Below are 116709 nucleotides of genomic sequence, written 5' to 3' on the forward strand. Positions count from 1 at the left end.
GCAATTACATTTTTCCATAAATCCTAGAGGGACAGCACCTCCTTCAGTGCTGTCGACATTCAAGGGAGCGTGTTATGGCCGGAAGGTTTTATTCAAACGTTAATTCCTGGCTAGCTTCTGGGAGAATACCAACGATGGTCGAAGTTTGATTTGAAAGAACATTTTCAAGATGACTGGTTTATGATCTGATTCTATTTCTATGTTTTGTACAACACTGTATGAATTTCAGCAAAAGACTGAAGTCCCGCAGACTGCCGGTTTGCGACAAAAAATGCTTCTGACAAGAAATAACCCCCAAAACAACCCATGCGCATTTGTGTCCTTCACCTTCACTCAACCCACCCACGCCAGCGAGAATCCAGTTCTGGCGAGACATGACACTGATCCAGCCCATGGAATGACGAGAGATCTATTGCAATGCACCAGTCATCTATCAGCAACAGCTAGCTACAAATTTGGTTTCTGAAACTAATCCAGGATTTGTGCATGTCCATTTATTTCTTAAAAGGGTCTTTTGATCTATGACGGGTACTTTCCGAAGCTGATGGAAGATAGTTCACAGTGATCCCGGGGTATCACTTATCACTAGCGGGTCTTTCACACTAGAACGCTGTCTCAGACGAGCCCTTAATCCTGTTCGTACTGCGATACCTACGTATTGTCCTAGGGGAGCTAATCAGCGTTTCTCCAGATACTGACCAGGGATTTCACCAGTCCGGGTGTTTGTTAAGGCCGCTACATGCCCACAGCTCCACCCTTTACCCAATGCTACGTCATTATACCGGTAACTCGGGTAAGATCAAATAACATACGGTCCCATGTAAACATGCGTCGGTTCGGTATAAAAAATGCCCCCTGTGTTTTATGACTATGGCTAATGCTGTCGAAGGAAGTAGAATATCCTTCTATTGAGATATTGTCTTTGTTGTACATCTACTTTATTATATGATACATTTACAGTATATGACACGATATAACATCAAACAGAGTCGAGTCTGTTATTGTTCACAAACAGGAAATAGTTCTTCAAATCCGGGATCGGCCCTGTGCTATTTTGGCCGCTTATTCATACTAAATTAATGGACATTGAATAGGCTGTTTGGATTGGAGTAACTTGTGACTACAATTTGTATTATTTTGATTTCCACTGCCTCCTCATATATATACAAATATGGATGTACACTGGAAATGCTAATCATCAGCTGCTCCAAAGTGCAGTGGACATGATGAAGGGCTCTTTTGAAATATGAAAAAGTTTACTTATGGCGACTTTCCAGCAATATCACCATTTGGGACACCAGAAGTTGGGCTTCACACATCGTATTCATGTGGGGAATCGAACCCGGGTATTCGGCGTGACGAACCAACGCTTTAACTACAAGGCTGCCCTTCTATTGAAGAGGCAGGGTTTCTTTTGTTTTTTTATTTGTCTGTTTGTTTTTGGTGTGTGTGTGTGTGTGTGTGTGTGTGTGCGTGTGTGTGTGTGCGTGTGTGTGCGCGCGCGCGCGCGTGTGTGTGTGTGTGTGTGTGTGTGTGTGTGTGTGTGTGTGTGTGTGTGTGTGTGTGTGTTTATTTATGAGTTTGTAAGATTTTCTGCTTCACTGATTACTTATGCAAAATCGTTTGGCAACGGGCCGGCATGCTGACATCACATAATGACATGTTTTGTTACGTGGCGTCACTCTTTCCATTGTAGTGAGCATGTTGGCCCTATTGGTTCCTGGAAGTGTGCAGCAACCAGACAGTGCATCGCATTTCGCTGCGTTATCCATTACAAAAATCACTGTCGCTGTATTGCCTTTGAATGACATTAAAAATGATACACGCTAATGGCGACATTTAATGAATGTCAGCTTTTGTGATATGATGAACATCACGTATGTTTTTGCTCCATCATCAGGTAATCACAGGGAAGACTATACTGCAACACACCATGCTCATCATGGTGCAGATGTCTGCAGTCACCGCGTTTCCTCTATGTTTTGGCTATACGTTTACAGACACGACACACCTTGTCTTTTCGGCGAGAGGATGTGGGTTTACAACCATTTTATGACCGTTTTAAAACATTTTTCGCAATAGCACGACGGGCGATCGACACAAAGAATACACTTCACTCTTTGTACTCATATGGGGAATAAAATCGGGACAAAAATGTTTCAGTCCCGCTACTGTATTTTATACGCACTTTAAGACTAGAGGTGGATGATGACAAGGCACCTGCTCTCAGTTTCTACCAGACATTCACTGCAAATTGGACTGATCCAGCAAATCATGCGACAATACGTTGTCATATACTAGTAAGTATAGTTACCAACCCCAACCCGACACTCACTGAGACGACGTGTCTATGAGTTCATTACTGGTCATAAACACAGACTTTCAGTGCCATCAAGTTTTGGCAGAGGGGTAACCTAATGTTTTAAAACGTTAGCTCGTCACACCCACGGCCCGGGGTCGATTCCCCACGTATACATTCTACTGAGATGTGAAGGAGGAAGTGGCGTGTTAACACCGGATAGTGGGTCATAGTCTGTTGTCATTGTTTTATTGGTTTATTTCCTCAAGGTTCCCCCGTCACCTGCGAATATACAGCGTTGTTGTCACGTGGGTCTCATGTCTCATAAATAACAAAACAAGGCCCTGTATCATTCAGGCAGTACAGTTCCTCGCTTAGATTTAGGCGAACCCTGCTGCTTATCTGATAGTGAAGCAGTGTGTGTAGAGTAGATGACACCAAGGGTGAGCTACATGTTGTACGACAAATATTGCGATGTGCGATGTAGTCTGTACTCACACAGGTCTATGTACTCGGTGGAGTGAGTCAGTTTAGTTTTATGCCACCTTTAGCACTATTCCAGCAATATCACGTCGGGGACACCAGAAATTAGCTTCACACATTGTACCCATGTCTGGAATCAAACCCGGGTCTAACGCTTTAACCACTAGACTACAACACCGACCCAGTACTGGCGCAAGGCCGTCGAAAGACTAACTCTTAGTCTGAAAATATATGTCTTGATGGAAACAAATAGCTCCATTTTGATTGAAGAGCAACCCCACCAAAATGAGAGATTCAGGGCCTGATTCTAGACTTGCCTTATTCACGTTTTTCGCACATTCGGCAGTGGTGGTCCAAATATGGTCCTGGGGCTAGCTGACGGATATACTGTCTGTGTTCACGAAGTGTTGAGAAGCATTCCAGTGTGTAAAGTAATGACGATTGCCATATACTGAACCGCAAAAGAAACGTCATCCTACCAAAAATTTTGCCACATATGTTTCATCTTAATTTTAATTATTTTTTCACTTTATATATGTTAGTTACACCTGGTTCGTACCCAAGCTTTAAGAAAATTTGGTTTCAGATTTTCTATTTGACACAAAAAACAAGTCGTCAAAACTCAGATACTACAGTAACAATAGGACATGGTTTTATGCGTATTTCATGAAACAGTCACATTCTTTTGGGCAGGTTGAGAGGTACTTATTACATCGAATACGGTAAATGATAAAGACACTATTATATCTTTAACTTCAACCAAAGAAATATCAGTTAATACTGCGTTGACCATTTGATGAATACATAAAACATTCACATCCTTTTAAATGTGGTCACATAACATCTCCAAAAATAGCCCCGATGCAAACTTTCTAGATCCACTTTGCTATGTACACAGGTATTAAACTGTTTACACTAACCGATACACATTATGAGAGTATCGTATTGGAATGTAGTTGAACTACCTAGCTGAGGGTAATCTACTGTGTAGCTTACGTTCCAGGCAAAGAAAGACAAGGCTCTGAGAGTTGTGGGTAGAACACTTTCAAATGTATAAATCCCAGCATTGTGAGTTTTTGTCTACATGGTTAGAGCCACCGCTGTTTGGTTTGACTGTAGGAACTGGTCTACAATATTAAAACTTGTTTTGAAAGTAAGGATATGTTGTTTAATGGAAGCCAGTTATGTTTCAGATGTCAATGCTTGTGTGATGTGCATGAATAAAATCTGAATAGCCCGAGATTGCGGTACAGTTTACAAACGGAATGTCTTGGTTGACCATGGCCTTGAATGACTTCTTATCGATTGACTTGGTCAAACATTTTCAGCCAAGACTTGTAGCGGAACTACAATAACATACTATCACATACCAGTTATACGGGCAAAGAGAGTGAGTGAGCTCAGCTTTACCCCGATTTTAGCAATATTACAGCTATATCACGGCAGGGGGCTTCGGAAATGTGCTTCACACATTGTGACCATGTGGGTCTTCCGTGTGAGGTGCGGAAACTTTACCCGTTAGGCCTTTTGCAGCCTTGACCATGACCTTGGCAACATGGCACAGTTTTACCATGACCTGTCCGTCAGTGTGGGCATACTGGCTGAAGTCAACTGATCTTCGTGACCCCTGAAGATCCAGGTCAATACTGATCTTCAGTAACCCATGCTTTCGTAAGGGGCGACTAACGGGATCGTGAGGTAATACTTGCTGACTTGGTAGACAAATGTCATCGTAACCCACATGCGTAGATAGGTGCTCATGCTGCTGATCACTGGATTGCCTGGACCACACTCGATTATTTACAGACCGCCATCATATAGCTGGAATATTGCCGAGTGCGACGTAAATCTAAACTCACTTAGTCACTAATCTTTTTGTCCCCTGAATACTAAGATATATGTAACAAGAATAAACTTGAATGTTTTCGATATCTCACAGCCATGGACAAAAATTATGTAAAAAGACATACCATAGTAGACCACAGACTTAACTACATTCAAGAGGAATGCTAACGAACTGGATTTGTACCAGTCATTTGTCTTTAGGAAAGTAATTTGGAAATTTAGGAAAGTAAAATGGAAGTGTGTTACTTCAAACCAGAAAAATACAGAAAATGTCCGTATCAGACTTCCATGCGAAAATCTGCATTTAACAAGTGTGCTGCAACCCAGGCAAGTAACAGGATCGGAATGTCAGGTTCACAGTCGTGGTTGAAGGAAGCCATTTCATCTCAGTTGTGCAAGTTGACAACTCTTGCCACATAAAGATATTTACACATCACCATCCTATTGCTGGAATATTTGAGTGTGCGTTTTTCTAGTTTTGTTGTTTCATGCTACACCATTCACGCTAGGTGGGCTTCACCTTAAAACCCAATGTAGTCTGTCTTTGGGGTAACTGCTTTTCTATTTTGAACTTTTGTGTATATGATATATAAAAAACATTACAACCAAAGAACTAAACTTTTTTTTATTTGCAGCATACATAATGACAAAGAAAGTTATCAGTTGTACTAACATAACATTAATAACATGCATTATTGTCAAACCAACAAAAATACGACCCTTACACCTTGGATATGGATTACCACACCAATCAAAAAATACAAAATCAATAATGTCAAAATTTCCATCACAGAATAAATACATTTTATGAATGGTAATCACACAATAGTTTTTCTCACTGCATTACCCATTGTAAGTTATTAGTTTGGAAAAACATCTGAAATATCATCAAAACCATTTGTTACAAGTAAAATGCTTACTTTTCCTGGGTTAGGCACTAAGGGTCACTCACAGTGTCAAAACATCAAAAAGAACCACGTGATTAGAAGTTGCACAAGGAGAAAATAAGACCCCTTGTTGTCAAAAGAAACCATGAAAATAATTCAACAAATATGACAAGAAATTTAAGAGTGAAAATGGTGTCACATTTGATGTGTCATTTTGCACACAAGTTATCATTTTGATGATTGAAAATCTTAATTGGTAGAAAAGGAGCACGTTTCTGTTATCTTTGTGCATATCTTAATAACCCCAAACCACTGACTTGATTACAATTATACTCCCACCAGCACATCAATATGTGACAATTCATACTCAAAAATGACATCAGGTATAATGTCTTTCAGATGCTACTTTCAAAAAAGCAAAGAAAAGATTATTTTACGTGCAAAAGCCACAATGATGAAGATAAACTACACAGAAGCTCTAGAGGTATAAAGCTACAAGAGTATTTAGGCTACAGATACACTATTTCAAAGGCGCTTTTCATAATTACTACATGCATTTGCCTCTGTCATGTTGGTGTCATTTGCACATGTAACAGGCAGATTACCATGGCAAAAGAAACTGGTTATTTCTGTGGAAAGCAAACAGGGATAGGAAACGATACAGTTACATTGTCTGTTCCTGTTTACATACCATATTTCAGTGTGTCAAGTACGGGACCATGATTTGAGCATATGATTAAGGTGTAAATACTTTCATTACTTTGCACCTTAAAAGCTGTAGTGCCAATGTGTCATTTGAACCGAAACTGTTCTTTATTTAGTGTATTAAAGAATCTCAACTGAAACAAGGCACAGAATAATGAACTTGAAATCCTTAAGTCCACTTGCAGTGCTCACGTGTCACTGTTAATATAAACTGTTAATATAAGCAATGAAGACAACAGCAAAGCGCATCTATGCTAACTACAATGATGGTCCCTGCATCGTCGCATAAGTGTACTCATGGAAACAAATAAGGGAACACATGAAAGCATAAGTGTTCATTTATTAACTCCCAGAATTTCACCCACAGTGCAATACATACCATGTGAAGAAACCTAGAAAAGAATAAAGGAATACTTGCACTTTCGTGTGTTCCCTTATTTGTTGTCATGAGTATATTTACAAATCAGTTGATATTATTCACTAACCTATGTATATCTTTACAAAATAGTGCACTTGTGACATTCCTAATATTAATTGTCTTAAAAGTACTTAAGAGCAACAATTTACTAAGATAGTGCAACTCTGACATTCATGATATTTTTTACTTTGGAACTGTTTATGCAATGACACAGGGACCTGTGTGGTTGGCCTCTAGTGAGTGACCTGCTACCAGCATGTCTACAAGAAGTTCAGTACCATAAAAACAACAAAAGGGTGGTGAAAGCATCCACTTCAATGTTACAATGTTACAATATTCATCATGTTTATTATACAAGACACTTCACAGCTTGAAGCCAATAATATAAGAACATAAGAAACTTGAGACTTGATACTTGTCAATGAAAGTAGTCGGTATTGTCTTGTCGTGTATTCTCTGACGTGAAAGAGGGATAAACCCGCTTATTACTGACACGTTCATATATTAGAAAAATTCAAAACATGGATGGTAAGTATGCAATTACATGTTATGTTTCTCCAAACATAAGAAACTTGACACTTGTTAACAAATGTAGTTGACATTGTCTTGTCCTGTAAAGGGGTAAGTCCGGTTATGACTGACACCGTAATATATCACCTTGCACCATGATTGTATCCAACATTAAGCTAAACAAAATAAAAGCACAAAATCTTTTGAAATAATTGGCAGTGATAGCATTTTTGCAATTATCTCCTGGCCTGTCAAGATGAATTTAGCAGAAATTCAATATTTATTGACAAGAATCGTCAGGAATATAATTTTGGCAGTTTCCAGCAATTTAAATTGATACCAAATACACAAGCTTTCACAAGAATTTGGAATGAGTTCACACAGAGAAACGCTATCTCACTCAACGTAGTCTTGTATACAATCGACTATCCACCTTTATAGGCTATTACACATTACTTCAGTCGTGGTCCTCAGTTTGTTGTGAATCTTGCATGACTTGTTCACATCCCTCAGAACATATGATTATGAGTATTATTGCATGTATTATAAAATATGAAGGAAAAGCAAGCTTATGGATAGTCAACTTCTTTATTGAAAAGAATGTGATGCTTCAGTGTACATACTGACACCCTTATCAAGCGACAACTCTGATAGTATCTGCACAGAATTATCACATTCATTGCAATAAGGAAGATGACTACCGATAGACTTTGCTTTCCTTCATCTTTACAAATTCTAAAATGCCTTCCCAAAAACAAAAATACAGTCAACAACTTAAAATAATTGATGCTGTTTGGAGTTTTACTGACACTGTTTGACAGTATGTTCGTTGTATGAGTTACACTGTACAGTATAGGATCTTTTCTTTGAATGACATTTTAAAATTTGGAAAGCACAATAGACAAACTTAGTGGACTGCAAATTCTTCATTTTGTGAGTGTGACATTTTGATACAGATGCTTGTGCTGCTGTTGAATTGTTCCTGGTTGACAGTGGTCAAGAATCTGCATCGAAACGTTGCAATCATGAAACATAGACACTGCAATCCATTAAGTTTGTCTATACAGTAAGATCTTGTGTTTAAAATTGAAATAAAGATTATTCTCAGCTTTGTTCTTAGTATGTACTGTTACCCTCTGAGACATACAAACAATTCATGCTGAGATGGTGATCTCTTGTAGAATCCGGGGTACATACTTGTGAACAATTCTGTCAGCAATGTCTCTAACAAGAGTAAGAAAATGCTAAAATATGTATAATATCACTGACATGTCATACCATACGTAACTATGACAACACAGCACACAAAATATTCTCCATAAGTATTGGAGGAGCGGAGGTCAATACGATGGGTTTTGATAAGTCCAGAACACATATTACATTATGGGTGTTCAAGAGGTATCAATGTTTAATACCTTCATTAAATAACCTGCATACTGATGATGGTTAATTGCTACTGCAACTATCAACAGAAAGAACCAAATAGTAAAATATTGATAAAAAGACACTAACTAGTAGGACTGGCACAAAAGGTCAATCACAGGAAATGTCTCTGTTAGGATGAATTATGACTACGATATGAAAATTGTCTAATCGAAACATTGTACATAAACTATAGTGATTTAATCAATTTTACTTCACATTTTTAAATTACAATACACAAACATAACAAACATAAGTAATGACATGCTTAAGTATTTATTCATGGGTCACTCTCAGATTTCGTTCAGATTAGTGTTTTGTTAGTGATGAAATATATGTTGATTTCTTTCGGATGTTCTTTTCAGTTTTGCTGAAAGTCACTTCTTAGCCATAAATAGATAACTACTTCACGATCATCAGTCTCCAAATATATCTTAGCCAGCTCTATCAAGTACATATTTAAGATCAAACTCATTTTAAACATTTATGCAATTACTGTACACAAACTATTAATATATCGACTGAAGTAAGGCTTTCAATAAAAATGCTTAAAGCTATCAAACATATGCTTGATGACAAAAAAATAATAATCAAAGTTGGTGCTGATTATGATTTTTTCGTCATCAAATACCCATGAACTAGTCAGTGAAACTGCCATCTTGTACTGCCAACACACTTCATGAACATGTATACGATAATGTCAGGCATACAGTTTTGATATTTCTATTTCTAAATCAAACTGTATAATAAACATGATAAACAGTTAATAGAAAACTGTAATACAGTTACCTTCCGACATGTTCCAATACGAAAATATGAACTGGTGTTTTATGAATATACGTAGCACTACGTACAGCGAAAAATGAAGAGACGACATGATCTTGGTCCTTTCTGTGATACTTTCAAGTAGATTAACATATGGGCATGTATGAGTATTTCTCCAAGAAAAGAGTAACATCCATCCTTCTCCATGTAGTGAAATGGGTTCAGAGCCTGAAGCATGCTGACTCAGTCCTACACACTCAGCAGACTTTGAGACTACAGATCAACAATGTTTTAGGATAGGAGACACAATCATCAGCATACTTGAGCAGAATCATACAGAATAACACCAATCTCTGTCCATGAGTAGGTAGGGATTTTAGTTTCTCGCAAACACAGATTCATATCATTTTGTACATTTCATCACAAGTCTTTCTGCATTTCAGTGTCCAAATCCAATTCTGTTTTACAGCTGTAGTCTCCAAACCTGCCTTCATGGTGTTCAGATTTACGAGCATTTAACACTCAGCACTTAATGATTGTCTATTGAAATGGGGAAACATTTTGTCAGTGTTATCATAGTCACCCTGTGATATGCTAATGATAAAAAACCCCAAACTACTATATTATCAAGATCATACCTTGGCAGAACTACGTAATACCTCAGTAATACCCCAAGGAGCATTCTGCTCTTTATTACAATATCATAGTTATACTACAACAGAAATCCCTGAGAAAAAATTCAATCTGAAGAAACGTGAAAGAATTAAATCTTATGAAAAGCTGGTGATACACATGGGGCTTTGTGTATTCCTTCAAGCCTTTCTTACAAACAGCTTTCGAATTAACTGTTATTCAAACCTTTGGGCCAATAAGAAAGCTGAGGACAAGAAAGGCTGTTCCAAGAACTTGGGAATATCATGACAGAATGCTTTCATTTTAAATCGCACACTACATCTGACTCTCGAACTGATGCTGAGATACTCCTGGCCCTTGAACTGGGTGTAGCAATCGTGCCAAGATTCTGCTACATCAGCTCTTGGACGCAGTGAGTCCCATCATCTTCATGCTGTGCACATACAGTTTACCGCAAACAGCTTGTGGCCATCTGTGTTATGGCTGATCCATCTTGGTGTTCCTGTAAGCTTACATATAGATGTTCTTATGCACTATCTCGTGCTATCTTCTCGTCCACTTGTTTTTCTGGTGAGGTGTGATGTTGTTCACCCTATTCGTGGCTCTGCTCTGCTCTGTCCTGTTCTGTCATGTGTATCCCCAATCCTGCCAGCAGGAGGCCGGGTGGACTGCCCTGTGTCGCCTCCACCTAGTTATGTACATGGAGCACCTAGAAGTCCTCTACGTAGAATTTTTACTGCAACCTGTAATTGACCGGAAGCACAATTTGATCAAACAACACTGAACACTGCATTATCCCATGTCTAATCTTCAGAACAGTGCAAAAATCTACAGCAAAACATTGCCCTTTGCAATAATAAAGCAGTTGGTATCCATAAAGTCGTATGTTTCATTATTAAAATGTTGATAAAACAATTAACACAAATATTTATGCATTTGTTTAACGCCAGAGTTCGCGGTTGGTTTTGTGTGAATGTGTGCAGAAACATGTAGTGCAAATATTTTGTGCATGAAATTTTCTTTACAATCCTGAATCATTCAAACTTGATTGTTTTTCTATATGTTGCTGTTTTAAAGTACTTCATAAAAAGAAGTAGATCAGAATCTATGCATCCAAAACAAGCATGCAACCCTTGCGGTAAAAGGTTTCTGCATTAACACGAACTCTGATGGGCAGAAAATCTTTCACTTTCATTCCTGTTTCTCTCTTCATGGACATTTGAAGCTTTACTATCCCAGCTGTCCACCTTGTGTCGCATATTTTCATTTAATCATGACAATTATCATCCGAACTGCCAAAAGTATAGTTCTCAGGACTGGTCTTGTCAGTTCTCTGTCCATCTGACAATACTACATGAGAATAGTTGCCACTGAGTAGTATGGTTAACACAAGCACCAAAAAGTGTTCGAAATGTGTGAATGGATGAAGTAAGCTTGATGGGACATTTTCTTACAGAAGTGTTCACGATTACAGTCCGTTGTCAGTGACCAGGTCCCCACTTTCATCTGGAACATCTTGACCTCTGGGCAGAGGTGGTGGATGGATCACATCGCGGGACATCAGCACCTGCACAATAAATATACTACCCATCAAAAGTTTAGACTCAACAGTGTCATTGTAGCCAATTTATTCAGTCAACTGTTCTTAAATAGATTTTGAAAAATATTAGATACTGTCAAAAGGTATTGTTTACACATGAACTGATGTATAGTAAAACACAATTTCAAAATGTTGAAAAGATTACTGTCATGAGTTCAATAAATAATGAAACAGAGTGCAAATTAGCAAATTCTTAACAAAATTTTACACAAAAACAAAGATGTTCACGATATTCGCACATGCATTTCGGCGATTCAAGGCATGGTTCCTGTGCAGTTCATCTGCGTAAGGTTTGCAATTGGTTCCTCAAATAAGTGGAGTAATTCATCTTCAATGTAACCAAATATATTTACATAACATAGTGAATGCTTCAAGTGAGTCTACACTTTTGATTGGTCGCATATAGTCTGTTTGCAGTGAAAACATACCAATGAATATCACTTTAAACAAACAAGTAAAACGAATAAAGTGAAAATAAGATTGTGAATCGTGATAATTTTACCTTGCCAACTGATCATTTAAATCTCAGATTTTATTTAACTTAGGATAAAAGTTGTTAAACAAACGATCATAGTTTAAATGGCTATTATCAGTTTGTATTACAAGAGGGTCTGCGCAGTAGCTGGAACAGTGAAACAATGCACATACGAGACGTGATAAGCGTTAATTTCTACCAAACCTATTCGTCCTCGGTGTTTCATTTAATGTGCATATCTCCTTGAGCAATGGAACAGCTCAAGAACATGAATGTTGCTTTTGAATGATGTCTGCAAATAACTTGCTGTCTCCTCCTATTAGAGACAAGCAAGTTGCAATACTGACTCAAATATCTTCCCTAAACCCTTTGGTTCAAGTGTTTAGTTTCAGATAAAATTACAACAGGATGGGAAAACATATTAAAACTTTCAGGACCGAAAAAGCAAAACACAAGGAAAATAATGTCACCAGATGGGTGAACCCATATAATATCGGAGTGACGTACCGGTTCCGTGGAGCCATGTCCAGATGAGGAGTATCCAGTCTGCTGTGGACCTGCTGAGTACAGAATATGTGAAAATCATGTAGCAAACCAGACAGTTAGATGGGTTAGTGTGTGATAGAGCAGAGGAATGATGAATCAGGGCTCAGTTTCACAAAGCTCTTGTAAGATGTAGATCTCGTTACAGTACAGGAAGATGGAAGTTTCAAGAAAAGTTACCTAAAAAATCTTACGCTTATGAGAGCTTTGTGAACAGAATTGGAGGTACAAATACCCCGTGACAAGTTATGAGATCATAGGGTTATAATGGCTTTGTGAAACAGAGTCTTGCACAAAAAGAGAAACAGTTAACATTTTCCATAATGTCAATGTGGAGCCTGAGGACAATCTTCCACAATTTCTTCAAGACAAGCACCAAACAATTTCAGGCATCCCATGAATATCTCTCATGTATATAATGATCACTATCGTGATCTACCAAGGTGTCAAGGTGTCACTAGTCACTAGATCTCACTGGGAGGTGTGATAACTGAGCACTCACGTCTGATCTTGCCACACATCTCACACACGGTCCTGCTCGGAATGTTGGAGAAGGTGCAGAATTGGCATGTCCACTGATTCGGCATGACCGGTGTGGTCTGGGCACCTCCCACCTGGCGCCCTGAGCCATAATGCTGGAATGGTGCATCTGTGACCATAGAGAGCGGTAGAGGATAACATTTGAGGTCACAGCAAGCAATAGAGGATAACATATAAGGTCAACACATATATATATAAACTTGGGAACTTTCTTATGTGATTCTTTAAATTCCAAAAAATCACCAAATTGTTTTCAAGATTACACAAAGCCAGGTAAGGTTAACCCGGTAATGCATTGTGCATTTGCCAATGGAAACTGCTCAAATCCATATGACAGATCTAATAAAAGACTTTCTTTTAGAGACAGATCTTTGGGAGGTGTCTTGCAAAGTTTTCAGTGCGACATCAATATGTATGGCATAATATGCTCACTGCTCATATTCATGAAAGGTTGGTTAAACCCTTGGGGGGACTGTGGCATGAAGCCCGGCATGCCCATCTGCCCCTGGGGTGAGAAGCCGCCCTGCATGGGTGCATTTGGATACATGGGCATGTTCTGAAACTGGGGCTGATTCTGGTAGCGTGGGTAGGTAGGGTTCATCATGTTTGCTTGGAACTGAGGGATGCTGCTCTCTCGCAGTCGCCGATTCTGCAGACAAACAAAGTATATTCAATGCATAAAAGGAATTTAATCAACTTTGATTGTATATCCTGTAAACTAGTACATAGCATCATTGATGTGTCTGGATTCAAAATGTACTTTGAACAAATAACAGTTATCACATTTTTGTATGACAATTACTGTTTGAAAACGATACAGAAAACTTGCAAACACCCAACGCCGGTTGATTGTATCTTTGTATTTGTAAAACCTCATGTTCATCCTTATCTTTGAATCATATTGCTTGAAATATCTAACCTATTAACTACTTGTTGTAAAAAAGCAACAAATTAGTGTATGAAGCAATATCTGTTTCTGTAGCAAGATCAAGAAATAGGGATTCAATGGATAATTTGGGTTCAGTTGTTTTAATAGGTTAGATCTACGCTGAGTTTGGTACGGAACATCATATTTAGCTACAAGTATAATGACTTGCATATGAAGTGCATCTATGCTGGTTGTGGTTCTGTTGATTTGGGCGCTGACCTACCTCGCCTTGGAGCTCACGGACCTGCGTCTGAAGACTCTCGTTACGTTGCAGGGTCTGCTGCATCGTCGACTCGTGACTCTTCAGCTGAAATAATACCCCTCGAAATTTACCAGTGCAGAAGACGACCATAACCTTGAACGATATGATAAAGACATTGTAGATGTAAATTCAGCCATATATTTACTCACTCACATGACACATCCTCTCGTGGCCACTGCCTGTAGTCAACTGCTTGTCCCCTTCAATAAGTCTAGTCCACGCTGTCCAGTCAAAGCCAATCAGTATCTAAGCCCATCTATTGTGTTTGTATTACAGTCCAGGTGCTATCATGTGAGCTGCACTCTAGTAGCCCTTGCATCAAACTTAACTTGTATAAAATTCCCTCTTTTCTTTCTTTTAGTCATTTTTTTTTCAAAACTGAAAAGATCAAATTCCACTTAATCTACATGGATGTTGATGTCTTTATATAAAAGTCAGGGACATGAAGGTAGGAGTCTGAGTCCCATATAAGTACAATAAATCTCTTTTCGTAATTTTGGAATCTGATTAAAACTTTGTACAGGTTTAAAATCCAGATTTCCTGTCACAACAGAGCTTCAAAACTGCCCGTCACAGAGGACTTGAAGCAGCCTTGCTGGTGATGCCCCTCTCTTGGTCAAACAGTCTGAGAGCTGATGTTTTGTGTCCACCCACTGTACTCTTTTGATTAAGCCACTGTCCCTCATCTCTTTGATTGAACTTATCTCCATCCTTAGTCTTTTCTCTGTTGGCATGTTGGTAGACTTCAGATTGTCGTAGAGAGACTGGCAGTCAGTTATAGCCACCAGTGGGAGCTTTAGTGGGGTTTCTTTGCCACTCTTTATCTCTGTGTATAGTGAGGATATGAATATACCCACATCAACACCATCTGCCATAGCTAATGTCTCTGCTGCAATGGTCCTTCGGACCACCCATCTGACCTTTTTTGAGTTCCAACAGATCGGCATCACCTCTCCTTCGAGATTGGAAATAAAAATGATGTAGGCCCCTTGACTACCTCCATCTGAGAGATTGCCAAAACTTGCATCACTGAAAACTAGAAGCTCCATCTCTGAACCTGATAGCTCTTGATATGTTAAGCTCACTTTTTCTAACTTGATTTGTTTGATGACTTTGTTTATTTCCATCAGATGTTCAACTTTTGCATGCTTGTAGCAGGATGACAATCTTGAAGCTTGAAATAACACATCAGGTCGACTCTGTCTAGCAATCCACAATATTTGACCTACTTTTGATCTGTACAAGGCCCTCTCCTCTTCATTCAAAACCTCTTCCTTCTTCATGGCTCTTGATTTCTCCACATCAATGAATGACAAGTTGTCTGCATAGGTCTGTTGTCTGAGTCTTCTTTTGTTCTCTTCACATACCACTTCAATTCCCACATACTGGAAAATCTGACTCTGCTCTTTTCCAACATTGAATTGTTCATGGACTGCTGGAATAATGTTAGCTTGAAATTCTTTATTTCCACTCCAAATAAAATCATCAACATGACATGCCAGCAAGCCAGTCAGTGTACCATCATCTTTATGCCAGTGGAAAAATGCAGGATCTAATTTAAAGACTTGTCCATTAAGACTTGTGAACACTTGCTTCACTCTGTCATACCATTTACGAGAGGCATCTCCTACTCCATATACTCATTTCTTCAGCTTCCACACCTTGTCAGATCTCAATTCTTTTGGTGGTTTAACATAGACGTCTCTGTCTATTATTTGGCCCTGCAAAAATGCTGTCTTGATGTCCATTGACCTAGGTATCCATTGATTTTTGGCCATAACTGCCAACACAACCTTCAGGGACTCACTTGAGCAGGTAGGAGAATCTCTCTCAATGTCACAAATATAGTTTTCTTCAAATCCCCTCACAACAAGTCTGGCTTTCGGCAAGATTCCATTTTCTGCTTCCTTCATAGTACAGACCCAGCATGTTGACAGCATCTTCTGATTTTCTTTTTCCACTTCTTCATAAACATCATTATCTTTCCAGTACTGTAACTCTGCTTGTTTGACACTGAATCAGTACATGAAATATCATCTGTAATGAGAACTTCATCCTGTGAACTATCATCTGTCTGTGCTGCTGATTCTGTTTGACACTCATCAGACTCCTTCAAAATTTGTATACTTTTTTTTTGGCTCAGGTCAATAGATTGTCTTACACCTTGCATGTCTTCCCCCTGAAGCTCTATATTATACCAAGACTTGTTCTTTCCGGTAGCTTTACCTGCTCTGTTTAACACTTTGGCCTTCATTATTTCACCACTATCCATATGCTCATATGAGATGCTTTGACCACTTTTGACCTTGTTCCAATCTGTTCTGTTCAAATCACCATCTCTCACATCTGAGCCACTGTTGTCAGTGTCATCAAGGGCATATTCCTGCCAACTTGGAGTTTTTTGACTTCCTTCACTATCGTCTTTGTTTGCTTCATGCCGATGACAGTAGCTGGTCCTCGCCATTTTATGCTGTCAGGTCTCCTGTAGTAGACTTTCTCTCCATTAACAAAAGGACCAGACTCTGGTCTGATCTGTTTCCTCAAAGCTCTTCGGATTCGTTCAGAGGATTCAGCTTTGGTGAACTCCTGCCTCATAGCATGCAGAGTGTTGATATGTTGTCCAATAGTCTTGCTCTCAGTTGTTCCGTCTAAGGCAGGTAGGTCATTTGTCAAATTCGTAGGCAAGTTTGGGTTTCTGCCGTAAACTAACTGGTGTGCACTAAAGCCATAGACATTGGTCATTGTATTCTTGGCTGAGAGTGCCCAGCTGAGTGCTGTCTCCCAATCACAATTCTGCTCTTGACGAACTTTCTTCAACATTATCGTTAAAGTTTGATTATGTCTCTCCAAAAGTCCATTACTCCTGGGGCTGTATGCTGCTGTGGTCTTTAACTCAATGTTGAAGTTCTCATACAAATCCCTCACTTCACCTTAAACTCACCACCATTATCACTGAACAGTCTTTTCAGTGCACCATGCACACTTATCCAGCATGACAAAACCTTTGCTACAAACTCTCTTGATTCCTTGATTCTCATTATGGCTCCTGAGCTAGATCTGGTGAACTGGTCAATAATATGTAAATACAATAATCTGTCTTCAAGTTGATGGAGATCTACCACAACTGTTTCACTGAAATCTGAAACAAGAGGAAGGCCAACTGCTGGCTTAGGAGGTTGTCTCTTACACTGCTGACAAATTTCACATTCATTGCACACCTCATCTATCACACTGATAGTCTCTTTGTCAATCACACCAGCATTCTGAATCAGTTTTCTGAGGTGTTCTTTAGATGCATGTCCAAACTGTTTGTGCAGCTCCTTCATGATAATTTTCTTCTCTTCCTTGCTTGCTGTTTCTTCTATCACCAGGATTTCTTGGTCTATGTTGTGACTTTCAATATGTGCTCTGTCTCCCGATATTTCCACACAGTAATGGCCACTTGAGGTCAGACTGAGAGTAACTGGTTTGTTAAACATTTCAGCTTTGTCTGTACCTAAATCCAACTTTGTCCCAGCTTTCTTCAGGGATTGCTTGCTCAACAACAATGGAATGTCAGCATTCTGTCTCTATCTTACACTCTGTTTCACCAATTGTTGCAGGAATTAAAGCTGTCATAGATGATGTCACTTTGACTCCATCTGCAAATCGGAATGCTGTTTCACTCTCTTTACTAACCACTTCAGCTTCTCTCTTCTGACTTAAATTTACTATGAAATTGTCAAACCACTGTCGACTGCATACTGTTCTTGTACAGGCCGTATCTAGAACTGCACATCCATAGGCTTCCGGCATAAGGATTTGATTTTGTATCTTTTTTTCATTGGTGAACAAGGAAAGGTTGCATGTTTCTTCCTCTGTCAGCTTGATCTTCTCTTCATCTTTGTGTGGACAGTCCTTTACCCAGTGGAAAGTTGACCTGCAAATCACACACTTTGTTCTGCAACCAAATCTGTCTAATGGGTTGTTCCTTTCTGGCTACTACACTGTGACCATGTTCTATTTTCAGTGAAGTATTTATAGCTAACTTTGCTCCTTGGATCATTGCGAGTCATCAATGCTGTTTCTTGTTTAATATCAATAGAATTTTCAGAATTAATGCAAGTTGTGATGCTTTCACCGAATATTCTTTTTAGTGCTCCTTTTACTGTCTGATATTTTCTGTCACAAGCAGCAGTTAGGACCAACTGCCTTTCTCTAACTGAAAGATTTGCACAATCCAGAAGTTTGAAAGCAAGAATGGAGTCAGGAAATTCCAGCTGGTATCTTTTGCACATGCCATTTCTTCTCTCAGATTCAATGATATATTCATTCATACTTGTCCCACATGCTCGACAATAGCTATCAAACTGTGAGTATGTAGAATAGGCCAAGTCTGTCTCGTCTTGTTGGTACAAGGAGTCAAGTGCTTTCAGTAAGGTTTTCAATCCTCCTTTTCTGTTTAAATCTGTCACATCAATCTCCAAAGCTTTAGCCTTAGCTTGACTAGAAAGTGTGAGAGTAGCTGCCAATGCTTGCTTTTCTTCAACTACATCTGTCATCAAACTCCAAACATTCAACTCATTTTTCCAAACTTCATAAACACTATCTTTTTTCAGTGTTGGTGGTGATTTAAAATTCACAGCCATTTTCCTCTTTAAAGTGAATTTTACGCTCTGTTACCATGTAAATTCAGCCATATATTTACTCACTCACATGACACATCCTCTCGTGGCCACTGCCTGTAGTCAACTGCTTGTCCCTTTTAATAAGTCTAGTCCGCTCTGTCCAGTCAAAGCCAATCAGTATCTAAGCCCATCTATTGTGTTTGTATTACAGTCCAGGTGCTATCATGTGAGCTACACTCTAGTAGCCTTAGCATCAAGCTTAACTTGTATCAGTAGACAGCAGTGGCAATGAAACAGAAAATGTGTATTAAGGGTTCGTCAGGAGATGAGGTCTGAAGGGAACTGCACTGATTCGAGGTGCTTAAGTGGTGATTAACGTGATGAATGGGATGTGTTTTGGTGAGGTGTTTTTGAAGATGGAAACTTTGTTCTAGGTATGTTTTAACAACAGGATTGAAAGAAGACAGAAGAAAAGCACAGTGGAAGAGACAGTCAGCTACAGATATATATAATGACCAGACATACAAAGCATTAATCATGTTTGGGGGAACCAAGCATGAGAGTCACAACAGATTTATATATCCACAAACAGTCCAAAATCAAAATGAAAGAAACATGTCTGAGAATGGTTCAGAGAATTATGTGTAGAATAAAAACAATAACAGAAACAATGAGTGAGACTTGATGATGATTCTTGATGTACACAGATGTATAATCAGTTAAGAGCCCAGAAATGAATCAGCAGTAATTTACAATCCTGCAATATCCCATAGTTAATATAAGTATGAGTCTCACCTTTTGTTCCAGCAATTTGTTCCGACGCAGGATGTCTTCTTTGTCTCCTTTGATCTTATCAAGCGTAGTCTGAAGGTCATCCCTGACAGATTGGGCAGCTGCACGGTCTTGCCTCTCACGGTCAAAGTCTTCCTCAAACACGGTCAGCTGTTACATACCAGTCACACATCAACATACTGGTCACAGAGATTACAACTATAGCGACACAGATATTTAGTGGAGTTAGTAAATTTGGCAAGAATAAGGCTCTTTCAAATTTTGTTGAAACAAAGTTCAGACTATCCTTTCAAAACATACAGTCAGCATTTCTTTTGTGAAGTTATGAAACTCAACTTTCTTTCAAACATACATGAGTGCATAATAATTTAGGTTTCAAATAAGTAAACTGAACAAGTGTTCTTTCGACTTGTTTTTCTAATCTTAAAAAAAATAGGGTATGTGCAATTTGTTTCAAAAAAAAAAAATAAAAATGAAAAAAAAAGAGGAATTATTACCCTTTTCAGAACAAATGCTCATCCTCGCCCTTCAGTAACTCAAATAGTTGCTGCCTGATCTACACTATGTGAACACTGACTCATACCTGCTGTCTCAGAACCTCAATCTCAGTTGTCAGATCTTCTCTGTTGCGTTCCATTCCAAACTGGCCACTTCTCATGTTGCCTTGGTAACGAGATTTGAGAACGCTGAGTTCTGCTTCCAGGCTGTGCTTATCCCGGATCGCTACCTCTAAGCGGGCCTGGAGCTCACCCACCTGGTCCTGCAGACTGCGCTTTTGGGTCGAGCATTGGTGAAATTTTGTCAAGGCTTCCTCTTTCGCAGTCTACAAATAAATATCAGAACGTGAAACTCTGGTTGTTTTTATCATGTAATCCTAACCTGTTACATTAAGAGAACTGAAGTGATTTACATCATTACAATGTAATCCCACTTTGGAGGCTTTAAGAATCATCCTTGGAGAAATCAGCAGTAACCATGGTAACTATTTCTTACCTCCATACCCACAGGTTTCACAGGTACTGGAGTAAAAGGCATGTCGTATTGCTGACTCAAATGTCTTGAGAGCAAGTTACCAAATGTGATCGATATGGATGCTTATTGTTAATATCAACTGCAGATAAATAGACGAATAAAAAAACATGCAAACTACCCATTAATGATAAACAGAATAACCCATACTTATTGTATGTGACTATTGGGATCAAATTTACTGATGATGCATATTATTGTATCTCAGTTGCTGTGATTGATGCCCACAGCATTCACAATATTGCTTGGTTCAAGTATGTTTCTTCAGGCTCACTGAATTGGTTGACACATGCCATCGGTTCCCAAATGCGCAGATCAATGCTCATGTTGTTGATCACTGCATTGTCTGGTCCAGACTCAATTATTCACAGATTGCCGCCATGTAGCTGGAATATTGCTGAGTGTGGCGTAAAACTCAACTCACTCACTCCGATTTTCAGTTATAACCATTCATAGGGCAGTGGGATAGCATGATGGTTTAAGCATTCCCTCTTAATGCTTAAGGCTGAGTTCGATTCCCAACATGGGTAGAATGTGTGAAGCCCATTTCTGGTGTCTCCCTCCGTGATACTGCTGCAATATGGTGTAAAACCAAACTCACTTACTCCAGTCATTCAAAGTTGTTAACAGTTCATGAAGATTCCTTATTTGTCCACCTGAGTATATATACAAGCTAACAATAAACATCCACCGATCAACTCCATTTGTGGTCATCTCTCTGTCTACTCACAAAACAGCCATGACTTGGAGTAAGACTCCGCTAGATTCCTTATTCAACAGCACAGTGGGCCTTTCTGACAGTTACACATCTGAACAAGTATTCAGAACTTCTTAGAACTTCTGTTCTCATGTCTATCCTAAACACTACATAATAGAAATGTTGCTCTATCCAAAGTGGAGTTTCACGCATGCTTGTGTGTGTTCATCACTTTCACTGAAATTTCCAAATGAATGACCTTTTTAATCAATTGTCAAAATAATGACAACAAATTAGAAAACTATTAAAATTAGGAAACGTAATTCCATGAAAGAATATTCCTCACTACAAAGAGGATTATCCTGGTCGGGATATAATAGGCTTTCTTCATTCTTGATTATTAACTGGATTAGCTGTTAAGTGGATTGATTATGTATGCCATTGTTTCAATATTCTGATGAATTTCAGACTATACTTCTTGATATTAAGGATCTAGCGACAAGTCAGGAATATACTGTGATCATATTCCTATTAGGTATTAGCTCAATCAAGCAGTTGTCCACTTTGTACCAGCCAAGATGGCCATGGCAAACTTGATCTGTGGAAGGAAGTAGTATTGTCCATTAAGGTGCACGACCAACACTTGTACAACACACAGTGTATATAGTGCCAACTATAACCTCCCATATGCTTAACTTACAAAAAAGGTTAGTCTGCGATTACAGAATGCTGTTGGTGAAAAGGAGAACCAAAAGATCTTCCATCTCCTGCTAAATTTAAGGAAATGCAAAACCTGCAACACTGACTCTTATCCCACTAATACCATGGCAACAAAACCAAGCAAAACCTGCCCTCAGTCAAAACTAACTAAGGCTATGCGGGCAGGCCAATTAATTTTCCTTATTGGTTACAAGCCTTACTTCGACAGATAATCAACACTGTCTTCTCATCATTTGTTTCCACATCCTCTTGAAACATGAAAAAAATCGGTTAACTGAAAAATAAACTGGTCTTGTCTAACATGCCTAAAATGAAACCAAATTCAAACTATTTGAATAAACAACACACAAATCTCACCTCCTCCTCATATGCTTTGGTCTTGGCATCCTGGACCATCCTCTCACAGTCAAGTTGGATCTGCTTCTCTCGTTTCTGCAGTTCTCTCATTTCCTGTTTGTAAGAGTCGACCTGTGACCTCATGTCCTTCACCTTCAGCTCCCACTGCTGGTTTAGTTCTTGCCATCTGATATTCCAGCTCTGATTGGCTTGTTTAAGCTACAAAGAAATCATATTAGATAAATTCATCTGTTAGCTTCTTTAATCTACAGACAACAAAGCAGCTTCTGCAACATGTTAAAAGGCTGATGAAGAGGCTCTTTGTTAATGGTGATCACCCTGGCTTTATCTGCTGTATGTTACTGTGCTCCGAAAACTTGGGTCGCTGCTTATGTTTCAATTTACGTACATGTCTAAATCAATATTATGTTTGTAGAAAAACTGAAGTCAGACAGTCATTTTACACCAGTCAGCAAACTAACTAAGCCATATAATATGACATCAATGAATTAAAACCTTAAATGACCTGACTTGTGACCCCACCAAGCATGTAGTGATTTACAGCTAGCTCTGTCGGAACATGGAGCCATGGGTTAGTCCAGTGGTTAAAGCGTTGGCTGATTACAGTGATGGCCCTGGTTCGATTCCCCACATGGGTACAATGTGTGAAATGCCTTACTCTTGTCCCCTGCCGTGATATTGCTGGAACATTGCCTCAAGCAGCATAAAACTGAACACAGGCACTGTCGGAACACCACCCCTACCTACCTCCCTGTTCTCTTTCTTGAGGCATCGGACATTGGACATGACAGTGTCAAGGTCATCTGGCAGGGATGTGTCTGGGCCCTGTTGGATGAGCTCCTCCTCCACTCTGGCTTTCCCCTAACAACACAGTAGATGACTTTCAATGATCAAAATCATTTAACTGATCAAACTTAAATTTACATAACAACAAGGTACTTCTAATTTACAAAAATAACAAAATACATCAAGTTTCAATATAGCTGCATCGACTCCAAAGAAAGCAATCACTTTATCTGATGAAGTTTAAATATGTTTTCTGTTTTTCAATATTTTACAATGATCAGGGATCAAGGAAAGTGAACCAGGTGCATCTCTGCATGAATAAGAAGAGACCTCAAGCCCTAATAGAGCAATACAAATACCACATAACACATAATTAGTGTTGTGGTATCATGTGTAAAGTTCTGAACTGAGGGTGTTCAAAGATCCGTTTTGTGAGGATAAGTAAGGTCAGGCATGATTGTGAATGATTTTACTAAAACTTCCCAATGAAGGTAAAAATATTGAGCTGCATTTTTCAAATTCAGCAGAATACACAGATTGCACCATACAACTAAAAGACAGTGAACACATCATGTTGCGGCGTTTCATCACAATCTATCTTGATAAACCTGTAGTCATGCAAGGGAGGAAACTGCTGTTTTACCTGTGGTCTCTCTACTGCCACCCAGCCTGCAAAGCGAGTCTGTGATGTGAGGGGTTCGGAGGAGACAGGCAGCTGATCTCGATCATGTTCCAGCTTCTTGATTCGAGTGATCAGCCGCTTATTTTCCTCTCTAGTTAAACAAAATGTAGTAAGCATGTCTTTATTATTATCAAGTTCTATCCATGATTTGCCATGGCTAATAGGGTTTATCCAGTGATATTGGGCCAACAGGTAAACATAAAGGACAAGGATAAACGTCATGTCAGCAGGTGTGGAGAAATGTTCTGAAAATAACTATGAACATACGCTCTGGTCATATACACAGTTCATTTGGGTTGATAAATGATAAAATAACTCGAAATAGTGGTTAGTGCACAAGACACGAAGTCGACACATGGTCCTGAAACCTCTGTACTCAACACAATCTGAAATCTGACATTTAGATATGATCGATCATGGAGAATGTTGTTTAATGTTTAAGAAACCATCATGTAATGTACTATTTTCACATTTTACATCGAGGGTGACAAACACATTCATAATATGTGTTTCATCTCCTGGTTTAGGAAGGATGTAAATTCACCACAATCTGACATCAAGCCATAATCTGACATCAAGTAAATCATGTTCAGCAAACCTGATTACTTCACAAAAGATAACACACTGACATCGAGAGAACTGTTACCATGGTAACAAACCTACTGTTGGGAATAAAAAGCCACAATCACATTCAAGCAAGATGATGATACTCCAAAACGTTTGTGTGTACAGAAACATCAGATATACCTGAGCTCAAAGTTCTGATTCTTGAGTTCCTTCAACGCCATTGCCGTTGACGTCTTCAGCCTCTGGTTCTCTTGTGCAAAGGTGTAGGCCAGGTTCTGGAAAAACGGTCACTCTTAAGCAGGGGTTAAAAAATCCCATCGCCCAACGCCCGGGACAAGTCACTTTTCATTTCAGGCAATCAAATAATGGTATTTTACTTGTCCGTGGACTACTAGATAATTTCCACTTATGGTTTCAAACTACAAATGGATTTCATTTCATATTTGCTCATAATGAAGCTATTAAAGTTCACTTTAACAATAAAGTAGACATTAGAGAGTGGAATTATCACTCTTCGATAAATCGTCAAGTAAACATTAACATCACTGATTGTGCCTAAAAATCAGGGCAAGTAGAAAATTAGTCATGACAAGTTACTTTCTTGAAGTCACTTGCCCTGCGGCAAGTTGCTGTTCAAAATATTTTTGAACCCCTGCTCGTAAGTCTGTATCAGGGTTTTTGAAAGAGGAAGTGAATGTTTAAGACAGTTTGAATAATGTCATATACCGACACAGGAAGACAGAGAGCATGCAGTAACAGTGATTGAGTGAGTTTAGTTTTACGCCGCATTCAGCAATATTCGAGCTATGAGGCGGTCTGTAAATAATCAAGTCTGGACCAGACAATCAAGTGATCAACAGCACTGAAATAGATCTGTGCAGTTGGGAACCAATGACATGTGTCAACCGAGTCAGCTAGTCTGACTACCCGATCCAGTTAGTCACCTCTTCTGACAAAGCCAAGTCACCTTTTGTGGCAAGCATGGGTTGCTTTAGGCCAATTCTACCCTGGGCCTCCACAGGTGCATGAAGTAACAGTTACCAAATATCATCTTCATACAAGTTACAGCTATATCAGTTAAAGGTTATCATACGCACTGCTAGATAACAAAGCAGGACAATCATCCACAATTCAGTGGTGACAGGAAATGAAGGAATAGCCATAATCAGCAATCTAAAATCTTGGCTGACAGCAAATAACCTGGACAAGATGACAGCCTTTCATCCACGATAATTATTCAGTGCACACTAGACAGCTCTTGTGGCAATTAATGGGTTGTACCATCTTCTTCTGACCCAGATTCCATACAAATGTTCAAACATATGTATGACATCATTCATAACGACATTCTGTACACAGTACCAAAAATACTCTTCCACCTGTTTAATGGCTCAATAAAAATGTCCTCACCTTGAATCTTTTGGCGTCTTCTTCAGTTTTCGCAATGTCCTCTGACATCTTGCGGAACTTTGCTGCCAGTTCTGGTTCCTCTGTACTTTGCATCAGTAGCATGTTCTTCATCTGCACGCTGAGTTCCGAGTCCTGCACAGCAGCACAGATTGTCAAACAGGTTCAGGGAGGTTTCAGTTTAGAACTTGGTACTGATATTCTTATCATTACAAAATAACTATTGTCAATTAGTGTTGGGAATTGGTTAAAATCCCACAATTAATGATTGGTTCATTACAACTGATCAATTATCGAAAATAACTGGACAGTATAATTTATCAAAGTTGTATGGCTATAACAAGACATGAGAGAAAACTCTCAACATAACAATATTAAGGAAGAAAATAAAACATGCAAGTAGATGCGAAAAACAACCAAACATGGCATTTGTTTCTATTTCACTTCCACAGTACTGACACACTGTAAGTGTTCACTTCTAGAAAAGTGTCTGATATTTTTGTAATTTTTAAAAAAAAATCTGTGTGATTACAAATAAGACTAAATTAAGACTCCACATAGAAAATTACACTCAAAAGAATCAATAACTCTTTAGTTCTTTGAGGCTTGGTGGGGTAGCCCAGTCATTTAAGCATGTGATCGTCACGCCAAAGACCTGAATTCGAATTCCCACATGGATACAATGTGTGAAACCCCTGAGTGTTGTCCCCTGCCATGATATTGCTGGAACATCGCTAGAAATAGCATAAATCTAAAACTCACTCACTCTCTGAACATTTTCACAGAAACGCCTTACTACAATGATTTCTGAATTTTACTACATTCCGTTTCTATTTCATGACAAATGATCCTTCCTGAAAACATGCTAGATCACATGATGATGTTTGATACAAAAAGATAAATATAAGTAACACAAGTAGTACCACCATCTCAAACACTCACTATTGGTTTAGGTTCGTATTCACTGTATGTCTTTGGTCTGACATCCTGGACTCGTCGGGAAGATCCTGACGACAGTGATGGGAAGTTGTACTTCTCATCAGGTCCGGATGAGATAACCGACAAGCTGCTCATGCTCCCTGGTTTATACGCCATCTGGTGGCCAACCTTCTCATATTCCGGTTCTTCATAACGATCAGAATCCAGTTCCAAGTTCTGGATCATGTTTCCTCCCTTGGAGATGACTTTGCCTGTTTCGGTGCGAGACAGGTCGTTCTGGGTATCCACAAGGGACTCCTGCATTGGAGTTACTACCCTTATTGACCCATGCATCTCGTTTGTCTCGACATTTTCCACACTGCTGGCTACTGATCTCTCGGTGACTGTGGGCAAACCAGGATCAAGGGATGACTCCATCTGAGCTTCAGCTTTGCCTTCTGTCTCAGTTATCTGGGTCATGCTTGTGTCGGTATTCTGTGTCGGTTCTGGTTCATGGGTGGTCGTCGTCTGTGAAGTTGACAAAGAAATTACTAGTTCTGCAGAATGTTTTCAAAGCCAAAATTTAAATTCATCACAACTACTCTCGAATCTACTGAAAAAAAACAAAACAATAGTACTTGAGTCCTAAGTAATCCAACTCACCAATTCTATCATTTGGGAACAAAATATTTTTATAATAGATAGAGACAGCCATATACAAAGTCATGCTTTGCAATGAAAGAAACTCCAGATTTTCTATACTTGTGAAGTTCCAGGTTATATTTTGATCTTCAGTGATCCATGGTGGTTGAAAGAGTTGACTGGTCAGGGTGGTCAGGCTTGCTGACTTGGTTGACATGTCATCAGTTCCCATTTGCATAGGTCGATATGCATGCTGTTATCACTGGATTGTCTTGTCCAGACTAAGTTATGTACAGACCGCTGTCATATAGCTGGAATACTGCTCAGTGCGAAGTAAAACTAAAATCACCGACTCACTCACTCACTCTAGACATACTGCAGCCAACAACCCCAAATTAACCCAATGAGTTAAGCGTGTTAAAGATTAAAAATATACACATTAAATTATGCATTATATCAAAATGGAAAGCTACTGATCCATGCCTATTGTCTATTTTGGCTGAAGATAAGCTTTAGTCTGGCATTACAATATCAAGCAGAAAATTACAGAGACGATTTCTAGTCCCTGAACAGTGATACTCCATGCTGACCATTTAAATGTGTAATATGCAGTTTGGTGTAGGACAAAAGAACTGACATGAGATTTAAACTTCGAGATGACTGTACCAGGCTGGGCAACATTAAGTCCACATTCTAATGTATCTTGACATGACAGGGACAGGATCAAAGTACCGACCTTCAGCTGTCCAGGCTTGTGATCCAGAATGAGAGGTACATCAGAAACTTGGTTTGGGAATCACAATAAAAAATTTACAATCATCATTTCTATTTGATGCTTTTGAAAATATTGTTTAAAACGTTAAACAGTTATATCCTAAATGGTTCAAAACTTCAGAAAGGAAGATTTGGTGAAGCAGCTGTCAAGCATCCACTGTGCCAGAATTTACCTACAATGTAACATATGAGCCCATGACCTGGAGACATCATTCTTGCATAAAACAAAACGATGAATATTCATGCAGAGACCTCTGAAGATGCATGCAGTACATAGGCATGCTGACTGAGAATACTCACTTCAAGGTCTGAGTCAAGTCCATTAATTGATGTACAAGTATCAAGTTTCAGTTTCAAAAGTCTTTGTGCCTCTACAAGTTTCTTGTTCTCCTCCTTAGCTTCCTGAAGTAAATCGCCTGAAACACAAATAGATCCACAAACTGTAGGAGCAGGTTGGGAGAACATTCGCCATGCACAGCTACAGTCTGATCACACCAGAATCAGATATACCATGTATAGCTTGCAATATTTTCAGTGCAACAAGAAGACTTTTTGATCCTCTTGAGAGGGCTTACTAGTCTTAAATCAGTATGTTCAAGTTGTGGCCATATCTGTCTTAGACTAGTCAGCAGAGTCATAAAACAATATTTGTAGCTACCAATTCTTACATGTACATAATCTTACAAAACTGAGACTCAATGCATGAAATGGATCACAGGCCATATAGGATAAACAAGATACTCTATTTCAGTTATGTAACATCATTGACTAGAGAAGGTATGTGCTACAGTTTGTCTCGAACAGTCTACTCTTGCATGCAATTATGTTTGTCATAAGACATGACTACTGGATCAGACTGTCACTCATTGACTGGTAGAGGTATGGCATACTGGCCCTTATTACATGGATTTTAATCCCCAAAGTCCCAACAGAATAAGAAATAATGTACCAAGTGTCTTGTATCCTCTTATTCTTCCATGGAGTACTTTGTTTTCATTCTCAAGTCTTTTAATTCTGTCTTCATATTCTTGTAGTTGCTGGTTGGCAGGTGTGACATCACTGGAGGCACCTCTTGAGCTGGTTTGTCCCTCGCTGCTTTCTATCTCAAACATTTTTACTTTTGTGAGATTTTCAGGTCACTGTCAAAGTAAAAATGCTTCAGATACGGTGCCTTCAATGATGCCTGAAAAGAGAAACACAACATATTTTCAGTATTGACAAGGTTACCAGACGAAAATTTTCACACGTACATTAAATACTAAAGCAAAACTATGAGTCTGTGAAATACATTATTATTGTTGGACATGCTGCAATCCATATTATGTAATGTCAAATAATGAAGTCCATATGTAAACATGATAGATGAAAATCAATAGCTATCATTACCAACTTGTGTAGTATAACATGTCATACAATTTAATGTATGGCTGTCTGCACCATATAAATAGTGTATACGTAACGTCAGCAAGATTTTGAAACGCAAATGAATGTATTTCTGGAAACCGTCGTAGTTTATTCACAGAACCTATACCAGCAAGCTGACGTTGTCAACACAGATAAGAAATGTCTATCCACGTGGGTGACAGTATTCATGTATGCCAGGTAATCAACCTCCATCTGTTACCATACGTTTCACTATTATTAAACATTCGTTTTCAACTTTATCTTACAATAGTCGTGTACACATTACTTGAGCACATCGCTGAAACGCACCCCTCAGTAGGTCAGACGGTTAACGGGTTTCAAAGTTCAAATGCAAAGTTGAACGAACACACAATATCAGATACTGAGAGAAACATTAACACCTTATCGCACAGAGAAAGTATCATAAAACGTTATGACCTATATTGAGAAAGATCTTAGACAAACCATGTTAACTCAGGAACCGTATTTTCATGTCATCCCGTTCAACCAGGAAATAAAGTCTGATTGGATGCGAGACATATTGTGTAAAAATCTTGACGTATGTGTGGAATAATTTAAAGTGAGAGTTACAACAGGTGCGCCAAAGATGTAGTGATTCATCAGTTTTGTAAAACAAATATAACGATTAATATATAGATAATCAGTTTGTGAGACTTATTTCAAAAATTGCCAAGTCTGCATTTTTTTTTACGAACCGGCGTTCGTTGTAGCGACCGGTTCTAAAGTTTCGTAAATGCAGTCGGGAATTCCCCAGTAAACTGCTACGTTTCGGCAAACGTTTTTGTTCAGAGGCCAGACACGTCTTGTACAGTTAGATGCAGTGATTTTGGCGACGCACCCTGAAATATTCCATCTATATGGCGTCGGTTTTCAAATAATCGAGTCAGTAACAGACACTGTAGTGATATCAACATGAACATGACCAATTATTCTAACCCGGGTCACCGGAAGTGATTTATTCAGTGAAATTTTAGCTGCATTTACTTCAGTACTCAGTGGAAAGAAATAACGAAGAAGATTATTAAATGACCATTGAAACTCTCGTGAAAATGAATCCCCTTCCACCCCCTTTCTCTAAAAGGTCTATACGTCTCTGCAAAGTTGATACCCTAAAATAAAACTCTTTTGTTGTTTCTACTTTAACTCCACATCTAGAATCACTGCCTCATATTAACCTTCATACACGTGATCTGAATAACGAAAGGAAATTTAAACATAAGTCCTTTAAACATGCAGATGATTTTCTAGAAATTATTATATTTCACGTGAATTACATTTCTTACAATATGACAAACCTTTATACGTGATGGTTCCACAAGTCCATCAAAGTGTATTTTATGTACTGACAATTAATAACACTAACTTGATGGCGCATATACAGGGACATACATACATATATGTTCCTCGTCTTCAACCCTCACTTTGAAGTAGAAATATAATACAAATTGTGTCACTACAGATATCTGAATTCAGTGGGAAAGTGCATGTCCAGTTATAGAATGAATGAGGGCGTCACTCAATATTTCTGTCGGTGTACGTTCAAAAACTTGTTGTTTTTTAAAGTATGACAAGTCTTGAACAACACTCAGCTGTGTCTGTTTTTAACCGGTTGAATATTCCCAGTTATATTTAGGTTTTACTTTCAAATACCCGTGGTACAATCTGGGGACGATCCAGAGCGAGTACAGTCCTCGCACAACGTTTACTTTTCAGCTTCGTCCACACTAAATAAACTCGGCATCTAGGGGCTAAGCATCCCAATCGTAGCGTCATAGCTGCTTGTCATAAATTACATTTCGTTTGGGGGAAACTATATATTTCTGTCGGCGTGTTCACGCGATACCGCGACTAACTACACGTAATTGTATGCACGTATTGTAGGAAACTTAAAAAGTACAAATGTATGTTGAATTTACGGAGTCTCATATTCTACGTATTTTACAGAATGTTACTTTTCAGTATTTATTAAATACGTGAAAAAATGAGATATGAGTCTCACCAATTTGAAATTTCAATGTCAACATTAATATCTCACCACACACACTCGCATTTAAGTGAAGATATTAAATCGTATGCGTTATCCTAAGAATTGAAAGCAAGACTTAAGCTTGTATTGGATGTACACCTATATATCGGTGACATAGGGTCGAAATATTTTAAGTGGCAGTCATTTGAATTCACTTAGATGGTATGTCTCTTTCCAGTAACTATATGATGTAAATTGAATCATTATCTTGTCAACTATTTTGCATGTAAATATACTATATCGAATTAGTTTAGAATTACAAACCTCTATCCCAAAAAAGGGATCGTGAGCGGTTTTGTCGTGTACTGGAAAACACTATGAGCTATGAAGATCGTCTTCAAGTCTCTAGCATCTTGATGATACACCGGTTCAGACCTGACATATACTGACCATTACATAACAACAAAATAACTCTGGTGACTGACAAGTCAGCCATCCTGACCACCCTATCCCGTTAGTCACCTCGTCTGACAAGTTACCTTCAAGGTTGCTGTGAAGACATATATGGCTTAAATACATCTTTCAGAACCCATAGAGGGTTTCGGTCATAATTAAGTTTGTGATATTCAAACACCATCAAAATTTTATGTAGTATTATGCGGGAGAATCCCTCACAACTCTTTCAATGACTTTAGCTATACGCCCTGCCGTGGTTTCCTTAATCCATATACTAAGTATTACATCCATAGGTTGGCTGTTGTTTTACTAACAATCAGCAATATTCCAGCTATATGGCGGTGGTCTGTGAAAAATCAAGTCTGAGTCAAACAGCCCAATGATCAACATCATGAGCATCGATCTGTACGATTGGGATACGATGACATGTATCAGAGAGCCTGACCACCTGACCCCTTTAGTCGCCTAATACACAAGCATGGATTCCTGAAGATCACTTCTAGCTCGGATCGTCACTGGTTATCCCATCCATATATCCTTGGGAGGAACAATGCATGTACTGAGGCAATATGTTTGCGTTAAGACGGGCGAGAAATAGCTGCAAGTACATGTCACTACATGCATGTCAATAAGGAACGACAGACATTTTTAACATGTGGAGTACGTCCCCGACGAACTAAGGGAGATAATAAATGGGTTAATTTTATACGCCGCTTTGATCAGTATTCTAGTTGTATCCTGAAGCGAAAACGTTGTGTGGCAGGAATGCCTGATTCTGACGTTTACCGCTATGGTGAAATCCACCAACAAGGATGCAGAGTGTCAAACCTAGATCAACTGATCGGGTTGATCGAGATGCGAACACTATCATATATGAGTCGCATGCATGTCCAAGGGAGGTAACTCAACACTGAAAATATTGACGTAAACGACGACTTGGCCACTCGTGGTACCAGACCTCCGAGAACTAATTTCACTTGGGTTCTAGTCCATATCCTACATAAAATATAACCATGGGAACTTACTCTAGCCTCAATTAACTATAAGTCGTCATCAAGTGTAGGCTGACCTGAATTTAACAGACCATATAGAATAGATAACATTATTTCAAGGACTAACACATGATATCTGATTTCCATGGATTTATCTTCAAAACGTGAAGACTATAACAAACGACTGTACATATTACATGAAGACACAAATCTCAAGGTTCAGATGTCGTATATCTGTATATAGAGTTTTATGCTGAACATTTCGAATATGAATTACACCATTATGTTTAAAACTGAACGCTATGCCAGTATGAAAAGAAAACACCTATCGCCACAACATGTTGAACTTTCCTGTATTTTGCAAAAAGTCTTTTAACATAAAAAATAAATAAATAAATAAACACCTGATACATTCTTCATTAATAAAATTGTCACATATTTTATACAACTGAGAGTTCTCACAACTGGGAGGACTCTTATTCTTCTACTCGTACGCTAAAGTTTCGAGTTTTTTTATATCGTAACCATTAATTATATTGTGACAGCAAATTATGTCTAAATCTTTCAAGACAATAAGACAATATAACATTTTAATCATGAAAGTGTAACATATTACATTTGCTTCTCACGTCATCATAACTGGTCCAGATGATGAGAGGGGTAGCCGGGCCAAACTCATTATCCATCCATCCATCCCGGGTATCCGGGACTACCTGTCCCAAGTAGTCTAGTCTCTGTTATGTTAAACATGCAGAGTAAATGTGTCTATTTTCTCTATTTTGCATAATTACGATAATCACGTACACGCACGCACGCACGCACGCACACAAACACACATGAATAGCACGTAGCATATTGAACCAAATCGAGCGATGTATAGACATACCAAGAAGTTATGGGTTCTTTCATGATACAATCGGCCACATCAACCCTGATGATTTCAAATCAGAGAAATTGTGGTCTGTGAGTATGCACGAACTTGGCTAAAGGTTCGTATGAGTCAAATTATTTAAAGCTTTCTTATTTTCATTTTGTTGGCATGTGTTTTCATATTTAAAAATAGACTTTTGTGACTGTTAATGTCTAGAACTAGCGTAAAATCAGGCATGAGAGGGGCATACTAATTAGATTGACCAGTAGCAAGAACAAAGAAGCAGAAATGACAAGAGCTGGGTATATAAGTATGCAGGCAATAATGAAGACACAATTCTGGCCTACGCTTGAGGCGTACGCCTAAACTGTTGTGGACTCTCAGAACTTATCCACTGAAAAAGAGTGTGCAAGTTTGGTTTAGGCCGCGTTCAACAATATCCTGCAAATCACTGATGGGGACACCAGAAATGGACTTCACACACTATACCCACCGAAGGGAATCGAACCCGGGTGCGTCACTGGCGTGACGAGCGGACGCTTTAAACCATGCACTAGGCTACCAACCGCGCGCCCCTCACTGAGAACAACAATATCTAAGTGTGATACTGGTTGTATGGTAGTAACGACTGCAAATGGGGCCGAACCAATCCCCAACTTTTATGATATCTATCCTTTCCAGTGACGAATAAGGCTGAAACAACATGGTTTACATCTACGTGAACAAAACCGCCACAAAACAGGTCATTTTGTTGGCGCACGTATGACTAATCACAGAATTCACATGTACATGAACGACATGTTCTTTTACAAACACACCTACCTTCATGTATTTCGACCACATGGAGTAAGCGCGTAAGAATAAATGACACTGATAAGGAAACAAGAAAGATTAGAAGACTATGAAAAGCAGGGATATCCCTAAAAGGGGAATGGGAAAATCCCAAATCTATATTTAGATACAAATGCACAATGGCGATATCGAAAATGCAAGCATGTGCATGAATGCCACAGTAACGATTACAACGTTACAATGCCTACCTATAGTATTTTGCTACTATTTCCCATTGTTCATATGTTGCATTGAAAATAAACCGAAACTGTGTATGGAAAACTACAACACGGTGCTGAACTGAATGGACAGACCGAAGAATTAACGTCGCCAACCATCATGTTTTATTGTGAAATATATATTTTAGCTGTCCAGTCACAATCAAATGGCACAGTTTTGTATGTTTACTTTTCACATGGGGGTGAGGAGAAAGAGGCATATGAACAATACATTGAAATACATACAGAGTCAGTTTTTTCAAGTTACTCTTACGTTGTTTTCCGTTTTTCTCATGGTAAAATATATATGTATCTGTAGCAGATATATTTTATTGCAGTGAGATCTTAGACAGTCTGTCGGTAACATTTAGCTCACATGGAATGCAACCTCACACATATTTCCCACGCTCTGTATTTCCAGGATTTCCTGCATTTTCTGGAACTACGTTGCTGCAGTTGTTGCTAAGCGACACGTTTGAAACGGAGACATTGCTCGTGGTATACCTGATACAAGCAACACCACTGACAAAGAATGCATCGTGAACAGATTGTTCATGCAAACGTGAACAATGGGATTTGACACCTGAAGGGCATGCCCGCAATAATACGATCCCGGTGAAAGGTGAAGGTCGTGAATTACACGCGCGGCACAAATGTTGATGCAGGTCTGTGCAGTATGGTGAATTTCCATCAGGGGAATCCCCTGAATGACAAAAATGTGAATGTATTTACCATACATATCAATTATATTTTAAGAGTTGTGTATACAGAGCTACACATCTTCTTTTGGGGCATTTATAAGTTAGGGCACTGATGAAGGATAGCATTTTATGGATGGATGACTTCTTTCTTAACGTTTCAGTGTACGTGATAACACCGTTAACTGGCAATTGATACTTGTATCGATAAGTATTAAGCTAATGCACAGCATATTGAAGGGCGAATAAAAAATATCAATAATTTTCATCATGATAACTGATACATTAAACACACTAGCCAGGAAAAAAATCCCAATCAATTTTTAAAAACGTTTCTCCTGGAAAAAAATATCGAATACGAAAATAGTATGTTTTTAGAAGAGGAGCACAAACCTAGCCAATAAACATCATTGCAAAAAGGAGGTTTGTTTTACATAGCGAAATCCATCTTACCTGAGAGTATTCCATGACTGTCGGGATATACATCTGGTATACAGTACAGGGGTATTTAACACGGTGGTATGTGTTCCGTGTTCTTTATTGTGACAATATTACAGGTGAACATTTGATACGCATGAATGAATAAAACAAACATATCTCTATTATACAGGAACACGACGCGCCTATGTACACTGTACTTCACATGGAGTGTCCAGTGTTAAGATCATACATCCGGTTTCGCTCCATGGGTTGAAGTACAAAGTGCAAGGTAGTATTTGGAGCATCCGGATGTAGGGGCAAAGTCTGTCCGATTGGTTGGGGAAAAAGTGGCGTCACCGTGCTATGGGTTATTTCTGTTTCTTCCGGTTTGGTTCAATACAGACGCATGGGATAACATAAACAATTGTATGTTTGCCGCATGTTATCGCCTCACGAGAACGCTGAAATACAATGTAATGATTTAGACAGCTTCCTGATACCGTGCAGTCAGCAATGTTGGGGCCGTACACGTGCCAGTCTCTTTTTGTCAGTCGGGCACGTTGTTTAGAGGATTATGAGGCATAGTGGACACGGCCTGGTGGGTGTTGGTGGGGAGGGGAGGGGTTGACGGAAGAGATGACCAAGCCAAGTAAGACACAAGTGGGCAATCATTTTAATGTTTATGTTCAGCATACATAAAGCGAGAAGCCATTAGTGAAAAATTATCTATCTATGTATCTATCTATGTATCTATGTATCTATCTATCTATCTATCTATCTATCTATCTATCTATCTATCTATCTGTGTGTGTGTACATATACATATACATACACACACACACATATATATATATATACACACACATACATACATATATATATATGTGTGTCTGTGTACATATATATATATGTATATATAATATATATGTAGGTTATACATATATAATTATCTATAATCTATCTATCTATCTATCTATCTCTCTCTCTCTATATATAAAATTATGATATTATAATGTATTATTCTATATATTGTATTAATATATATATATTAATATATATATTAATATATATATATATATATATATATATATATATATATATATATATATATATATATATATATATATATATATATATATATGTATGTATGTATGTATGTTTAAATGTGTATGTGTGTGTATATATGTGTGTGTGTGTGTGTGTGTGTGTGTGTGTGTGTGTGTGTATTCGTATATATATTTGTATGAAATTTATGTATGTATTTCATGGCTATAATTATTATATTATAATGTATTATTATATATATTATATTATTAAGATATACGTTATTATTATGTATGTTTAAATGTGTGTGTATACATATATATATGTGTGTGTGTGTATGTATATATCTGTATTATTTTATATATGTATTTTATATGTATATAGAATTATTATACATTATTTCATATACATTTATATATACATTTATATAAATTATTTATGTTATAAAGTATTTTTTTATATATATTTATATCTAGACATGCGAAGAAGGTCGAAATGAAGTCATAATCTTTATACGCCCTATATTTTATGACGGTGCTATGCACATGATACGGCTTAGAAAGCATTACGTGACATAGTCAACCGACATACGAGTCACCGGTCCGGATCAGGCACACCGTCACCAATGACCTGTCTGGAACCCACGTCGGTGTACAACCTCATATTGCACGGTACAACTACAACAGTACAACCACACCCATTCTTAGTTCCTCCTCATGTGAATGTACAGCTGAATATACCATATTCTGTCTTTTGTGTATATATGTTTACACTGTTTCAAGATGGGCTGTCCTCTGCCTGCTTGTGTGGTAGTGACTGAAGGAGGATGGCTTACGCCTCTTTACTCAATATACCTGCAATATCCCGGGGGTGCGCGAGAGTACTGACTCCACCCACTGGAGGGACTCGAACCTAGGTCTTCGACTAAACTAGCGAACGCTTGACTCTCAGGCTGATTATATTCAAATAGTATTGTCCCATGATTAAAGTTCATTCACGTGACGAAGGACTTAGACATCGCATGAAGAATACAAACAAGTTGTTATCAGTTAAAAGTGTCATGTATATATTCGTGTCACAAGATTAGCTCTGATATTTGCGACATGTCAGCTGATGCGCTGATGACGGGATCTAAAATTGGCAAGTGACACGTCAAATACTTTACAACACTTCTCATATGATCACTTCTCTCTGATCAAGATTAACTCTATTTTGAAAACTTTTAATTCGATGCTGTTTTAAGTTTTGGAATTTTTTTTGGTACAGCACCAGTAGTACAGCATTTATTTCACAATGGAACATTATTTCAACTGAAACCAAAGCCTCAAATTTATGAATACCGCCTCAAGTTTGTCGCAGTGTCTGTTTCTGACCACGGATTACATTCTTTATCATTTATGTAGGTACGAGCGGATGTAAAAAAGTGGTGAGTCTAATTATATTCTCGATGCCCAAGTTACAATTTTATTGTGAATGGATTATTAGCAAAGCCACATATATGGGTAACGTGGCTCACGAGATTTGAGTCATCACAACACATACAGGGGTGTGATATTTGTAAAATAATTGAAAATGACAACGATATGTCTTTTGGTACCTGTTGGCTAATGGTATGTCCTCAAATAATATCATAAAAACTATGTTCAGAATGGTATTGAATGTATTCCCGCCATAATCAACAGCCAAAGATTTGGATTGCTTGATTTAGATCCCACCACTTTCATCTTTCACACTGTGTCAAGATAGTCAAGATGGCACAATATTGCGAGCTGATACCTGTGTGGCCATTCAGAATTTAGTTTAAACTTTTGGCTTAATGTTTGAATAGTGAAAACATTAAAATCAGTTATGGCCTGTTGGCGTCACCTGGAAAACATGAAGTGGGGAGCCACTTTGACAAACAACTGTAGCTTCAAATTTTGTATGCACTTTAATATATAAGTTTGATTTAAGCCGACCTCTACCTACTTTAAACACACAAAATGTATTTTTCATAGTCTGTTTCATGTATCCAAGTTTGTTTCACATATTGAAGTTCGGGATGCATTTATTGCAGATTTTTGCAAGATAAACACTTGAGGCTGGTACATAGCAAACCAATTTCCTTGAGGTTGACAGATATTATGTAGAAAATGAAAACATAAAAAACAGCTGAATCTATATCCTTGTGGAGGAGAGGCTCACTACTTTGCGACACCCCACCGTGTGTACATTTACGTATAAGATACTTATACCTACATAGATGGTGCTTACATCCATACGCTGATGATACGATAAGAACTATAAGATGTCTACAAAATACAAACTAAATGAATTTAAATATGACCTACTTAAATTAACTTCAACAATTGTAAATGAAGAATTGATGTATTGAATGTTCTGAGAGTATCTCACTAAAGAAGCACCAAAGTTAAAAGTAAAAGAATCGATCGTTACATATAACATATCCGGGACCACTGTCAGTTAATTAAGGACAAAGTTTTACATGAAAACGCAGGTTATGATATCATATAGTGAATATATGAATCACATACGGAAGGATGACAATACCGCAGGTTTCAAGTGAAACGCTTCGAGGCGTACCTTAACTCAGTGCCTAATGATAAGGCAGTCCTAATCACTATTTTGTTGTACACATATCATACTTGTATATTTGACTCTTTATCCTTATTCTATTCACCAATTGCTTGATTACAATGTTAGAACCTACACCGTAATGTAACAAAAGTTCATCATCCATGTATTTTCACCCTTCCTCACTGCTCCAATTTCTAAATGCTTCTCAAAGAAGTTTACAAAGTCGCTAATTTGATGGTAGATTATACCCTTTTCTGGTAGATTACAATATCATGTACGGAAATATAAGTAACTATTGCCATCTACGTGGCTGTATGTGTCATCTGCGTAGAAGATAATGCCATTTTACTGTGGTTCCAACTGGCTTCCATACATCGCTGACGAAGACGTTGATTTCAAACGCCATCATGTGCTACACAAGTGATCTGACTGTATTAGGGGTTTGGATGGGCATGCTTAACTAAGTCGTCAATGGACTTAAGATTTAACTGAAAATAACCACTCACCCCAATGAACGGACATTGGTCACATATGACCGGAGACTGAAAGTACACCTCAGCTGTATCACCACTTCTTAAAAACGTGATGCCATTCTCTAAGAGGATATTAATACATATGTTTAATAGATATTGCCAAAGCAATCGTACATGCAGAGAAGAGACTTTGTACCGTAATTTGAGGCTTGAGATTGGAGCTAGTGTTAAATCTCTCAAATATTGATGGTTCCTTACAACCGATCAATCATCGGAAATACTGTAAATCATTAAATTTTTGCGAGCATGATATTTTTGAGAAAATTGCGAATGACTTGAGCTCGCAAAAATATCATGACGCAGTTTGATGGTAGAATGCAATGAATGCAATCTTCACTTTATTATTCACCAGTAAATATATTTAACAATAGATCTAGACAATACATATACTAAGCAATTCCAACAACGCATTGTTGGCAAGCGTCAATTAATCGGACCACCTCTAATTGGAATTATCAATTGCATCACCATTAAATAACCATACATACAGAATTGGACTCTTATTTTGAATCTCCAAAATGCCATGGCGGAAGTCCGAAACCGGTCACAACACATGTTTTCAATGAGCTAAACGCGAATGCGAAATGCCTGAAGGATTCACGGGGAGACAAAAGTGGTTCACTTCCCACAGGGTCTAGGGAACAGATGCCTGACAACCGGTGAATACAACAAACACTTTGATATCACCGTTCAGTAAACCCACTTTTGTGTGAGTGAATCTAACAGCCCATCATGTCCGTCGTTAAGTATGGCTGAAATTCAGTTGTACTCCTTCCTTGTTTTGGAGTTGACCAGTTTCAGACCCGTCAAGTGCCGGTTAAAACTGGTCTTCAACAACCCATGCTTGTCGTAAGAGGATGGTGGGGCTGTCTGACTTGGTTGACACATGTAATCGTATCCCAGTTGCATCTAACGACACTTATGATACCAACAACTGCATCGTCGAAGCAAACCCTCAATGGTTAAGATCGCTGTTTGGAACGGGGCAATATTACGAAGGAAGGGAAAACCAGAAACCAGATTCTGTTCATATGTGGAATCGAACCACGCGTTAAGCATTATTGGCTACCCAATCAGAAACAAGTAACAAAACAATACCCATACAGTGTTTCAATTTTGAGCCGAAATAACCCTATATGGAAATATTTAAGCACATTAGAATCTTAATGGTTGAAACAATAAATAACGTCCTATGAAAGGTCTTGTAACATCATAGTTTGTCCAACAACTTCATAATAAGAACGGCACTTTGACATTAATCAGCGATATTGAAGGACAAGAACACCTGAACCAATGCTATAAACATGGTTTGGTTGTTTAACGCAGCACTCAGCAATATCCCTTCTATATGGCGGTGGTCTGGAAATATTCGAATCCTGACCAAACAATCCAGTGATTAACATCGAGCGATCTACGCATCTGGGATACGATGACATTAGTAAACCAGCTCAGCGAGCCTGACCACCAAATCCCGTTAGTCGCCTCTTACGACTAGTATGTCCATTAGTGTAGTAAAAACCAGTTCTAACCTGGATCTTCACGGGTCCTATGAACCAGGATGTTTTGCGAATGCAAATCGATGGACGGGAGATAATTCTAAATATGTTTTTGTTAACTGCAAAATCTAGCGAGGGCTGCAGAAAGATTAGTACCCGTGTTTTAAATAATTCAGTCAAATAATTGAGGTGTTCGTCGAGATAAATGCGTTGTTCACAGGTCCCTCGGGGTCCATGGGTTGATACACCCTCGATGTTTGTGATCTCATGTTCTCCTCATGAACAACTTGAAGAGTACAATTTAGCTAAAATACACAGCGTTCACTAATATGAGCAGTGTTGATGCTAGTGAACGCTCTGTATCTTAGCTAAGTACAATACGGTTGTCTGTGATTCATTGATTGTAACTGTTTCCTGATAGTATGGGAAACATTCTTCACACGGAACTTTTCCGGATTTTGCATTATGAGATGCAGATGTAAGTTCCTGATTTACCTATTACACGTAATATCCTGTATATAACTATACCGCCACGTATATTCTATATATATTCATATCCCTATGTATATCCGTTTAACGATCTGCCATTACAAATTGTAGGATAAAGTTACACGTCAGAATTTGATCCTGTGTTTAATTTTCCGTTCTGTGGTCACTTTTGGACAAAATTACAAAATTCAGCATGTTATTTTCATGGACATGTAATTTCTTATATCCCTACAAAAACTGAAGACAGATTATAAGTGTAGTATAACTTAAAGTATATGTATTGAATATATGGTTCACACGACTACTATTTGGGTGTAGTTTTCGTTTTGGAGCTTAGCTGAACGTGTAATGTTTCATTTCAGAGCATACATATTTATATATAGTCTGTGTAATTATTCATAGTACAGTATAAAATACCGTAATGCAATCTCTCTGACGTAAGTCCATATTGATTTAGTATCTTAGCGTTTCTAGAATCAACCCCATTACGTTGATACTTTGACTCAGTTACATGTTTCTAGACTAGATCATACAACACACCCGCATTCATATTTCAGTAACGTCATGGCGTGTAGAGGTGACCAGGAGAAAAGTAAGGCTGGTTGTAGATGTCTACCCTCTCAGTAAACCAAGGATTTTAAAGTACAAATCAAGATTCACACCTTATAAGCCCAGCTGACACCTCCTCAAGTCAGTCTCATTAATATCACGTGGATATGTCTCTTGAGACCACCCCAGCTCCGACGAATGAGCGAGTGATTATGGTTTTACATCGCTTATATCAAAGTTCCAATAATATCACAGCACCAGAAATTGGCTTTACACAATTTACCCATATGGGGAATCGAACATGCGTCTTTGGTGTGACGAGCGAATGCTTTAACCACTTGGCTACCCCACCGCACCCCAAGCACCTCTATAATCAACCGCCCACTGTGAAACTGGTTCATTCCATCCATGCGCAAAATACCTTAAGAGTGGTCGTTGGAAGGTAACGGTGACGTCAAGGATATCCAAAACATGTTCAGTGGGTGACAAGTTGGTAGGTTGGTTTGTTGTGTAATGCCGCACTCAGCAATATGACAGCTATATTGCAGGAGTCTGTACATGATCAAGTCTGGACCAGTCCAGTGATCAATACCATGAGCATCGAAATGCCATCTATCTTGTTTTGACTTCCAACATGCGATTAGCGTGTAGCCGTTCCTGACGCGGCAGGCGTGTCGACAGCATTTAATTAAGTTTAAACCAATGTTAGGTTTTGATTTAATTTAATTTTATTAATTGGATTTTTACGTTTCAGTGTGAATTTAATCCACACCATGTTTACGTGAAAATCATGACACACTTTGATAGCACGTAATCCACCACACGTGGTGAATGGAATAATTTCATTCCAAGTCTACATAACGTCATGCACCGTACTTCCCAAATAATTGTTCCCAGGTTTTTAAAAAATTACACATGGATGAACCACGTTTGGAGAGATGTTTTGGGTTAAACTCTAACAAGCAAGTGACATACAAAGACTGACGGGCATATAATCTATAGGTCGTGCTTTTATGACTGTCAAAACACCACTGTCCCTGCAACCCTCTTCTGGATACGCCTATGATTAAAAACACGGAATTGCCAGGAATTTAAATGTGATTTTAAGTTTTAGGTTTTAAACTGCACAGTTAGCCTCTTGATTTTAGAGGCGGTGGGGTAGCGTTGTGGTTAAAGTATTCGTTCGTCACGCCGAAGACGCGGGCCCATTTCCGGTTACAGTGTGTGAACCACATTTCTGGTGTCCCTAGCTTCATTAATATCGTTAAGAGCAGAGTAAAACCATATTGACTCCCTCACTATTGATTTAAGTTTAACGGTATTCACTGAACAAACCGCCAAACAAACATTTCTCGGTTGATAATGATGACACTTACCACGCCTGTGTTATTTGGATTCTTCCACAGTCGCAAGAGTTGTTTCTTTTAAGGTTCGATCAGGCATGTCCTGGAAAACATTACACAATACTCAATATGTATCCAGCGATCGACCATAGGAGTTTCGAATATCTGCGATTACGATTTTACGACGCTTTCAGCATATTCCTGCAGTTCTGTGGTAGAGGACATCAGCAATTGTATTCTCACAGTGTCTGTTGGGAACATGATCGTAATCGTCTGTGTCGTAATAAAACTAACGCTAAACCAATTACAATAACTTGATATGAAGCTATCACCTTTCACATAGCTCAAGAAGTTCACAAAATATTACATTTGTTTACGGTAGGAGTAACTACAAATGCAGACTCGCAGGATAACTGGACTCTTAATTTGCATAGCTTATTTATGACCCCACAAATCTACCTTTGTTTGGGATGCCACCTATTTCTGCTTCTTTTCGTTTAAGTTCAAAAGTTTAAAGTTAAAAAAAATTACAAGAAAGACAATACAACATGGTACCTGGGATGGTTCTGACACACGATAAAATATACGCTGTCAAAAAAACAACAACAACAAAAAAAACCCCGCAACCCGTCCTCAGGTATAAGACACTTTGCAGAATAAAGTTACTGCTTGCAAATTGCACTGATAGGTGAGTATACTATATACGTAGTTCTTGAACGTAAGCGTTCGAACACAGCAATTAGCATTGTCTCATTTCTGCACCATCCATGAAGTTTTCATTGTGACTACGCCAAAAGCCAAATGCATTTGCAAATTATGGAAATGACAGTTATCTCATTCCTTCATTCGTCGCCAAAAATCAAATGTCATGGATGAGTGGCTCAGATCGAAATATCGCCTTTGGTTCTCTTGAAGCCGGAAAAAATGTTGCACGACACATCAGTGTACACAAAACAACTTTGGAACCGTTTGAACCAGTTCAATTCGACTCCAGATCGCTCACGAAGTGGTACGCGGTCCAGAATCACTACGTCAGCTCAAGATCGGTTTATCCGGCGCTATCACGAGCGTAAGCCATAGTGAATGACACAGCAACGCTAGAGCCATTTTTGAGGAGAGTGTCAACACAAACGTCTGCGAGGGGCCGGTCTACGAAGGAGAAGATCACTTGTTGGACCCGTTATACGCCTCCTACATCGACGCCGACATCAACGAGTACCAGTACCAAACTGTTTTTGTATTTATATGGTTTAAAAGTCATGCAAATACAATTATGTGACCAATAAACTATATGGGCCATGAGAAACTGGAGGTGTGTCTGGTGTAGTGACAAAGCACGCTTACTGTTGCAACGTCGTGACGGAAGACAGCGAAGAAATGAACGTTGGGCACCAATTTGGGTTATACTGGTGGACAAATTTGTTTGAGTGAGCGTCATGGTTTGGGGAGCCATGTCATACAACAAAAGATCAGACTTGGTGATCATTCCTGGCACTCTGACTCCTAAACGCTTCATCAACCAAATCTTATAGCCTCATGTCCTACCAGTCATCGATCAACAGAGGGATATTTTTCAACACGCCAAACCTCACTCTGCAGGTGCAACGGTTTCTTACAGAATTCTAACGTGAATGGCCCTTCAGATCCCCACACCTCAACCCCATACAGCCTCTGTGGGATTTTCTTGACAGAGGTATACGGCAACGTAAACCGCCACCGCAAGGCGCTCGAGCAAGTAGCCCTTGCCCTACAGGAGGAGTGGAAGGCAATCCCTCAAGAAAGAATCCGACGTTTGATCCGTTCTGTACCAAGGAGGTGTCATGCAGTGATTGCAGCTCCCCCTTGTGTCCCCTTGTGTCAAACCAGTATCGCTGAATGAACTTTTAAGATGATTATCTTTAACTGGAATAGCTAGACTATCCTTGTGCCAATGTCACTATTCTGTCTACTAAATTAAATGTGTTGTATCATCTTAAATGTCACGAATACAATCTTCCAACCACATGGGCTGTGTTTCTTTTTTTTGACAGTGTATATACATTACTCGGAAACATGGAGGTTGGTCTCTACCTTGTAAGCGTTTACGCGCTCGCTTTGGTCGCCATGCATCTCAGAAAATCTGAAAAAGAAAGAAAGAAGCATCAACGCTTGTCTGCCATACTGACAGATTACTTCAGTTCTGAAAATTAAGAAAGTCCCTGGGCGTTTTTTTTTTATTAACATGATGTATCACCATCTTCAAAAACCTTATTTTTGGAAGCAGATTCAAAAACAATGTGCCAGTTTGCCATGTTTTCCAGAATTGACTTAGACATTAATTACATGATATTTAAGTGTTCGTATGTAGATGGGAGCAATATAAGCGTCTTTGGCCTTCATGCTATTGATTGTTTGCACGATGCCTATTGTTGATTTCTTTAAAGAATCTCTAAACTGTTTTTCTTTCTTCTTTTTTACTTTGAAAAGTGTTCATTTCAGGGATAAGATGTTGGTCTAGGTCAGTTTGTAAAACCGAAGGCATCCAGAATACCAGTCATATAGTATGCCCCAAACAATTAGTAAGTGAACTAAGAGAGTCTCCTTGATACCCCACAAAACCCTTGATGGTCTTGAGAATGGCCGTCCACTTCCTGGGTTATTGCGGATGATAATTAATCATATAACTCTGCCATGGTGCTCCACATCGGAACCATGCAACATGGAACCAAACACAGTCATCACCAAAGGCAATGACAATGATAATATCCATTCCGTTTTCGCCATTCTTGTGGTTTGGACTCAGATGTCTGTCCATGGTATGACCCATTACATACATGCATGTATATAGAACGCGCCATGTATACTGACAATGAAATAATTATTTACAACGGGCTCGTATACATCCTCATATGTATCAAAGCAAATGAGACCCGTGAAGGTCCGAGGTAGAATTGGATCTCAGAAAACCATGCTTGCCACAAAGGGCAACTATGCTTGTCGTAAGAGGCGACTAACGGGATCAGGTGGTCAGGCTCGCTGACCTGGTTGACACATGTCATCGGTTCCCATTTGCGCAGATCGATGCTCATGCTGCTGATCACTGGATTGTCTGGTAAAAACTCGATTATTTACAGACCGCCGCCATATAACTGGAGCATTGCTGAATGCGGTGTAAAACTAAATTTGCTCACTCACTCACTCACTCAAAGCTGTTTGAAAACAGCATGAAATCATTTATGCCCTTGATTTTCAGTCCCATATGACGGGAGAAACATGGCAAGTATGTGGACTTTCCTTACGCAATGTCAACATCACTTGGCTATCACCCCGTGTATCCCATGTGGGCAGACTGCCCCGACTGTTCATGGTGCCTTAAGTATGTTACGACCAAATGTCTTGTCTGACACTGGGGTAATACCCAGGCCTGATGCTAGTAACAGGAGTTCTGACACTATGCAAAATGGAAACGTTGGTGAGGAGTTTTCACTTCCTCCCAAACGTTCTTGGTTGGTTTAACCATACAGTGTTGCATGGGGAGGTTGGTTCACTGTCTGGGTTGCGTGTGGCTGATGCTCAACCTGACTGTCACAGGATTACTTATACCTTCTTTACTACTCTCATTCACATTAATCCATAAGTAATTAATTTTAGCGGATGCAGCGTTGTTATAATATATACTTCTTTATTTCGACCGGTAATGAAGATTTACAACAAAAAATGAATAATGAGTATGGGTTCGAAAAGAAATTGGACGGCTGGTTAGAGGATTAATCGCATGATACAGGTAAGGTAATCGGGTGGATAGACGTTGTACTCCTTTTGTAAATCTAACTCGGGTCTCCGACCCAACGAGAGAACGACCTAATCCATAGCCCACCTCACAGCCCAGCGGGACAGAGACGGATACGAATCCATAGTACTTTGGAGAACATCGCTGTCTGTACTCCATGTGTCTAGTGAGAAGAAGCTGTTTCGGCAGAGCTCTGGGTTTGGAGGTGAAGGATCTGACTCAGTAATAGAAGTTTCCTCGTGTCGATGTATGCTTCTATTGGATGTCAGCCTATCAAGGTCTGGCACATATCAGCACGTGTTCTGCTTGGAAGTCCATGTAGCTATCATGCAGTGGTGTTGTGCCCTCTCCAACATCTTTATCTGTGAGTTCCAGAGTTACATCCATATAATATAATGCTTCTGGAGGACAACTTAGTTTGAAAAGTTTGGCACTTGTCGTAGGGTTAAGAGCTGATTTATGAGGACCATACTTTATAAGTGATGTAAGACTTGCTTTGAGAGACCTGCAGGGTGAGACAGTTCTCTCTATGCTATTAAGGTTTTTTTCGAGGAGAATACCTACATGCTTGACACTCTGCGATACAGGAAGTGGTTCTTTGCATTGTGTGAGTCGTCCTGTTTGTACTTCATCACCTGGCTTGTTGGCGAAGGACATCACAGTGCTCGTTGAGGGAGAAAAGTTGAAATGCCATTGGTTCCTGTAATCTTCACAGATATGGAGAAGGTCTTGAAAGCAGGAATGTCTTGGACTGATGACAGCTACTTCGTCTGCTTGTGTTGGACATCCAGCATTTATGTCGAGAACTACAGCTGCTTTGTTGAAAGAAGTTAGTTTGTTCTGTAGTTCGTTTTATAAAGAAGATATAGTTTGGCTGATAGGACATCTCCTTGGGGAACACCGCGTTGCAAATTGAATAACGGGAGCTCTCAGAGCCAAGCTTTTCACAACTCTTCATATCAGTGTTAATAGATTGCAGTAGTGACCACCTTCTGTCAGTAAAACCAGTGTTGAATAGTTTCAGTTTTAGTCCATTATGCCACGCAAGAGTGAAATGTTTTTGATGAATCTAGGAAAGCAACATGTACAGAGTCATTACATTCTTGATAGTGATGTCTAGTCTTCTATAGGTTGAAGGGGGCATGAATTGAAAGTCCCTTTTTCATTTGCCATCTGTGGTTTGTTTGGGAAGTTTGAATCTGTTTGTAATTTAGGGAGTCCCTTTTCAAAACCTTTCTCAAAGACTTTGGCTATAACAGGAGTAAGAAACATGCCTCTGTAGGAGTTTGGGTCAGACTTAAGTCTGTTTCATCCTGTGTGGATCAGTACAATAGCACTGCATTTCCAGCTTGATGGGATGTGTCCTGTAACCATTACCAGGTTGGACAGCCTAGAGAAGTGTACATGTAAGCATGTGCCGCCATATGTGAGGTGTTCATAAACAAGGTAGTCATCTCCGCTTGTTTTATTGTTGAGGGACAAGCATATCCTTGACACTTCCTCGCGACATGTTAATCGCACATCACAGGCCTTGCTGGAATTATCACTCCTTACTGTATTTACTTGAGAGAAGACATATTCTGCAAAGTTCTTGTCATAACTAGGATTGTTATCACGGGACTGTGAGGAAATATCTCATTTCATGTTTTTGACCCTAAACTCATTTCTTGTAGGGTCTCCGTAATGTTCCTCTATAACGCCTTCAACATTCCCGTAAAAATGCCTTACATTTCCTGATAGGACCACATTAACCTTTCCTGGTGGACCTCCTTTAACTCTTCTGTAGGTCCGCCTTAAATCGTCATGTAAGAACTCTTTAATCGTTCCCCTTGGACCTCCGTACATATTCCTGTAGGAATTCCTTTAACTTTCTGATATGACCTCCTCAAACATTCCTGTAGGAATCCCTTCAACTTACTCGTAGGACCTCCTTAAACATTCCTGTAGTTTCCCTTTAGCTTCCTCGTAGGATCTTCTTTAACTTTCCCGTCTGTTTCCCCTTACGTTGCGTAGGGCATTTTGATGCACACTTTCTCAACAAGACTATGACATAAGTAGAAACATTATTAACATTAACTGAGAAGTTTGTCATCAAATAGTTATATTCTCTGACAGCTACTTGTATAGGTTCTGATAATCCTGTGACAATGATGATGCCTAATAGCACGCCATTGGGGAAGACACATGTGCGGGAAGTTAAACTCCACTTTGCATGCATTTCTGCTTCGATAAAGAAGATTGACCGGGCAAACAGGATGTCTACGAGATATCTCAGATAACAGAAAGTTTATGAAGACTGGGAAAATACACCATTGCTTATCCTGTACAACAGGACCCAAATAGAACAGGAATGTGTGGTTCAATGTGACCGGAACAGTGCCAAATGACGTTTGGACAAAGTAAATATATATGTTACACTGTACGAAGATCAACTGGACCAGAAGTTCTTTATTATTTGTCCACGATTTTGGTGCATTTCCCACAGAGAATAAAACGCTGCATATTACATAGGTATATGTCATTTAACACACTATATTGGATGTACGCGTCTCGAAAGGGCGAATGAATACAGTGCACAGATAATGGCGATGAACTGAATATCTGACGACGAAATATGATCAATAGAAATAAAAGTGTATGAAGACGCGTCAACCATATGATCATAAAACTTTGTTGTGACATAAAGTATAACTAATTCAGAATACAGGGAGAATAACGGCCAAATGTTCAGGAATCGTGTCTGTTTTCAAGGATACGACACACAGCAATCCCAGCACTGGGAGTGTTGTGTCAAACTGAACAAATACAAATGGTATTGATGGAACATTGCTAAAAGCGGAGCAGAACTGAACCCACTCATTTCAGGTGACCTATGGAACCATGTTCGAAGCGCGATAACAGCGACGTTATACTCAACTCACTTTCAGGCGCACGTGATGGCCATAGTTCAGAGCGCAGAGGTTCGAATTACGGTTTCGACATTAATTTTTAAAAATAATAATCTGAAGTTTTACAGTCCCACATTGTTATGATTAATATATACCAACACATATATAACAAAATTGAACAAATCCAGTGACGAAATGACATATTATGATTAAAATATATCTCAAATTTGAACAAAATCAGTGACGAAATGAACATTGAAATTACAAAATTCTATCGCTACGCTAATTACATACATTAAATGCAATTTCGTTAATATCTGAAATATGTGTTAATCATAACATATAAATAAGAACATATGACAAGAACAAGCTATATTATAACCTAGTTTTATGAGAACGTGGCGGTGGTAGTATATTTTTATGACATCGGGACATGGTTTCCACAGTGGCAGAAATATTACATTTGAAGAATATAATTTCTATTATCATTATTATTGTTATTCAAAGGCGGTGGGAAACGCGTGAGGAATGCACGAACAGACGTAGAGGCGTTTGCGGGAAATAAAGCACAGCAAGACGGACATATGTGATGTGACACATTGTAAATGATGTGATTATGTAACATATTAAGCTGATGTGATCAAACTGCAAGGTTTACATGACACAACACGTGTAAGAAATACTAAGAAATACGTAAAACTAGGACATATTAGTCATATACTTATCTCAGGTAACACGACTACACCCAGTCTTGTATGACAGTTTTATATGATGGGATGGTACAGAACATTGAAGTGAGTTTAGTTTTGTACCGTTTTTAGTAATATTTCAGCAATACCACCCCGGAGGACACCAAAAATGGCCTTCACACATTGTACCCATGTAGGGAATCGAACCAACTCCAACTAACTCCACGCCCGAAGCCCATTGAATGGGCTATTTTTAATGATTACTGTTTACATACAAGGATTTGCTTTGAGTCAACCTCTGTGACACTCCTACCGTACGTAACTAGTTTAGATTCTATTTTGGGAGTCTCTTTATATATCCAGTGCCTACATGTTGGCTTTACGTTGTGTTTTTTTTTCTATAACAACTCTAAAAAATCAGTGTGACTTAGAATCATGCACTTGTAAGACAATATCCCAGTGAAAATAAACCAACAGCCCCATACATGGATAGCCGTAAAGTGTTTTACTTTCGTTTCGTTTTCAGGCAAAAAGTAGGATTCTCTGAAGCACATAAAAAGACATATTAACGAAAGTGAAATTCTTATATTCAAATCTCCTCCGTGTTTTAAATCAGCAGCATAGCCACAGCTGATATCGTGATACACCTTCGTTCATTATACCACGTGATGTGACATGCAGGAAGTTACATGGGATTGTTTTGGGACCTAGGTGCTTCCCCTAGAAGTTTGTGATTGGTTGCTGACTCGATAGGGAACATTCTTTAATTATTACAGTATACTTATGCAATATTACTTGCAAGTATCTAATCGCCATTTTGTGTTTGTCGAGTGTAGTATAGCATAGAAAACTCATTAACATAATTAATTATACCGTAGACTGAGGCCTTGGCAGTCCGTAGTCTATCTTGAAGACGACACTTTATTAAACATGCACAGTGGTTTCCGAGACCATTTTATGAACGTTAGCATGCCAATATTTTATGAAATCTTTCTTAAGTTCTATAAATATCTATATAAATGCTCGTCTTCCCACCACCTTTGGTTTAGCGCGTTGTAAGATTATGTGCCAGTACATTACGATCAGATACATACAATTTCAAAAAAATAAGATTAATTATCATGCCTGAATCAATTAATAACTTTACCTAGGTGGTACAATCAGTAAAGATATAACATTACCTCGCCACAGTTTCATCCCGATATTGCTCCGTTGACTGGTCTTGAATAACTGAATGACAGGCGCAGTTCGGGCTTTCCGCAGGGGATTCCCCTACTGCCATGACGACGTACCTTGATTGTGTAGATAGCATGGGATTGACTGCGTGTAATGCTTGCAACCTGTGAACAATGACCCTGTTGATAGGTGGGGCGCATTGTGCAGAGTGTTTAGTTACTTGCCCCAGCACCCTGGGAGCTTGACCTCACGTGGTCACTGTATACCAACAGCTGAAGTGAAAGATCTTTATCGTTTAAAGCTTACATGCAATCTCCCTACCCCGCCCCCCACCAAAACACACCCCCTCCCCCGCACCACACACTCACCAATTAAAAAATATATAAAACAAAATAAAATAAATAACTAATAAATATAACATATTTTGAGAAAATGAAAAAAAAAACATAATTGAATCACAGTTAACATTCATTCACAACACATAACCCTTTCTGATTTTGACAAAATCAAACAAAATTATAAGGGTACATCGAAATAATGCAGCTGGTATACCAAACCCAGTCAGAGCGGGTGGGTGTGCACTCAAGCGTAAAAGTGACTTTCATTGGCTGGTTCATTTGCCAATACACTCAGTTGTATATGTATAGAGATGTCAGATTTTTGTAAATACATGCTTTTTTTCTGTATTTGCGTTCGATCCAGTCAACAAATACTGATGGTAGCTTGGCTGGAAACTGTCTATACAAGTCTCAATTCTGCCTGTCTGTGTAACTGCATACTGTGACAGGGACAAACATATATACATATATGGTGTATAGCCTGATAGGTGTTTGTTCAAATTGCACGTGTTCAGTGATTGAAGTTGTGTCTTGCATATTGTCATAAGATGATAGCGGTGCTAACCTAATCATTGTGCATGTGCTATGTGCGCAGTACAGCTCAGCACAGCTGTTGAAACCCTTTTCATCCCAGCGCTGGGATGAAATTAGTGAATTGTTTCAACTCCGATTTCGTGCTGTTTTTTCAGCACATTATTTTTCCACATTCTAAGCTGAATTTGAATTTTTGATAATTTGTTACTGTAAGTCCATACCAAAAGGTGTCAATATCTGTAAAGTTGTGTTTTTGTATGTGACCTTTAACATGACACCACAAGACACGGAACCACCAACCTGCGCTCGATGTTCAGTGGTTCCATCGACTGGACAATATTGAAAAGTCACCAGATAAGCATAGCACATGACAGAGCCTGCCTTCCTGGTCCTCAATCCACAAAGTGATTTTATCACTATGGTGATCATAAACCTATATCAGGGAGACTCTAACAGATTGTAGACTACCCCTGCCTACACTAAAGAATGGCAGTGGTCAACTCAGTGCTACATGGCTTAACTGGCCAAGGCCATATCTTGTTAAGTCTTACAGTAGTCTACAACAGACCCCAGAAATGAGTCACTGATTCCAGGGATTATTGTTTCAGGCCAAATGCTGCAACACATTTCTGTCAATACCTAAACAATATGCATAAAACATTCCGCATGGATCCATATGGTGATGCTACTATCACACATAATCCTTTCTGTAATAAGCTCAGACAGGGAACTGTGAACCTGGATCTAGATTTTTGAAGATCTTTAAGAGCTAAGATAGTCATAAGTCAATGTTAGTGTAAAGCACTCATAACTATCTTAGCGCTAAGAGAGCTTAAAAAATCTAGGAACAGTTCTGCACTGGATTATACAACTGGGGCTCGATGAAAACTTTTTATATTACCCATCCTGAAAAAAATGGTATTTTTCCTTCGAACTGATCAACATGTGTACATAAACAAAACCAAACTATTTCAGCTTGAACTCTCTTTTTGTCATATTTACACCTACACCTTCCCATAATTACTGATGTCACTTTTGAGGTCATTTTCTACTCAGACCCTGTTTATGGAGAGGAAGCATGGAAGAATTAGTAATGAGTGATAAAACACTGCAGTTTGTTTGGTCCGAAACAGTTCTGTTCTTCTTAGCCCTTAAAACTTTGCTTCAGTACAAGTAGAGAGTACAGAAACACCTACAATTTAGTGTTCCAATTAGGGAGGTGGGGGAGTGGTTAAAGTATTCACTTCTCATGCTGAAGACCTGGGTTTGATCCTCCCATGGGTACAATGTCTGAAGCCCACTTCTGGTGTCCCTTGGTGAATTATTGCTGGAATATTGCTAAACACGATGCACAACTAAATTCACTCATTGTTCTAATTAACTGATAAAATTGATGATTGACTGGTTTCAGTTTCTAACTGGATTCTCTGGGTCAGACTTGATTGTTTAATAGCTGCCGCCACGTAGCTAGTCCATAGATGAGTGCTGGTTTAAAGAAGAAACAAACATCTACAGATTGCAAAGCATGACTGACCTTACGTAACATTCAGTGTCACACTGAACAGTACGCTGTAAAAAAATGGAATATCCAAAACATCAAAGTATTCCTTTAAGGCTTTATTATCACTTTGAAACAAAGCATTAAGCAAGGATAAACAAGATAAATAGTCAGCATTTTACCAATCAACTTTACACAGTGGTACATACTTTCATGCTCAGAGTGAACTGCAATACATGAACAGTTAGGGCTGTAACAATTCAGGTGTCAATGTAATGAACATCATCCAACGGCCACAGGAAATATACATGGATCAATGACATATTAAAATACATGCACGAGTAGTGAAATTTGATACTGACACTTAATAATATCAACAAAAAATGATAAAAAAACTGATACATTTCACGCAAATATATTTTACGATTTATTTTGCTCCGATGCAATGCTTTGTTGAAGAGATATATTGGTATCCAAACAAAAGATGGTCAATTTGTTTTATCAGACACTAGCTAGAGTATGGAAGGTAGTACGGTTTTACCCAACTTTAGCATTAGTACAAATATATTATGGGTGAGGGCACAAGACATGGGTTTGATCCAATGTGGATGTAAACAATCTGGCTACAGCCCCACCCTACAAACTTCAGCTGCACAATGACTTGCTAACCTTGGACACCATAGTAATAAAACTTGGGAAGACAAAAATAAAATTATACCCCTCTTAATTGATAAAACTAAGCATTTCATCCTTTTTCAGCATTTAACTGAATACAATGACTGGAATAGCAGCTTGAAACTTTCATCACAGAATATTATCTAAGCTTTTATCTTAAAAAGGGAAGTGAACTTGTGTGCAGGATGTGGGTTGATAACATTTTTAACATTTCAAGTACGTCTCTATCCTGACTGAAAATAAACCCATGTCATATAACTTGTGAATTTCCACAGAATCAAATTCAGTGAGCAATAAGGAAATAGGTGCCATCTGTCAACACTGCAACTGCATGTTATGGACCATGTTGTCTACTGGTTGTCAACTTGGTGCAGCAAATATCTCATTCGAACACTGACAACATATTCACAGAAATGTACAGAATTTTCCATTCACCACTTCCATTTCAAACTGTTACCAATGTACATTTTGAAACAGAAACATTTCCAATAAATGCACTTCTATACAAAAAAATAAATACTACTCTATGAAACCTAGGGGAAACCATACCGGTGACTGGAGGCAACATGGCTCCACCCTACAACATAGCACAAAGGATGAAACAAAGTGAGGAATATTAAACCTTTACCACTGGGAGTATTCAAGATGTATCGGTTGTCTAACAGTTTAAAATATTTTAATAATACCCTACATGTGACAGTAAGCACCACTGATCATTGTAATAACCCTTCCACTTCAGAAGCAATATTTTCATTTATCTCTATTAGGGGCAGCAAGATTGACTGTAATCAGATATTTCTACACATCCATTTTGCTATCTCAAAACTGACTGGTCACTGTTGAGAAAATTCGATATAATATTACAAATCAGCATCATTAACAACACCTGAACTAAACCTGAACAACAGGTGAACAGGTACCTCTGTAGTACTGACATTGAATAATTTCTTTCTTTAATTTGCTCTCTAAAGGTCAGTAAGTACTACAGTAAGGTCATGTGTACTTCTCAAAAGCAGCAAAAGACCAACCAAACATTCTTTCATATGACTATACTTAAACTGTCATGGCTGGAGAGCACTACAACACTCTTATTATGGATGTTCTTGAATTTGTCTTGGGTAAAGTACATATATACTGAACTGAAAAAGAAACAAGTTTCGAAAAAAATGGAATCTCATAAAAGTGTTCATGTTTAAGTCTTCTAATTGAAAACTTGATAAGAATAGCTGCGTTTCTCTTGCTGTTCAGTATACAAGTAATTTTGGTTATCACTGACAATATGCAGATCAATAATCCCAACTCAGTAATCATTCAATAACAGATTGTTATATTCCCGGTTACTTGAACACCAATCTTATGTGGGCAATAACGAGACACAATCATAAGACTGAGCAAACAAAACAAGCAGCGACTAATGCCACAATCAAAACAATGTAGGATATTTCCTGTTGAGACACGCAGTATGTTGTTTACCACTTTTACATGTAATGGAAACTGCATGTGTTGTCTATGTATTGATAAGTCTTTTCAGATGATCAATATTTGCTGATGCAAGATTGTTCAGCTGATGGATTAATTCATTGATCGAGTAATCAATCAGTTGATCAATCGATCCAGCACAATATATAATCTATTGTAACCTAATATATAATCTATTGTAACCTAATATATAATCTACCAATATTACTCTAATCATTGGATCCACACTGGCCATGTGGAATGACTGAGATGACTGATGATGATGCTACTGACATAAAAAGATACCACATATTGCACTTGTAGGACTTGTTCAAGGCTGGCATAGCATTACATATAATTTGGTATATGACTACACTTAGAGCTGGAACAAGCTTATGTTACGTATGGTTGCATCAAACATATTGATGTTGGATATTGATCATCACAAGGAGTCGAACACAAGCTGAACAACTAACAATCTCCAGCAATGTTATAATTTCAAAGGTGTTAAACAACTATACGAAACAAACTGACTTTCAGTCAATCCATGACAAGTCATCATTTCATGTAGATGAAAACCAGCACATCAGTTGACAAGGATTTAAGTTGACTGTGAACTTGAGTGCACAAAGATTGAAAATATTTTGAGTGAAAATGAAAATTACCCGACTCAACACATGTTCAAATAACATCAACATTTGTTAAATCTACTGTCAGGCCGCGTTAGTCCGGACCCCGATAATCTGATTACAGCGATATCCGATCAAAAACTAGCTGTAACCAATATTGTTTACTATCTAAACTCATTACCTGTTGATTCATTAATCCGCTGCTTCACTCTCCGTATCCGGACGTTAATTAGCAATAACCGATTAGATAATTACACATAGTTTTGCTTCATTAACCCGGCGGTACATCAAAGAGGTTAAGATAATCACCTCAAACCGTGAACCCCATTCAGTGGTACTAGTAATTGTTCAGTGACACTAACATGTCGTTAGTTTGTAATTTTGATCAATTAGTAGGTCTCACTGTTGGTTAGTTTGAGTAATGCCTGTCATGCTTACTTGATGTATAAAACTCTGATCGAAAATTATAAGATTATAACATGGATGAGACGGGGTTGTTTATAAACTCGGACCAAATCACACCCTGGCAAACAAGAAAATGGCTGGCACAAAGAAATTGAAAGAAAGAATTACCATCGCCTTGTGTGCAAATGCAACTGGATCGGTCAATATCAAGTCATTTGTCATCGCAAATTCTAGACAGCCCAGATGTTTCGGAAAAGAGTTTTATCCAGAAATGTATGTCCGATATCGGTTTAACAAGAAAGCATGGATGACATCGGATATGGTTTGTGATTGGCTACGATCATTTGACAGGCAGATGCGATTATGTGGTCGACATGTGATCTTATTTTGTGACAATGCTGCCAGTCACAAGTGTGCCAATGTCAAACTGACGAACGTGAAAGTTCATTTCATGCTCCCAGACACCACATCGCAGAACTTTCAAGGCCCACTACAAGAAATATCTCATCAAGCATTTCATCCACTGTGCTGAAGACGACCGGCCACAAATGCTTAATCTCCGAGAAGATTTCTTTCACAAGTGAGTTTTGTTACGTGTATGTATAATTTATGCAGACATGATTGTATGCATTGGTTGGTTGTTATATGAATATTCAAGTTCCTATGTCTACAAACTGTAATAAAGTCTTTTGAAACTTGTACACATTCGTATGTTTTTGTATTGCCATGTCAAAGGGAAGTAACTCTACTGTAGTGGTGTTCATAATTACAAGTTCGTTTCAGTAGTCCGTACGTTTCACTATCCAAAAGTTTTTGATGAAAAACAGAAGTGTCCAGATTAACGTGGCCTGACTGTATATGCTTGGAAGGTGACATGTAACACAAGAAACATGTAGAACTTGTGTGAAGTCCATTCATTGATGCAAGGCTATGGTTTAACAGACAATAGTTTGCTTCAGTTACATACTGTAGATGTGTCCCAGTCAACGTAACTCCTGATGAGTGGAGGTGCCAGACTCCAGAAGGCCCTCTATTTGCCCTGTATCTTACCAACCGCCATATAGACGGTGTGTTCCAGCCATACAATCTGGGGCTCTTTGTCTTCACTCTGCAGCGCCGTTGTTGTATTGCGGTATTCGTGCTGCATCCGGAAACGCACCTGCAAAGATTAAGTTGCTGTATGACTCAACAGTGTTTGTTACAAAAATTGGACTTTCAAATTACAATGGAAACAGTCTTGGGTAGGAAGGTGTGCAGAAATAAGTAATGTGAATGGCATAATAAACTGATCCTGTGGAGCATGATTTCAGTCAGCTTTGAAAACTGAATACAGCTGATAATTACTCATTGTCTTAATAATGTAGCCTGTTATTTAGACAAAAGTCTGGTTTGAACACATTACTTGAGTATTGATGAAATCAAACCCACATATTTATGCCGCACATCAGTTTCAGCACCACTGAGCAACTTACTTGCTGGGAGTCAGGCACTATATAAATTTATCATCAATATATTTGTTTGATTGTAAGCTCCATTTTAATAATATTTATCAATCAAGACATTACCAGTTACCTAACAACACACAGCGGGGTGTAAGTTCTGATCATCACAAACTACTACTTGTTGTCCAAATACAGTGTTGGACTTTGACGGTGTAGCAATGTCCCTATGCATTCCACTAGTCACAAGGAACAGATAACGTATGGGGGTTTCCTCATTAGCTGGAGAATGGTTTTACCCAGCTCCTCATTGAAGCACAACATAATGCTCTTCCTACTACAGATATGTCAGTTCAAGTTCACAGATTATATTGAGGAAAGTGATTACAAGTTTGTATGTGTTCAGATGATATCGTAACATGTGATATCTGTTCAGTATTAGCTTGCCACCACTCATACATTCTTTATCTCTGTATGAAACATATTCTCAGCAAGTTGAAAACAACTGGTGACAGTGGTGATGAAATAGATTGTCTTGTTACTGCACATTATGTTAAACAACATATGCTTGTGGATACATTCTAAGAGAATAATGTGATTATAACAAATCATTAAATAATGCAAACTTCATTGATTATTTGAATGGTGATACTCTTCAAGCAACTTCAACACAAAGAAACACTACAATTTACTTTTTACACAATGAAAAATTAACAGTGTTTCCAAACACACATAGTATGACAGAGAGAGAGAGAGACAGAGACACACCTTGAAGTCACTGATCAAAGTCACTGGACGTTGAAAAGACACAAGCAGCTTGAAAGACAGATATTTTGGCAACCTGTTATTCACAGAGTTTGTAAACATAGCTGTACATACTTCACAGTGGTGTAGTGGTCAGCATGCTGGCCTCACATGCTAAAGGCTGGGGTTTGAATCCTGGTGGAGACACCAAACACCCAGCTGTTTAAAATGGGTACCGGATGTATGGACCTATATGTTGGTGCTTAGAAGCAGCTTAGAGAACAGCATCAAATTGAATTCTAGGTGCAAATATTAGCATTATTATTATCATAACGTTTTAGAGATTAAAACAGAAATGCAGCAGTCAGGCTGGTAAGGCTCATCATCAGCTCAAGGACCTTGCCCCCTCTACAAGCAGCCCAGACAGCGAATGGAGTTCTACTAGGAAGTGCTGACTAGTCCCATCCATCAAGAACTTTCCTGAGAATATGTAGACTCCCCAACACTGCAGCCTTTTGCTTTACCCAGAGTGTCAGAAGGGCTGTGCTCCCAGTGGAGAAACTGAGCCCTCTCCTGATTTGTGCCCAGAAATCAAGAGGTACCAAACCAAGGACACCGAGAACAATGGGGAGCCTGACGACACTGTTCTTGGGATGCAAGCGTGACATTTTAAAGGCGAGGTCTTCACATTTAGAATGCTATAACATGACTCTTGTCAATCACATTGCTGTCAAAACGGACAGAAAATTCAATGATAAGAATAAATTCATTGGCTCTATCAAAAGGGACAAGACCAGATCTGTTGGCTGGAATTCTTCTAAGGCTGTACATGGGCCTATTCCAGAGAAGTATCAAAGCATCATTTTGATGGACATATTTTCTTGTAGAATCATATTCTGGCGATTATGAGTGGGAAGTGACTGGTCCTGAGCAGCAAAAATGAAGCCCTCAGTTTCACATTTGAGACCAGTCGACTTCATCCAGGCAAAGGAGTAGGTTGGATTGCTATTCTGTTCCACACACTGCACACAATGGCTTCCCAGAAAGCTCCTCCAGAGATTAAGCAGACTGACTCACAGCAGACTTGGTGAAGGACTTCACCTGGCTTGCCTCCATCGCTGTACCATCCAGCAGTACATCACCGGTGACAAAATCATTCTCACATTTCAGATTCTGACCAACAACCTTGGCACGTTTAAAAAAACTGTGGAATTCTTTGATTCATCATGAGTCTTGATATGCATCACAGAGGATCATCCGATAAATAAGTATGTGAAAAAGAACACAATAAAATTCCACCATGAAGAGCCTCCACATTAAGCAAATCCCTGCCTTCAGAAATGATTGTCATATACAAATGATTACAAGAGGAACAAGGGCAGTGTGCTCTGTTATTAGATCCTATTTTTATTACCTGCCTATAGTAAACATACCTATTCTTCTGTCTACTTGCCAACAAAACCTGAATTATGTGTTCGGCACTCTAGCAACCATAGTCCTAACAATAATGTAATGCTCTCACAACTAGGAAGTTTGAATAGATAAAAGTCATGATCATTGAATTACTTATGTTCTGTCAAGGGTAACTAAATTCCTTCAAGGTAGGGGATCTCAGGTTGAAAATGGGGCCCTAGATAAATGTCAGTCAGTGAATAGCTTATTTAAGTCAGTCAGTGGTGAGTCATGAGGCATTCGACTCCATAGTCTATCGTTTTGATGAGGTACAAAAACAAATTTTAAGTGGAACAAAATCAAACATGAAAATTAAGTATTTCTGCTTCCCAGGTGATGAACACTGTATTTTTCTCATCCCTTTTTAAGAAATGGTGCATACGTATCTGATGACTCCTTGCATGTAATGGATGCCTATGTTGTAGAAATACAAAAAAATAACCAACATTTCTTCTCATTTAGGTGAGTTCAGATTTATGCAGCACTCAAAAATATTCAAGCTAAATGGTGGCAGTCTGGAAACCAATGACGTGTCAACCAAGTCAGCGAGCCTGACCACCATATCCTCTAGATCGCCTTTTATGACCAGCACACGTTATTTAATATCATTTATAACCTTGATCTCCACGGGCCCATTTCTTCAAGACCTGGCCTATTTTACTTGGAACTAAAACACTATTTTTGATAATAGGAAGCAGAGGATTCCTCTCCAAAGTTGTTCATGACAACTGTGAGACCATCTGACTCAACTGCAGTGCAAAGATACTATCAGAGCAAGGAAAGAAAACCCAGATCTACACCAGACACCAGATGCAAACAGTTATTTGCTGACATCATTACCTTACTCAACTGTTCACACAGACATCTGTTCTAGATATCCAAAGCATATGAAAGAAAATTTGCAGCAAATTGAAAGACAGTTGCATCACACTAACACTCCTCTATGTACTGCTATCAGGAAGGAATAGTGAGTTCAGTTTTCAACAACACTCAGCGATATTAAAGCTATGTAAAAATAATCTGTAAATAATCAAGTCTGGACCAGACAATCTTGTGATCAGCAGTATGAGCATCTATTCATCAGCTGGAATACGATGACATGTACCATCCCATTCAGCGAGCTGGACCATCTGATCATGTCAGTTGCCTCTTATGACAAGCATGGGTTACTGAAGATACCCGGATCTTAACGGGTAAGGAATGAAAACAGTATAGATCTATGCATACTATAACTCATATACAACACACAGTGATGTTTGGTGCCTGTGACAGTTTGTTTGGCTGTATAATGAATTCATATCTTAAAATTCTCTGACTTTCCTATGAAAGAAAAAAATGTGGCCTTCCAAGCCTTGCCTTAGCAGGGTCAGAGGTATCTTATGAAAACTAACAGAAAGAAGTCAACCTTGAATAGGAAAAATGTTATGCGCATATAATATCAGAGCACCACCTGTTGATTCACTGTGTGTGCAACACTGACAGTAACACTGGACTACCTCATGGAAGTTCAAGGTTACATGGTTACCTCAGTTTGTGAAAGATACCTGAGGTTGCCATGAGTATAGCTTCAAAACAACTGTTTTCTCTTCAGCTTTATCAGGGATTGGGAAAGGCAGGGGCCATTGGCCATTTTGCACATCAGAAGGAAAAATGGCCGATTAAAATTTTGAAGTTTACTATTGTTACAAGGGCAGTGGTCCATTCTAAATTCAGAAAAGGCTAATAATCTTGAAAATGGCACACTGTCAAAGTTCTCTTTCCCAGTCCCTGTCTTTAAGTTCAAAAATATAGTTTTAGACGTTGCATGAAATATTACCATTACAGGAAATTGGTAACTCGGATACCCTGGACATGTAGGTAATGGGCGGGATCCAGATACCAGTACCAAGACACATCATGATCATGAGATTAATAGATTTAACAATCTAGCATGTTATTCTTTCATGATTAGAAGCTAGTACTGTGTTTGAAAATTTAGACATTATTTACAGTCACCTGGTTTGAATGTAATACATGATTAAGATATTCAAAATCTCCAGATGTTAGCCTATTAGATGAAGAATATACTGTCATTTCTTACAAATTTGATGTCAGGAATTAACACATCAGGTATTTCGGTAGGTTATCGTAATAGAGGTGGGGTACCCGGGTTGGAAACTTTGGAAGCATCCAAACCCTATACTCTACCTTCCCATAGTTGTTAATTATTTGAATCATAATGACAGTGTGTTTGAAGTGTTAGAGCACAGGGACATATGAGGTTTCACAACAAACAGAAAATGGGATACAAGCTTAAAATAGAAACCTCTTGTATCAAAGGCAAAGTTTCAGTGTCCTTATGATATAATCAACATATACCCTGTCACCTCTTAACAACCTTGATCTGACCAAGATATTTTATGCATTTAAGCTTTTTCATTCTTTCCCCTACAGTGTTAAATCTACAACATATCTTGGTCATTTATAATAACTTTAAAAGGCAACTAAAAGACTATGGGTTTCAACTTTCTTGTTGGTTATTAAAAGAGAATGAAACTATTTCAACTTATTTTTATTTCATATATACCAGATATTCATTTGGGAAATGACTTCAAATAAGGCAATTCAAGGAGACAAATCTACAGTATTACAATAGTTGATCACAACAGACTATCGCTATTGCAATAGTTGTTTCATTATCAAAAGTCACACCTACAGTCCGTTTTGAGTCAGAAACGGACTGATGAATTGCAAATTTTTTCATTGTACAAAATTGCCACATCAATATAAATAGTACACATTTATCATTTACTAAAACCCAACAGCTTTCTTAAATTTGAACATTTTCTGGACTCCTTAAAAAAAGTTGTTTAAGAAACTATCATCATTTAAAACACAAAGGTTGTTATCTGTCATGGTGGGGTGAAACTGCAGAAATGGAACAGCCAGTCATAGCAGGGAACATCTCAAAATTTATTCCGAAGGATCCGTCGGTTGCTCGTCTGTTGTAGTGTCATAGTCACGACTTAAAGGGATGATAAGTCGTGTCACTGTTGCCTGTTGTAAGCAATCCAAAGTTAACTTGTTCAATGGTGTTACCTACCTTGTTGACACAGTTTTGCCAAGTTTCAGTCGTGATTTTGTTAAGGGATTCCTTAACCAAAACCTCTATGTCACGTAATCTTTAAGTTGTGTTTAATCTGACAAAATCTCCTTTGACAATACTTCATATCATTTCCATGGGGTTAAGGTCACAGTGATAGGGTGGAAGTCACAGAATATCATGACCCTTACTTTTTATGTAACTCTCATCTTTGCAAAAAGGTTCACCTCTGTGGGTTTCTATGATCCCATATAGCAGAGGCTTTGTTGCCTTTGGAGGCCGTGCAATCTGATATTCTGCGACTTCCACCCTATCACTGTGACCTCACAGAAAGCTCTTGGGCACTAGCAAATGATAAGCATGTCTGCTATTTATATTTATGTGGCAATTTTGTACAAAGAAACAATTTGCAATTCATATGTCCGTTTCTGACTTAAATGGACTGCAATTCATTCATTATGTTATAAACGGTGATGTGTCGTGACATGCCTGCCAGTATTACCAGTAGTAGCTGCTGACGTAGGAGTGACCTGTTCAGGATGATGACTTTCATCACTTGTCATCGCAGATGGGAAATAGTGCTTACTTAGCCCCTATTTACAGTGCATTTTTAAATAATGACAACTCTGACTCGTTTTTATGAGAAGACACTGCAATTTCCTACTTTGATTTGAAATCCCAAACACATGCAGTAAACACTTCTCTTCCCGACAACACAACTCAATAAAGTCTTCCTGTCAAATGCTGTCAGAGCTCACTGAAGCATGTCAGCTTGTCACATTTACCTTTTACAATCTGAGGCTTACTGATGTCAACAGGATGTGATAAGTGCAGACCATTGAATAATATTCAGGTCAGACCTTGAGTATGTTGAGGTCTTCTCCCATTTTGTGCATTCTCTCCTCTCTGAATCCCTCCTACATTCTGAACTTGTAACAACAGTTTCATGCCAAGGTCATCTTGACATTCAAGATGAACTTCAGACACAGCAGACAAACTCTGATGACTAACAAAACAAACACACCAGGCTGCAATATGTTTCTGTTCACCAGTGCATTCAGCAATTTTCTAACTTGTTAACAGTGGTCTCCAAATAACTGAGTCTCAGTCAAGGCAAGCCATTCAGGAATCTCCAGGACTTTGTAAGACTGATGCCTGAGAGATTTAACTCTTCATGCAAGGACTATGTGACACAGTTGAACAAATTGAGCCAACTTCAGTGAAGAGGTACAGTTATTACTTCGGTAGCTGTAGCCATGACAAGAATAACATGCAGTCATGCTTCCTGTTTCCTCCTGTGCCAATGAGTCCGAAACTCAGAAACTAATTCAAATTTCCTGTCAGATCAAGTTACTGGCACTGTTGTAGAAGACTGCCAGCCGTGTATCTTGTGGACAATAAACCAGGAAACTGAATCAACAATTCCACAACTGCTAGGAGTTATACATGGTTTGACAGTACTCTCATGACCATTTTCTCATCACAGCCAAAGGTTTGACCACTCAAGGCCCCTTGGCCCCTAAACACGTACATACCATGAAACAGAATCAACAACTTTGCCACTCCGATAACTAAATCCATAACATGATAGATATGACAAAGATGTCAAATAATGAACTATATAAACAATCATTTATCTCTTCTCACCTTGACATCTCCCTCCTTCAAGTTCGGCTTCACCCTCATGAAGATGCCAATCTTGTTGGACTTCCGGAATGCTATCACTCTGAAAATACATATTCAGTATTAGTTACGTTATTTCCATTTCAATATCTTAACTACTTCCTCAAAAACACATGATCACAAATCCAGGAAGTAATTTTGTGAGTGATATTTGGCACCAAGTCTGCAACAAATATTTCTAAATATGTCCAGTATTTTTCTGAGTGATATTTGGCACCAAGTCTGCCAAATTTTGTTTGTCCAATATCACTTAATTCTTGCTCTTATTGTTTACACCTGACTTTGTAGAGATCACTCTCCAACCCAGAGTTCCATGTGACAAGCATAGCCCCTCTGACACAGGCCAGAAAGATGTGTTGATTCATTATATCTTGCATAGTCAATTCAACATACAGTGGAAGCTGCCTAAACCGGCACTCATTGGGACTGAAGAAATTATCTGGTTTGCGCCGGATTGTAGAGCTGATGATAAATGTACCAGCCAGAAACGGGACTGAGATTTTATGCCAGTGTTGACAACTTGCCGACCTGGACAGATGCCGGTTTTAACAGCTTCTACTGTATATACATATTTCTTAACTCCTTTACTTTTGATGATCTAATTAAACATCTTTGCAAGAATGGTTTAGTTTCACTAATAAAGTATCCTACAAGGTGTTATCGATTTGCATAGCTATACTTTGTTTACATGGGTTGTACGGGTAATGTGCCATTATCAAAGCCTGATGGAGAGGAAACGATGCAGCTCATTTGATGTACAAATATGTATTGTCATAAATCTTACTATCCCAGCTGTAGAAGAATATTTATGTTTCAAAGTAAAACATTATGAGGAGAATGCTGAATAGCTTTTGTTAGCCCAGTCTCTGCTTTTTCATGAACAAGCCCCTTTGTTTACATTGTCGGATCATCAGACATGCAAATTAGCCTGTTGCAGTGATGTTATGCTAAGTCATCACAGCGCATCATTACTGCACAAGAGTGTGTGTATTTCATCAATTCCAGAAGGAAGAGGTTCTAAACTTCATTGAACATTACCACACTAACGGCAGTCTTACAAATGGATGTAATACCTCTGTATAATGGAAAATAAAGATCTATAAAACAATTCCTATTTTGAACAAAACAAAGATCTTTAAACTTAGTCTAACAATGGATCTTAGGAATCCCAGAACATGAGGTCATAACTGTATGGGTAGGAAGAGAAGATACACAACCATTACAGAGGGATGAAGCTTGAGTAAACTGACAGTCTGAACAAAGCTGACTTGATATCACCACTTTGCCAATCTGCTTGCTTATAGTATTCTGTATATCAAGGATTGGAAGCAGTCAGTTACTACCCCAATTCTCAAACTGTGTCCGATTGGGGAATCGAACCTGGGTATCCAGCACAACAAGCAAACACCTTAACCCTTAGTCTACCCCACCGCCCCATGAAGCATATACACTTTGTAACATGAACATCTACTTGATGGCAGTACAGAAGCAACTTTCATCTACATGTAATGAAGAAAGTGTAATCCCAAATATGACATAAGTTACTTTTGACCAATTTCTCAATGGTATTGAGAATTCATAGCATCAAATGGTTGAGCTGTGCCAAGTTACACTTGTCTGAAGAGTGCACACAACACACGATCTAGATTATTGGTAGTCAGACAGCTGAGTGATATGTGGAAGTTTCAACAAACTGAAGGCAGGCAACAAGGCATGTTACTGTAATGTAAAACTGAGTAAGTGAGTGAGATTAGTTTTACACCACACTCAGCAATATTCCAGCTATATGGAACAGGTGAATAATCCAGTCTGGGCCAGGTGATCCAAAGATCAACAGCATAAGCACTTATCTGCAAAACTGTGAAGCAATGATGCGTCAACATAATCAGCGAGTCTGACCACCGACACCATTAGTCGCATCTTACAACAAGCATGGCTTACTGAAGGTCAATTCTAAGCCAGAACTTCATGGGTGCTGATGCAAAACTGAAGCAGGTATTGAGACTCACCCAGGATCATCCTTGAACTCCTGCTGCAGCTGGTTCTGATCATCATACATGGCAGCGTCGTCACGTCGCGCAATCACTAACTCTCCCTTTGGCAGCTCACACTGAAGATGTACAACAGTATGTCAGCATTCCAGACACACAATAGTCACATGACAGAATCTTTACCTCTTAACACTGTATGAATGTCATTGCTGGATCAAACATTTACAGGTTGGCTGTCACTCTATGACTGTTTTGCTTTGGTTGGTTGTAGTTTAACACCACATTCAGAAATATTCCAACTATACATAGATGGTCTGTAAATAATAGGAGTCTGGATCAGACAACCCATGATCAGCAGCACTCAATGGAGGTTCCACTGACAATTTACTAAGTGAAAATCCATTCTTAAACATATCCCAGGAAAGGCTAATACAACTAAGCACAAACACTAACATTCTGCTGTGATAATAATACTTACTTTGGCATTGACCTCGTCACCAGTCTCGTTTTCATCATCCAGCGACAGAAAGTGCACCGTGGTATTGTACACTGATGGGTTGCTCAGTGTCAGCGTGACCAGGGTCTCCTGTAGAAGAAGAAACACCATAGGATCATGGGGCATCAAGAGAAATCTGGTGTGACCGTGACTGTTCAGTAAGTTCATTCATGTAATGTCAATTTAATACTTTGGCTCGTAAATACCAGCACCTCACACAGAACAGAACTGTACATGCTGAAATCACTGTTCTGGAATCCCTTATATCATGATGGACATAGAGCAGCCTAGTGGTTAAAGTCACATGGAAAAGACCCATAGTTTGTTTCCCTATAGAGGTACAAAGACTGAGCCCATTATTGGTGTTCCCTGCCATGATATTGGTAAAGAATTATATCTAAAAGTGTTACAAAACACTTTTATAATTGAAATTGTAATATTTTGTCTTCACTCAGAAATACCCTGCATAATACCATCTAACCATCCAAATTCAAAAGTTGCTATACTGTGAAACAAGGACAGGGTTAAAAGTAATCAAAGTATTGTAGCAATGAGTATGTAAAGTCAGATCATTTCAGACAAAAACGGCCGAGATATTGCCAATTACAGGTTTTTCAATATGGCTGCCATGGTGGCTGATCAGATCCTCAAAACTTTTTGTGATTACTGCTGGAGACGAGAGTGGGAAGATTCTGATTCATTTCTGCAATTGTGTCTCTACGACAAATTTGAAAACAGGCAAAGACATAGGCACACTAGACAATGAGTCCAGTCCGATAAAAATGAAGAAAAAGAACTTATTGAAGGGCAAGAAAAACAATGTGACACTCACCTTCTGTGGCAGGAAGACAGCTGGTGACAAGATGCGGATCTCTGGGACATGGTTCCTGTTGGTAATGAATATCTTTGCAAAAAGTAGGAGCAAAAACATTTTCATACATTTAATACAGAAATGTTTAGGAACCACAAAACTATATCAATGAAGTAATAATGGAAACATGACTTTTGCCTCATCATTCTTCTATTTGGCACATCTTATTTCCATATCCTTGAAAACAAGAAAAAATGCATCCATTTCTATATATATGTCAAGTCACTGTGTGTGCAACTTACAGTGCTATAAGCTGGATCTTGAACTTGATGGAGACTGGGTTAAAGTCTGGCTTGCTCAGGTTATGTTCACACTCCTGAAGAACATCACACAGAAGAGGCTTTTAACACTAGCATCAAACTATCCATCAACAATATACTATAGATGTGCATTACAATTCAAATATGTTATGTTCTTTCTGTCAGTTAGATAAATAAACTGTTTTACACACAACAGAACTGTTATCTGATTATAAGGAACTTCAAAGACTTATGCCTGTCCTCTTTACCTTGCACCTAAGTGACTTCCTGATCAGAAGGTGCTTGTGCTGAGGGTACAGATTCTGGGCAAATGCTGGCTGGAACTCAGGAGTGGCCAGTCTCTGCCTCATGTTTGATACTGAATCAACACACAAATACATTTGTGATGGACAGCGGAGGAATATACACAACATGGGCAAATTTTATACTTATCCTCACTCATGCTCTTATGTTTATCTCCTCCCTCTATGTGAATGATAGTGGAACACTTGAAATTCCCCTACAAGTTTCCTTCTTGAAGCAGACATACAATCACACTCACCTATGAGTAGCCTCTCTTTATCCCTTGGTGCACCCTTATCAGTCACATGACCTGCCCTCCTGGTCATTCTCTCAGAATTGCTCGACACATGAAACTACAGTGAGATCCAACGCGCTATGGGACGGTTGGGAGGGCTTGACGTAATGAGTCAGGATAAGTATCAAATATCAATTTTATTCAGAAAATTACACATTTCGTCCTTATGCTGACTCATGCTATTACGCTTACAGATTCCGACGGAATCAGTGGTAGGTCACAGGCCACGATTGGATTCTCTGGCTGTCTTTAAGTATGACCTGTATTTCCCCCATGGGAACTATAACAGCACTATCATGATCCTGCAACATATGTTATATTTGGGATTTCACTTTCTTAGTAAAGTACTAATTCTAGTACTTTATTCGGTTGAGTCCCATCTGGGATTCGAACCCGCACCCTCAGAGTCAGGCACCTAATCGCCAGCACACAAAGTCAGCCGCCTAGCCCGCTCAGCCACCGCGACTTCCACAAATGAAAGTTAGACAACTGGTAGTCTAGACAGCGTACTTTGTGTACCCCTCTGATGAGTGTAAATTGGCACGGCTCCCACGGCTGAAAGCTATGATTACACGATGCCATTTAGAAAGAGGTCAAATGCAACATATGTCATATTTGGGATTTCACTTTCTTAGTAAGTCGCGTGGTGGAAGTCGCGGTGGCTGAGCGGGCTAGGCGGCTGACTTTGTGTGCTGGCGATTAGGTGCCTGACTCTGAGGGTGCGGGTTCGAATCCCGGATGGGACTCAACCGAAAAAAGTACTAGAATTTGTACTTTACTAAGAAAGTGAAATCCCAAATATAACATATCTTGCATTTGACCACTTTCTAAATGGCATCGTGTAATCATATCATGATCCTGTTCTTCCACTATTCATCTGTGGGGGTCCACAATGTGTTAGACATCTCTTCTTGTGAAGTGTCTGCTGACATATCTGTGTGGATGTATAGATCTACTAGCGCCCCACTGGAGTCTAATGCAACTTTACGTCAAGATTTCCTATAAAGACATGTTGTGACCTTTCTCACATACAAGTATCTCCTGTACAAGTACAAGGTCAAAACATTCATGCTAGCCTGTCCGAGACATGCGCATGGACTCTCAACCACTTTACTCCGCCAAGTTTTTGGTCTCTATGCATCACAGGATAAAATGGGTGAGTGTAACACAGCACCATTAGTTGTTGTGCTACAAGTGGCCCAAACTGGTGGATGCCTGAGACATCCTCTGTGGCTATATCTCTGAAATAGTGGTTGGCGAACCTCGTTTTCAATTTCCAGAAGCAGCCCTCCATAACAGTTGTGAGCAAGCAATTTACATGTAGAGCAAGTGTAGATGCTAGAGCTCTAAATTAGCATGGATTTGAGGTTTGCAGAAGTTAAGGTCGTGCTGCTTTATAGACCATCAGTATGACAGCTCTCATCCATACTGAGAGAGTATTCTGTGAGATTTCTGTAGGTGTCTCTACTGAGATAGTATTCTGTGAGATTTCCGTAGGTGTCCCAGTAGAAAAGGGGATGAACAGACACTTGAATTTTCGTCTCCTAGTTTCAGTTTATTTGCGAGTTCTGAGAGGGCACAAATTTACTATTACACTAACCTTGTCATGTTGCATGCTGCTCGAAGAGAGACATATACAACATTGACCTGGTGGTGAGCCGGGGTGGGTTGTGGGGGGTGGGGTTGGTGGTTTGTAACCATATTCCATCAACAACCAGACCCAAAACGGTGGTAACGCTTACATGATGTAGTGATAGGAACCATATCGACATTGAGCACAGAACTGATACCTATGACCAGTTACACACTTGGACAGAGAGGCAGGACACACTCCACAGGAGAGAGCCGAAAGACAATGCATTCTGCCAGCTCCAAAGAACAACTGAACCGATCTCTTTATTGAGCATTGTTGCTGTGTATTACCAACAAAGCGGCATCTGCTATACCAAGTCTGCCTTCAATACCAGCGGCGATGGTAAACCTTAGCATAGTAACCGTATAATTAAGGAGAAAAACCAAATACACAAAGTCTGCTTACTAGCAGACTCCTCTGTCTTCCCGCCACATGGGCACAGATACCTTTCATGCATTCAGCATAGTCACTATAACGGGTGAGCAATAAGAAGGCTGGGTAAACGGCTGAAGGTTGATAGGAGTAATCACATGGAAAGCATAATTGATCTGTGAGTGGTAGGTGCCTGTAAGGTGAATATGGACATGATCAGAATAAAATGCTGTCAGTGTCGGGTCAGAGGGCATGTCATGGATGTCCCCGACCTTTCTAACAGAGCTCACCGCCAGAAGTAAAGCTGTTTTCCACATTAGGTGTCTTCCACAAATACAGTGAAAGAGACAATTCAGTTGAAAAGTCAGGGCCAGACAGCCAATTGAGAATAATTGGGAATTCCAAATGTTCTTGGTCCAAGCCTTGTTGATGAGCTTGTAATCCTCATCCACATCAGGGGCTTTCATGAATGGCTCCATCTGATGAAGGAGAAACCTGTTGGCATTAAAAAACAGGATGTATTGGCTCCGATACTTTGATGCTGTACTGACAATACACACAGATTCAATCGGTGGATAGGTAAGTCGGTCATCATCCACCATCTTAAACGTATCGGCTTCATTGGATTCCTTAGATGGGTATTCCAAATCCAGGTTGTTGGCGATCCATGTTACTTCATACGGCCTCTCTTTCATCATTCGATAAGGATCAGAGAAGTATCTCTCTGTCTGAAGAGTCATTCCTATCCATCTCCATGTGCAAATGCTTTCATGAATGTTCCAGGTGGGGGTGGGGGTCATCCTTGCAGTGAATGTCCGAGTGCTCCTTCTGCATGCATAAACCTACAGAGTATTCATCATTCCTTGACTGCGATCGCCCAAGCCTGTGCACATACTCTGAATCTGATGGCAATGGTGATCAATATCTAGATCTCTAGCATCCAGGGGATTCACTTCTACGAGAAGATGTAGCAGATGCTGAAGAATTCCTCGAACTTGAGCATTAATCCAATGCTTCTTTTCCCCCTTACTACTGACTGATAATTCGGGTAGCAGTAAGGAGACTCAAATATGAGGTACAATCTCCTCATTGAAGGACCTCGATGCTGACCTGGAGTGTGACTTCAATGGCGACCTGGAAGCTGAAGACTTCATCTTTGTCGACATGGAAGACTTCAGCTTCTTAGACTGTGACGATCACAAGTCCGATGAAGACCTCTTGTGGGACTTAGACGTTACCCCTGTCCTTTCCTTCCTCTGAACATAGACTAGTGTTGGGAATTGGTGGAAACCTAACAACTGATGATTGGTTTATTACCAACGATCAATCATCAAAAAAAACTGGTTAGTGTCTTGTATATTTCAGATTTTCCTATCTAGGTTGCTACTGCAGATATGTTTAACATGGTTGTCTGGGTGTATTTTGTTTCATTTAGAAACTGCACAAACTGTACTTGCAAACTTGACATCCAATGTAAAATGATGCAACTTGCTACTTTAAAGAGGTGACTTTTATACTCATGGAAAAATTTAAGGGAATTCCTGAAATAACTGTGACTTTTAATCTTTGAATCAGTAAGAGAAAAGTCCATACAGATAAAAGGCTTATGGCAAGTGATGAAAATCAATATCGGGTGAGTCCCCCATGTCTCTGGAGAACTGCTTGGCATCGTCAGGGCATGCTGCGAATGAGTGTACAGATGGTACCAATCGGAATTCTAAGCCATTCTTCCTGGAGAGCCATGAAAAGTTCAACCAAATTGTTGGGTTGAACAGGTCTGTCCCGAACATTGCGGCCAAGAACATCCCAAAGATGTTCGATGGGGCTAAGATCAGGACGTTTAGCCGGCCATTGCAACACCCAGACACCTGCAGCCCTCAGTCTGTCCCGATAAACATGAGCGATGTGAGGGCGGGCATTGTCATGCTGGAACTCGAACATTCGACCTGCTGTACGCGCAAAGGGGATCACAGTCGGGTTCAAGATCTCGTCACGATATCGTACACCTGTTATCCTGCCATCAACACGCGAAAGACCTGTTTTGTGGTTAAAGGTAAACCCGCCCCACACCATAACAGAGCCCCCTCCATAACGATCATGCTGTTTGATGGTGAAGGCACTGTGAAGTTCCCCAACGCGTCTCCAAACTCGAATTCGACCGTCAATATTGTCTAGTGTGTACCTGCTCTCATCACTAAACATGGTCTTTCTCCATTGACGTACGGTTCTTCCTCCATGGTTCCGTGCCCACTGCAGTCTCAAGCGCTTGTGTTGCTCAGTCATGTTGATTCCAACCAATGGACGGTGGCTTTTTAGACCAGCCGATTTAAGAGGATTACACACTGTATGCGAACAAATTCTGACGTTTGTTCTTCGCCTGAATTCCGTATTGATTTTGGAGGAGGATTTGAACCTGTCTCGCAGAGCAATAAGTAGGGTCCGGTCATCCCGTGGAGTGGTTTTCTTTTTCCGTTCCCGACCACGCCTCATTTTGACGTCACCAGTCGTTCTATAGAGATTCCAATGTCTGGATATCACGCTAACAGACTTGTGAAATGTTGTTGCAACCTGTCGTAATGAGCTTCCACCATTAACCATGCCAATTGCCTCCCATTTCTGTGCGAAAGTTCAGTACTGTCTCGCCATGTTAACAATGTTTTTAACCGTTGTGTTTGACAGTGCACATACATGTAACATGTACATCTAAGTGCATGTAACTTCAGAAGCATATAGTGCATGTGCATGGAAAGCATTGTGGTGAGTTTGAGTGAACTGCTCTTCGCAAAAACGATAATACATGGCGCTGAAGTTAGTAAACAGAAATTTTGAATTGTCCTAAGACATATGTGTTCCCTTAAATTTTTCCATGAGTATATATCATGAATATAGACTTCCTCAAGTCTTCAAGATATATTCAATCATGACTTTTCAGTGTGTGAAGTCATGGCTCGAAAAATTTTAAAGTCTGCACTCGCCCTAAAAGATGAGTAATATGAACCTTCCACTCATCCTTCTAAAGTTGTACTTGCCCTAAAGATCTTGTATTACAATGAATGTAAGTTTAAATTTTATTTTCAAAAGGTTTGCTTAGAATAAGCCTACTTAGAATACACCTACAACAAACATTACTTACTTTGTCTTCTACAGAGGTACAAACTTAGACACTGACAAGATTGAATTTGCTCACCATTTAAGATCGCTGAACTTCAAAGAAAAAGAAACATGGTAAAACTAAGGGAAAGACTTCAAGGACTCTACTAGGCACTCATCAAACTCAGTTAGCAATGCTGTTTGAACAGAAGGCTTTCCTTTTCCAGTGTCATTTCTTTTGACTAAGTTTCCTTTTATCAACTTGTTTAGCAAACATAATCTCCTTTTTCCTCTCTACATCACTCCGATCAACAAGAAACTTCCTAATATTTGCCACTGATGATGCATAATCAGTGACAGTTAAGTGTGAATAGCAACAGGCCCCTTACAACATCAAAACTAGCACTAGTTACTTCCTTTGTCTTTGCAAGACGATACGCAGTTAAGACTTGAAATATTTGAGAAATCTACGATAAATGATCAGTAATCACATGCAGGGAATTCCCTATAGTAAAGCTTATTCTGATTTGACAGCAGTAACATTCATGTTGTGATGACTGTTCTCATTGGTCAGTTTTTTTTAATAGCAGCCAATCACGATATTCGAAGCCTTTAGGTTAAAAAAAACATGCTGCATGATATTTGTTCAAGACGGATATCAAACGCACATCAAGACTTAAAATTTGTGGTTAGTTAATGATGATGTTGAAACTTCACCTTATTTTTTTAAAAAAAAAGTCAGGTCAAAAAAAGTACTCATCCACTCGGACGAGCAAATTCTGTTTTTCACTTGCCCGAAAGAAATTTTACTTGTCAATATGACCGGAGGAGTGGAATTTATGAACCCTGGAAGTGTTTTTTAAGAGTTAAACACATTTTCAGCCCCTCACAACTTCAAAGATATATTCCATTGTCAAGTGTTTCAAACACTAAAAGAGTAATTTCAAAATTGTTTCTGATCGATTGCTTGGTCATTTGGTCACTATGATCGCATTAATTAATCGGGACACCACTACAAGAAACACGAATATAGGCAGTAGCTTACAAATGGTGACTAGCGCTATCGGCCGATTTACCAAACATGGCTTGAGACAGTCTTCTAATTTTTTCCCTCACTTGTATATGAACAGCAAATAAATAGACTAAATTCTCTTTCAGACATATTCTTACAGAGTTGACAGCAACCACTGGAAAGACAAACTGTAGTGCAAGATGCACATAACAAATGTGGATCAGGTGGTACCTACACTGGGAGCTTGACCTCATCAAATGAAAACACTTTTCAAGTAATGAAACAAATGTTCAACAACATGAAATCTATGTAAATTTATCAATTATTTTAAGACATAATGATAGGAAACACAGACCAAAAGCTGTATACTGGTAAATTTGGATTAGAGACCAAAATATAAAATGATATATATGCCAGATAGGGACCCAAAAGTGACTCCAACCATCTTGGAGGGCAATGGAGGATGTAGGTTACACTACACTATACTTGAATCACATGCTCAGTGAGCAGGCACCATATGTAAAGAACTGAAGAGACAGAGACTTGTGACAGCTGTGATTGGATGAAATAGTGTAAGATGTTTATGTTTTTGAAAAGCACTTCCATCTAGTAATTAAAACTGACCACAATTTTAAGTATTTACTGCTGTCATTTTGATCACAATGACTCAAGTTTATGTTTTCAAGTAGGGGACATTTGGTGCGAAACCGGTTGTTGTGTTCGGCTTCCCGTGCTTGGAAAATATGCCAGACAAATTGGCCAGAAACTGTGAATAGAATAAAGGCCTAACTGTATCCATGTGTACATAAAATGGATGTTGAAAGCCTGGATGTGTTTTGAAAAAATATAAGGTTACTGTAGAAGTCTAATGGGAAAAGTTTTGGTGTTGTGTAACCAGGAGAGAGTGACAGGAATGGCCGGTCATGTGACTGATAAGGGTGCTAAAGGATAAAGGGAGGCTACCTGAGAGTGATTGTATGTCTGCTTCAAGAAGGGAACTTCAAGGGCTTTCGAGTGCTCTGCTATCATTCACTTAGAGGGAGGTGATAAGCATAATAACATGAGTCAAGATAAGGAAAAATATTAACCAATATGCTGTACAGGAAATCTGAGTAACCAAGGCAAATGTGATTAAGACAATAAACATTGATAGCAAACATAGTTATTTCATGCTGTTGCAGGTCTCCCATTACCTTTAGATAAATCCACAGCTTCAGTGAAAATCTCCTCAGGTAGGGGATCAAAGTCAGTCACAGTCTCTCCAGGCTCTACAGGGGTAGGCAGTTCATCCCCATCCTTAATACTGAAATTATCACATTCCAATCACTAGTGGTCCATGGCTCAGCTGACTAATTCTAAGGTTCTGATGACACTTAATATCAGTATGAAAAGGGAATGTGCTATGATATTGAAAAACTACTGAAATCATGGTAATCAATGTAATTCATGCCAAAAACAGCAGGTCGCACTGAAAATAAATTTCAGACGGGCACCTTATTATTTTAGAATTTGTCTGGTCATCTGTACCTCGTAACAATATTTTAAGGCTCATCTCAAGCGCCACATGTAAAATTATTTGTCTCTTATATTCAATAGATATGATAAATGAGAGGTTTCAACAAACACTGCCATGATACCAAAAACAAACTAAGTATAAGGCTGCATAAAAAAATTAAATGTTTCCCGTGCACATTTTTTTCAAAAGTCATGAGGGCAATACAACTATTTTTTTGTTAATTCTTGATAGAAAAAGTGACGCGAGAGGAACTCATTTTTATCTTTTTCTCTCAGAAATACAGCAGTTTTGCACATGATAATGAGATATGGAATCTGTCACACTCGTTCTTACAGACTATCTTTCGTGTAGTGGACAAATAGCCAAGTCAAAAGTATTTTTTTAAATGGCACTAAATATGCACAAATAAAAGTGACACGCCAATGCCCGAGAAACATTTCACTGTTTAATCTAAACTAACCAGAATGCAAAACATGAGGCAATGTTATTGCAATAGTGTTCTGATATTACAACTTACCTCAAATTTGACATTGCAGCAATGGACTTTCTCTTGGCCGCAGCTACAGATGTCAGCCCATACTTATCCTACAGAAGTATCATTATGCATGTTAGCAAACTTTATTGCCTCTTCAAAGCTAATACATTCAACATGTTTGGATCCAATGTGGATATTAAGGCAGCAATGCTAGTCGAGGGGCTATAGTGTCTTGCAAGTTAAGAACATAATACATCAGTTGTTTCTGGTGCTGCTTTTAACGAGTTTACAGTATAAGCATGAGTGAGATAAGTAGAACTGCCAAAACATCGTTGATATGTGTTTATTACAAAAAAACTGACATGCATGGAATGTAACTTCCACACAATAACTATCATAAAGACAAAGGACACCATTCATAAGTTTCCAACACAAATTGTAATCTCCTCCTCTTACCACATATGTAAGAAAAGATAATTACAGTTTAGAGCTTAAACTGAATTTCTCACCGAATAGTAAAGATGAGTCCTCCGTTTAACATATTTCTTGCGCTCTTTTTCTGCTTTCTCCCGCTGTGACATCTGGCGATGGTAATCCAACAGGGAATTTATCTGAAACATGTAGAGCACACATGTGAATAAATTATGATCTGATGGAATAAGTCAAATGTAGAAAGGAAATGCTGTTATTTAGGGATATTTAGGGATATTTAGGGATATAACAGTTGTTGGACCTATGGCCAAGAAGAGTGTTGTCTTACCCGCTTCACATGCTCATTCTCCTGATCCTGCCATCCTCCACTTGCTGCAACAAACATTCACTGATTAATATATACACATATCTAAATTACCCTGGAAAACTGGTGATAATAATTGAAAAGAAACGACATGAAAACACAAAAAAACATTCAAAAAGCAAAATGAATAATGCAAAATTTGAAGCCGTTGATTGGCAGTTATAAGTTACACAAAACATGCTAAAGTTCAAACATTAGACATGACAGAAAAGAAAGACATTACATATCAACATCAACCTCAACATCATTGTAAGGAACAACAAATGCTGACAGTGAACATAATTAGGTTGCCTGTACACAGGCCTGCTAAACCTACAAGAAAGCTGGTCAGCTAGTCCCACATCCCGTGTTGTCCAGCGACAGAATCCACAGGCCATGTAGTACATCTTCTTAGGAGTTGACTTGTTGGCATCATCAGGGTTTGCTACCATCAGACTGGTGGCACGAGTCATCAATGTGTGGAAGCAGCTTGGACAGTCAAAACAATTGCTGCATCTGAAAAATGACAGGAAGAAAACTGTAAACACACCAGATGATCCACCAGATAAGTATCACAATTTGCATGAGGTAAGGGATAACATAAATTGCTGTATACTACCAAGGATTATGTCACTGTTGTTAATTAAAGGTCACATGCAACCAAAAAATCAAACATAATTAAAACACAATTATCACTTATTCATGACATATAATATACACTGCTGCTTCTAAAAAAACAAATAAACAAAATTATAAGCACACAACATATGTCATATTTGGGATTTCACTTTCTTAGTAAAGTACAAATTCTAGTCCTTTTTTCGGTTGAGTCCCATCCGGGATTCGAACCCGCACCCTCAGAGTCAGGCACCTAATCGCCAGCACACAAAGTCAGCCGCCTAGCCCGCTCAGCCACCGCGACTTCCAAAAATGAAAGTCGGACAACTGGTAGTCTAGACTGCGTACAAAAAGTTGTGTTTTACGTTGCATGTGACCTTTAAAGAAAAGTACTTATTGTTGGCATATTATATACCTTTCAAGTCATAATACTTTCAAAAACACTCACTTTCGTAATGTTGATACCATCTCAACTTGGTTTTGTTGAACACTTCTGCCTGGGTTAATTTTAAGGCCTTCATTCTCAGTTGACTCAAAACATTAAAAATATGTAAAAGACTTGTATGCTTTCCCAGTTAGACATAACTATAGCATCATAGGGGCTTGTATTGCTAAATATTATATATCCTAAGTCTGACACTCATTCACTGACAGTCATCTACATATAAAGTGTTTATATGTAATTGGTTATCAGTGAACTGTTGGGGGAGCAAAACAAGACCCAGTGTGTAACACAAAATCCCTGTATATAGAAGGTGTCCATACACAACAAGGATGAACACTGGTTATTCCAATTACAGAAATCTGAGTCTTCAGTGAGGTGGAGTTTTATGCTAAAATTTCAATAACGTCTTTAAACATTTCACGTTAAACATTTCACGTTTATCATACGTTCATCATTCCTCTAAATGGAGGGTTGGAGATTAGGCCCATATGTTAACACCAACCATCCTCATTTGACTGTCGACTCGTGAAGGTCCGGGATGGCCAGGCTCACTGACTTGATTGACACATGTCATCGGATTGTCTGGTGCAGTCTCAATTATTTACAGACCGCCGCCATGAAGCTGGAATATTGCCGAGAGTGGCATAAAACTAAACTCACTCACTCATTCATTCGACTGTCAAGGGTCATGCATACCTGTTTTTCCTCATTTTGGCTTCAGCAGAGGGTAGATTTTCCAAACAGTTAGGGCAATACGGTGTGTCAACCTGTGAAGAGTTCAAAGATAAATGAAAGCAAGATAATCATGACAATAAATTATTCGATCCGGCGTTACAGGTTCGCGAAAAGTGGGCGTCTAAAACAAATCGACCTTTCTCTGGAATTAAACACATCGTAACAGAACCAAACCACGGACCTCATGTTGCACGCACTCCCCACACCGCAATTTCAAGCAATGGCGACACAAATATAATCTGCATATAGACTGGCGCTTCCCGCAAGTGCACAGATACTTCACCAAGTTGACAGCCAGAAAGGTTGCCATCTTGGAAATATGAGTCATGGCATGTAACGTATTACCTGGTTGGTTATTCCCAATTGGTGTAGCCAATCATGCTTTTCCTTACAAACTAAGCAATATTATCAGTGGCTAGATACACGACGTCGTGTATATAATGTTCTTATATACACAAGACAATGTCGTGTATACAATTCTCTTATATGCACGACGGTCCTTTTATCGTTTATGTAATGCTGTCATTAACACGAAAACTAATTTAAGTTTATGTTAACCTTAGGATATGTTAGTGAGAAATTATAACTGGTAAAATAATTCCATAATGACATTAATTTACAAAAGAGAACTTTACTTGCGCAACACCCAGTGTGGGCTCAAAATTTGTATCTTTAAAAATGCAGTTATGCTACAAATGCTCTTTGTAGATATGTTTGTAAATATATTTGCACTTTCTGCTGCAGTCGTTGCAATTTATACATAACACGAGGGAACGGGTCAAAATGGCCACGCGATACATATCGAATATCAGATGCCAGGATTATAAAGGAATTAATTTCACAGACCTATTTCATGTTGCGAATTTATGAATTTACATATAATATCGAACACAAATTACATTCACACAACGCGCGTACCAGTTTTATTTTCTTTCATATTTGTACATGCACATACATTTGTGGAAACATTTCTTTGTAGCAAACAACATTTTTTTCTCGTAAATATTTAATGTTGTATTTGTCCTTAGGAAGTTAAAGCTCTGCAGGGCAGCAGGTGACCAGGAATGTGTTTGGAGACAGCAGTGGCTACCTCGATATATATACTAGTATGTTAGAAAATCAAACTATATAGAGTAGTGTGTCAATGAGTGTTTTAAGAGATGAAACTCAACAAAGCAGCGGGTACCTCTATCATGTGTTAAGAAATGTAACTCCACAAGGTAACGGTTAGTGTGAACAAGGATACTATATATGTTGTAGATTATCCCTGGTGTGAAGAATGTGTACAATATTAGTGTATCGTATATGTATATACTGGATGGCCGTCAAATCGCTCCAAATGCCCCGGACTTTTGGTCACATTTCCCAAAGGGGTTGTCAAAGTGCTCCACTTTATTTGAAATGATTAAATATATGCCACAAATGCACAGTTTTTGTCAACTTCGATAATATGTTATTCACATAATATTAATATACCGTAATGTTTTTGATTACTGCTCCATTAGTAAACTGAAAAGTAATATTCCCTTATAAACAACACTGTAATTCCAATACGGAAGAAGTGAATGACTTACCCGACGACGATTTTGGATGTTTAAAGTTGGCTACTGCCAGCTTCGCCGGTGGGGAAGTAAGTAATTTATTAATGATAATGTGATAGGGAATAAACCACCGTGATGATGTTCTTATGGGAGTAAACCGATAGCGGAAGCCTATGATTGTGAATGTGAGTGAGTAATTACCCGACTGGTAATGTGTGCAAATGCGTTTTGCGTGTATTGGTGAGAGAGTGTATGGGTGAGAGAGGGTATGCGTGAGAGAGCGTATGGGTGAGAGGGTGCATGGATGACAGAGTGTGTAGGCGAGAGCGTATGCGTGAGAGAGGATATGGGTGAGAGTGCGTGTGGGCGAGAGAGCGTATAGGTGAGAGTGCGTAAGCAAGAGAGCGTATGCGTGAGGGAGTGCATTGTGAAAGGGCGTGTAGGTGGGAGAGCGTATGTGTGAGAGAGATATGGGTGAGAGAGCGTATGGGTGAGAGATTGCATGGGTGAGAGATTGCATGGGTGAGAGAGCGTATGGGTGAGAGAGTGCATGGGTGAGAGAGAGCATGGATGAGAGAGCGAGAGTAGGTGAGAGTGTGTAGTTGAGAGAGCGTATGCGTGAGAGAGTGTATGAGTGAGAGAATGCATGATTGCGTGCATGAGTGGTTATACCTTCTGTGTGATTGTTTTCTCTTATTTTATTGTACTGCTGTGATATCCTGTGATTTTAGTGTCTCATATACCATACGTTCGGATGCGTTTTATATTTGATATATGTGTTTATTGCCAAAGCACGTGACACTTTAATAAACAGTTGATCTATATGTGTTAGGAGATATAACTCTGAAAAGGCAAGGGGCACCCGTCTGTGTTAGAATTCCACGGGACAGCAGTTGCCTTTGGATGTGTTAGGAGATAAAACTCTACCAAACAACGGGTAAATGCGTGTGTTAGGAGATAAAACCGTGTTTAGCAGTGGATACCTCCATATGTATCAGGCGATAAAAGTCTACAAGACAGCGGGTACCTATGAGTGTATTAGGAGATACACTCTGCAAAACATTGGGTATCTGTATGTGTGTATTCGGAGAAATGCTCTTCAACGTAACGGGAACCTCTATGGATATTAGCAGTTATAAACTAAACCAATTACGTCATAGAGACCCAATGCTATGGTGGATACCCTTAATACATATACACAACATATACTGTTAGCGGACATCGTTTCAGTGCCAGTTGCCTACTATAGTTGACAACCTTGTACTGTACAAAATGCCTCTGCATGGCATATGTTGGTATTGTACCTAAGCGTACCTTTGTACTGTACCAGATACCTTTCGAAGAGAAAACCCTGGCATTGTGTTAGATACCCTTATATTGTATCATATACATACTGTAGTGGACACCCTTATACTGTAACGGAAATCTACTTTAGTAGATAGCCTTATACTATCCGGTACAGTATAAGCTATGATACCATATGTATCATGGCACTGTAATGTAAACCTAGTAAATTATAGTGAATAACCTTATACTGTAACAGATATCTACCCCGTTGGATGTCATATACTGTACCAGATGTATGCCAACCGAAATGGGTGCACTTGTTCTTATTTTGTATAGTAACAGATTCCTTCTGTAGCGGTTAGCATTGTACTGTAACTGTTTCGTACTGCAGATGATACTATAATAGGGATTGTATCGTACCAGAAAACAGTTACTGTCGCTTTGGATACATTCATACTTTAGTGAACACCCATATACTGTTCCAGATACCCCCTATAACGGACACCTTTAAAATGTACCAGATACCTGAAATGATCTTCAGTAGCCCATGCTTGTCTTAAGAGGCGCCAAACAGGATCGGGTGGTCTGATTCGCTGACTTGGTTGACTCGTGTCATCGTATCCCATGCATTTGCGTTGATTGGTGGTCCTGGGGTAATGATGTTGATCACTTGACTGTCTTGTCTAGAGAAAGTCTTTGCAGACAGCCGCCATATAGCTTGAATATTGCTCAGTGCGGCGTAAAACTAAACCCACTCACTCAGTACTTCAAATCTACTGCAGGGGATACCCTTTTCCTATTAATATATATAAATACCTACTGCTCAATGCCTTGCACTGTTCCAGCTACCCACTGCAGCAGGTAATCTCACACTGTAAAATATATTTAATTCAGTGGGATATATGTTGTGCTACAGTAATATCTACAATAATTAGGGGCGGTGGGCTAGCCTAGTGATTAGATTCCCCACATGGGTACAATGTGTGAAGCCCATTTTCTGGTGTCCCCCATCGTGATATTGCTGGAATATTGCTAAAAGAGGCGTAAAACTGAACTCACTCACTCACTCAATATATTAATTCGTAACGTACATTGGCACCTGCGTAGTTGTTAGAAACAAGGAAAATTAAAAAAAACTAAGGATTTACTAGCGGATATGTCCAAATATATATGCAAATATCTTCTTTATGAAAATAAAAATGAACAAGGCAAGGTGACAGGTTCGAGAGATATTTGTGGACCAACGAGATGAATTCAGCAAAAAGATACATGCATTTTTTTTCTTTTGTTTCAAATCTTGTACACACATACTTGAAATGAGTGAGTGACTGACTGAGCAATCATGGTCTTACACCACATTAAGCAATTTTAGAGCAATATATATATATATACAGTCCACGGGCATATCCTTCGCGAAAGCATCCTTATGATATCATGGCGGGGGACACCAGAAATGGGCTTGAGACATTGTACCCACAAGTGGAATCGAACATGGATCTACAGAGTGACGAGCGAACACTTTAACCACTAGGCCCACATATACTTGGAAGTATTTTGTAATTTCATCAGACATTATTCGCTTATGAGAGTGTAACACAATGTCGAATGCGAAAATGGGTTTCTTCAATTGCGAATCGTTGAACCATACTGGGGTCATACAATGCCCTAGGGCAAAATATCACTTTGTCATTTGGTAACGTGATGTCATGAACAATGCCATGACGTCGTGGTTCGCCTGTGATGCTGCGTTCTACATGCGACGACGGCGGGTAGGCAAACCGTGTTTGAAAGTAGCTATGGGTTTACTTCGGTAATAAACAGAATATTATATTCGTGCCCATGACATACTATGTTTACGACACTCGTGCCAAAATGTCGTTATATCAATCGCTCTCGTTCGGTAAATACCAACATTTAGGCACTAGTGTCGTAAATATAGTATGACATGGGCACTCATGTAATATCCTCTATATCATCAAAAACTGTGTTCCACGGAAGATATCTTGTGTGAGATCTCCTAGGAGATATCGTTTTGGGAGTAGATTTTACATGTACAATGCCCTGACATTGTTATGACGTCATGAACTTGATGATCACAATGCAATGATATCGCTGCACTGCGAGTCTATTGGTTTTTCAGTGTTGAGAGATGAACATTTTTCATTGAAAATTTATGAATTTTTATGACAAATAGAATCTCACCACCGTGTCTAGTGATATCAGTTTTATCAACACTCGTTGATAAAAGTAAACATATATGTCCTCTGCAAGCATCGGATATTTGTAACTTTATCAACTTTATTGTATTGATATAACTGGTATCAACAGACACCTGGGTGAGATTCTCTATACATAAAAAATTATATATTGGTTAACTGTAAATTGATTCTTACAAAAGGAAAGTATTCCAATTTTCGAAATAACACATGGCACCCGTAAAGAAAACACAACAGTAGATATGTAGATAAGTTTATGAAATTTTTGTAATGCAACAAAAAAAATCAATGTCAAGAATTTGTGATTGTGAAAATTATAGAAAATAAGAAAATAAAAGCAACGGTGTCATAAATTAAAGGTAATGGGCCTTCATAGGCTGTGTGCATGAACATGTCTTTCGGACCCATTTCATCATTGCTACTCCAATGACATACAGAACGGGAATATTGAAAAAAAATATATTCACGGTAAGTTAACTTGGTATTCGCGTAACTGATTTTGCAAACTATTCTTACAGAATGTAGCACAGTGTGAGCATTCCGCTAAAAAAGGCAGTGACAGCGATTCATAACTTGTGGGAAAATATGGGGAAGACTATGCCTTAAAATAAATCTTTAATGACACCTACTCTAACGCTATGGTTAGTCCTCCTGCGGTACACGGGCCTGTAACCAGTTTATAAGAATCTACCAATCACAGCGCCTCTTGCAAAGCGGATATGGAAATTATCCAGTCGTGTATATTGTACCACAATACACACGACGTCGTGTATATATATATATAGACCATTCGTGCATTCATCAGTCATCTGGGGATGCAATCACTTAGATCAGGTATGTTTATTAAAAGTTTATTAACTATGGCAGTTAGATGAGGGTAGAATTTCATGAACAGTAAAGCACGACCGACAACAATGCATAAAAAAACTACAGTTCACTGGAATGAAATCCCAGCAATATAATTACATAGATCTAAGTGTCATCTGTAAGAGACGATTAACAAAAGGTATGTTATACAGGACAAATTTTATGGATAGTAACTTCTTGAGTTTATTTTAACGACGTTTGGGGGCTTGTCCTAGCCCCCTCATCAGGTTGAGCTGAACTGAACTGAACTTAACTCTGCCCCAGAGTCAACAGTTACCAGTTAAGAGTCCTGTAGTACTACTCAAATTCTAAGTGCCTTTGAAGAATCACAGAAGGTATGTTGTTATGATGTTAAGTTGCAGTGTACTTTTACATATTGATTAAGCATATAATGCAAAACTGTGATGCCTAATCATCATGTACTCAGATGATAATAGTATGTAAGTTCATAAGATGTCAACAGCAACATGCACAGTATGCACACTATGCTGTTAAAACCCACAAGCATGCAAAGTTTTTATCATGTGTATTGTCTTTCAGCTTCAGTGTGTGTTCAAAGTATTAGAAGGGTCCAAATTGGAATACCCAAGTTTTGTCGCATGATGGGAGATGCAGTGAATGAGGTAAAAGACCAGTCGCATTACATTGGTAAAGGTTGTTTGAGTTAACTTTGTGGGAAGGTACTATCCAACAATGAATTTTAAAGTTGAGTTTGTTGATATCCAACAATGACAGATGCCCATCAGATAAGTTAAACAGGATCCTTCTTTCTCAGTGTTGCAGGTGTATAGTTGAGAAGACTGAATGTTTCATGTTACGGTGTAAATGGTTGTTTGAGTTGATATTGTTGTGTTAAAGTGTGTCGGTCGCGTCCTGAAACTCACACATCAAAACATGGCGTCACTGGAAATTTGTCCTCGATTTGTCCTCGATTTGCCGTAATTCCTTCCATTTCTTAGGGGAGCCTTGCTCTGTGGAAATAGTGATTTGACTTAGTCCTCTATGAAGAAAATACCTTAAACTATCTTTGCATCAATATCGCACCAACTCCCTGGCACAATCACGTTGTTGTTTGAAACAACAAATAATTCTAAACTTCTCAAATGGTCTGAAATTTTCTTCATACTTACCATACTTCAACCTCGATATCGTCAGGGTATACGTTCCGATAAGTCTCCACTATACCCTGGATGCATCTACGGCCCTGCCAGATAAATTTATTACCTCCCTTGGCTGTCTTTTTATCCAATCAGGTGTCTTGGCTGGGAAGTTGAGCGATCCAATCACAACTCACATTCGTTTTTCAACTTATCTAACCGTTTAAAGTTGGCAACAGAAATCATGCAGAGGTTCTCTGGAAGAGGTAGGAGTTCTTGCATATGTTGATTTAAAGTTTCGGACCTGTCAATTTGCTTGCATGATTTCCCTAAAATCTGAGTCGCACTGCGAGCAAACCTTCGCAGTTGCGACAGCTACCTTTGTTGACGCTGGCAAGCTCAGTTGTAACAGCGGCCTAGCTGATTGGCTGCTGTGAGAATGCAGAGCCAGAAAAGGGAGGTAATAAAATTATCCAGCTGACCCGTAGATGCGTCCAGTGTATAGTGGAGACTTATCGGAACGCATACCCTGGAGATATCGAGGATGACCATACTTAAGAAACTCTTTCAATAATAGACATGTTGTGTGATGAAATGAAATATGACCAACAACACATTCACAAGCTCATTAGCAGTGATTCAGAGAACATACTGTTTACATTTTCAAAACAGTATTCTTTTTCAATGTTTGTACCAAGTTAATGTATCTCATTGCCTAAAATTTGATATACATCATTAAAGGCATTGCTTAGAATAATCTTAGATTTGGTCATCAAGTTATTATTCCAGATATCTTATACACGATCATGTCTTATAGACATAATTTATAGTTAAAAGGTTAAAGTTATAAAGGGAATAATATTCTGAAAATATTTTGGAAATGTTACAAGTGGAAAATTGGCTCACTTAGTGAAGAAAGGGCGTGGAATAACGTTAGCACTAGCAGTGGTATTGAGGCCAATTCACTCACATACTTAGTGGCATTCACAGATAGTTACATAGTTCTCAACACAAAACAACTTTACACAGAAACTGCAAACGTTTTAAACACCGTTCGTCTGAACATTTATTATATTATTAATACCACATACACCTACCGACAATGATGAACAGGGAACCTGTGAATTAAACTGACATATGTAACATATGTAAATGCGTTTAAGGAAATGTGTCTTATTGGAAAGTTGACACTGAACATTCTTATTAACTTCTAAGCTCACTCAGGCACATATAAAGATGTTTAAGTATTAAAGCAGTTTAAAGGTTTGATTTGAATTTGATTTCATTAGGACATTTTAAATGATAAGTGGCCTGGTTCACTTTCTAGACTGAAACAATATTCTTTTTGTTTTCATCAGTGAAGAAGTCAAAATGGTTGTCCCAGTTGTCTGAAACAATTTTCTGCAATTTGCTGTACAGACTTGATAACAGAGGTAGTAGCTATTTCAAAATGTTGTTTATAATATTATAGATGGTGTATATCCATAGAACTCATCTCTGTTACTGTACAGAGTTGTTCACCTTAGGTGCACCAGGCTGTAAATGTGAAAGTTTAAGATACTGTGTTTCAGTGGCCTGTTGAGACCTCCATCAGAAAGAAACTGGCAGATGCCTTCCAGGTGGGCATACTTTGTTTGCAAAAGTATACAATGCTATTAATATTTTTAGCTGTTAGGAGGGTTTTGCATGATAAAGGTTATAAGGAAAGGTTTCTGATTATCTTAAGGTTTAGTGCCTTTGTCAAACTAAGTGACCATGGCAAGCAAATCGATAAAGAGTGATGCAATGTTTTAGAAATGGACTTACTTTATGTTAATCCTTTTTTAGTTATGTTATGTTAGTTAAGGAAATGTTTTATTCAAACCAGGAATTTTTACTGTTATTTGCTGTACGCTTAAGGGTATGAGTAAGTATAGATAATTCCCTGCTGATTAATTACATTATCTGTCCACTGAAGGTTAAAGCTGACAAATTACAATAATAAGTATGTCATGATAATTTTTATGGTTATGTCATTGTCACTGATTGTTCGACAGCCAGAGGTCCTGGAGGTTATCAATGAAAGTCACATGCACAATGTTCCCAAAGGTAAGTTAATCCTTCACTCAAACATCTAAACAAGATAAACTGACATAGGACAAATCTTAATGTGTTAACAAAAGCAGAAAGTGATCACAACACTAAGAACACTAAGACTAGTGAAACACCCTTATAATGATCATCATGCAATTATTGTATATTATATCACAAGATATGTCAGTAGTTCTTACCTTTGGTCAGCTTAAGAACATGAGAGCAAGTTTGTTGCACAGTGTAACTGGTGTTACACAAGTAGAAGTGATCCCTAAAGGCCACCATGTCCAAGGTGTAGTAAATACAGGGCATGGAAGGTCACAGATTCAATCCCTTTGATGCACTGAACCCCTAAATTTTAAAAATTGTACCACTTCTGTCACTGATTGACACCACATGTTTACAAGACAGAATGTGTAATGGTTAGCTATGCAAGTAGAATAATCTTAATGCATCATTAAGCTCCATCCTCTGATGTCACTGAGTAGGTTAATGAATGTATTACCTCCTTTTCATCATCTTTATCTTCCTTCACTACATGCTGTAGGGCTTATTTTTATTTTGATGTCATGCTGAAGGTCTGGTTTTAATGCCCTGTATGGATATGATGTTTATAATGTGTGATGCATGTTTGATGTTTGGAGTTGTTATAAAGCTTGTTATAATTGTGAGAGTGTAATAAAACACAAACTCACTAGCTTGTTTTGATGCATGTATTTTTATTAAAAGTGGAAGAAAGTTGTGATTAAGGCTAGGATGCTCCCTGTTTTACCATTTGTACATGTAACTTTAAGGTGTTGTCAGCTACCATGTAAGGTTGCATCCTTTTATAACTTGGTTCTCATGGGGTCAAATTCCAGATCTAACATACTTTCGTCCGACAGCTGCATGCAGCCTGTGTCATGGTGATTTCTCTTTTCTATTTTCAACACTGTTGAATCTTTACAGGTTCAGAGAGCCATTTCAAAGTTTTGGTTGTATCGGAAAAGTTTTCAAATCAGCCTCTAATTAAGGTAAGGTACATGTGAAAATTTGATTGAGCGTTTAACAACCTTTGACATTGATTTCAAATTCTTATAACAGGATTGGGGTTTTAAGGTAGCTTAAATGTTGAACCTGTTCACCTGTAGTGCTAAAGACTTCATTTTTATTTCCAGCATATGTACATTGTGCCAAGTTCATTCCTGGTGTCCTTTGTCTTGTAAAGTGGGTTCAGGCTCACTGACTTGGTTGACACATCATCATATCCCACTTGAGTAGATCGATGTTCATGATTTTGATCACAAGATTGTCAGGTCCAGATTTGATTATTTACAGAGGGCTGCCATATAGTTGGAATATTAAACTGATATCTTAGGGCATGGTATTTAAAATGAAAAAGTTATACTTTGTGAACAAAACATTCAAAAATTGTACAGAAATTAAGTGTCTATATGATGTTATATGACTGCAAACAAGCATTGGTCACATATTTTCAGTAGTCTGTGTGTCCGCCTTGAGCCCTGATGAGAGCCCGCACTCTGGTGCATATGGAAATGCATAGACAAGCGTGAAAGCTCTGTGGAATAACTTGCCACTGTTGTTGGAGAGCTGCTGTCAGTTCCGCAATAGCCATGTGTGGGTATGGAAGGGCTTGCAACTCTGCGACCGAGCTTATCCCACAAATGCTCAGTGATGTTGTGTCTAGAGGTTGAGATGTTCAGTTCATCACAGGGACCTGATTGTTGTTTAGGAACGCAAGCATGTCCCTTGCTGTATGGGGGCAGGTTGTGTCCCTTGCTGTATGGGGGCAGGTTTTGTCCCTTGCTGTATGGGGGCAGGTTTTGTCCCTTGCTGTATGGGGGCAGGTTGTGTCCCTTGCTGTATGGGGGTAGGTTGTGCCCCTTGCTGTATGGCTGCAGGTTGTGTTCCTTGCTGTATGGGGGCAGGTTTTGTTCCTTGCTGTATGGGGGCAGGTTTTGTCCTTTGCTGTATGGGGGCAGGTTTTGTTGTATTGAAGGGTGAGATGACCATGGTCATTTCCCATTGCCACCATCAGCAGGAGCAACATTGGCCAAAGAATTTTTTCATTGTACCCCTGGGCTCTCAGGCTCAATCAAGAGTGATCTCAAGTTATCATTTATATCTTCCCGAGTAGGGTATGTGGACTTATGGGGACCTGTGGAAGAATGAAATGTGTGGATGAGTAGGGTATGTTGACTATTGCGGATCTGTGGACTAATGAAATGTGTGGACAAGTAGGGTATGTGGACTTACGGGGATCTGTGGACTAATGAAATGTGTGGATGAGTAGGGTATGTTGACTATTGCGGATCTGTGGACTAATGAAATGTGTGGACAAGTAGGGTATGTGGACTGATGGGGTCTATGGACAAATGAAATGTGTGGATGAGCAGGGTATGTGGACAGATGGGGTCTGTGGACAAATGAAATGTGTGGGCGAGTAGGGTATGTTGACTGATGGGGTCTGTGGACGAATGAAGTGTCTGGATGAGTAGGGTATGTTGACTGATGGGGTCTGTGGCCAAATGAAACGTGTGGACGAGTAGGGTATGTTGACTGATTGGTGTCTTTGGACTAATTAAGTATGTGGATGCGTAGGGTATATAGAGGTCTGTGGACGATGTTTGTGACTGATAATCTGTACCATCTGTTACAGAGACATCGGATGGTGAATGATACCCTGCAACAGGAACTGAAGACTCAGGTTCATGCACTGTCTATTCTTGTGAGTAAAAGGATTGTCCATGTTTATGTGAATTGATGTATTTAAGCTTTAGAGACTATTTTCTTAGATATGTTTGTGTTCCTATATTACACTTGTAGTGTTCCCTGCAGTCTGAATAAATAACCTCTTGATGAAAGTCTTCATATTGTTTATATTGTTTACAATTGTTTATAGTTCACACTTTTTGCTGTATTCATTTCTTCATGATGGTGGAACACAGAAACCTCAAATCATACAGAATGTAAGGGGAAATATGAAGCAAGGTTTGAAGGTATTTTGGGTAAGATATTATATCTTACCCAGTTGACCGGAAACAAAGTGTCAGGTTACTCTTAACGGAGATGGTATCTTGATGGGATATACTGCTATAGCTATGATGTATGCTGGCACCTGTATTTCAGGCCAAGACTCCTGAACAGTGGAATACCTCAGAACAGAAGATAGGTCAGTCTCCTCCTTGCCGTGGTGGGGCAGGGCTCTGATACTCCAGGGTGCACTATGTAGTGAGATGGACTGACTCGTGATGCTGTTCTGTGAAACTGGTACTTGATGTACAGACAATGGCTGTCGTGGCATTCCTGATGTCAAATTTCTTCATTTTCCTGTTAATTTGTGTACAGAGAGCAGGGATTATGGTACTACGATAACAAAATAGATTGGAAGTCTTAAATGTGTGCATCAGTTTGTATGGGGAATAAACTTAAACTGAAATAATGTAGAAACTGAACATCTGCATTGCGAGTTGTCTAGATGAAGAAGTGGATATAATGGATGATCACTGAGGTACATGGAACAGGAATGTTGAATACACTGGGAGGCTTCCATTGCAGAACACGGTTTTGAGGAATTTTGTGTAATGAATGTCAAGCATGGCAAACACAGTGTTTTCCTTCAATGCTGTGCAAATTCTCAGATGTTTGGAAAGATGTTTGCCCCATGAACATACTCTTCATTGGATGGAAGCCTATTTTGAACATGAGTCTGTGAATAAAGTGTGAATATCATTGTTCTTTGTAAGTTCATGTGTTCTTTTTAATACAGATTGGGGCAGTGGGGTAACCTAGTGGTTATAGCATCCGCCCATGACGCTGAAGATTCATGTTCGCTTCCTCATGTCTGGCATCCCCTGCCATCATATCGCAGGAATTTTGTTAAAAGCAGCATAAAATCATACTCACGCACTTAAGACAGATTCAACTCACTTAAGACAGATTCAACAGTCCATTGCCATCCTTGCACAGAAATGGTTCTGTATGAAAATCAGTGATGTAGTAGTTAGAGCATCACGGTTCCATCCCTGACTGTGTCATACCAAACGGCTTATAATGGTCCCTGTTGGACCGGCATTAATGGGTACAACAAGGTCGGCCCAAAGTTGGTATGGTGTGTCCGAGTGGGGCAATCATGCTTAACTGCAGCATGGTATCTCAGTGAACTAGCTTAAGTCTTGGCTAGTACAAACATCCACCCACTGACACACATGCACATGGTCACATGAGCAAACTGTTTTCAAGAATGACGTTCAACCTTATTTCACCTCACCTGACTCACTTGTTTGATCATGCCATCATATCTCTCTTGTGGAGAGCGATGTTCATTAGATGGTCTTGTGTAACTCTTGCATATATACTACCGACAAGAAATAAGGGAACTAATGAAATAATAGCGAATTTGAAACTGCTTTAAATATCCACTAAATCAATTTTAGGCGTCAAGTTCAATATCTGGTGTGTCCACCATGTTGGGCAACACATTCACGGCACCTTGATGACATGCTGTTAATCAATTTCCGGATGGTTGCCCGTGGTATTGCCCGCCATTCCTCTTGGAGAGCTGCACCAAGCTGGGCCAGGCTGGCGGGTCTTGGGTCCCTGGCGTACACCCTTCGACCAAGAACGTCCCAGAGATGTTCAATTGGGGACAGGTCTGGGGACTTAGAGGGCCAGTCCAATGTCTGGATACCTTCTTGTCGGAGATAAGCGGAGACAATTCGGGCCCGATGTGGTCTGGCATTATCATTATGGAATACAAAATTTCGGCCAATGACTCTAGCCAATGGAGCCACAACAGGACGCAATATTTGGTCAACGTATCGCTGACCAGTCATGGCTCCGTTAATGATGACCAAATCTGATCGTCTGTCATGTGTAATCCCACCCCACACCATGACACACCTATACCTCCATATCGATCATGGTCAAGAATTGCTGCTCTGGCATATCGCTACCCGCTCCGACGCCAACAACGTTTTCTGCCATCTGTGAATCGTAGGCAAAACCTTGACTCATCAGAGTCAATGTGTGTCACATGGTGTAACGCCAGTGGCGCATAGCCCGTCCCTGATGCTGCCTAGCCCATGCCAATATTTGGCGCTTATGGTGAGCTGAAAGGGTGACACCCTTAAAAGGCCGTCTTGCTTTCAGACGAGCTTGATCGAGTCTGTTTTTAACGGTTGAGGTTGAAATGCGTCTTCCAGTGAGTGTGCGGAATTCTCTATTGATGGCAGGGGCCGATACCTACCGCATAGAGCAATTAACGTAATGAGACGATCCTGTCGTGGTGTCGTTGATTTTGGTCTACCACGCCCAGGTCTCGTTGCAACCCCACCCGTTTGACGGTACTTATCCCACAGGCGTGAAATTACACTTTTTGATTTACCCATCTACGGGCAACTTCACATAATGATGTCCCCCCCTCTCTATCATCCCCACAATTCTTCATTTTGTTGCTTCACCGAGATACTGCCTCGGAGGCATTTCTGTCAGTAAGTGTCAATCTCTATTGCATTAGTGATTGCGACTTCTCCAGTACATTTACATGAGTTAACTTCTGTATGCACGTGTAGCACGTGCTGGGCATGCATTATGCGAAATTCCATTGTCGTTGGATGTTGCGTTTGGGAGATACGCCACGATAACGGACCCTGTCACAGTCAAAGTCATCTACAGTCAATTTCTTGGTTCCCTTATTTTCTGTCGGTAGTATATCATCATGTAGTTGTAGAATCAAACTGTCCATAAAAGTAGGTACTCTGTGTATTGTATTTAAAGCAATATGTTTCAGTAGTAATAGATCTTCATCAAATATTCCTCTACGATAAAGTTGCAAATCAGTTTAGACCAAACCCTCCCGTGAACTTTCTTCATCTTTATATCTGTACATGTAAAAGTCAATGTTCAGGGAGTGGTATCACCCCTTTGTCAGACATCCCAAAAGTCAGACTGGTTAAATCTGGTTGAGTGCTCCGCTTATCCCCTGCCTGTTAGTGCTCCATGAATTAGGAATGGGCCATACATTAAATAAAGAGAACGGAACAGAACATTATTATACACAGGTCGACATCATTGTTATATGACAATAAATGATCTATGAATATTGTTACAGTATAGTAGTTTTAAAATCTTTTGCACGACATATACTGGACAAAATAATTTAGGGATATTGGTATTTTTTTGATTAATTTTACATCTGATTGTCTATGAATAAATAGATCATTATTCATCATTTCAAAATTTACATATTTTTGTCCAGTATATTTCCAGAATTTACTGAAAAAGTGTGATTAAAAGTTTAACATGTTTGGTCTTTTTTTTAGGGAAGCTGGTGTCTTATAATAAGACTTTTTTTTCAATTTTCTCTTTGTGGTATTTAGGCACATTTTCCATTTTGTATAATAATCTGGGGTACCTGTCCAGTTTTGCATCATGTTCTATCAATGTTTATAGAGTGCTAGATGATATGGCCAATATAACACTCGGTGATGGCATCCTATTGTATCATTGTTAATGTAATATTTGGTGATGTGTCATTTGTGGCCCAAAACAATGTGATTAAATAGAAGTACCATTCACGTAATGTATGGGTAATGTATAATGACACACAGCTGGGTGCAGACTAAGGATAATCGATGACCCATCACAGACACAAAACAGGTCATGGTAAACTAAATGTACCCTACTACATTATTAATGTGACAGAGCTCGTGAAGATCAGGGTTAGAAGTGATCATCAGCTACCCATGCTTGTCTTAAGAAGCGACGAACGGGATCGGGTCTCACTTGGTTGACTCATGTCACCCTATGCCAGTTGCTTAGATAGGTGCCCAGTCTGTTGATCACTGTATTGTGTGGTGGAGACTTATTTCCAGACTCTGCCATATAGGTTGGATTTTGCTGAGTGTAACACCAAACTCACTCAATCAGTAATGTTACAAAGCAGTATGCTTCTGATTACGCAATGCCATTTAGAAAGTGGTCAAATGCAACATATGTCTTATTCGGGAGTTCACTTTCTTAGTAAAGTACAAATTCTAGTAGTTTTTGGGTTGAGTCCTATCGGGATTCGAACCCGCACTCTCGGGCAGGCACCTAATTGCCAGCAACGTCAGCTGCAAGCCCACTCAGCCACCACGACTTCAAACTAATGCTGGCGATTTGGTACCTGACTCTGAGGGTGCGGGTTCGAATCCCGGATGAGACGCAACAAAAAAAGTACTAGAGTTTTTACTTTACCAAGAAAGTGAAATCCTATATATGACATATGTTGCAGTGTGTTTATGTTCTCTTATTTGCCTAGTATCCATGTCGTCATTAAAAAATCATTCACTGGTTTAGCCATCTCTTGTAACATGGTGTGACAGTTTTATAGGTACTGCCTGCAGCTGCAGTGACTGTGATGTGCAACAGTGGCATAACTCTATCCCAAACGTACATACACATCCACGTATTAACTTGATGTCAGACTGACAAGACAACATAACCATCAAGTTGATAAATCAATTCAGCGAATGGTCTCAATAAATTTGTGAACATCAAGTGTTTAACAATATGATATGACTAGAAGCTGTCACCTACCAGTGCAAGCTCAGTTTCTGTATGAAGTAAAATCAACAAACACTGTAGCTCGCCTCACTGTGTTTTATCTATCGTCTTTTGAAACTTATCTTAACAATATATATATCTATATATATATCTATATATCTATATATATCTATATCTATATATCTATATATCTATATATATATTGTGGCGGCCGGGACTCAACCTTTCAATAAACCTTGTCAGTCTTGTTTTCAGGAAAAGTCAAACACTTCTTTTCAATGAATAAATAGCTGTTTATTCATGGGTATAAATATTTTTTCAGCACAATGCTCTTTTTCACTAAGTAGATCCCTCTCAAGCTTAAGGTTTATGTGCATGGACCAGTGTTAGGGCAATAAAAGTATGACCTATGGCTTCAGTGGTAGTCACTGTTATATAGATATAGTGATGGCTTTATTACTTGGTAATCTGAATAACTCGATGGTTATTAAGATAATAATTTGTGGCTGTGTTCGAAAAGTGCAGTCTATTTATAGCATCAGCTATTATAATTGTAAGGACAAGGGGAACTTTCGAGCTGAATTATCTGCCCTTAGTTTGAGACTGACCTGTAGACTGCCAAAGTCAGAATGACCCAAACTGGATCGCATCATATTAATAGGTGCGAGAAAATGGTCACATGTCAGTTCTAGACCAATCAAATCACGAGATATTACGTCCCGTTACGTCCTTATTCTTTTGAGGGATCTACTTTCACAACATCAAACCACTGAAATAAAAGGGAAGACGCATTACCCCAGAAGGTAATCTGATACGACAATGACTATTTTTACCCACCAATTAATTACACGTAATTAATTCATTAAATGCCCTCCAATATCATGAGATCAACAATTGCGTCTCTCTACGTCCTTGCTGCCTGCTCAGGGGGACGCAATAACAGCGAGCGACGTCGACTGGGAACTATGATGGACAATTCAAAGAGGAAGATTACAGATGTCAGGAGGCAATTGGGGCTTATCTGACACATAAGATGTTTAACAACATGACTCAGTCGCTCATACAATTTGACAGTAGCACTGGAAGTCGTATTTATAGAAAACATGTTCATAAATAATAATGCTGAACATCGCGTATGAATACAAGAGTGGGAATCACATAGTTCCCGTTGTCAGAATTAACATCGGCCTGACATATCATCAAATACAATTCTTGGTCCATCTGTTCGTAATTCACAAGATTACGTAAACGTATAATGCAAAACACTAATCTGAGTCAAAAGTAGCGGTAACCCCATTGCGACATAGGCTGTTTGTCACAAAGTTAAAATGGTGGGCGTCACCGAAACACGTAGCTCGGCCCAGATCACAAATTCACCAAAGAATGGTTAATTAACAAGTGTCACAGGGATTATGTCACAGTTTGTCGAAGGACAAGGTAAGATTAATCCATATCTGATAGTCAGTTTTCGAAACTGGATGCTTAGAACAAGGAAATATAAAAAAGTGCGGTCAATTCAAAAGTGCTTGAAAATGTAAACAAGATCGTTTTGACAGGCGACGTTGTTGACATTGACTCTGACAAAGTACAACTGTGTTCTAAACCAATAGCGTAATGTGATGGCAATAGCTTATGATATTTTACGAATGGCAAAACATTATAATGCTTAAAATAACATGCTACGACATATGTCATATTTGGGATTTCACTTTCTTAATAAAGTACAAATTCTAGTACTTTTTTCGGTTGAGTCCCATCCGGGATTCGAACCCGCACCCTCAGAGTCAGGCACCTAATCGCCAGCACACAAAGTCAGCCGCCTAGCCCGCTCAGCCACCGCGACTTCCACAAAATGAAAGTCGGACAACTGGTAGTCTAGACTGCGTACTTTGTGTACCCCTCTGATGAGTGTAAATTGGCACGGCTCTCACGGCCGAAAGCTATGATTACACGATGCCATTTAGAAAGTGGTCAAATGCAACATATGTCATATTTGGGATTTCACTTTCTTAATTATTATTATTATTTAATCATCGTGTAATCATCGTGTAATCTATCTATCTATCTATCTATCTATCTATCTATCTATCTATCTATCTATCTATCTATATATATATCATAACAGACAATATAGGTAAGGTAGGTAGGTAGGTAGGGTGGGATGTATGTATGTATGTATGTATGTATGTATGTATGTATGTATGTATGTATGTATGTATGTATGTATGTATGTGTGTATGTATGTGTGTTTGTATATGTGTGTTTGTATATGTGTATAAATATGTGTATCTATATATGTGTGTGTGTATATATGTGTGTATATATATGTGTGTGTATATATGTGTGTGTGTGTATATGTATGTATGTATTTATGTATGTATGTGTGTGTGTATGTATGTATGTATGTATATAAATATATGTATGTATGTATGTATGTATGTATGTATGTATAAATATATATATATATGTGTGTGTGTATATATATGTGTATATATGGATATCTATGTGTGTATATATATGTGTGTATATATATATATATATAGATACATGTGTGTGTGTGTGTGTGTGTGTGTGTGTGTGTGTGTGTGTGTGTGTGTGTGTGTGTGTGTGTGTGTGTGTGTGTGTGTGTGTGTGTAACAGTGTATGAATATGGTTTTACGTCACGTTTAGGATTAACACAATCAGGATTTTGCTTCATACATTTCGCCATGAGGAAAAGCAAACTGGGTCTTCCGAGTGAAGGCACCACTGAGCTACCCACCTTTATTTACCCACCGGTGTTGACTTGAAAGTGCCGTGCAGAATCGAACACACTTCAAAACTGGCTTTCACAAAACATTTCACCAATACCTTGTAACTATTCTCGAGTCCGTCTCTGGAACACTGAACGGCAGAGAGAGATGTTATCCGTGTACTATAACGACACAACACGTGGTTTGAACCGTTGACTTGTGTGTGTGTGTGCATCCGTGCGCTCGCACTTGTGCACTTGTAAGTGAAAAAATAACTAACAAAAAGACCTCCTGTTTATCTGGGATACTTGTATTCAAATCAACACAATGATCAGAAACTTTATTCGGCGTATCAAACACACACCTCTCAGTAAACAACAAGAATATTATATAGATGCACGTATAATATACATATGTACATGACAAATACTTATAACAGTTGGATAATAACGACAATAAATATGATATGTCGAGCATATTGTTTACTTTTCTTTTAATGAGTATACATAAAATATCAATGTGATATTGAACGTGAACATTGTAATGACGATGTTAGTAGTTACAGTGGGGAAGATAAACCTATACTCAACAACGCCCCGTCAACAGAAGATAATTAATCGTATATTGCTGATTACCATTTATCAGCATTACTAAACAGAGAGGAAAGTATATTTCAGTGTTTGTTTGATTGTGTGTGCGCGCGCGCGTGTGGGTATTATGTCGGATCCTAAATACTCGAGGCTGAAACAGAAATTCCATGTTGATTTTTATGGAGAGGCATGGACATTGTGAATTATCCCCTTCCACCTAAGACTGCTGCACAAGGTAACTGGCCCTAATCCCTGCACGTCATGATGACCTCCATAGTGCGTGTGTACAGCATTGATGACCGAGGACATGATTTCATTCGATTATCGTCCATGTATAGCTGAAAAATTATCCAAGCAACAATAACCTCACTCACTCACCCACTCAGATCCCACCCTCCCACCCACTCTTGACACTGGATGCATACCTTTCTGGCATAAAGAGTTCTTTCAATCCTTTCTTCCTGAACATGTCTTTTAAATTAAATCGTAAAGGCACCTCACATGTGATAGCTTCAAGATAGCGGAGTAGATCATCACGTAAATGTTTCTTTGGCAAGAGTCTGTGTCTTACATTGTTTTTGTTTGAACACTTTGACACCCGGTGGCACTCATTTCGTTTCTGACAACTTCTGTGTATCCCGGGTAACACGCTTGATCATTGACTTGAGTTCCCCATACCTCGCAAAGGCACCGAGTCTCTTGGAAGCGGCGTACTCGTCCTTCAACTTTAGGATAGCTTTCACCTGGCGTCTCTTGTGTATGAAATCCTCAGTGAGACGTGTATTGGACATATGTTTGAGATCTGAAACAAACATACGCATTAACGCGCAGGCCAAGACCCAATGCCCTAACTACCGGAATAAGTACATTACTGACAAAGTGCAATCCTAAATAAAACATAATGATACACTTGGATACTGATAACGGATTAGAACTTGGAAATGTCGAGATCTAGATGTGAGTTCCGTCATCCCGTTTCATCATTTCATACTTCACTGAAAACTTATTTGGCTGTTTCCTTTCACAGTAAGTAGACCTGATGATATCCGCAGTATCCAAATTCTGATAACTTGAACACAGAGATTGTTGCACGAGTGTTAGGTATGTATCCTACAACTAACTGTAAGATAAATGATATATGACAGGGTACTATAGTCAGGTGCATCACATCCTACACCTGCACCATCTTAGCATTTAACTGATCTACGGCTAAAGCCTACACCTGTATCATTATTCACTTGATGCACAGTATAAGAATTTATAACAGGCACGATTAGTGGTAAAACCACTCAGATTTTCTGACGGAGGTTCCTTTTAAAATTACTTGTGTCTGGGGTTAATACCTCTGTCTGGGGTAATTACTTAACCATGTAAAAATGTCTCAAGTGGTCTGCAGTCAGCAGATAGAAGAACAGAAACATGGGATTTTATGTTGATTTCCCAAATCATCTATCAAAGGATGAACCGATAATACATTGATTGATTGATTACAGTTATTAGTGGATTTCTCAAACGTTGGCGTTCACGCAAACTTTACTTTCGCAAACGGACTTCGTCCATATCTAAATCGTAAAGTACTTTACCGAAAGGATTAATAGAATTTACGTTTGCTGGCGCTATTTGTAAAGCGCTGTGGACATCACGAACAGAGATGTCATGTGTGATCAATGAGATCAATGATCAATCAACTCCAGAAAACAACCCACATGGCCAGTTGAGAAACTATTGAGAGGTACGGTGTACCGAAACGTCATGTACATTTTATTAATGACTCGTGAAATGGACCGCGTTTAACAGCTGTCAGCTGCAGATGGATGGAATATTAAGTGGATATTGATGGAGACATTCCTCAGACTTGATAACTATCTGATATTATCGATTCATGAACATATATCAAGTGAAGTTGAATGGGATATTGTCAGTTTAAATGAAATCCATGGATACATTTTTCGAACAAGACAACTGCCTGATGTTGATGTTATGGCAGTCGTAATTCATCGCAGTTGCATTTTGTTTTCTTACGGTTGTTGTAGCAATGAAATGAATCAATCCACTTCACTTGGAACTTATCCCATGTGAGACAGACAAAACTATGTCGTTGTTGTAAGTGTCTTTTCGTTATAGGTATGTATGTGTCAAAGTATTGAGTCAGGACCAGACAAAGACAAAAGCAACAATCTGCTCAGTGAGTGAGTGAGTGAGTGAGTCCACCAATATTATGGCGTGGAACACCAGACGTTGGCTTGGGAGTCAAGTGACTCGACCGAACGTTGAGTGTGTGGACACGGCTGTCGCACCAGGGTCGGATAATATGTGTATCTGTGTAAACTATTTCAGTTTCAAGGAAGTCACACAGTTTTCACTTCCAGCGTTATGTGTACCTGGCTTTGGTGTTTCTTTCTCTTCTTCGTCGTCGTCATCATCGTTATCTTTCGACATTTTCAAAATGGCTGCCTTGATCATCGATTTGAGCTGCCCATACCGGAAGAGAGGGGACACGCCCTTCGATTGGTCGTATCGCTCTCCAAGCTGCTTTATTATTTTCTCATACCTTTCCAGCTCATCCATTTTCTTCAGCACTTTCTCGTCCATGGTTGAAATTTATCTGAAAATGGACCCGTAACGTATTTGAGTATTTTTTAAACTCTCTTTTTCTCCCCAACCCAGTTCTCTCTCCCTGCCACCCCCCACTCATGATCTATTACATATATCTCTCCAACAAACAATTACGCATATACTTTTTAAAATCTTAGCGAAATTACAATCTGCATAAAGTATATAGCCTGTCAGTGTTAGAATTGATGACAGGCTTCCATGGCCGTAATTATAAATGTCAGTGTTAATGCTGTCTGTGCATGTCTGCCAGGCAGAGGCTGTTGTCAATAACAACTTTCAGAACATTGAAAATGAGCTCCAGTTACATGGGAGTTTCATCCTGAACCTTAAGAAATCTAGACTTACTTTATTTTTTGTGTTATCATTGCAAGGAGAGCTAAGTACTTCGGAAAAATAATGTAATTCGGGGTCTGTGGGACAGACAACATTGCATAGAGAGCTTGGCCGGTGGGAAAGTAATGTGGTAATATCAGTTCCGTACCAGACCGCCAAACCTTTCTAGCGGTAGAGCCTCGTTTTGAAATTTTCACGCTTTTCAGGTTTCCGTGTGACAGAGCTTGATGTTCGTCAGAGCACGGTGCCCGACGTGTTTGCAAGAATTAGAAGGAGCGCAATGTTGCAATACACAAGTGCTTAGACGTGTCAATTCATACTGCCTAATATCTATGCATCCAATTAAATGACATAGTATAAACACCCTGGACAGTTTATCGCACCCCAATAAACAGGAAATAAGACATGCAGTTTTGTTTCGCCATAGTGAGACAGATTACATAGCAGGGAGGACAATTCAGTGGGTAAAACAATGTCTGACAGACAACACTGCGTGGATCGCTAGGCAGCTGGGAAAATAATATGGTTCAGGAACTGTGAGACAGACTACATTACAGGGAGGACAAGGCAGTAGGTAAAACAATGACGTTCGGGCACTGTCAGACACACTTGTCAATCAACTCCACCTGTGTTTATCAGCCATTAACTGTAGGGTCAAATGTCATGGAGGAACAGTGCCAAAAGCATGCACGCTGCTATATAAGTAGGTTATTGCAGGTAGTAAACATGGTGTTGAATATTTACATCGAACAAGGAGGCGTCCTAAGTACGAACGCTACATACATACTGCCTAACAGCCCCAGCGCCGTGTACACAACAGTGTGTTGTCCACGGTTCAAGTTGTTCCTGTCACCCACTCAAGGTTGAGATAAGACCAGATGACACAATTTCCAGCTATAATATCGTGGATTTATGAAGAGAGAAAATGTTGATAGGTTTTTTTATATCTATTATAAAATATTATGTTATGCGGACGAACCAGCATTAATCGAATCCTGCTGAACGACACAGCATTGGTTATTGCGAGGATATGAATAGGAGAGCGACGTACCTGTCAGTTGCATATGCGCGTTTGAATAAAGTGGACAAAGTAATTGTTAATGTAATCACTATAAGGATTATGTGACCAGATCCAAACCGGAGGAAACCTTTTAAACGTCAAAGCATCAAAGTGGTTCTGATTAGACTCTAATTAATTGCTATATAATAAACCAGCATGTGATTAATTAAAACACAGTAATACTTATCAACAAAAGTTAGACAGATAAACCATCAATATGGTACCAGTTAGCACAGGGTAATTTACCAAAAGAAAACTAAGCTGTCAAGACGTACCTATCCAGGCACGACCCATTATGAAAAAGTGATTGATCCAAACAAGGTAAATCACCACAAGTTTACACATCGTATTAGAGTGAATCACCAAATCGTTACTATCCAGAGATTGTAAATCACCAAAACGTTACTGTCCACACATGGTAAATCAACAAAACGTTACTATCCAGACATGGTAAATCAACAAAATGGTACTATCCAGACATGGTAAATCACCAAAACGTTACTATACAGACACCATGGTAAATCACCAAAATGTTACCAGCCAGACACGGTAAATCAACAAGGCGTTACTATCCAGATACGGTAAATCAACAAAATGTTACTATCCAGACACAGTAACTCATCACAATGTTATTATTCAAATACGATAAATCATCAACATGTGGCTATCCAGACGGCCCGTGAAGGTCCCGAGATAGAATAGGCCTTCAGCAACCCATGCTTGCCATAAAAGGCGACTGTGTTTATCGTAAGAGGCGACTAACGGGATCGGGTGTCAGACTTGCTGACTTAGTTGACACGTCATCGGTTCCCATTTGCGCAGATCGATGCTCATGTTATTGATCACTGGATTGTCTGTCCCAGACTCGATTATCTACAGACCGCTGCCATATGCCTGGAATATTGCTAAGTGCGGTGTAAAACTAAACTCACTCATTCACTCACTACTATCCAGACACGTTAAATCACAAAAATATTTCTATCCAGACACGGTAAATCACCAAAATGTAACTAGTCCAGATAAGGTAAATCACCAAAATGTAACAAATCATGTTAAGATACATCAACAAAAAGTCATCGGACCATGTACCAGATTACGAAACCAGTGTAATTGTAAACCACTATCTGCTGATAGAGATTTAACATGCCTAGCACATGTTACGTTGATGTAACGTGTGAATGTGGTCTAATTATAGCCACTTACCAGTACATGACTGCTTGCGACCAGGACACACTGTCTGTGGGGCGAAGTATGGCGTATTGTAACAGTGGTCCGCTCCACAGTCACGTTCCCAAAACATTCACAACCCACCTGGACAAGACCTGTCTGTAGTACAGGTTCACTATTAACACGATATACAATAATATTCCTACCTGTTATCCAAACCGACAATGATCAACGCAGTCACCTCAGTCACGTGACCAGATTCATCTTGTTCAACTTTCCCTTAAAAACATTGAAAAATGCAGGATTAGTGTACAAATGACGAAACGCTGCTTTTACAATTCACCCTTCCAATAAATTACATTAACACACGAATTCACTAAAGTAAACGTACCCTCGTTATATGGCACCTGTGTATACTTAGATGTGAAATCTGCGCATGTTCATTATGTGCGTGTGTCAGGACAATACAAGTTTGAATACAAAATTAGTTTCCGAGTTGATAAAGAACCAGGAAGGAGATCAGGTAACTGACGACATGCTTCCCGACTGAATTTTTATTGCCGCCTGACAAATAGCTTGGGACGGTAATTATGGCTGCCTGAATACCTGCAGCTGGTCAGGTCGTCGAGCAAGGATTATTGCAAGCAACAGATTATATACTGTAATCAACTTTGTATAGCCTTTTTGACAACACACACTACACGGTCTCTTTAATTCAAATACTAGTATGCTGTTTGTTGTTTAACGCCGGACTCGGCTATACTCCAGCTATATGGCGGTCTGTAAATAATCGATTCAGGACCAGAAAACCGAGTGATTAGCAGCTTCTCATCTATCTATGCAATTGGGATACGACGAATGGCAATCAGATATAATAATTATGTAACAAACACACGCGCACGCAAACGCACATGCACACGTACTGACGTAGAAACTGAGTATGGTTTAGTATTTATGCATTAATATTTTAGATTCACTCCAAAGAAATCAGTATATTTTCTGGACCATCAGTCGTCATGAATTGGTAAGTAGTACTGAAAAGTAACTTCACGGCTGTTAATCACGCATGCAGCAAAAATGAAATGATTAATTTTAGATATACCGTCTTGGAGACTGGGTCAGTTCAACAAAGTGAACATAGCGCTATGGCTGTAGTAGGTCAATGTTAAGTCGTGTTTTGAATGGGTCCAGGCTAGAGGCGACTGCATGAATCGTTTGTCCGGCCAAGGTAAGTACATGTCATCGTACTCCGACGTAATGTCATGGTGCACATAACACCCATCACTCTTGTGTATGATCTCGATACATTTATTTACAGGTTACAGTCACTTGGAATATTCAGGAATGGCATTTGTTGTTTTGTGAGTGACTGAGCATTGATTTACGCCAAGACATATTCCAGCAACATTTCGGCGGGGGACGCATGTTCAGGGAACCGAACCCGTGTCTTCGGCGTGACGAGCGAACGGTTTAACCACTAGGCTACCCTACCGCCCCCATTTTGTCGTTTATGCGACTGTAGACTGAATCCCAAGGAGCATCAAGTCACATCTAGCATCTCGGAGTACCCTGCTTGGTTAAGGACATGCATGTGCCTAACTACACAAGGTAGTGACTGATGGAAAAGATCCAACATTGCAAAGGTCAGAAAGAAGAAGAATCGCTCCACTAGTGGTTTCATAGACTTTAAGAAAGACCCCCACTCTGCAGACATGGCTATTCATGGACATAAACTTCAAAACAGGATTGCTAGGTAAAATGTTCCATGCCTAATACGCTACACACAAATATGTGTAGAGTTGTATGCGTGTGCAGGGTTTGAAGTGAACACAGTGGTGGTAAGAAGGGATGTCTGTTATCTCCTCTACTGTTCAACATTTTCAATAATGACCTGGCTGTGACTATGAAGAATGTTGGACGTGTTAGAATGAAACTTCGAATGTTCGATATGAAGAGGAAACTATAGATATTTTAAAGCATGTAGACGGTATAGTTCTAGAACTAGAAAATAATAGACTGTGACTGAAATCATAAACTTTGAGACTCATTATGTGCAGTAGAATCAGTAGAAGCTAACCCTCTTGAATGTTATATGGTGGCCATGTTTAATTCATGATGGCCGATATCGGTAACTGATTAATTATACTTTGATGAAAATAGACATCTTAATAAATGGAAATACAAACGAGCATGAGGATAAACCAGAACACGAACAGATTATGAACTATGTCGCCCCGACAAGCAAACTCCTGCTGAAATGTGGGTGACAAGACAACAGTCACCACTCCCAAAACCATGCACAAAAATTGTATATCCCAACCTTAATTTTCTTCTCTTCTTTTATGGTGACCAGTAACACCCATCTGGTCAGGTTTATCCCACATTTGGCGTGCCACCAGAAATATCTAGGTTCAGTGCAATTTCTACTGGCCTATAAACTGAGAACGAAGCTGTCCTTCAGAAGATGCTGGACCATTTAAATAACTGGTGTTCAAGCAATAAGCTTCGGATCTGATGGGAAACCCATATATCCCAATGGCTGAAAGAGGTTTTTCATGTGGAGATTTACATTTGGAAACTGCGAAACGTCCACCTAGGACTTATGTTGAGCGAATTTCTAGACTATGATAACACCGCCAAATACGTGACCCAGTAGGCTAGCAGACCACAAGGACTGGTTATAACAAGAGTAAGCCACTCGGTGGTGGTCTTTTGACGTGTTTTAAAAAGGTATAAGGTAAACTTCTGCTACCAGTGATTACGTATTCCTTATCTATATGAGGTTTACTGGACTAAGTGGTGACCATTGATGGATACCAGTAAGTACAGAACAGAAGATTGCAGCTGTTCGGCATTACCAGAGATGTGTGTTGATAGACGTTTAACAGAAAACTATTCACTTGGGCTGACAAATGTGCTTTATTAGTGTGCATTAACTATTGTGACTGTGAGTGTAACGTGAGCAAGGTCGTTCCAGATATTGGGTTCCTTTGACAAATCAACCTTTACTTAGGTTAACCTTAAATCTTATTCTTTAACATTGCACTGAGGTTACCGGGGGCAACCGTAGTGCAGTGTTAAAGAATGGGAGTTAAGGTTAACCTTTGTAAAGGTTACTTCGAGAAAGGAACCCGTGGTCAACATACGTATAGACACTATTTCACAACCACACGTAGCGTGGAAGAATAGGATAAGTGATAACAGAGGAAAACACATGCGACTTGAGTATTTTGCCGAAAAATATGTAATTTATGCCAGGAAACAGCAGTGCTTTTGCGAAATTTAGATGTGGTGTAGCATCGATTAGACTGGAAACTCGACGATATGAAAAGCTTGCATTTGAACATAGACTGTGTCCCATGCGCCAAACTAATTGTACTGAAGACGATGAACATGCAAAAGAAGTGTCCTGTGATGAGCCGAGGAAGACCTTTTAAATTGGAGCTGTTAACGTATGCAAAACGTTTGATATGATGTCAGCTACAGGGAGGATCTCAGTATTTTCATTCAGAATGAACTGAGTTTATTATGTGCCAAAAACCTGCACAAATATTCTTCAACGACGGACGTACTGGATTTGTTACCTGAATATATATGTAGTATAAGTCTCTTGTAATTCCTATTGGAATGACTTGTGTATAACCTTGTTTACATTGTATGTATCATCTGTCAATGCTATATGCTCAAAATGAGACTCAAATAAACAACCTGTCTCTCTGTCTGTCTGTCTGGATCCTTGAACTATCTGTGGAAAAGTGGATCTCCAGGCTGTATGTTACATCACTGACAGTGATGCTGCGAGTCACTGCTGTAATATAATGCACCTATAACAATCCAAACGCATTCATACACAAGCACTGTCATAAAAAAATCTGAACCTGGTTATTCAGAACTGTGCCATCAATGAACAACCCTGACAAAAAGTCCACGCGTTATCAATATGTGAAACAGACGGTCACATTTATACACCTTGCTGTAATGAGATAAATAATCCAAAACATCATTCGGAACCACATTGTACTTGACATGCCACCCATATTCAATCATGCTTTCCTGACGTCATTTTCCTTTCTCAGCCCTCACGATGACCGACGAGTGTTTGCTGCAGAAAAGTAGGCCTTTATGCAGGTTTACGCAATGAGGAGATAGAGAACAGCAAACAAGATATAGTGTTGTGGCATTTATTTTGATAGCATATTATTGGCATAAATTGTTGTAATTCGTATGATATACGTGAAGCTATTTATACAACACGTGATGCTAATGTGTCATTTCCTATACGATTTCACGATCACTTCTCGTACATATGGAGGAAATGTAATGTTTATGACAGTGTGCTGGTGTAGGAGACACATGTTTTTTTCCTGAGGTTGAAGATTATTTCATGACTATTTCAGACATAGATACTAAGTCGTATACCAAATACTGTCTGAGACCAGATGATATTGGCGACTTACATTGTGTTGTCTATAATAGGCTTGGAAATTACCGACAATCCACATCATGAGACTGATTATGCATATATTCATTAAGCATTCTCACAGATTCACAAATATGATGGACCCGTAAATCAGGAACCCATGTTGTCATAAGAGGGAACTTACTTGTTCTCATTTATTTGTTTGATGCATGTAGTTATATAAATATTGGTACTCATTATTTCATGAACCGCGCCATGTGTATGTCTTATGTGAATATCATTTTAGATGCTACTAACAAGGAGGCCTGGATATTTTTGTGAACGCTATAGAACAAGCAAAGTGTTCGTATGGATATCTAGGAATAGTTTTGAGTTGTCTACACAACTAGGCACTGCCATCATAATATTATGGCTTTAACCAACAAGCAAAACAAACACAAAATGTTTCTTTCTACTTCTCTATCAGTTATTCCTCTGTGATCGTGTTGAAATTTTAAACATCCCATGGTCACAAGGAAGGAGATGTTCTTTCTGGTGTACTTTTGCCCTCGTTAATGAGGTGTGACTTTATTTACAGCTGTGACTTCATTTACTGTTGCACTTTTGTATACATCTGTGGCTTTATTTAGAGACTGCCGTGATATCGAGCTCTTGCAAAACAGTTAGTTAAATATCCTCACAATACATTCTTAAGTTTCAGTTTGGCTGAACATTCATGCCTATACAGGCTTCAAAGTACAATGGCACACAGCTGATTGGTTTGGCATATGTTTTCCTAAACATCCCATGTACATGTATATAGAAGTAAATTGAACTTCATTTATAACCAAAGTGTGCCAAACAGTTCCGGAACTGTACAATTTTATTAACATTTCTATGGAAACGTTTTGCTTCTATCGTTAAATAATGCCTGAAATTGTACTCATCTAAATTAGTTCACATGGTAAGGTGGGAAGGACTGACAGACATTTCATTTAATGTTTGCTGCTCCGTGGCCTGGGGTAAAGATGGACACATTGCCTGGTGATATATTGTTTGTAGCATATGAATTTAGCTTGAGAATATCACTTACTATACAAATGCTTTCAAGATGTGGCTATAATTTCTTGTCGACATGAAGCTGTAAGTTTCTGCCCTGATCTCAGTCAAATTACATTTATTGCAGATTTCACATTAAGATGATATGTTTTGATAAGGGATTTCACCTGTATTTTAAACCTTGTGGTTAAACATCGGAATTTGGTCTGAATTCTTAAAAGACCTTGTTCTAAATGTTACATTATGCATACTATTGAGCATTCATCTTTATGCCAATTTGGATTTTGATACCAGAACATTTGTTAAGTAATATGTTCATTAAATATGATTAATGTATTGCACTTGTGCATTATTCAATGCCAGTAACAACAACTGTGAAACAACTTGTAAGGCAGTCTTCTAAATGGTACATCACTAACACGTACTGATGGACACACACATCGTTGTCCTACATTTCAGTCATTCAGATTTTTCTTGAGTATCTCTGCGCAAGTAACCTAAAGTAACACCAGTTATGCTTGTTTTCAAATGTAGTTTCCTATTTAAAGCAAATACGCATCTAATCTGTACATTGCCGTGAATACGCGCGTATGGGCATGCTATGATAAAGGATTTTAAAGCATGTTCGTTGCCTTTCCATATGCCATAAAGTCAAACCTGAAGAAAATGTAACTACATGTTCATAAGCTACAGTGCAACGATTAACAAATACAACCCTGATCATATAAAGGATTTAGGTGTGTGACATTTCACCCCGAACAGCGAACAGTTTGTAATCCCTCTGTTATTTCAATACTGCCCATATTACGACTTTGGTTTTCTTGATTTAATTTACGGCAGTCATTAATACGTTGCAATACACAATGCACAATTATCAGAAAGGTTTATTGGCATCCTACCACACAATACACATACGCTTTATATAACGCTGAAACGCTTAATCACACAGTATTTCCAACAGATGCCTTCTGATCATAATGTATGATGTAATTTGTACCTTCTAAAATTTTGAAATGTTTTCATGGCTTGAAAACGTTGGCATCATTACGATACCAAAGGTATGAATTTGAACACTGTTGATATGTTCTTGTACTGACACAAAATGGTCACAGGAAAACTGGGTTCACGTTGTGCTATTCAGATATGTTAAGTTCATGCCAATGAAGGTCTTTCTAAGCAAAAACATTATTATACAAACGGACATGTTTCTATAAGGTCACCAGTTTCATCACCTCCCTTCTACCCACTGACAGTACTTTAGATAAATGTGAGTGGGAGAAAAGGCTGCAGATGTTACAGGCTTAAATCTTGCCATCCACAAAACTCTCTTCTGGTTTACTGGGTGCCAGCTGACGACAGCATTACAACTTGTGACATTCAGTCAATAGCAAAACACTTGTGATTGAAACCTGCTTAGACATGCATTACTCACAGGTACTTACTGTGTTGCTATACGTTTCAAAGGTCTTCGAGGTATGCTAATTTTCGGGGTATTCGCAAGAAGTCGAAGTTTTAATTTCGGCTATTCGTGGGAAGACGAAAAGCGGTACTCTTTGATGATTGATGTTGTTTTAAGATTTTTTGCACAAGGGATTAGGGATATTATCACCTTACACACATGGACATGTTGGTGAACAGTTCTCATCTTGCCATGTTGATGAACTCTTGTTTGTGAACTTTTTTCACAACAACAATAATAATACAATAATAACAATAATTTTCCAGGGGGGGACTCCTTCAGTCCTTTGCTTTTTTGTCTATCTTTAAATCCTGTGAGTTTTCTGCTCAATAAGGAGGTCCCCAACACCTCTTACCCATCTCCTCTACATGGATGACATCGAGCTCCTTGCTAAAGGAGAGACCAATTTGAAAGAACACGTTCTCCTTGTCGTGTCCTTTTCTAATGATATTGGCATGACATTTGGACTCGACAAATGAAATACTCTTCATATGAAACATGGCAAGGTAACTAATGATGGATCGGTCAAGTTACAAGGGGTAGGAGTTATTGAGCATTTTGTGGAAGATAAGGCCTACACCTATCTGGGAATGTAAGTTCGAGACAAGCTCCAGAATGCCCAGATTCAAGATAAACTTCGGGCTGAGTATAAATCTCGTTTAAAGAAAATCTGGAGCTCAGAGTTAAATGCTCAAAACAAGGTAAAGCCACCAATACTTTTGCTGTGCCAGTCCTCTCCTATACCTTTGGAGTAGTTGATTGGACAAAACAAGACATCCAGGGTCTTGACCGCCTGACCAGAAGGATCATGTCTGAAAACAGAGCACACCACCCTCGTTCCTCTCTTAATCGTTTATATATGTCAATCAATTCTGGAGGTCGGGGTTTGATTAATGTGGAAGCTCTTCATGGCAGAATTTTATTGTGTACTTTTGCACATATTTATTTGTTGGATGATCCTCTGGTGATGCATGTCAAGACTCATGATGAAAGCAAGGAATTCCACAGCTATTTTAAGCGTGCCAAGGTTGTTGGACACAATCTGAAATGTGAAGTTGATTTTGTTGATGGTGATGTACTGCTGGACGGTACAGTGATGGGAGTAAACCAGGTGAAGTCCTTCATCAAGTCTGCCGAGAGTCGGTCCTTTTTGTCTGTCTGAGAAGCCACTGCATCGAGTGTACGTGCAGTGTGTGGAACAAAAGAGCAATCCAACAGACTAGTTCGCCTGGATGAAATGGGCTGGTTTCAAATGTGAAACTGAGGGCTTCCTTTTTGCTGCTCAGGACCAGTCACTTTCCACTCGCGATCGCCAGAATGTGATTCTTACAGAAAATATCAATATGAAATGTCGTCTTTGCAATGAATTCACAGAGACTGTCCAACACCTTTTCAGTAGATGCCCTTCCTTGGCACAAACAGCATATCTTAAAAGACATGGCATGGCTCGCTGCTTTTACTATCTCCGCCATGCCTGTGGCTTTGACCCCGAGGTCCATCCATGGTACGACCCTGAATATGTCCAGGGCGTCCTGGAAAATGATGCTTTCAAACTTCTCTGGACTTGGCCAATATACAGCCTGAGACGAATTCCTGCCAACAAACCTGATCTTGTCCTTTTTGATAAAACTAATGAAATTATTTATACCATTGAATTTTCTGTCCCTTTTGACAGCAATGTTAGCGGCCAGATTCAGGAAAAGCATGATAAATATGCGGACCTCGCCAGTGAAATGTCTCGCTTGCATCCCAAGTACACTGTGGTCAGGCTCCCCATTGTTCTCGGTGCCCTTGGTTTGGTACCACCTGATCTCTTGGCGCAGATCAGGAGAGTGACCGGGTTCTCTACCGGGAGCACAGCCCTTCTGACAATCTGGGTAATGCAGAAGGTTGCAGCGTTGGGGAGCCTTCATATTCTCCGAAAAGTTCTTGGTGGGTTCGACTAGGCAGTGTTTCCTAGGAGAAGTCCCTTTTGCTGTCTGTGCTGTGTGTAGAGGGTTCGAGGGCCCAGAGTTGAAGATGAGCTTTACCAGCCTGACTGTGCCAGGATCACCAAAACCCTCTCTCCTGCATACTTATCTTAATCTGTAAAATAAAGTGATTTTAAGGTTCATAGTTACAAGAGGCTCTAACTGTGTCTGTCAACGTATATATCAACTTCTTTGCATGTTTTAAAAGCTGATAGTGCATAAATGTAACATGGCAGTTCCCTCTCTGGGGTACGCCTTATGCAGAGACCAGTCGATATAGGTGACATACACTGTCTTGTCTGTAATAGCACTTGGAATGACCTATAATCCTACAATAGACTGACTATGCATGCCTTCACTTTTCTCACAGGTTTACAGGTATGTCATTCTCTTCCCACAGAGGTTACCTGTCATATCTTCCTACGAAACTCTGTTCTGATACGGCCATATTTCGCGGTTCTCATAAAATACCCTAGCGGTAAAAAATGGCAGCAGATTTATCTTTCTTTTTTCTGTCCAATCAGAGCACGTGTTACATTGACCTAGATTCAACTTGACAAACGCAAGCAATGTGGAGAAACAAACATGACATGACTGAGTTCTGTCTAGAAGAAACATTTGAGTATGGCGCTCTGGAAGAGGTTCTAGTTTTCACGGTGCATCCGGAAATTACTGAGAACTTGCGAACGATCACTTTTGAAACAAGGTCGCTGATTGCACTACTAAATCTGATTGCCTCCAATCAGGAGTCTTGAACATTCGCACCATGAAAGGGGCATATTAGAACAGAGGTTACGTGGGAAGATATGAGAAGTAATCACTGTGGGAAGAGAATGCAGGTATGTTGAATCCATACAACAATCTTCAGCAACCCATCTTGTAGTAAGAGGGAGCTAATGTGATCGGGTGGTCGTTCTTGCTTTCTTGCTTCATGCATGACATTGTATCTCATTGTGTCATGACCGTGTTATGTGTATCTCCTTTCTCTAGATTTATGTCATTAGATATTACTAAAACTAAGGCCTACATGTTTCATGAACGTTATAGAAAAAGCGAGATGTTTACATGAATATTATCTAGGATTATCGTTCTGTTGACCATGAAAGTAGGCACTTCATGTTTTGTATTTAAAGCAATGCGTTTCTCTCTTAATATATCTTCATCAAATA

At 39.1% G+C, this 116709-nt stretch overlaps 4 protein-coding genes across 8 annotated transcripts; 1 reads left to right on the forward strand and 3 right to left on the reverse strand.

Annotated features, from left to right (window-relative positions):
• Positions 1-5237: 5237 nt before the first annotated feature.
• LOC137284976 (TNFAIP3-interacting protein 1-like) lies at positions 5238-52848 on the reverse strand. Of its 4 annotated transcripts, none has more exons than XM_067817062.1 (19): positions 52729-52848; positions 46272-46320; positions 44235-44304; positions 29243-29476; positions 28594-28709; positions 26902-27405; positions 25963-26094; positions 24733-24827; positions 23947-24076; positions 23265-23378; positions 22518-22715; positions 20298-20537; positions 19718-19864; positions 14277-14360; positions 13558-13774; positions 13088-13234; positions 12550-12602; positions 11422-11534; positions 5238-10710 (listed from the first exon to the last, which is right to left on the reverse strand). In XM_067817062.1, exons 4-18 carry the CDS (start codon positions 29403-29405, stop codon positions 11436-11438), a joined length of 2439 nt encoding a protein of 812 aa, XP_067673163.1. In that variant the 5' UTR covers positions 29406-29476; positions 44235-44304; positions 46272-46320; positions 52729-52848; the 3' UTR covers positions 5238-10710; positions 11422-11435. The 4 variants fall into 4 exon arrangements, with proteins under 4 accessions (XP_067673163.1, XP_067673164.1, XP_067673166.1 ...); XM_067817064.1 differs by having other exon boundaries at positions 10530-10710; positions 12550-12599; XM_067817063.1 differs by lacking the exons at positions 44235-44304; positions 46272-46320; positions 52729-52848 and adding an exon at positions 30163-30224.
• A 2352-nt stretch (positions 52849-55200) lies between these two features.
• LOC137284974 (dynactin subunit 4-like) lies at positions 55201-81846 on the reverse strand. Its single transcript, XM_067817060.1, has 14 exons — positions 81708-81846; positions 81488-81558; positions 80066-80244; positions 79714-79757; positions 79463-79564; positions 78996-79063; positions 78156-78265; positions 70527-70636; positions 70261-70334; positions 69980-70034; positions 69130-69237; positions 68670-68770; positions 66625-66703; positions 55201-59419 (listed from the first exon to the last, which is right to left on the reverse strand). The coding sequence occupies exons 1-14, from the start codon at positions 81834-81836 to the stop codon at positions 59291-59293; spliced, it is 1359 nt and encodes a 452-aa protein (XP_067673161.1). The 5' UTR covers positions 81837-81846; the 3' UTR covers positions 55201-59290.
• Positions 81847-87273: 5427 nt separating this feature from the next.
• LOC137283714 (DNA-binding transcriptional regulator BolA-like) lies at positions 87274-94344 on the forward strand. Its single transcript, XM_067815378.1, has 7 exons — positions 87274-87404; positions 87978-88060; positions 90106-90153; positions 90571-90622; positions 91556-91620; positions 93267-93335; positions 93737-94344. Exons 1-7 carry the CDS (start codon positions 87386-87388, stop codon positions 93815-93817), a joined length of 417 nt encoding a protein of 138 aa, XP_067671479.1. The 5' UTR covers positions 87274-87385; the 3' UTR covers positions 93818-94344.
• Positions 94345-101181: 6837 nt separating this feature from the next.
• Positions 101182-107120, reverse strand: LOC137284169 (uncharacterized). 2 transcript variants are annotated; one of them, XM_067815887.1, is made up of 4 exons: positions 107045-107120; positions 106860-106932; positions 103859-104082; positions 101940-102279 (listed from the first exon to the last, which is right to left on the reverse strand). In XM_067815887.1, the coding sequence occupies exons 3-4, from the start codon at positions 104067-104069 to the stop codon at positions 102086-102088; spliced, it is 405 nt and encodes a 134-aa protein (XP_067671988.1). In that variant the 5' UTR covers positions 104070-104082; positions 106860-106932; positions 107045-107120; the 3' UTR covers positions 101940-102085. The 2 variants fall into 2 exon arrangements, with proteins under 2 accessions (XP_067671989.1, XP_067671988.1); XM_067815888.1 differs by lacking the exons at positions 106860-106932; positions 107045-107120 and adding an exon at positions 106690-106821 and having other exon boundaries at positions 101182-102279.
• Between the last annotated feature and the right edge of the window lie 9589 nt (positions 107121-116709).

Source organism: Haliotis asinina, chromosome 5, assembly GCF_037392515.1.
Source record: "Haliotis asinina isolate JCU_RB_2024 chromosome 5, JCU_Hal_asi_v2, whole genome shotgun sequence".
NCBI lineage: Eukaryota > Metazoa > Mollusca > Gastropoda > Lepetellida > Haliotidae > Haliotis > Haliotis asinina.

Coding starts and splice junctions, on each gene's coding strand:
- LOC137284976 (XM_067817062.1), bottom strand. CDS start 29,405: ATGTTTGAGATAGAAAGCAGCGAGGGACAAACCAGCTCAAGAGGTGCC. Junction 26,095..26,901: donor AATACGAACCTAAACCAATA/GTGAGTGTTTGA, acceptor GCTGCTGTGCAG/GACTCGGAACTCAGCGTGCA. Junction 24,828..25,962: donor AAGACGCCAAAAGATTCAAG/GTGAGGACATTT, acceptor CCGTTTTTCCAG/AACCTGGCCTACACCTTTGC.
- LOC137283714 (XM_067815378.1), top strand. Junction 88,061..90,105: donor TGGGAGATGCAGTGAATGAG/GTAAAAGACCAG, acceptor ACTGTGTTTCAG/TGGCCTGTTGAGACCTCCAT. Junction 90,623..91,555: donor CATGCACAATGTTCCCAAAG/GTAAGTTAATCC, acceptor GAATCTTTACAG/GTTCAGAGAGCCATTTCAAA.
- LOC137284169 (XM_067815888.1), bottom strand. CDS start 104,069: ATGGACGAGAAAGTGCTGAAGAAAATGGATGAGCTGGAAAGGTATGAG. Junction 102,280..103,858: donor GAAAGAAACACCAAAGCCAG/GTACACATAACG, acceptor TGTTTGTTTCAG/ATCTCAAACATATGTCCAAT.
- LOC137284974 (XM_067817060.1), bottom strand. CDS start 81,836: ATGGCAACCTTTCTGGCTGTCAACTTGGTGAAGTATCTGTGCACTTGC. Junction 79,565..79,713: donor AGAATGAGCATGTGAAGCGG/GTAAGACAACAC, acceptor TACATGTTTCAG/ATAAATTCCCTGTTGGATTA. Junction 70,035..70,260: donor AAGATCCAGCTTATAGCACT/GTAAGTTGCACA, acceptor CATTACCAACAG/GAACCATGTCCCAGAGATCC.